Source organism: Anas platyrhynchos, chromosome 1 (assembly GCF_047663525.1).
Source record: "Anas platyrhynchos isolate ZD024472 breed Pekin duck chromosome 1, IASCAAS_PekinDuck_T2T, whole genome shotgun sequence".
Lineage (NCBI taxonomy): Eukaryota > Metazoa > Chordata > Aves > Anseriformes > Anatidae > Anas > Anas platyrhynchos.
In genome coordinates this window covers 137,606,425-137,749,508 of record NC_092587.1, presented here as the reverse complement: position 1 = coordinate 137,749,508, position 143,084 = coordinate 137,606,425, and the positions used below count along the sequence as shown (strand labels likewise).

The 143,084-nt window shown below is 41.4% G+C and overlaps 5 protein-coding genes and 1 long non-coding RNA gene across 10 annotated transcripts; 4 read left to right on the top strand and 2 right to left on the bottom strand.

The window, feature by feature from the left end:
* Window positions 1-2,736: 2,736 nt before the first annotated feature.
* Window positions 2,737-16,714, top strand: NIPA1 (NIPA magnesium transporter 1). The gene is made up of 5 exons (XM_027446875.3): window positions 2,737-2,987; window positions 4,881-4,928; window positions 8,783-8,873; window positions 10,210-10,370; window positions 11,435-16,714. The coding sequence occupies exons 1-5, from the start codon at window positions 2,825-2,827 to the stop codon at window positions 11,944-11,946; spliced, it is 975 nt and encodes a 324-aa protein (XP_027302676.1). The 5' UTR covers window positions 2,737-2,824; the 3' UTR covers window positions 11,947-16,714.
* Window positions 16,715-20,009: 3,295 nt separating this feature from the next.
* NIPA2 (NIPA magnesium transporter 2) lies at window positions 20,010-30,904 on the top strand. Its single transcript, XM_027446903.3, has 7 exons — window positions 20,010-20,300; window positions 25,716-25,776; window positions 26,142-26,364; window positions 27,604-27,660; window positions 28,125-28,215; window positions 28,826-28,986; window positions 29,915-30,904. The coding sequence occupies exons 3-7, from the start codon at window positions 26,226-26,228 to the stop codon at window positions 30,550-30,552; spliced, it is 1,086 nt and encodes a 361-aa protein (XP_027302704.1). The 5' UTR covers window positions 20,010-20,300; window positions 25,716-25,776; window positions 26,142-26,225; the 3' UTR covers window positions 30,553-30,904.
* A 2,365-nt stretch (window positions 30,905-33,269) lies between these two features.
* CYFIP1 (cytoplasmic FMR1 interacting protein 1) lies at window positions 33,270-96,778 on the bottom strand. 4 transcript variants are annotated; one of them, XM_027446899.3, is made up of 31 exons: window positions 96,582-96,778; window positions 84,177-84,300; window positions 83,909-83,998; window positions 82,425-82,502; window positions 81,432-81,533; window positions 79,971-80,152; window positions 78,560-78,656; window positions 78,294-78,422; window positions 76,874-76,978; window positions 76,589-76,680; window positions 75,162-75,279; window positions 74,414-74,536; window positions 72,840-72,965; window positions 72,468-72,634; window positions 71,756-71,903; window positions 70,193-70,340; window positions 68,364-68,520; window positions 67,670-67,766; window positions 67,252-67,328; window positions 67,050-67,158; window positions 66,382-66,501; window positions 63,789-63,988; window positions 57,203-57,290; window positions 48,099-48,242; window positions 46,491-46,581; window positions 39,549-39,679; window positions 38,534-38,606; window positions 37,230-37,324; window positions 35,776-36,014; window positions 34,831-34,978; window positions 33,270-34,342 (listed from the first exon to the last, which is right to left on the bottom strand). In XM_027446899.3, the coding sequence occupies exons 2-31, from the start codon at window positions 84,291-84,293 to the stop codon at window positions 34,178-34,180; spliced, it is 3,756 nt and encodes a 1,251-aa protein (XP_027302700.1). In that variant the 5' UTR covers window positions 84,294-84,300; window positions 96,582-96,778; the 3' UTR covers window positions 33,270-34,177. The 4 variants fall into 4 exon arrangements, with proteins under 4 accessions (XP_027302700.1, XP_027302696.1, XP_005024900.2 ...); XM_027446895.3 differs by lacking the exon at window positions 70,193-70,340 and adding an exon at window positions 69,725-69,878 and having other exon boundaries at window positions 96,582-96,776; XM_005024843.6 differs by lacking the exons at window positions 70,193-70,340; window positions 96,582-96,778 and adding exons at window positions 69,725-69,878; window positions 88,529-88,661.
* Window positions 48,522-53,289, top strand: LOC113840282 (fibronectin type III domain-containing protein 9). Its single transcript, XM_038173177.2, has 2 exons — window positions 48,522-50,275; window positions 51,840-53,289. Exon 2 carries the CDS (start codon window positions 51,960-51,962, stop codon window positions 52,632-52,634), a length of 675 nt encoding a protein of 224 aa, XP_038029105.2. The 5' UTR covers window positions 48,522-50,275; window positions 51,840-51,959; the 3' UTR covers window positions 52,635-53,289.
* Window positions 96,779-96,784: 6 nt separating the features above from the next.
* Window positions 96,785-98,799, top strand: LOC113840286 (uncharacterized). The gene is made up of 2 exons (XR_003493064.3): window positions 96,785-97,051; window positions 97,708-98,799. It is a non-coding gene; the product is annotated as an uncharacterized lncRNA (long non-coding RNA).
* Window positions 98,800-102,340: 3,541 nt separating this feature from the next.
* TUBGCP5 (tubulin gamma complex component 5) lies at window positions 102,341-125,785 on the bottom strand. Of its 2 annotated transcripts, XM_072030467.1 has the most exons (24): window positions 125,535-125,785; window positions 124,381-124,434; window positions 124,196-124,304; window positions 123,097-123,193; window positions 122,382-122,492; window positions 121,752-121,831; window positions 120,565-120,700; window positions 119,427-119,544; window positions 117,941-118,030; window positions 117,301-117,394; window positions 116,752-116,998; window positions 116,361-116,563; window positions 115,525-115,640; window positions 114,333-114,601; window positions 113,192-113,390; window positions 111,615-111,803; window positions 108,686-108,868; window positions 108,317-108,401; window positions 108,076-108,196; window positions 106,904-107,082; window positions 105,944-106,069; window positions 105,273-105,361; window positions 104,372-104,472; window positions 102,341-103,358 (listed from the first exon to the last, which is right to left on the bottom strand). In XM_072030467.1, exons 1-24 carry the CDS (start codon window positions 125,729-125,731, stop codon window positions 103,312-103,314), a joined length of 3,240 nt encoding a protein of 1,079 aa, XP_071886568.1. In that variant the 5' UTR covers window positions 125,732-125,785; the 3' UTR covers window positions 102,341-103,311. The 2 variants fall into 2 exon arrangements, with proteins under 2 accessions (XP_071886568.1, XP_071886571.1); XM_072030470.1 differs by lacking the exon at window positions 122,382-122,492 and having other exon boundaries at window positions 125,535-125,784.
* Between the last annotated feature and the right edge of the window lie 17,299 nt (window positions 125,786-143,084).

Genomic DNA, 143,084 nt, shown 5'->3' with positions numbered 1-143,084 from the left:
TGGCCTACAGTGCAGTAGAGCTCAGAGCTACAGTTTCATTTCACAAAGACCACTAAGGATGTAAAAGTCCAATCCTGGGCCCAAAGACTGCACTGTCTTCTCTGGAACAGTTCAGTGAAGTCCTTATTCGTGGAGCAGAGAGGAGAGCAAAAGAGCTGACAGGATCCATGCCCACCGCAAGCCAAGAGCTGGATGACCACCAAGATTCAAGTCACCTCCTTTCCAAAGCAGGCCAAGTTGTACCAGCAGTGGCCCCCCTGTACCAAATCCACTTGCAGACTCCAGCCAAATCCTCACGACTCCTTAGAAAAGGCTTTTAGGTTATCTTCAGGCCATTGCATAACAGTCCTCAAATAACTTTGCTCACTGTGGTCTTTCGTTCTCAAGAGCCAGAACACATAGCCTTCTTCCACTGTCTTCTTGCTGTTTGTTTTCTCTGCAGTCTCAGTTCTTACTGCTCCAGTTGCTGGCAAAGTTGATCTTTACAGTGCTTCTGCCAAGCAGAATTACTGCTGTTGCCTCAGGGTCTGATACAGCTGTTGGTAGACATCCACCCTGCTCTCCCAGCTACTTTATCAGAGGACTCAGATCACCTTCTGGGCATACCTACTGTGTTCTCATTCTGCGTCAGATACAGGATGATCTCATTTTCCTCTAGCCTGGATAAAACACTCCAATAACTGCTTTAATTTCAAAATGAAATTTATTTTATGTACATAAAACAATTTTAACAGAGGAATCCAAACCATTACATAGGAAACAATACGTTCCTTCAGATCAGGCAGATCTGAAGCATTTTTCTTTCCCCTTCAGATCAGGGAAAATCCCATCCTAACCAGAAAAGTTCCACCCTGACATCCTCCCTCTACTCAGAAAAACAATCGACCAAACAAAAAACGCAAAGGAAGCAAAACAAGAAGTGGTGGAGGCTCCACCAATTTTTCTCACCCCTTCCCAAGAGCCCTACCTCAATCATTCATCCTTTCATCTGGGTAGGAGCCTTGTGTAAGACAACTAAATCCAGCTCATACCTCTTGACTGATCCGGAACACCTGCACTGGTGTTGTGTTGCAGAGTAGAGTTAGCTACTTCTATAAAACAACCTGTACAGTTGTTACACCGGTTCTCACATATTGTTTGAATTAAGCAAAAAGTGGCCAAAAAGTGTGGAACTAGAAGTAATATGAGACTGGGGTTGGATAGAAGTGATGGAGGGGAGCTGAGTTTGTTAGAGGAAATGCCACATGAGTTCTGATGTTCCCACTGTGCAATTTGTGTGTTCGTGAGACTTCAGAGCGCAGTGACATCAGCAGTGCTGCAGCACCACCACGTACAGGCCAAACTAACCCAAAGCACGTTGTTCTGCAATACTACAAACAGGATCAGACAGCCTTGGCAGCATGAATGAGGCTATCACAACAAAACTCAGTCTCAGAAGATTGGATGTATTTTAGGATTTTATATGTTGGGCATATGTGATGGTTTAAGGAAGGTCATCTGGTTTCCATTAATTATAAGAGACGTTATTTTGGAGGTACCTTCCTGTGTTGGGTCAATATGTTTGTAAACTACATAATGCAGATTTTTTGCATCAATTGATCTTAGAAGCCATTAGTGAAGTCAGGCTCTGGTTTTCAATATATGTGCAAAGTTAATGTTCATCAACACTGTGTTTCTTATTTTAGTCGCTGACTAGTCCTTAAGAACACTACAACAACTAGTTGGCAAGGGTAATAGTAACCGACGGAACAAGGCATGCTAACTGTATTTGGAATTACCCATCCAAACGTGTACTTTAGAGAGACATTTCTATGTTTTACAATTTGGAGATTAAAATAACAGGCTAGAGAGTAATAAACTGCTTTCTTAAGATCTCTAATATCTGTTTCCTATTGTTTGTCTCTGTTTGACCACAACGCAGAGAGATTCTGAGTATAACAACTGCTCAGCTTTGAGCTTTGTTCAAAAACGTGCTTGGTAATTAGCTGCGAAGGCTGTTAAATATATCTCATCTTTCCACCGTGCAAACATCAAGCATTTCCTGTAGTAAATTTCATTGTACATGCTAGCAGGCTGCAGGCGGATCAGGAACTGGTATTTATAACCAGCCTCTGTTTGTCCTCACCTCTGTCCTTGCTCTGTGCTTTGCAGGATTCAAAGGGCTGCTGTGCATAACTGCGCTTCCACCCCGTATGTTCTCGCTTTGCGGATCCTGAGAGTCTCACAAGGGCAAATCCTCCCTTCCATGGTATGAAATATTTATACGGTGACCTGCTGAAGCAACGCAGGTGAAACTATAGGCGGCACAGCAGTAAGTGCTACATCTTTTTACCGCTAAACATACACTAAAGCATACTCCAGCCTTCCTGAGGCAGCTGCTTCAAGCCGAGCAGGCGAACGGAGAGGGACATGTTCGGGAGTTTCTCTGAACTTGTGTTTTGGGGGCGCACTAAAATGCATCAGTACTGAAGGCACTGATTGATAGTGTGACGGGAAAACGAGCTTGTATTTGCAGCTAGGATCTGTTTGGGGCAGATATCGCAGATGCTGCCAGCTGAGGCGCCATCTCCTCAGGCAGACACTGCCACAGCAACCCTCAGGGACCCCTCAGGGACCCCTCAGGGCCCCGGCCGTGACATCACACCGGGGGGGAGCTGCCATGACGTCATCGTGCTGCCGTCACAGCCCCGCTTTTCCCCATTCCCCTCCCCAATTTCGGGGCGGGTCCCCCCCCGCAGCCCGCCCCCCGCCGGGCGGTGCCGGTGCCGGGAGGGCCGGGCGGGCGGAGCGGCGGCGCCAGCAGCAGCAGCCGGCGGCGGGGGCGATGCGGATGGCGGCCGAGGGGGCAGCGCAGAGCCCCGGGCCCGGGCCGGGGCCCGGCCCCGCCGCCGTGTCGCTGGGCCTGAGCGTGGCCGTGGTGTCCAGCCTGGTGAACGGCTCCACCTTCGTCCTGCAGAAGAAGGGCATCGTACGGGCCCGCGGGAGAGGTAGGGCCGCGCTGCCGACGACGACACCGCCACCCCCCTTTCTCCCCCCACCGCCGGGCGGCCCCAAAATTTCCGCCGTAGGGGTAGATTTCCCTCTCGGGGGTGGTTTGTGCCGGTGCCTTGCTGCTGCCCCCAGCGCAGGCTGCAGTGGAGCGGCGCAAACTTGCAGCTGGCGGCTGGCAGCATGAGCTGGCAGCTTCCCGTGGCGTTTTCCACCCTGAGCGCACAGCTCGGGGTCCCGCACAGCTGCTTTGGCAAGCGTGCTGCCCCTTCCAGGCGGCTGCAACGCGGTTTTGTTGTCCGCAGAGGGGTTGTGTGTGCATCGTAAATGCAAATCTTGCTGTAAGGGAAACGATGGGAAAATGAGGGAGACAGGAGTGACTCTCCAGCCTAAAGGAACTTTGCATTTTGCTCCATAGTTGGGTCTCATCGCTTTGGTCATGCATCCCTGTGCGTGGTGCTGGTGTCCAAAACACCTGCTCTGAAGGTTTTACTCACTTTTATCTGTCTGCCTTGCCAAGTGTTTCCTATTGCTGTGCTCAGTGTGGCAGGTACCCTGCGTCCCTCTCCTTTTGGTGTTCCCAAGCCGTGCGGCTCTGCCTTGAGCCTAGCGGTCAGAACCAGGAGCCCAAGATGGTCGGTGTCAGATGATGGCTTTTTTTTTTTTCCATTGCCTTCAGTGGGTGTTGTATAATTAACAAGGAGGCACTTCAAGGCTTTCCTCAGTTCTCTCCCCAATCAATAATATGGTGTCAATGCAATTAGTAATCCTCACTCTAGTTAGAAACAGCAGCGGGTGGCAAATGTTTTGCAAAGTTATCTTCCTTGAGTCAATATTTTCTGTAATTTGTGCTCCCAACAGTGTTTTTATTTTATATGCAATAACAAAAGTCTAAAAAATGATTACACCCACTCTAAAGCTGGCCATTTTCATTAGTCATTTTCCATCTCACTTCAATTATATAGTGTGATTTCCAAGCATTTAATATTTCATAAGTCTCCAGAGTTGCAGATTACTGTATCTTTCTTTCATTTGGGATTTCAGAGTGCCCGCTGTAGGTACAATGTTGCCTATTGCTCCAGCAGGCCTTAAGAGAGCATCTTCCCAAGTAAATTCAGAGCTGGATTGCTAGAAAGAGAAGCAGAATGTGAGAGAACGACGTGATAACAAGGTCATGTTCAGTGGGGCTAGTCTTTGGTTCAGTAAGTAGTGATTAGCCTTGATGCTTTGCAGAAGTAGAGCTGATAAAATGTGGTGTACAGGCTCCCCGGTGTGCTCCAGGTCAAGAGTCTATCGTCTGGCAATGAAAACAGCCATCCTTGAGCTGGGGAGGCACTAGGGGACAACCCAGAGTTTTTATTCTGCTCCTGGAAATGTGGCATTATGTCAGTAATTCAGAGGCTTCAGTCATAGTGTCTTCCAAACGTTCACATGCAGGAGGATCCATCCATGCTCCCGTACTGCCAAAACTGCGTGCCAGAACAGCTTCTGTGATACAACTTCATTCAGGCTGCTTGAGTGAAGTAATTTATCCAAATCACGTCTTGCTTCCATAGGTTTCCCATTCTCCTCATAGTGGTTCCAGTGCGTATGTTAAGCGGCACCTTCAGAGCTTTTCTCATGTGCTGACATTTTGGACGCTCTTCAAAGTAAAGCAGCATTACTATCACATAGGTGCTTCTAACACGTTGCCTTAAGGTCTAACTTGGACACCTAGGCCAAATCTGGGCACCTCTGTCCTCCCTTGTTTTCTGCCCACTCAGCTGCCTTGAGAAAAGGGGTTAAGGTGAAGGTCCTAAATAGCTGAGAGTATGGAAATCGTTCTGCTTTGTTGCTCCAATATTGCAGTTTCATATTTTTTCTAATATATCTTTCTATACTTCCTCTCCCAGGTACTTCATACTTGACAGATATAGTATGGTGGTCTGGCACTATTGCAAGTAAGTATCTTAAATGGCTCCTTTTTTTTTTTTTTTTTTTTGTTGTGGTTAGGTGGCAACATGAGACATCAGAAAATCTGGTTCTAATCTTGGATCTGGCACTCGCTGGTAATGAAATTCCTTTCCCTTGGGAATATCTCACCCTTACTAAACCGTCTCTCTGGTTGTTATGTCTGATGGTGTTAGAAAAGGCAAAGAGCTGGGATAAAACCCAGTTAGACTTCTTTCCAGATACTCTGTAACATTTGATGCTTGTAGCCCTTGGCACCCACACACTGCTCTGACTGGATTCTTGCATGTTTTGTGTCCCTGGGTTGTACTGCTATGCCCAGTTTTTAAATAAAAGTCAAAGCTGAATAAGAAATTGTAGTTCTGCACAAAAGGGCTCATTGAGCATGTTATGTTTTAGATCAGAAAGCAGTTAGCCAGCCTCAATTAAAAATAAAGATAAATTAACAAAACTTTCTGATTTCTAGTTTGACAGTTCCAGTTTGGGTGTTGTGTTAAATCTGCAAGATTAATATGAAGCCATGTATGGTGCTGATCATGAGATCTGTACAGTTTTCATCCGAGTATCTTTGTAAGCTATCCTCACACTGTGTTCAGTCTCCAATTTGAATCCAGCACGTGGAGTAACTAGCTTTTTCCTTTTGTAGCTCAGCCCTAGTTTTACCACAGGAGTTTAAAATCAAACCCCACTTACAGACACTAGTCCAGCCCTTTGTGGATGATATGGAAACGTTTTGATGCTGTTTCTGAAACGCATGTGAATCTAGTTGTTCCCTTGTTTTGATGCAGCAAGGTATTTTTTGTTGTTTTCATGCTGTACAAAAGGAATAGACATTGATAGATCCCTCAAAGAACAAAGCTTGCAGCCAGTGTAGAAGCCAACAGAGCTTCAGAGGCAAGTCCTCAGCTAATTTAAGATGAGCTTAAGCAGTTCTTTGTGGGCTTCTGACTTTGCTGTGATCACTGCTGCCTAAGCAGCAAAAAAAAAATAATGCTTTGGTCACTATTGTTTAGTCTTGGTGCGGCTTCTGACTTGAATCTCAGAACAAGAGTTAAAACGAGAGTTTTTATTATTGGAGCTTATTTGGGTGAATCAGAAGAAAAGATTTCCTGCTTAAAAGCTGCCTGAAGGCAAAATAGCTGCAGGGAAAGGTTTCCTTTGGCTTGTGTCTATCAGCTAGGTGCAGGTATTTCAGAACACAGCCTCAATTATTTCACAAAGGAACCGAAGTAAGGATTCCTTAAGGACATTACAGGTTCAGTATAGCAGCACTGCCACAAACTGCAACAGCAAGGGCCAGGTAGGCAGCTGTGGGATCCAGGGAAAGGTGGTATTTTGGGGGTTAGCAATATCAACAGTAAATCTGGGTGCAATTATAGTATCAGCTACTGTTTTCTCAAGTATGGAATTTGGGGTTAGGATGATGAACAAAACCAACATAAACTCTACCAACTTGTTTTCACAATATTTGTTCAGACAATGAACAAGCATTTCTGAGTTGGCATGCTGACTTGAAATAACACTGCCTAGCTATTTTGTGGCAATAGGATCTACTGCAAGACTTCAAATGAAAGCCTACAGATTCTGCTAAGGGACTTTTTTTTTTTTTTTTTTTTTTTTACACTGTACTCAGGGTGATTACAGATATTCCAGTTAGCATTAAACTTATTAGCTAAATAATTAGTTTCAGCGCAGGTTTTGATAGCTGCATAAATCTGACATTTGTGACTTTTTACAGTGGATGCATGTGTCTTAGCATGTTATTGCAGAATAGGAATGCACTTGGGAAAGAAATCTCCTGTTTGTCTCGTCTTACTGTGCTTTAGTTCATGTTGTTGTGGAGCGGTGTTGGAGCTTTTGAGCTGAGCTCCTTTACGATGAAACGAGGCTGGAAGGTGCATTCTAGGGACGTGGCTGATGCACATCAGCTGCAAACAGACTCGGTCTGTGGGAGCAGGCTAAAGTAAGTCAGCAATAAAACCCCTGAGATGCATGAAGCAGACATCTGTTGCTGCTCAGATCTGCTCTTACTGGTCTCCTTGCTGATGTAGACATGTCTGTGCACCAGGCTGTGTGTTGCAATAACTTCTGGGATATCGCTACTCCTTCTGCAAAGCAACCCTGGTGTGCCATCCAGAGCTGAAGTCACGTCTTGATTTACAACACTGATGTATCTGGAGACAGATTTCTATCCACTGAGGACTGAGTAGGTTGGCAGCAAAGGTCTTCCACAACAGGCAGATGGTAGCCATTACTCAGATTCTTTTTATAATTGGCCTTTGTTAATCCTGGCCTGTCACTCGCAGTCGTGAGAGACTGTTACTATTATTCCACTGCACTACTGAAAATTCTTGGTGATTTCAGTTGGCTCATAATTCGTGCAGTGTGACCAAAGCTTCAGAGTCCTAATTCATGTAGTGGTCTTGGTGCCATCTATTAGGGTTCTGTCCTCAGAAAGATAAGGCACCTGGCCTACAAAAAAAAAAAAAAAAAAGAAACAAATAGATTATTGCCAGAATAACTTGAAAATGCAGAATCAGCAGAAACACTGAGCCAGGTGTGCCCTGCCCTCTGTGCAAGGTGTTCCTCAGGGCTGTTGGATGCCTTGAAGGTATCCGCGTGTGCCTGCTGAAGAACAGGACTGAAGCTGATAGCTGAGTTCCTCCACTCCCAGGGGTAGAAAACATTCAGAATACCACCACTGACTCCTGTGCTCTAACTCATTAACTTCTTTGGCTTGTTCTGGCATACAGAGAAAGCCTCGGTGCCTTGAATTAGTTTAATTTTGCCATGCTCTGCAGTTCCGTGAGTTTGTCTCCTTCGTGTTCCATGTAGGTTACACAGGTCTTCAGCTTCGCTGAGCTAATGCAGTAAATTAATTAATGTTTGCACAGTGCTGTGCAGGTGTGAAGAGCAGGGTGATAACAATATTTGATAGTCGAGGGCAATGCCAGCCTGAGCAGAAAGACAGTTTGGCTTCTTGATACGTTTTTAAGTGCTAATAATGGCTCTTAACTTCAGCTTGAACTGCGAGCTGTGCGTAACTTGTGTTCAGTCTCAGGGCTCTCACCCGTTACCAGGCTGTCACTAGGCCAGCATCATGTTGGCCTGTTATAAACTTGCCAGCCCTTGCAAAACCATCAAGCTGTTTTTCTTTTTCTTTGCTGAAAGCTTGAACACATGAAGTGTTTATCACAGCTGTGGTGTGCAGTAGCGTGGCAAATTTAGGAATTGGCTTTCATGGGGCAGAGGGGAGAGAATAAGACCGTGAGGCTTTTGCTGTGACTTGGCACGGATCTGTTCTTCTTACAGTGGTCGGGAATTCCTTCTTGTGTTATATAGGGCTTTGAAAAGTTGATGCAGTCTACTGTGTGTCTGTCAAGGAGCTTTTATGCATGTGCTTCTCATTGTTAGATTAGCTTCCTGTCCTTCCTTTCTTGGTGGAGGGTAACACTGCTGTTAGGGACTATAAGCAAGTGCATTTGTGTTATGTGTATGCATGTTCTGAAGTTGAAATTGGGGCTTAGATATGCTTTTAGCACTCCCCATATAAAAATATTTGAGTGTAATCTATGTTTTTCTAATTGATAGTCTTATTTGCAACTCCTCTTGGTGGAATAAGAGTAAGATTTACTGTATCCTCTTGGACCACCATCTATGGCAAATATAAATCCCATATTAATGTATAAAAATTCCAGCCATTTTGTGCAAAATTAACAGAGCTGAGCAGATCTGTAACATCTGTTTTCCAGTTAGATCAGTCTTTCTCAAGCAGTATTGGGTAAATTCTCATTCCTCCTTTTTACAAAGGGATTTAAAGGCTTATTTCTGTTTCTCTTGACAGTGGCTCTGGGTCAAATAGGGAATTTCTTGGCCTACACTGCAGTCCCAACTGTGTTAGTGACTCCCTTGGGAGCACTTGGCGTTCCATTTGGGTAAGAGTTTGCTTTTTTTGTTTTTCTTTGAATGCTGTTACTACTGAGCAAAGCATCAAACAGACTCCATGATCACTGGATCCACTATGAAGATGTCAGGCTTATGAGCTTTAATGATGTATTATAATGCCACCGATTGCAGCTTTGCCCAGTAAAAGGGGTGGTGGTGGTGGGAGAACAGTGAAGAGAGGGCTACTGAGTATCTTCTGTTTATCACTATGCTCTGAGACAGATAAATGACATTTTTTCCTTCGCTTTGACTATTCTGGACTCTTCTGTTTATTCTCTTATTTACAGTTCCCTCACTATGTAGGTCTTTCTCATTGTTTCACATTCCTGCCCTACTATCCACAACCCATGTGTTTATTGATGCTGATGTTAATTTAAGTGGGTTTGGCCTAGTTTCTTGTAGTTCCCTTCATATGGATGCCCACAGCTTCTTCAGTGTGATGCTCATTTGAGGGAAGAGGGCAGAAAAAGGCATCAAGTGCTCTTGAATGGATTTTAATATACAGTAAAATATTTTTTGAATAGCTAAGCACTAGCAGTGGAACTACAACAGTGGAAAAAGTACAATTATTTAAAAACAATGCTGTGCATTGCCTGAGATTATTTTTTTTTCCTGTTACCCGCTGTTGTTTGCTGAATTATCTATCTGACTGTTTTGGTCATCTACTTTAGAGTAGAAATTGCTTTGTGTAGGCTTCATGTCTGTCTTTAGTTTTATACTCTGTGAGGCACAATGGTGCTCTGCTCATCAGCTATTTAGCCTAGGCCACATAATTTTGTATATTTTGTTCAGCTACACATTTGAGCTGAGCCTTGGGATCTTTGTAACCAGAGCTGACTTGTATCTCATGATTGCATAACATATAAAAAATGTGGGTTACTGGTATCTCAACAAACCATTAACAGGTAGGTATCTGCCTCAGAGCTGCCAGATGCCTGTTTGTTCCTTCCTTTCTTTGTTTTTTATTTCTTCGCTGTTTTTTTTTGTTTGTTTGTTTTTGTGGTTTTTTTTGGGGGGTGTTGTTGTTGTTGTTTTTGGAGGAGTTTGGCTATGGTTTGGGGAGTTTTCTCTTTCTGGGGTCATTTTGTTTCTTTGTGTTTCTTTGTTTGTTTGTTTTTCCTGAGATGAAACATCAACGAATGAGTAAGGCAGAGACTGGGTGAATCTTTCATAAGATAAATCAGAAGCACATTTTGAGGGCTATCTGAAGATTCGCTAACATCTGGCAATAATTTCTTTAAGAAGGAAATTGATGTTTAAAGTAGGTGTTAGAGCATTATTAAGAGGATTTATTCACACTTTTAATACTCTTCCTTTTTGTGAAAGGTCTATTTTAGCTTCTTACTTGCTGAAAGAAAAACTGAACATTCTTGGCAAGCTGGGATGTTTGCTGAGCTGCGCTGGATCTGTTGTTCTCATCATCCATTCCCCAAAGTCTGAGAGTGTAACAACTCAGGCTGAGCTTGAAGAGAAGCTAACAAATCCAGGTACTTTGTTCTTTTCTTAAGTCAGAATGATTTTGTGAGACCGAGAGCACACGTGAGGAGGGGACATGCCATACCCATGAGACAGGAAAATTGAACTCTGAAGAAAATGTAACATAATAGAGGCAAACCAATACGGTATTTTGTGCAGGAAAACGATGACTTGCTGAACTTAGAATTTCTCAGATTTATTGATACGTATGTGCCAAAAGGAAAGCACAAATGTTTTTGAAAATGTTCTCTTTCACAATAAGATTAGAGCCTTTTGAACTTGTAATATTCTAAAATCTTGAAAAAGTGTATCTTGCTTCTTAGAGATCAAAGGTATAATTCTAGGATTTCAATTTAAGTTGCTTTGTACAAAACAAAAAATACTCATTTGCTTTAGGTGAGAGAAACTGAAACCTAACAACATCAGCTATCTAAAGTTAAGGATGAGAGGGGAAAAAAAGTAAAGCAAAAAAAAAAAATTGCAAACAAAGAGAACAAAACAAATACCCTGGTCTAGATTTACAGCTTGTCTGACTGAAACGAATTGGAAATATATTTCTTTAAGACTTTAAAGCACGCAGTATTTTTCACTAGTCCAACTTGTTTGCAAACACTGTAATATAAATGATATGGCTTCCCGGTTCTTCCAACCGCCCCTTCATCCCACTCAGCTAAATGGGATCTAACTTTATGCCTAAGCTCCTTGCTGGGTCCACCAGGTTATGAATAAGGTGTTGTCATAGCTGTCTGTCATACAGGACTTTAAGGAGTATAACCCTGATGGAAGAGAACATTTTAAAAAAAAAAAAAAAAAGCCACCTTCAGTTCAAATGTGCAGCTGTGTATTTGTGTATTTTACTACTTGATTTGCTTTACACAAAGCATGTGAGAAGTCACCAGTTACAGGTGCCCACGCTGTTGCTAAGAGCACAGCAATATGGGTGTGTATTCAACAGTAAATCTTAATTGTGGTGTATGGCTTAGGTTCATTGGTAACACGTGATTTGCCTGCTAAAATGTCGAGAATGCCAAGAGTTCTTACTGTGCTGTTATCTTGTTTTCTTTTTGTTTTCCAGTTTTCGTGGGTTATCTCTGCATAGTACTGCTAATGCTTCTCCTGCTTATCTTCTGGATAGCTCCAGCTCATGGACCTACTAATATCATGGTTTACATCAGCATTTGCTCTCTCTTGGGCAGTTTCACTGTTCCCAGCACAAAAGGCATTGGGCTGGCTGCTCAAGATATCTTTCACAATAACCCATCGAGTCAAAGGGCTCTGTACCTCTGTCTGGTACTTCTGGCAGTATTAGGATGTAGCATTATCATTCAGTTCAGATACATCAATAAGGCACTGGAATGTTTTGACTCCTCTGTGTTTGGAGCCATCTACTACGTTGTGTTTACCACTCTAGTCCTGCTGGCTTCAGCTATCCTTTTCAGGGAATGGAGTAATGTAGGAGTGGTAGATTTCTTGGGAATGGCATGTGGATTCACCACAGTATCTATTGGAATTGTTCTTATACAAGTCTTCAAGGAGTTCAACTTCAATATCGGAGATTTAAATAAACCTAACATGAAGACAGATTAAAATATTTTTTTGAGGGGAAACTGGATGGCTCAGGGAATGACGCAGAGCCTTTCATTTCTAGGTCACTGATTCAAATGTGATTCAGGTTGGTAGTTGCCCTCTGACGATTTGGTGGCCTACGTGAAATGAATTGGAGGCCTCCATCCAGTTTCAAAGGAGCAGTTGTCCATGTACCCCAGTCAACACAATAAATGACCTTAATTGGGACCGTTGATTGAGTCAGCATAGGGACCGATGTATTTCCTTACTGTAAAGGGTGATCCATCAGAAAAGATTCATGGCTAACCTGACAGACCTGTGTGTGAATGCTTGTGTTATGGTGGCTGATGTGGGTAGAGAACATCAGTTCCTAATGCACTCAATCTGATACCTTTCATGGGTGATGTATACCTTAAAAATAAGGGGGGAGGGGGAGGTGAGTAGAGCAATTTGTTAATACTGCAATGTGTTCACCGTCAAGGCTGTGAATTCTGAGACAAACGTTGGCTGAACTGTGGACTGCAGACTTGACCTTTTTAGTGACTGTCTTAGCAACTTGGTCTGCCATGTGGTGAAGACACTGGGGAGTCTTAAATTGAATTCTTTACACAAAGCAGTGGACCCTTAAAATCCTTCACTATTTCCTTATCAGCTGATGGTAGTGTCCAGGTATGCGTTTTTCTTTGTAACATGTGCATTAAGACATACCGCATTCACCTGAGAGTTTTTAATTGGGAGCAGACAGAAAGACTGCGGAAACAATCACAGACTCATTGCCTATATGGTGGCTTATTTGTAAGCAGCTCAGAACTATTTCAGTGCCTTTGTAATCCAAAAATACTGCATAAATGTGAATGTATTTGTTTCAGATGGCCTACATTGGTTTAATAATTCAGTTTTACTGTCTATAATACTGTATTCAAATTCTAAACATGTAAAGCATTCAGAAGGAGCCATGTATTTTTGGCAGAATTCAAAAACCTGAATTGAAACTCTAAGATGCCTTGACAGCTTCTTAAAAAAAAAAAACAAAAGCAATGTAGTCATAATGGGAAGAGGTAACCTACAAGAGGGCCATTCAAAGATGACCAACATACCTTGATTCTAGTTCAGTGACTAGATAGGAAACCATTTTATGAAGTAGTTAATAAGCAGCAAAAAACAAAATAAACGTGTAGAAGACAAAAGAGAATAAGATTTCTCAGAGCTCAGAAGAAGAAAAGATGGCCTCATCCTCTTATAACTTGGGAAAAGGAGGTCGAAGGCTGAAAAAGCATAGGCATTCAGAGAGCTGGGTTTCAGAAAAGCAACAGGAACATAGAATCAGATCTGCTGACTTACAGACCTGTGTGAATAGTTCAGCAATAATATTTTGACAGGTAGTATAAAATAGGTTAAGCTGTGATTGGAAAGATTCTGAACTGTTTAGTTTAAACCTTTTAAAGAATATTGGTATTTCAAAAAATAGCTAACTTTCATGTTGTGTTTATACTTGTTAGTTAAAACAAAGTCAAAAAATTGTAAGGTGAGCCTGAAAAGTAATGAGTGTTACCATTTTAAGAACAAAAATGGAAAGCATACAGTTGAAGTCAACACCTCTATGTCAGGATGTCTCTTGAACAAACAAACACACAAAGTGATTATGAGATTGTTTGAGAAAGTTCATTAAACCTTATCAAGAAATCACGAACCTAGCTTTGTGGCTGGCTGAGAGTAATGCAGATGTTGATTAATGGGGAGTGATAGCATCTACTTTCATGACGTGTTTTTTTGACCTGAATTAATCCTACTTTAAAACTCAGCCTCTGTTTTAATTTCAGAGAAATGTTAAAAGCCCTTCTGATGGCAGCAATAAACATGAGGACTTACTCTCAAAGACTTACTATTCTGAAGGTAATATTGTGAGGGAATAAGAGCCCCAGGATGTTATTTGGAAGCCAGTTTTACAACCTCAAACTGTGTGGGAGTGATTCTGAATTGAATCTGAGTCTGAACTAGCAGAAACATATGTTACTATAGACTGGCACAGAAGCCAGGTGTCTTGGTGGAGTAAAATAGCGCTGGCAGAGAAGGGGCCATCTCTGTGGATTTGCAGATACTATGTATGATTTCTAGAAAGTTTCAGGATTGTAAATGAGGGGAATTGGGCTATGAAAGATGGTTAATACTAAACCCTGCCCTTTATTGGTTGGAAGATGGTATATTGGTTATCAGCAGACAGGTATGTTTTGTCATACTAGTTCCTTTTTTTTTATTGAAACCTGAATTGTACATAAGTTATGAGACCTGTAGTGACCTACATTGTTAAAACCATGTTAGCTGTTTTCTGAAGCAGTCAAATTGTCTTTTCAAAATCCACATTCAGAGTTCATGAGTTGCATGTTGGTTTTGTACCTAGCATTTGGTCTCTGAACAGTTCCGTGAGAATCTTTCTTTAGGTTAAAGTGAAAACATTTGTGTTCTCAGACCTCTGGCCATATTTGTGTGTTTTGTTTTAAAGTTTACTCCTATTTATTTAGAAAGTGCCTATCCTAGTATGTTGGGTGCATATGCAAATCATTAGGAAATATTATATAAAAAAAACTTGACTGCCCTGTCTAAACCTTGCCATTTTCTGCACCACACAAACAAGTTTACTTGATGAACGCTCTCTATGCAGAGTAAGAATTAAGTAGCAGCCATGTTCTGTGGTCCTCTGGCCATTCTTACAGCTGATAAAGGTCTGCATAGGTGTCTTCTCCCCAGCTGCTCCTCATCTGTGATGAGCTTTCTAGAAATGTCTAGTTAACCTTCTTTAAAACAGATGTCAAAAGCCAGCACATAAGGTGAAAGAGATTCTTGTGGCCTTGCACATCTTTATATCTGCAGCCTTTCACACCATGAATGCTAAATAACAGAAGCCTTTATTTTTTGCTACTTTATTCAGTATCTAACAGTGTTCTTATGAGTTCTGCTGTACCTGGATCTGGTTCAATTCTCAGAGAAGTGCATTAGCATTTTATTTTGTCACTGTTGGTATGGTTCTTCTTCCTTCTATCCCACGCCCTCCTCATTCTAAGTGTCCTACCTCTTTTAGTCTTTTCCCATTGCTTTTCTGACTCAAGAGGAGGCACTGCTGAAGCTGAATTTTAGCTGTTCCCTCTTTTCCACCCCCTTTACGAGTGACTTTGAATAAGATATCTGAGTTCTGTCATCTCAGGGAGCAAATGTGCATAGTTGTCTCCTGAGCTTTGGTGTCCCTCGTGGGTCTGCCCACCTTCTCTTTGCATTACATGTGCTGATAGCTACAAGCCAGATGATTTGTGTGCTGATTCCGATGTAGAAGTGACGGAGGCTGCACATACCACAAAGCAGACTGATGACAGGGGTGGGGTGCATTTTGAATTCAATTCAAATCCATATGAAAGACGTTTCACTCCGTATGTCTGGCTTCTGTTGTGCTTACCAAACACAGTTATATGAAGACAGCTCTTTGACCATTATCCCTTCAGTGTATGGAGGATTTACACGTGTCGCTCCTGATCTTTATTAGGTGTCAAACACAAAAATCCCTCAAATGTTCAGTAGGAGAATAGAAACCTTTTTGATACAACCAAAAAAAAATTTGCTACCTTAAGTACTTATGTAAAAAAAAAAGAAAAATCTTTAAACAAAGTTATCTGCTGTATTGACTTTCCGGGACACTGTATGTGTAAATAGAGCCTATTTATTAGTGAGCTGAAACTAACATGAATGAGAACCTGTCATATCACACAGTTTGACAAGTGAGGCTTCCTACTAATAACCTTGGTTTATATTTAACATAGGTATTTTTCTGAAGTAACTGGCACTGGAAAATGAAAACACTGGATTTTGTTTGTTGAAATACTAGAATGTCTGAGGTTTAGCTTTGCTTTTTATTTAAAAACAAGATAGAGGGTTTGTATTTGAAGAAGGATCTCGGGTTATTAAGTATGGGGTGCTTAAAATGGGGCTTTGCACATTATACCCATCTTACCTTAAATACAAAACATTAAGGACTCTATAGATCTTCCTCAGTTGTCTTGTGATGGTGTAACAGCTGTGAAGTTTTACTGTTAAATCAAATATTATCAATAATTTATCTATTACCTGATATCTTTTCTTTACAGAGATCAATCTTTGTAATAATTCTTTGGTGCTGCTGAATATGGGCTTAAGTGATGCAGGGTTTTCGTGTACTATGTTAGGCAGCAATGAAGTCAAAAGTTAATACTAGTGCCCAAGTGTTTCAGACAGCAATGTTGAAATGATTACAAAGTTACAGATTAAGAAATCTTTTTTAAAAGCTGCAAATAAGTTTTCTGTGTTTATTTTTGTTGCTTTTATTTTCCCAGATGGTTGCTCTAGAGAGTAGAAAATGTTACACAAAGGGGGTATTTTTTTAAGTTAATTCTTTTTTAACTGTGGATTTTTTTTTTACCACTTTCTCTTTTCTTGGAATGTAAAAAATAGTTCTGATGGGATGTGGGGGAAAAGGTGGATGGCAGCAAATACACAGTGTCAGGTTGGGTTGCTTCGATGCTATTGCAATATAGTCACTACAGATTACATAAAAATGGTTTATTTTATTAGCTTCTGAACAATGTATATATATCTTTGTTAATGGCTTACAAGTCAAGCTTACTTCTTTGCTTTTTAAAAAATAGTTATAGGCATGTTGTATTTGCCTTGTGTAAATTATTAAAGGCTATTTATTAAGTTTTCTGAAAACTAATCTATTTATTAACCTGTAATGTTTTAAAATAAATGATTTATTTCTAGCTCAACACTTGTTTTGTGACTCCTGCTCTTTATTACACAGGGGGAAAAAAAATATTTTCCTACACATCTAGCTGCTGTGCAGCCTAATCCCAATTCATACACCCAAACTATTTTCCTTACCTTTTTCTACAATACTGGTCTTGCTTTTACTGGTAGTAGAAGCTTCTTTCCTGTGTACACACATGAAGGGCTCAGTCACCATATGGTGACATCTGCCAAAAAAAACCTGCAGTCTTAAGGCCTTAATTACACTGAAGTTTGCTCACGGGTGAAATAAAGGCTTCTCTGGCAGAAATGCTTGTTGGGACCTGAGTCATTTCAAACTGTGTTGGAACTACATGATCTGTATGGTCCCTTCCAACCCAAAGCGTTCTGTCATTCTGTGTCTTAAGGAAGCCTGGGTCACCAGTCTCATTTACTGTTAACAAGAGTTTCCTTTCCTTTCTACGGAAGGAAAGGAAAACTGTGGAGCCCAACCATCTAACCCTTCATCTGAGATTCATAGCTCCTCAGGTACTGGCAGATAAGCACAATTTTCAGGCATGCAGTTTTTCTTCAAATGGCAGGATTTTGATTAAGAGCTCTTTCAGTCTTTGAGCTGTGTTTTAGGGGATGCATCAGTATTATTGCTGGTCAAATTTCAGTGTTACTTTAAAACAGGCAAAGTAGCTCCTTTCCAATATAAAACATTGTGTGCATTAGAAAACATTGTTGTGGATTCTGTACAAAATATGTGTTGGAAATTTTATTTTTGAATGCGTTGATGATGTTAATGTGCTGTGTACCAAGACAGGAAGACCAGAAAACTAGAGAATCTTTCTTTTCTACGTGCAGCATCTCTGGTTTTATTTTTAATTTTCAGTTTTTTAAGAAGACAAGGAGTATGTATTTTGGGATTTTTTTTTCCCCAATAAAATTCAGCTCTGTTGTTCTCTTATTGCATATCGCTGCAGTTAGAGCTTTCAAGGCATCATTCTGGTAAAAGCCACCTATACCACTGTTACTACTGAAGTCTGTGACATAACCAGTCCTGAGCATACATATCTCACCCCCACAGCTCATGTGGGAAGTGCCTTTTTTTTCTTCTTTTTTAACCAAAAAGTGGGGAGAAAAAGTGCTGTTGATTTGTTTTTCTGAGCTTTCTTTTGAGATCTTATGTCTTAAGCAAAGTCCCTGAAGTTGCATCTGGCACTGCAACTGTTGTATGAATACACTCGCAGACACGGATCCTTTGTTCTGCTCAGCTGTCTTTGTTAAATGCAGCAGGGACACGGCCACGAGAGACCATGCTCCAGCTGCCTGATTTCCTAATCAATTCTCTGCCATGTACAGACATCACTGAATTTAGCACCCTGGTGGGATGCTTTAAAACCTCTGCCAGCTGGTGGTATTCTGCCAAGGGACTGTGTACCAGATAGCAGCTTTGGGTAGGTAGCTTTTATCATGATCCTTTCACGGTATGTATGGAGTTGGAGATCATTGCACAAGAGTCAAGAAGTATGCAACACAAAGCAGGATAACTGCTAACCTGTTAATGTTTCCCAAGGGTGGCAGGTTTGCTCTTTGTCCTCTTAAACCTTGAGGAATGTTTATATAGGCAGTAGATGCCGAGCCCTGAAAAGTTTTGTCCATAGTCTTGCAGAATTACCTAGACTAGCAGACCTCTCCTCTGAAATTCACTGAGCACCAAGCTGGATTGTGCTTAGTTTACCATTGGTCTTCTTTTCAGAGTTCTTACCAGATCCTCTGAAAACATGCCAGGTACATCATGCTCTTGTAACTTATTCAGAGATGCTTTGATTATTTTCTGTTAGCGAGCACAACCCCTGGCTGCGAAATAAGGATGTAATGGTTTGTGATGAACTGAGAGCACTTAAACATGTTGTATTTTGTGTGAACAGGTAACAGTATGTTGATCAGAACTCACAGATGAAAAAGCATGGGGAAGAGATTAATCAGCTGTTGACCTTTCTCAAAGACTTCACAGTTTGTCTCTTGTAAAACACAGAAAAGCCAGCCTCCTACTGTGTGTTACTTAGCTGACATCTGTGTATTGCTTAGCGTATGTGTATTATATATATGTACGCATTCATAAAAACTGCTTGACATGTGCAAAGTTATTGTAGTGATTACTAAGCTCGCTTCAAACTGGAGAATGTTGCCTTAGGGAATGAAGTAGGCCTGAAATTGATTAATTCACTTCAGTGGCTTGAAAACTGCAAGGATTTACTGTGACAGAGTGAGGGGCCATTTTGATTCAGCTGATGAGTAAGAATACAACCAGCAATGTGAAGAGGAATAGTTTTGTTATGGGTTTCCTGTGAGGGAAAGCCAAGATTGCTTCTCTGCCTTTGTTACTTCCTTTTTACAAATTGTAAGAAGCAGCTAGTGTGGTTTCTGATAAGGTAAACACATATCCTGAGAAAGAAGAGATAAAAGTAGAAACTGTAGTTGGTAGGGGATGCGATAAAACAGGCTAGCCCTATTTGAAAAGGTGAAGTTGCATCTCCCACGTGGAGCTACCACATTTTGGAGTTGTCTAGAGTAATGGTCAGTTTTGGAAAGTGTATTTGGATATTGTTGAAGGAACTGAAGGGCCCTGTGAGCCTGAACTTGCCCTTTGTTACAACTGTTCCTGTCCTCACTGCAGGCTGAGAACTGCTCACGTAGATACAGGCGTCAGTTATATGACATTAAGGTGTATTTGGTTGTAAACAGTGCGTTAGGAGTGTGCGACCTGAATTAAAAGGATTAATAAACAGTACAATTTAACAAAGTCTGTAAAATGTCGTTTTTTTTATTACTGTGTATGGGTTGTAAGACTTTATTTTATTTAAGGCGTGGGTAACACGTATTTTTAGGAGTGCTTGGGGTAACAAACTGATGAACGACGCGTGGCCGTGCTGCAATTTCACAGAATTTCTAGGTTGGAAGAGACCTCAAGATCATCAAGTCCAACCTCTGACCTAACGCTAACAGTCCCCACTAAACCACATCCCTAAGCTCTACACCTAAACGTCTTTTAAAGACCTCCAGGGATGGTGACTCCACCACCTCCCTGGGCAGCCTGTTCCAATGCCTAAATGCATCAGAGAAAATATAATTTTCAGATGAAGCTGCCCCTAGTATAAGGCAACACCGGGTTAAAGCACCCATTTCACTAGGAATTCCCGCCCAGGCGGCAGCCGCCACCCCCCTGAGGGGGCGGGCAGGGAGGGCGGGGCCGTTAACGGCCGCCGGCGGTGACGTCAGAGGGAGGGCCGCTCCCCGCCCGCCCTGAGGGGCGGGGGGGTCACGTGACGCGCGGCGGGGCCCAGAGCGAGGCGGCCGCGCCCCTTCCGGCGGCCGCTGCCGGGACCAGCGGGGAGGGGGCGGCCGGGGCCGGGGCCGGCGCCCGCCATCACCTCACGGCGCGTCCCGTCCCGTTCCCCGCTCCCCTCCCCTCATGGCGGAGCAGCGCGCGGCCGCCGGCCCCTCCCTCCGCCCGCTGCGGCCTCCCCCTCCGCCTCCTCCTCCTCCTTCTCGGCGGCCGCGAGCGGCGGCGGCGGCGGCCGTGGGGCCCCTCCCGGCCGGGGTGTGAGGGGCGGCGGCAGGTAACGGGGGGGGGGGTAACGGGGGGGGGAGCGGTGAGGCGAGGGGGCGGGGCCTCGGGGGGGGGCTGTGAGGGAGGGGGCGGGGCTTGTGGTAGGCCCCGCCCCCACGGGCAGGGGGCAGCGCCCAGGTGGGGCGCGGGGCCGGGGCCTGGACATTTATTTATTTATTTATTTATTTATTTATTTGTGTTACACATTTTCTTCCTGCGCGTCGTGCTTAGGCGGCAGCGTCGCCCCGGGTTCTGCCCTCGCTAAAGCTGTGCCGTCTTCGCAAGGTAAAAAAAATCCTAGCAGGTGGAAAGCAGGTTACGTGCTCCTTGGGCACGCCAAGGGAAAACGGCTCCCTGAAGGCCAGATCTGGCTTGGACTTGCTGTTTCTTTCTCTATTTGAAACTGCCTGTCTCAAATGCTAGAGGTGGGACCTCAGTGAGCTTCTGCTGGTTACTCGGCCTACGGAGAGTGGGAGCAGTGCAATGGGTACAGCCAGGGTGAGGCAAGTCGTATCAGTGGCTCCTAATTTTAATTCTATTTTGATGGGCTTCTGGGAAACGCAGTCAATACAGACAGTATTGGCTACAAAGCACCCTCTGTAGTTACATTCAGTGAATGAATGAACTGTTTTAGTGAACATACTTTTCAAATTTTATGTTAAAATCTTCTAATTTATGATCGTTCTTTTTATAGAAGGGAGAAAGTACAAATACAAAGAGTAAGATGTGCAGGCAGTTTAGGTGTGGAATTTTTTGTTGTTTTTTTCCCAGTACCTTAAAATCGAATGCTCACTGGTTTTCCTTTATTAATAGAAGCCTGGTGTGAAGGAGTAAGTCGCCCTGCTGTTTAAAATCTTTAAAAACGTGTGACTTTGAACATGTTAATGTCTTTTGCTTGGAGTACTTGTGCTGGTGCCTCTAACGTTATTCTATATATATATATACACATATATCACATCTTTGTAAAGACAAAATACTATGATACAACATACTGCCTGGTCTATGTGATACGTAAACAATGTGCATCAGATTGAACGCTCATTTATCTTTGTTGACAAAGCTGGAAAACTTTACTGGGGTTAGACTTGTCATGCAAGTCCTAAATAACTGCTGGAGCATCTCTGGGTTCTGGATGTGTAGGTACGTCTTGGCCTCTTAAAGATGTACGTGGCTAACATTTCAACCAGCAGCTGTTTTGTCTTAATGGGATGTTATGCTTGTCCTTCCCGTGTTCTCTCACCCTGTGTGTCAGGGAGATGTTCATGAGTGAACAGAACATGACTGAAAAAAGACTCAAATTAAAGAGTTAGCTGTATTTTGTGGACTTAAGTAATCTTGCTAAGAATATCTGTTTTCGTACTTCTTTCCACCGTAGGAGTTCTGTATATGAACATCCTATTAAAAACTTAATATACCAAAGCCAATAATTAAAATTTCATATCACTTTTTTGTAATAAAGGTGCTTTAGCACCTAACACTGAACTGAAAGGAGTAGGATAGTATTTCAGCTCAAATTTAGCATGTTGCTTTCAAAGGAATATCTTAGATTGCAAGTTAATTTCTGTGATTAGCGAAATGAAAAGCAAAGGGATGGAACAACTGAGGCTTCAGATCAGACATATGTAGGGAAGATAAAATTTAAAAATCATGCTACTCTGTTATTCAAGTTTTTTAAACAGCGATTCTGTCTTTTTAAAGCATAGGTGAGACAACATCCGCTCTTGTGTGTCATGCGTGAAAATGAGATGAGCGTGAAACTGCAGACGTAATTTTTTTAGCTGAATTCTTAAAATGCCAGTTAATACTCTTTTTGAACTTACATTTTTTGGAACCTCAAATTTGAAATATTCAAAAAGCAAATGTGTCTGGATTTTGGAACAAAATTGGTACGTGTAACGAGCCTTTGGAAGGCTCATTGCTGAACATTTATGTCGTTAGGGAGTGTTTCTGTTTCCTGTGGATTTATGCCTCTGGAAAGGAAGGAGGAAACGCGTAATAGTCAATGTATACTTGTTAAAAGCTTTTGGTGATTGAACCCACTTCTCTTCCGTGCAAAGATTCACAGATGCAGGTGCATTATTTCAACGCTAGAAACACAAAACTTCTCATGGAGCTCGTACAAATCAGTGAAATTGAAAATAAAATACCGCAGAACAGTTGAGAAGGCTCAGGGTGGCTGAAGCTGGCGTAACCATTGTCGATGTCTTGTCAAAACAGACCTTTGTTTTAAAATGCTTCCGTGTGAGTCATACCTGAATCTTGTGCTGGTTGGTGGTAGTGATCTGCCCAAACGACAGAGTAATTTTAATGGCACGGGGCAGGGAAGGGCTGGTGGTGACACAAGCCCATGCACTGTTAAAAATATCAGCTTTTAGAGAGTGAACCCTGAGTTGTTGCAATTAGGTATTTTGTCTTACGTTTAGATCGTCTCCTCAGCTCCTGAGGGCTGGTGGCCAAGTAGGCAAAGTTTCCAAAATCCACCCTGTTCACTTTTGCTGACAGTAATTACTGCTTTCATACAATGTACAGCTATTAGAGGTGATAATTAATTGTCTTTGGCTCCCCCATAGCTTGAGCGTATCTGCTTTTAAATGGAAAACACTATTTCATCTCGCAGTGTTACTGTTAGTGTTTCTGAACATTTAGAGAATTGATTTGTTACAGTAAATATTTAACATCTTCTGAGCACTGTGTGCATGTGTGTGCTACTTTGGGGAGCAAAGGACTTTTGAGCAAAGAGGAATTAAAATATTTGTGTGTTTTAGACCAGGGACTCTGTGTCTTGTCAGCAGCTTTATTTGCCATTTACGATACTCCCCAGTTACATCAGAAATTAAGCAAATGGACTTTGTGGTTAATCTGGGCCTACTTAGGTCCCACCAGTTTTTCGGAAAGCCTTTTCTCCTTGCCCGCTAACCCTCAGACTCGGTAGGCTCCTCGTGCTGTTTGTCATTGTGCTGTTGTGCTCTGAGAGGTAGGGCTCTTGATGTTAGATGATCCATAGGCAGATGCTCCTTTCACTTCATTTCATTCTGTTCGTATTTCCAAAGATAGAGAGCTTCTCTAGATGATGTTCATGAATACATCTTAGGTCCTCTTCTCCTGAGACTCAGGGTTAGGATTCAACTACAGGCTGCCTGAAACAAGAGCTTTCCTGCACCTGCCATCGCTTTGACTCTGCCCTGCTACACAGTGAACCCGTCTCTTCAGAGGTGAGCTGGACTCACCATGGCTGTGGACATCCCTATGAGCTGCAAAAGGAAGCATGGCCATCCTGTCCTAGCAGAGAGTGGGCTGGCCACATCTGTGAGGACAGCTCAGCCTAGAAAGAAAAGCTAGCACTAACCTATATAAAGAAGTAGTCAAGATTAGAATCATTTAGGAGGCTAACAGAGCAGTTGATGGGGAATCAAAATGCTTTTAATGTATTTAGGACTTGAGGGAAAGTAGGATTCATGGTTTTGGCACATAACATCCTTAGGGCGTTTTTAAGTCTAAAATCAGAAAACTACCATGAGTTTTTCTGAATTGTCTGCAATCATATTTTTCTACTCCAAAGAAAAACAGCATGTGCCTCCTCCCTGGTCTCTGAGACACAGTGGGTGGCAGGATGGGACTGACAAATGCTCTTCACCTCTGTCAGAAAAGTTTTTGTGTAGGTTACACTGCAAGCTGGAAGAAGAAAAAAAAAAAGGTGGTTTTGCCAGTTTGAGTCCAGTTTTAATAACGAGCTCCCCTGGTAAAAGTGCTCTCGTTAGTGACACAGCTGGAGCAGTGACTGCTGGAAACACTTTGGCAGAGAGGAAAGCTCTGCAGGAGAGGTGCCTGCCCGCAAGCTGGTGCTGCACCAGCACCACGCGGCGCATCAGCTGCTGCTGAAGAGCTTGGTGACTGGCTGTGTGACTTGGGACCGCCAGAAGGGCTGGTAGGATGGTCACAAACATCTCCAGGTGCCTCTTCCTTGCATTAAAGATGCCTTTGTTCTTCAGGGGACTGGAAGTCTGGCTTTGAATTAAAAACCAGAGAAGTACTTGATGCAGTTAGGAGGTGACTTCTTCCTCTCTGTCTCACGCTAGTCATTTGTCCCCTGTGATTTTGTTTGGTGGCTGGCTTTGTATTGTGCAAGAATCCACTTCAGTTTTTTTTTTTTAAGTCATTTTTAAGTCATTAGAAGCTGAAAACAGACCTAACAGACCTTCACTGCTTTTTTTTTTTTTTTAATAAGATACTACTTTACAAAATAAGATACTTACGTAAGGATAATCAAAGAGGGCTTGAGAGTTTTGAACAGCAGATCTTACAGTGTATTGAATTAGTGCCACGTTGAGCTCTTATGAAATGGGACTGCTTTCCTGCGCTTCTTTGCAGCCTAACGGGATGCAAATAAGAGGATCTGTGTTCAGGGTTAATGTGAACCTACCTGTGGCTCTCTGCTGGGCTTCCCTAGGGGTGCAGTGCATTAATCCAAGTTGGCAGCAGGAACATAGAGGGAAAGGCAGCATTGGAAGAAGGGTTTGTGAAGAAACAAGCCCAGGAATGGGAGCTGTGAGCTTGGGTGGCAGGCTGGAATATGCCTTTATCGAGTGCTAGGCTTGCCCTGGTATGTCCTGGTGCTGCAGCGTGTTAACAGTGGCGGTGTGCTCCTCCCCCTGGAGCTGCCTTCCTGCCTCCTGTTCTTTGCCCCCTTTGCCTTTGAAATCAAAAGCTTGGTGATACGGCTTGCATCACGCACTGTGCTTCTGAATAGTTGGAAAATGGTTGCTTAGGGAAATAAATGCTCTTCTGAGCACATCTGTGGTAGGCGCTCCCAGGAAATAAAACTCTTATCTATGGGTGTTTTCTTCCTTCAGACTAGTTCTCTGTACAGTCATAATTGGCTGTTATCTTTAGGCTTTGATTTTAAGATAGTTTCCATTTGCCGCAGTAGTATATAGAGGTTAATCACCTTGAAAGTACTTTGTTTGTTTGTTTTGTTTTCAGTTTTAAAATGCTTTATAGAGATATTTGAAATCTTATATATTATATGGAGGCCAGGACATCCCTACTACATCTTATCTCTTGTTATGTACTGCACTGAAATAAAGCTTTATTTTTAGGTAGAGGTTGAGTAAAATCTTGATCTCTAGTCTGAAAGTTAGTGTCTCCTGCTAAGCTGTACTTGGAGGTCTTGCATGACTAAATTTTGAGCATGGGGAGCTGGGTGAATGCTTTTCAACAGTAAACTCGTACTTGTTACCATAGGTGAGCTGGAAAAATATTTCATACACGTGTGGGAAACGCTTTGTCCAGTGCATCAACAAATGGCTGCCTTTTCTTGTTCCAGATTCCATGTTTGTTAGAGGATCAGTGCGTGTGCGTTCATTCAAGTTTGTTCGTGTTAGACAAGTTCTGGTCTGATTAAGCAGTTCTGTTTTCACTTTTCTAGGGAGTTTCTGTGGAAGAGATGCTGTGGCTGTTCTCAAACTCTCTCACAAACTGATTTTGATGTAAGTAATTATTTGAGCAGTATCATCAGTTAGGTGGTGTGCTGGACATGATCTGTGTACTTAAGGAAAAGAAAAATAAATTGCACATCTTACAGTTTTCCTTATTTTTTTCAGAGAATTTTCTTGTTTGGGGTTTCAATTTTAGTGTTCTGGGTCAGGTGCCCTCGTATACATTCAGACTTTTTAGTCACTAATCTGTGATGCTTATGCATGCTTCAGGGGTTGCCTTTTTCTTCCTTTTATTTTTCTTCTTTTATTTTTTTCCCATAGACCCTTCACAGGATGAATCAGCCACCTGAGCTGTTGAGGATTTTTCTGCACATTTATATTTCTCCCAATTTAATAAATGTGTTTGTTGTGCTCAGGTTTCAGTGTTGCATCATCTCGTGTTGAGTAACAGGAGTTGTGCTGTTCGTTGATCAATGTGACAGTCACTCGTAGTTTACGAGATGAGCCAAACCCGTGGGAAATATGACTTCTGTATTGGTCTGGCGTTGGCTATGAGCTCCAGCATCTTCATTGGAGGAAGCTTCATCCTGAAAAAGAAAGGGCTGCTCCGATTAGCTAGGAAAGGCTCCATGAGAGCAGGTAAATACGTTTCAGAAACTTGAATTTAAGTTTTACTGCTCCAAAGAAGGTCACTGAACTTAAGATTTTGTTCTGACTCAGATACAGGAAACATAAAACATGTATCTGGTGTTTTGTTTTTTTCCCTCCGGTGTCAGATATGCCTAACTGAGTGTGTGATGCGTACTACGCAGTTTGCATATAGTGATTGCCCTGTGGGGACACGTACTGAACTACCCATTGCATCTCAGAGTCACATATGGTGATGCCCTGTGCTGTAGTCTGTTATTTAGAGCTGCTGAAAGTGTTTGGCTTTTCAGCCAGGAAGATTGTGAACAGTGTTCAGTTTTAATTATGGATTAATATTTAGAACCAGTGCATAAAATGCCAATTTAGTGGACTGTTGTATGTATTTCCAGCTTTATTTTGTTGAGCTGCATTTAATAACATTAAATAGTTTTCAGTATAGCTGTTACTATTTTGGGAACTGATTTTTTTCATCCTTTTGCCAATGTACTTGATTGGAACAGTAAAATGCTGATTTGCACTAACTAGATTTTTATTTTTTTTTATAGCTGACTCTGGTAAATGAGGTTCATATTTGAAATATCAAGTAGCAAAGAATTCTGTCTACGACAGGGAGGAGCCCAACTTAATGTCTTCAAGCTCTTAAAAGCCTCTTGCTCTAGCTCTATATTTCCTCCAAAGGCAATGAGTGATTGTTTTGCTAGGTCAGAGCTGTAAGAGAATACTGGCTTGGGTGTGCAATGAGCGTGTGAATGAGTGATCTAAGGGTGCTGCAACCAGAAGATTGGATCTGAGTAGTTTTAATTCAGCACTTGTCATCTCTGCTTGTAAAAGATGGTTGATCTTGAGTGAGATACATGTACATGATTCATGCTTTCTGGGTTGGAAAGGGGAAGTATGACTGCACTTCACATACTTGTACGTGTAATCAACTACCTAAGTCAGGCATGTCTCTTAAGAGATATGTAATTTGGTCTTTCGTGTCATTGCAATGAGTTGAAAGAACTGTTTTTTAGTGTAAAGCCAAAATGGCCATCCATGCCATTTTTAATAGGAAGGAAATCAAATAATTAGTTTTCAAACTGGGCTGCAGGAGGAATCTGCGCATCAGAGCTTGAAGATAACTTTTAGCTATAAAGACTAAGTAGCATGAGTTATGGAAACTATTTTGGCAATGCTACTGTTGGCTGAAGTATGGTTTTCATGGAATAGCATGCATTCTTTCAATTTCAGGACAAGGTGGTCATGCGTACCTTAAGGAGTGGCTGTGGTGGGCTGGACTTCTTTCAAGTAAGTACGTTTTGAGATGGTGTCTGTCTTCGGAGCTCTTCATTGCTTAAATTTTGGACTTCCTGGCTGTAATCATGAAACTGGCTTGAAGTATGTTGTACCCTGTAACATGTTTGCTTTGTAGCTCGGTATTGCAGAGGTCTACATGCAAAAGTTCATGACTCAAGTTAGCAGGTTGGGGAGCCACAACACAGCCACTCCAAAACAAAACGCATCTTCTAAGTTGGCTGAATCAATTTTAGTCCCTGTTGTAGTCCTTCGGTCTGTTTTGCTCTACAAAATAGTAACGCAAGTTTTTTGTTCTGTTAGCTGAGCACCAGAATTAGACTTTTCCTTTGTTCCTGTACTGAATGTTCATGTCTGAAAGAACACTTGCACTGATTCACAGGTTTATTGCATAAGACACCCTAACTTGTGTTGTTTTGTTTTTTTTTTTCTTTCTTATTATTATTACTACTCTGCAGTGGGAGCTGGCGAAGTAGCTAACTTTGCTGCCTACGCTTTTGCACCAGCTACATTAGTGACTCCTCTAGGAGCTCTCAGTGTTCTTGTAAGGTAAGAAACACTAACAGAAAGCAGTGTGATTTGAGAGAGAGAAGTTAAATATTTATTTAGAAATAAGTCACTGAGATATGCAGTAATAAATGTGGTTTGTTCTTAACTGTGAACGAAAGGTGGTTATAAACATTGGGAGTAACTCCTAAGTTTCTCCAAATGTAAAAGGACTGTTCTAAAATGATTCTAGAGATCTGCACCTCAGTCTGCAAAAAGCTATCACCTCAATTTTAAAAATATGCTGTATATATTTTTATTCCCAATTGAAGATATTTATCTTTCTAAAATCATTGTTACATGTGCCTAGATACAGAGTTTTTGGGAGGCAGCATAAAAAATGGGTTCTGAAGGAGCTGCAAAATACTGACAGGTACTTCTGCCGGTAGCAAGTATCTTGGTAGAAAATGAACCACATAGCTATTATGGTAATTTCCCTAATTATGCCTTTACTTAAAAGTGGTTTATGGACGTTAATAGTGTTCCTGCTCACCAAAAGCTGCATGCTGTGTATGTGAGGGACCTGTACAGTCAAAGCAACCTCTACGTTGATGAGCAAATTAATGTAATATCACTAATTCTGTGTTTGCTGGTGTATATTTTTTCTTCTTAGTGCCATTCTGTCATCCTTCTTTTTAAATGAAAAACTTAATCTCCATGGAAAAATAGGGTGTTTGCTAAGTATACTTGGATCAACTGTGATGGTCATTCATGCTCCACAAGAGGAGGAAGTAGAAACTTTACATGAAATGTCCAACAAATTAGGTGATCCAGGTAAGACAAACGCTGGCTTGATCTCCAAGTAGCTAATGCAGAAAGATGTGTGTGCTTGCTCTTCTCTAAGCAGCCCATCGTTCCTTTGTTTCAGTTTTATTACTGCTTTTTTTCAAGTTCCAGGAAGACAGCCTGTCTGCTTCATTTTGTCAAAACAGAGATTTGAGTTCTGTGATGGAATTCCATAGGGTGCTTTGCATGATGCCAGTGAACTTCTTTGGCCTTGAACAAAGCGTTTTGATGTGAACCACTGAGATAACAGTTTAAAGAAATGCAGCAGCACAGCTGGATAAATACAACTTTTATAAATTTTAACTCAAGTGTGTCAGTCTCTGTAAGCCCAGTTTTGATCTGTCCTTAAACAAAGAAGGTTTGGTGGTAGATGTCTGCTGAGAAGTGTAATCCTTCAGGCTGCCTTGTATGCTTACATGGAAGACAGGGCACCCACAAATACACTTCTGCAAAATACTGTACTTGCAGAGCCAATTCCCATTTTATACATGAGGAGTGTCCAGCACAGAGACTAAAAAGACGATCTTAAGGAATGCCCTGCTTGTTGGAAATCTGCTGATGAATGCAGCAGCCCGCCAACACTTACTTCCTTAAAAGCATTCAGCCACAAGCCTGGATCCAGTAGCTTTGTGCCTCTGTGAGGCTGTGTGTAAGGCAGTACAGCAATCTAATCCTGTAGTCATCATGCTGACAGAACGGTAAAGGTAATGTAATATGCCCAAATTTCATTATTTCAGCAAGGTCACTCTAAAAGTGTTTAACTTCGCTGTTGAAGGAGCAGTGAGTGAGAAGCAGCCTGATCTTTTCTGTGTAAGCTGAGCCAATTGCCTTGTTAACGTGTATTCTTGGTACCTCTAAGACCCTTTTGATCGTATACATCAATAACAAGAGTTGTTTCTTTTCCCCCCAAACACAGGTTTTGTGGTCTTTGCAACACTTGTTGTCATTGTGTCTTTAATTCTAATATTTGTGGTGGGACCTCGCCACGGACAGACCAACATTCTCGTGTACATAACAATTTGCTCTGTGATTGGAGCGTTATCAGTTTCCTGTGTAAAAGGTTTGGGCATCGTTATCAAGGAACTTTTTGCGGGGAAACCAGTGCTGAAACATCCCTTGTCTTGGATTCTGCTGCTAAGCCTTATTGTCTGTGTGAGCACGCAGATCAACTATCTGAACAGGGCTCTGGATATATTCAACACGTCGATAGTGACTCCGATCTATTATGTAATCTTTACAACATCTGTTTTAACTTGCTCCGCCATCCTTTTCAAGGAATGGCAGCACATGGCGGCTGATGATATTATTGGCACCTTCAGTGGCTTCCTTACTATTATTGTGGGGATCTTTTTATTGCATGCCTTCAAAGATGTTAATTTCACCCTGGCGAATTTGCCCGTCTCCTTGCGGAAGGATGAGAGAGCAGCAAATGGTTCTTTGCTGAGCACGTACGACTGCTTGAATCATGACGAAGAAAGTTCTACCTGTGTAGGTGAAATGCAATCCACTGAGAGTCTCTCAGCCAGGAGAAATGGAAGTCTGTCAGCCTTCTGAAAATATCTACGTGGTAAATAAGAAAAGAACAATTCTGTAACTCTGGATTATTTTTTTTTCTGCTGTGAAATGTCTGAGCTTGTCTGGAACCTCATGTTCTTCTTAACGGTACGTGTAGACAATCTATTTTTTTTTTTAAGTTTGATTAGTTTGGATCAAAATCACTGAAGGGGTTTTAATTTGCCTTATTTTTACTTTAAAAAATACTAAAATGACCTCAGACCACAGTTGGGTTTGTTGCTTAAGTTATGTGTAAATACTTTCATTTCACTCTTCTGTTTTCAGATGTATTGCACTAATGACAATTTTATCAAAAATAAATGGCTTTATTTCTGCATTGGTGGTAAACAGATTGCAGCGAAACTGAATCCTTTGTACTCATGCCCTGAGTGAATGCTGAGTGGCTGTAAGCACACTAAAACTGGAGCTGTTCCAGCTTTAAAGCAGGAAATGGAAAACTACAACCAAGCAAGAGTAAATCCTTTGAAAATACCGCTGAACTAAAGCTTTATGTTAAACTTGCAGGCTTTACATCAAACACACCAGCCTTAGCCCATCAGCGTAACTGGGTGGCAGCAGCAAGAAGGCAGGAGCTTCTGCTTTGCTTGGCTAGGTAAGGCACTAGCACCAGCTGTCATGTCACCTCCTGCAGGAGGAGAAATTTGAGTAGTTAAAGAAAACATTTAAAGAAACAGCTCTTTCCTTTTCTGTGAAAGGTGCCATTGAGGCTGTTTGGTTTTAGTACTTACTGATAAGGAATATGGTTTATTACCAGGAGCAGAAACAATCCAGCTCCCACCTGTGAAAACAACTTTGCTACTCTCCTTTGGTTTACTGGAAGAGGTGCTGAGGCCCAAAGTGTCAAGTAAGAAAACAAGGTGATTTAAATTCTGGGTGCACAGCAGGATTTGAGCTTTTAACTAGTTAAAAGGAACACGACATCAGCGCTGTTCAGCTACAGGCCACAGCCCTCTGAAGGTTGTGCAACAAAGCCTGTAACAGCTGGGAGTGGCAGGAAAGGGATCAGACAGTGGAGTCACAGAGCACCTGGTTGTCCCTTCTAGTAGCAAAGTACCACCCCAAAGAGCAGGTGAAAAATCTCACACTGCAGCACCTGTTGCTTTATGCTTCAAGACACTTTGGACTCCACACCCCTTATGTCCCATGACTGATTATTTAAAATGATCACCATTTTTGTACAAAGTTACACCATTTTTTACACTTTGTTTTTAGTGCAGTTTTTTTCCCCACTCTCTTAGCATCTTAATCTGGTTGACAAAAATAGTAAGCCACCTCTGGAAACATGGAACAAACATCTCATAGGACTAATGTCTGAAAGTCCCTTGACTACCCTCACTAAAGGGAAAAAGATCATGTTAATATCTGTATTAATGCCCATACATTTAAGATGTTAGAGATCAAGTCTCTTACTGCTGCCAATTAACCAGGAAGAATTATAATGTACTTTAATTATCACAGAATCACAGAATCTCTAGGTTGGAAGAGACCTCAAGATCATCGAGTCCAACCTCTGACCTAACACTAACAGTCCCCACTAAACCATATCCCTAAGCTCTACATCTAAACGTCTTTTAAAGACTTCCAGGGATGGTGACTCAACCACCTCCCTGGGCAGCCCGTTGCAGTGCCTCACAACCCTTTCAGTAAAGAAGTTCTTCCTAACATCTAACCTAAAACTCCCCTGGCGCAACTTTAGCCCATTCCCCCTCGTTCTGTCACCAGGCACGTGGGAGAACAGACCAACCCCCACCTCACTACAGCCTCCTTTAAGGTATCTGTAGAGAGCGATAAGGTCACCCCTGAGCCTCCTCTTCTCCAGGCTGAACAAGCCCAGCTCCCTCAGCCGCTCCTCGTAGGACTTGTTCTCCAGGCCCCTCACCAGCTTCGTCGCCCTTCTCTGGACCCGCTTAAGCACCTCGATGTCCTTCTTGTAGCGAGGGGCCCAAGACTGAACACAGTACTCGAGGTGCGGCCTCACCAGAGCCGAGTACGGGGGACGATCACCTCCCTAGCCCTGCTGGTCACGCTGTTTCTGATACAAGCCAGGATGCCGTTGGCCTTCTTGGCCACCTGAGCACACTGCTGGTTATACCACAGCTGGTTATTTTTAAGTAGTTCTTAAGCCAAAAACTAGACTTTATTACTTGAACATTTATGTACCACACAGCCAAGCTGAAGCCTCAGATACGTGTGACTTTGTTATTCCTAAACCAATTATGATCTAGCCTCTAGTTTGGTGAGGAATTTCATCCTATTTCTTCTTCAGAAATAGTTACCCACTCCTGTACCTACACATCCCTTATTTTCTGCCTGCATCCTGTCAGGCACTTATTTCTACCCATTACTGGACAGTGTTGTTACTGCAAAACACTTGAAAGAGCTGAGCAGGAGAAAAGGAGCTGTTGTTGCTTACCTTGACTGAGTAAGAGGGATGGGAGAAAAATAGGTTCTTAAAGGGATGCCTTACTGGTTTCACAGTAGGGTTAGAACCACTGATGAAAGAACATCTCTGGATAAAACCTGTACTTGTGCCTTGCTGTCTGTTCCAACCATCTTAACTCCCACTTGGCTTGATTCTAACAGCTAACTGGCTGTGAGACACCACCGAGCAGTTCTGGCAAGATCCCCCAGTAAGGAAGCAGGAGTTCCTACTTCCAGGTGAACTGGATGCTTTAAAAGTCAAGTCTTAGAGTTGCAAAGTTTTACAAACAATTTTACTGATGCAGTGTTTGCATAATACAGTTAAGTGTAATAAAACATTTTCTGCAAGTAAATCATGATTAATAATCATTAGAGCTTATGTACTGAGATAGATTACATCTGATCAATCTATTCACCATTCTTGTAAGAACCCCTTACCACTTGTAAACATGTATTTTGCTAGACAGGTATCCATCTCCAGCCAAAATACAAGCTGTGTTAGAAGCTCTCATTAGGAAAAAAGTAAACAGATGCCATTGTAATCAATTAAAGTACTGCAATTAAAAATAACAGAACACTATCTGTTACCTCCATGTTAAATAACCACCACCTTAATTAGCCTTCATTCCCATTATTGCTGATCACAGAAAACAGTTTTATGAAGAGGAAAAACACTCAACTGACTAGAAAAATTACTCACAAAGCACCAGAGTTTGTTGTTCTGTGTTCTTTTTTGTTGTTTGTTTTTTTTGTTTTTTTTTTTAATAAAGGCTAATTAAGCAATTATGCTCTAATACAATTAAGATTTGATTTATAAAAAAAATTCTACAGAACCCAGTTTCTTCCCCTCCACAGCCATTATTTTGACAGCATAGGGGCAAGTTATGCCAAATCCAGTCTAACATAGCCACCTCAGTACAGGAATGCAAAGAGATTTCAAAAACGAACCTTTACACTTGCAGGCTTTTAATCAAAGTATACAAAATTTTAGTCTAGAAAAATAAGTATGGATTGTATACAGTTACTGTGCTTGGAGACTGAAGAGGACAGTGCACCACTCAAATGGTACAGGCATATTGAAAAACAGAAGTAAGAGATCCTTTAAAACTGTTGGTGTGTTTTTTTTCTCCTTTCTCATACTTTTAGCCTAAATAGGTGCAAAAAGTACTGTTAGGTGGGAAGTCTAGTTGCTGGCAAGGGACTGATGAATAGGAGGCTGGAAGCAGCGCACATGTTCCACAGGTGTGCTCTCTCCATCCCCAGACTTCAAATACTTGTCCAAAATAGCAATTATTTCATCATTCAGAATCTGGAACTTGCGAATTCTTTCAACCATTTTCTTCAAAGGCTGCAAACATCAAAAAAAAGTAAAATAAAAATCCACAACATACAAACGGGAATTAGCTCTGGAGATTAAAAAAAAAAAAAAGACAGACAAAAAAAAGCACAAAATGCTGACCTCACCACTCACAGCACTGTTATGAATGTTATGAATGAAAGTTTCCGTCCCACTGCTAACCCTGTAAAAAATTCTAGTTTTCTGGGCAGTGCTGCTTTTTGTACAAGAAAAGTAATTTACAACAGCCTGGTCATAATCTTCATGCATGTGTATGAGATGAGCAGTGTTAAGAAAACCCCATATAGCCAGGAAATTAGAGTTCTGACTGATCAGTCTTTGAACTCCAGTATTAGTCACAGCTTTTGTTCCTAAAACCCTCGTTTTCAATGTTTCATTCTCAGAAGTGATTGTTACATCTACACTGCACCTGAATACAACCAGCTCTGATTGTTTTTGTTGCTGTTACAGCAAATAAAGATCAGCTGTTTTCAACCTACCACATTCTTTATAACTTCGTCTTTGCCATCGTGCTTTTGGACTTTCAGCAGGTGGTAGCAGAAATCCAACACATCGAAGCGCCGCTGCTGCCCCAAGAGCACAATGATCATACAGCCAGCCCAGTGCAAGCCGTCTCCAAAGCACTGCCTGAAACAGAAAACACGACGTTAAAATCACGTTAAGTGTTCAGAAACACATCTACAGGAGAAGTTTAGGAATCAGACATATCAAAATACATATCACTCCAGAATATTTTGGACAGTAAGCAAAAAAATACTGTAAAACCTCTAGTAAATCAAGTCCTCTTTTCAGATACCACAGGGGATGTAAATGGATGCTTAAATTTCCTACAATGTACATTTTCTACAATGTACATGAACTCCCCCTTAGGCTCCAGCAGCATTGCATTTCATTTTCAGAGAAAACAAAGGGGGAATTCAACACCACTACGCTCCTTTGGACTGCAGACACGAAAGGAAGCAAATGTCTTACATTGTTGCCTCCATAACTGGTCAGTCAAAAGCACGTGACAGCAGTTTTTCAAGATAAGGATACACCAAAATCAGCAAAACCAAGAATTCAGTCCTGTTAACTTTCAAATGCTCAGCCTTGCTCTTGATTGAGATGAGAAAACACTTGCTAGGGATGTGTGCATGCGTCCAGCTATTGTATTTATGTTCAGCTTCAGCAATGGTATAACTGCTGCTGGAAGCCATGCACTGGGGCCTGTTTGGTGTGGGCTCATTCATCAGAGGCTGCCAAGACAGAGGGTTACTTTCTGTAAAGATACAGGAGTATCTGTGTGCATGCACCAAGAGCCCTGCTTCTTCACTGCACTACCACAGACCCCCGAACAAGCCCCCCTGTTGTAACGCCCGCGTCCCCTCGCGCTGCAGGGAGAACAAAGCAGGGGCTGTGGGGCGCTGGCAGCCCCCGACACGTACTCCACAGTGAACTCGTGCGTTCCCACAGGGATGCAGTAGACGAACTGCATCGCGCTCCACAGGCGGTGGAACTCCACACACTCGTCCACGTGCATCACCCCGTTGCTGGGCAGGGGCCCGCGCCAGATGGGGTCGTCCAGGAAGGAGCGGATCCGCGTCAGGATGACCTCGAACATGGACAGGCCGCAGCAGAGGCGTTCTTTGGTCAGCAAGTCCCCTTCCCTCGCGATTGCTATTTGCTAAGATGGAGAGAAACAAAGCGCAAAATCCTGGTTATACAACGCTTTCTGTTCACAGACCTCTTCAAGGTCAATTAAAAAAGTACCCTGTGAGCTAACAGCACGGCACGGTTTGCCTAAATGCTCCGGTTCCCATGCTGCACTCTACTTTGAAGCACACTGATTGGAAAATATGCAGTAGGTGCTCAAAAAAAAAAAAAAAATCGAACCTATTTCAGTTTCACTTGGTTTGTTCTAGATATTTCTCCCAACTTGAAGTGAAGTCAGACCTCAGTGGAAAAAAAAAAATCAGAAAATTGTAAACGCTTTTTCAAGTAGGCCACGGCCATGCTAAGTAACGCTAACTGCAGTGACGCTAATTCTGCACCAAGAATTTAAGAGGTTTTTGCCTGCATGGAGCCTGAAAGCAAAAAGAAGGTGTTCAGGGGTCTGCTGCCAGTATGGGCGGTATCTTTGCCTGCACTCTAATTCATCTCTTGACCCTGCTGCCATTAGAGACAGGAAATCTTCAAAGACAGCAGAAAGAGCCTCGCAGAAAGCCAGTAATTGGCAGTACCGGTTCGTGCTGTCCCAGCTGGCACCATGGCACTGACAGCTCTCCTCTGCAGTGCCTCCCGCTATGCATTACGATAAAAGCAGTCCCAAGGCTTTGCCTCAGAGCACCCTGCTCTTCATTTCTACTGCTCACATCTCATAAACTGCTACAGTTTGCAGGGAATTAATGTAGCCCTTACACTAACAGGGAAATATTTCTCCATTGCCTTTGCAGCTTCAGCACTAAGGTTCTCCTTGGTCATTAAGTTTCCAGGAAAACGCAAATGAGAACTCATTTTCAGTGACTCTCTAATTTACTGACTATGAGGGGAATAATTTGTTTTAGGAAAATTACACACACAAGAACACTGATTGCATTTGGTGGAATTTGCACTAGGAACGCACAATCTGGCCCTTACACCAAGAGGCTATCACACAGCAACATAAATTAAAGTTGCAATTTTCCTCCAAACTTGTCACCTCCATCACAGTCTCAAATATTTTAAACTTGTCAGCTTTAACAGCTTTACCAAATCCATGGCCTAATACAATTCTTGTTATGTGAATGAGCTGGATGTGCAGGCTGAATTTCTGACACAGCTATCAGCACTGTGTGAAAAGACCAGGCTTTTTAGCGCCCAGAAGCTTCTTGAATTGCCTCCGACACAAATGAGAGATCACCTGTGGTGTTCCCAGTCTTTCAATGAGAGGGACTAAATGTAGTGGAGCGTATTTCGATTCTAGTCTCTTCATTTTAGCATCAAGCCTTTCACCCTCTGAAAGAAAAAAGAAAAGAGCACTGATTCATCTGAATCATTTAATGGATGTCTGACCATCTTTATTGTTACACAATCTTTATTTTTACGCAATCTTTATTCAGTGCAGTAAAAAGCTGGAAAAGTTTTTATTTTAGTAGGTAATGTCGGTTCTAGATAGGTGGTTCAATGTGCTTTTAGAAAAATGCATTTTTAAATGTTGCTTTAAATGTTGCTTGTTATGTTCAAACAAAAGAAACCAAGGATTTATAGTGGAATACACTTAATTAATTACTAGATTCAAGACGGAATATAAAGCTGTATTGTGCTGCTGCTACTAACATATTTGACTCCCACTTGTACTAAGCCAACTAAATTGCCCTTATCATAGTTTAAATGCCTGCCTCTGGAAGGTGGGTTATAGCGAGGGTGGCATTTATGTATAGTAAGGCTTAAAAAAGCAGCTGGCACCCACTCATCACTGGCAAGTAGGAAGTGTTCTCTGGCAAGTGGGAAAAGGCTATTTACAGTGGTCTAACAAATGGTTAGTTTTATGTACGGAAATGCAAATAGCTACAGAGAGGCTGAAAATATTCTCAAAGATTTTCAGCTGATGGGATTTCTCCAAGCAGAACGAATCAGCTGCTCTGGCAGTGAGAAGTGGGGAAGAGAGGAGACAGAGGAGCAGCAGAGGAAGAAGCAGAAGAGGGAGGGGACAAAAGCTCACTTCCTAACAAAGGATAAGAAAAGCAGATACTGAAGGAAGCAATCCTGCATTCACAGCATGCCAATTTAGTAAAAATAAATAAATAAATAAAATAAATAAATAAAAATAAAGAAAAAAGCACACAGTCTACAGGGACCACTTGCATTTAATTCATCTGCTCGTGGGCTTTGTATACCTTGTGTAATCAAGCCTACCCCATTTAACTGATGATAATATCAGCTAAACAAGAGTTTCTGAAAAGCCTCTCGCCACATCCAAATTAAGGTGTTAATACTGCCCCAAATGCCCCACTTATTTCTATCAGAGTACTCCTCAGCTTCCTCTGGTAATTAGTGCTGAGCCTGGCTAAGGAGTAACAGATTTTTCAGGCTTGCATCAGTTAGCTCAGGTCACAAAATTAACAGCAGTGTCAAGGGTGACTGGAAGTGGTTACCAAAAACGTAGGAGCAAGAAAGCAAAGTGGAAAGTGTTGCCCGAGGAAGTTATTTCCATTTAGCCCGTACCTTTGACGTGAACTCTGGGCAGGATGTTTTGGAACGGTGCTGCGTGCAACAGGTCACACACCTCCTCCAGGGACTAGGACAAAAAGGAAACAAGAGGCACTTAGTAACAAAAATCCTCAAACCAGGCCAGATCACAAATCCGGGCTTCCAGAAACTGGAGCAGAAACAAACAGCAGAGGGCAGCCAGCCTCTGCCGTAGCTGCCTGCTGGGCGCCCTCCCCACAGCAGTAAACCCACCGACAATTGGATTTCACCAGGTTACCTCGGATTCACAAATAAACTCCAGCAGCTCTCCTCCCACCCCGAGCTGGCAGTTGTTAAAGGACAGGATATTTATTAAAAAGCCTAATTCGGGATGAGCAGTTTCGGTGTGAAAGTGGCAGACGGCTCCTGTGCAGCCAAACAGGACTGTGAAGGGTGACTCACGGCCCGGTTATTTTTGCCAGCACTATTCCCACAACCCATTATCGTGTCAGGCGCATCTCCCAGCCAGGCAGGCTGAGACACAACAGCACCTCTCAGGAGCTGTTTTATACCCTTAATCCTTAGAGATTAGGAAAGGAAAGGAAGGTAGGGAAGGCAAACAGATTAGCTCCTGGTCCTTGGCTTCTGCACATGCAGAGAAAGTGCAGAGGACCAGAAAATTACACATTACTTTGCTGCTTTTTCCTCCCTTTTTGGAGCAGACCGGGGTCACCGCATTACCCCCCCAACAGAACCTCCCGGGCAGCAGTTCACCTTCACCTTCTCCCTTCTCCTCCCCGGCTTTTCACCACGGAACCCAGTTTCTCCTCCCTGTGGGTTATCCCATTTCTGAGTATGAAAGAAAGCCTCAGCAGCAGCACGTGCTTACACGTACACACAGGTGGGGAGTCTCTCCACACCTCGAAGACACAAGGTAAAGAAAGGGAAAATCTTGCCAATTTCACCCTTGTTTTTTTTGTGACATTACCACAAATGTCAGGGCCCGCTCTGAGACACGGCGGGGCTGTAAAGCAGCACAGCAGGCACCTACCAGGCTCTGCTCAATGAGCAGGCAGAACAGGACAGCGTTCCCCACTTCCCGCAAATTCTGAAAGCAGACAGTCTTCAGCTCTGCGTATTCAACGATGTCCTTCAGCTGATGGTGGAAAAACTCCAAGATACCTGAAATCAAAAGAGAAGCAAAAAAAAAAAAAAAAAAAAAGAGAGAGAAAAAAAAACATCTCAGAAGATAGAAAGAAATTGTGTCATCATCACCCAGGTGCTCCTATTGTGAAAGCAGACAAAAGGCTCTGGTCGTGTGGGTAAGAGTCATACCTATCAGGACTATTTTTTCTCTCCACCACAAAAGCTCACTGATTTTCTCACCTATTTGCCTATTCAAGGCTCTCTGAATGTGCCCAAGTGTGCTGTATCACAGCACAACAAAGCAGGGGTGCAGGTTTGGAGTTTTTTCCTCCATCTATCATCTCGAGATGTTTTTGTTTACAGATGTGCTGCCTAGAGGGAGCTGAAAGGAGCAGTATTTAAATAATCACCCATCAGAGGTTGTTAAGTTGTAAGGCAGCGGTGTGCCGACCCGCTCGGCTGGCTAAATCATGCATGAGGGAGCACCTTGCTTCTCCCTGCTGGAAAAGCAGCTAGCGTAGGAGGTACGAACACCATTTCCAGAAGCAGGAAGACAGAACAGGGCTCTCGTCTGCTATTAGGCCTGTTCCAGCCTCTTGTTCTCGGTTCTATTTCTGTCCCCCAACCTGCGGCACCACCCGACGCGCTCCGTTCCCAGCTGTTGTTTTCCAGGATTACAGAAGCAGCACAGAGCAGAGAGAGATACTGAAGAGAAGGGGAAGGCGGCTGGTGGCAGGCTAGGGCTCCAACAGCACCGCAGATGTCCAGCAGCAAGCTGCAACCTCACCAATTAAACACAAAAATCACAGAGTCAAGCTCTGCTGGCAAGGATGTGTCAGCTCCTGCTGACAAGCACGGTCAGAACCTTGTTTCTGTCAGCGTTGCCAAAAGCTGTTAACAAAAACAATTACAATTTTCAAAGCCATGTCATTTATCTGAACATCTTTTCTGCCAAAGCTCTCCCAGACAAAGGTGAGGCTTAATGCACTGGTGGACTTCCACCTGTTACCCCCACCGCAAAGAAAGGTTGCACGGTCCCTTGGTTTGGTTTACAGACAAACCCAGGGAGCCCCGGGTTCAGGTAGTTATTGAGGTTAAAGCAATGTGCAAGGCAGGTGAGAAAGAGTACCTTCAGGCTCTTTGTAACTTATTTTCATCAGCATTTTTCCATCTGTTTGCATAAGCCTGACCTTTTAAAAATGAAACCAAAAGCCTCAACACCAGTAGCAGAAGAAAATATGCAAAGCTTTCAAGTTGTATGCTACATAGAGCAGCTTCCATTACAACTATCAACTAATAATTCCTGCAGTTAGATCTATACACAATCACGCAAAGAAATTGGGAGGCAAGGAAAGAGACCCGATAGCCCCCAGCACCTCACCATGCACTCCTTGGATGCGGCTGACGAACCCCTCCTGCACAGGAGATGCCCTTCTGTATTTACCCAACAAGGCAACAGCTCGGGGGGAGCACACAAACATGAAATACATGCTGGAGAGTAGCTCTGCCAAGGAAATCCCTCAGATTCAAGCAGAGGAACTTGAGAATTTACAGCAGAGGAAGGAACAGTACGAGTAACCCACACACTTCTCTAGAAAGCCTCACGTCATTAAATTTAGTAACGAAACATCAGCAGAGTGCATGGTAAGGGGATCCAGAGCTGGCTTTGTCACAGCTCCAAGAGCTGTTTGTCAACAGAAAGTCTGCAGTAAATAGTGCTCCCACGTGCATTTAGTGGAGGGAGATTTCAGACCCAGCTCCAGTAGGTGAGCAACTAAACAGAAAAACAACTGAAAAGCTGATGGAGGTTGCTCAGTCGTAATGAATGTTGAGTTCGATTTATTCAAAGGAAAACACACTGAGATATACCTAAAGGCAATCAAGTCAGACCAGCACACACCAACTCCCCCTCAGGCTAAAAACAAAAGACTGATACAGCAGAAAAATGCTCACGAAACCTTTTTGACACTAGAAAAAAAAAAAATCAAGGCACAGTGAAGGAATTAAAGGCAGCCCTACAAGTCTCTAGCGTGTCTCAGTTACATGACTTAGTGTTTCTGTGGCTTTCTCTGGCAACGAAAGGGCTTCTAAGGATCAACAGCTAGAAGTCAAATACTTTCCTCATACCAAGACTGGATGCTGTTCTGGGAGGGAAAGTCCATCATGAATTTAAGTCTGGGTCATCGAGGAAACCAGAGCAGAACATCTACCAACACGTCTGCTCGTAATACCCACAACACGTACACAGAAATGGATGGTGAACTGCCAAAAGGGCTGGGAGACTCCCCAAAACACAGCGAGTAACTGACTGCAGACTTCTCCACATAGTCCCCAAGTAGGATACTGGCTACACGAACAGACATGGGGGTGTTTTTCCCCTTTAGCCTGTCTGACGAGCAGGGAGCAGTTTGGTGAGAAATGGAAGCTGAGGAGAGAGGGAAGGATGATTCTGCTGCTGCAGTAGAAACAACCAGTGGTCACGAAGGGGATGGAAAAGGGTAGGATCTTCAGATGCCTTCAATCCCCTGCCCAGCCCGTGGATTTCCTGGAAACAGAACAAGTGTCTTTGGAAAGTTTCATTCAACTGCACGCAACCTTTCCTCCTCCTCCTCAGTCTGTTTTGTTGGTGCAATTTGTGCGTTACTGAACTAGTTACCTACACACTGCATTTGCATTTTTCAACCAGTTTGCTCCTTCTTTCCAATAAATCAATTTTAATTAAACCCATCTATTCCTGCAGATGGAATGACGTTAGGTGTAATGGTAATTGGTGATATAATCCCAATTCCTCATTTACACAGATCCCAACAGAAGCAAGGCTGCTGATGTAAAAGGGATCCAGTAAAGTACAGAAGATTAGTCCAGGATTAGGCTCCATCGCTGAGTCCAAAACCTCATCTCGACAGCACTCAAACAGCAGATGTGAAGTTTCAGCTGTGCAGCCCGTACACTAATTAATTTAGAAGTCAGACCAAATCAATGCATACACTGCAGAGCTGGCTGCATTTCTTCACTTTGGCCATCTTTTCTGTGAAACAAGCTCAGTTCACACCTAGAGACTCAAACCAAACACGTTCCAGAGCTTGCACCAATGCTGGTACCTGAGAGACTGGGTGAGAATTGGCTGTTAATTGCAGACCTCAAGTGTGAGCTAACAACAAAACTTGATCTTGAAAATAATTGCTGGTCTAGCCGCGTTATGGTTCGTTTTCTGCAGAGCGCTGACTTGAAGTGAGATCTGCTCATCTGCAGCAGCAGAACTGTTCCCAAGAAACTGGGTGCTACAATGACCTTTACTTTATGTTCGCTTTCCTACACGTCTTCAAATGCTGTCTCTGATTATTCCTTTGGCACACAAGAGACATCATTAACTTTGCATTAACTTTCAACAGAAGTGTTCATCGTATTTGAGCAGATACACGGATAGCTGGGAGTTATGATCAAACAGCCTGTGCACCATTTATTTTGCTAGAAATAACTATCCCGTTGGTCTTCATGTCCACTGCGTTGCTCACTGCTCCGTCAAGACCACCACCTAGGTCTTCATTTTATGAAAACACCACTTAAACTTCTGCATTTTTTTTGACAGTGAACTGGGACTACCTCCACTTCCGTCAAGCGTAGACATTTGAAGGGCACCTCCTTCACCACTGCCTTTTAAATGATTTCAGTGGCATTGCTCAGCTTTCTTTTTGCAACTGAATGGCAAGTTGCAAATCCAAAAGCAGACGGAAGTGAACATTGCATGGGAAGTTTGAGAAAGTTTGGCTTTGCTGAGTAAGCTGATACTAGAGCTCAAAAGTAGCCTGCCCTTTGTTTTTCTGCAAGTCCCTCAACACTCCTCGTGGCTTTTCCTGCTTTTTATCTCCCCTCGTACCCAAATTCTTTTGAAAATCTATCTCCAATGGACAGATTCCAGAAAAAACTATGAATAAATTTCCTTCCTGTTCTTCCACAAAAGGATTCAAGCCACGGTGTTCCACCAAGAAATTAGCTTTTATTTTATGTATTATTTTTTTTAAATAAGAAACGTGGAAATGCTGTACTTAGGAAAAAAGCCTGCACTTAGGCTACCTTCTTGGCTAGTTCATACCTTGCTGAGCTCATGGATTTTCTTTCAAAACTTTCCCCTGTAGGGGTGATGTGGCAGTGACACAAATCTAAGCCTCATCTCACAGCAGAGCTGACAAACTCCTTTCCTCACCATGTCTAAAGACATTTCAGAGTGGCAGGAGATGAAATGCTTGTTTATGAAAAGCAGGAAGGCTATATTCAAATATGAGGAAGATACCAAAAAATGTTATTTCCAAGATCAAAGCTCAAGTTTAAACTTTTTAAAGTCAATATTCCCCTAATCTTAGAGACTCTAAAAGGTCCCTTTAAACATTCCTTATGCTTAATGTATTTTTAGACAAATATTTTTATGACTACAGGAGAAGCAAGCTCCCCTCTGCTTTAAGATTGTTTCTATGGAAACAAACCCATTGGCGAGCAGCAGTCCTGAACAACTAAAGCCACTGTCTGTAGCGAGAATAAATCCCTGTTCAGAAACCCATGGGTCTGGAGGGCTGAGTACGCAGAGCTCGCAGGATGCAGTCAGTGGAGTCCAAACAAAGCTCTCGCAATCAAGGCTGGAAGTGCATGAGACAGCCAGAGCACTGCTGAGCACACTTACATTGCTTTGCATGGGGAGAGTGGACTCAGGGAATTAATTCTGAATTGATAAATGCATGTTACATTGAGACAGAGGAGAATCTACATATTTAATCTAGATGAGAATCACAGATTTGGCCTTTTTGCGTAGGTCGTGGCGATTACAAAGAAGTGATCAGATGTTTTGGCAGCAAAGAAAAGCAGCAGCATCCAAACATGCTCCAGAACACGCAGGCTTACTGCTCCAACCACTAAGCACTACTTCTGCAGGAGGCTTTGGGAGGCAGAGGAAGGAAGAGACAACAGTTGGCGTGTACTCGCTTGTATTTTCAGTGCAAACCCAGTAAACAAGGCGTGGCAGAGACAGCTGCAGAGAATTTAACAGAGGAAGGAGATGAATGGGATTCAAATCAAGCATGGGTTGAGCCTCCCCCTTGTGCACCCTGGCAGTTCCTCTCAGCGTGCCAGACCAAGGCTAAAATCTACAGCACGTTCCCATCACAGACAATGATTTCTCTGATCAGACAGATCTGCTCCGAGGGCAGACAGCTCCCTGATGGAAAGGCTCCAGAGACAGCAACACAATCCTTCGGTGATGCTGCAGTCAGATGAAAACGCCCTGAGCTTCCCCACACGTTTTCTGTTTAGTATCTTCTAAAGAGTACGGAGAGAAGCCGTGACAGCACCACAAAGGCTGGTCTGCCACTTCTTGGAAGAGACTGTCTGGGAAGTCATTAAGTGTTCTTTGCCTGAAATATTTCAGAACAGGAAAAGTACACGTGCCAAGACAAAACCTGCCTGTGTGCCAGCCACAGGGGTGCTGAAGGAGCACACAATCAGGTGTTTTTTCCAGACCCATTCCAATTCTAGTTGCTAACTATCTTATATTGTAACATGAAGAATTACTCTGACCTCTCCCTACGGCAGGCATCTAAACATATGGGATATTTTTCTAAATACAAGGTCAAAATTGCTCAGTATTTGTACAAAACAAGAAAGTTATGAAGGATTTTAAAGTGTTTAGGTCCTGTAGCAAGTGTAGATCGACTGTGTGAAGGCTACCATCACACAAGTCAAGTTTTTCCTTTCTTATGAGACAGGTTGCCTTTTATTCTTAGAAGAAAGTTTCTGCTTAGGTCCCAGGGCATCTCCCACCAAATACTCTCACAGGTGAGGATCTCCAGCAAGAGAACACAAACTTCCTAACCTCGCCTCAGACCCTGGTGATGCATAACCTGTATTTGAGAATACATGCTGCTTTTGTGGTCAGGCCTTAATGAGTGGCTAAAAAACTCAGATAGGTTATTTTTATACTTCTAACTACCATGATTCATCCATTTCTACACTCCAGGGAGAAAAACAGGAAGGAAACAGTAAGTCCTCGATTTCGTTTAACATTGATAATGAGTGTTGAGCAAGCTGTGGGAAGCAGAAGAAACAACCCCACTCCACTTGGAGTGGCATTTAATAAACTTAAGCAACTCTGGAAAAATAGATGTACTCAGGAGGTGGGTGGCACATGGAAAGATTAATTTGTGTTAATTAGGCATTGTGTAGGAGGAATATTTTGAAGGGGGTTTCAGAATTTCAGTTTCAGAATTTCAGCGAACAATGTGATAAATACTAATTAGCCAATTATTTCCCCCATAGTGGCAAGCAACTTTCCAAGGCATTTCTTCTGCAACTGTCATGCCTCCTGTTAAGTGGCTAAGCTGTTCCCCACACATCCAGACATAACTCTTCTGGCAGGACCAGTTTGCGTCTCAGGAGCATCATTCCGTTATCTTTCATAAAGGTAAAGGCAAGAGGGAATGAAAGCTTTTCCAGAGAGTCAGTGTTAGCTAAAGAGGCTAACTTGCAAAGGAAAAGCTCGCCATGCTTACGAGGAAGCCTAGAATTAAAACTATTCTGAACATCCCAGCTCAAGTTCAATTGTGTCACAAGGCTGCTTCTCTATCAACAGATTGCCTTCCTTTTATTTGCCCTAAGGACCTAGGTTTTAAAACACCGTACAGTCCTTTATTAGGCACTTTCTGATTGCCCAGCTTTTAATGGCTCTTGCTAGGAAAAAAAGACTAAGTGCTAATTAATGGGACAAAGAAGAGGGAGGGACAGAGAGGTAGGCATGATCCAGAAGACAGTAATTAGTATAATCTCATTAAGGCTACTATGGTAACATCAAACACGAACTAACCTGGAGAACCATACTCGTGTCTTGGCAACCTGCAGATCTTAGGCATCACTTCCATTAGGGTCTTGACATACTGAAGAATCGTCCCTTGTAACTAAGAGAAAAGAAGAGCTCGTTAATATGTCAGCGTTACTAACTGAGAAACAACAATCGTGTTCAAAAAGCATGTGGATTGAACAGGGCCTAAAAATGATGCATTTAACTCTGTCAGTCATCTTCAGAAAAGCAGCTTCTCCAGATGAATACAGTTGCACTGTAACGCAGTTCCTTCATAAGGCATTAGACACTGGTTTGCCATGGGAGAAGTGGCAGAGCAGCTAAAGCCAGGAAGGGAAAAAAAAAGAAGTACAGGAAAGCATCTTTTCTTACAGACCGTCTCTATTGTCTGACCAACCTTTTGATTTTTGGTGAGAAAAAATAAAGTTCATCTGAATGTTTTCAGTTCTTAGTACCAGGTATGCCTGTAACAGCTTAGCTTGGCATTCCAGACATATACACATACATACATCTCCCTGTATCTCAACATTTGCCACAAGCATCAGCAGGATACCTCCCCCCAGTCCTTTCAGCCTCCTTCATAAATGCCTAATCACTCCACGCTACCTTCAGTGAACTGAGATGATTTGCAAATAATAATTATAATCTGCCCCCCAAAAACAAACCAATACCCAGAGCAAGAAAATTATGACAGTTTTTATAGAATCATAGAGTGGTTTTGGTTGGAAGGGACCTTAAAGACCATCTAATTCCAACCCCAGGTTGCTCAAAGCCCATCTTTCCCTGAAGATGGTACCATGGCATCCCTTCAAGCAGGCCCCATCCATTCTAGAATTTCAAAAGCGTACGTAGAACATGGTGGGGATCGTGATAGACAAGCTACCAAACATGTCAAGTATGTGAGGGGAGATTATGAATATTACAGTTTTCCACCTCTTACAGCTGGATTATTTTGGCAGTGTGCTCCTCATAGGCAGCTAGGGCAGGGAACAAAGGACCATTTCTGTGCCTTAAACTTAAATGCATTATGGCTGTATGCAGATATTAACAATGCTGTGAACAAACAGCCCCTCAGTCTCCTTCTAGTTACAGATAAGGCCATTTCCAATACGAGATACAACGGCTGTGTGGAGAACTTCTTCAACATCTGGTCTGAGCACTCTTCTAAATAGGCTTGATGCTATCCTCCGCTAGATCAAGCGTGGAGATTAAACCTCCCTTGTTATTAAACGTCATCTGTCCATGCTGTTATTAATGACAGCCCTGAGGTTAGGGAAGGCAGAAAGCACATGCCAGCTCCAAATACTCTGAGAAAGCAAATCAGTTCATTTGAAACATTTTCCAGAGTTTACCCATGTCCTACCAGCGTGAGTCTCCCCAAACCCGAATCCAAGGTTTTCAAAACACTGCTCAGATTACCAAGGCACATCTATTACTTTCACAAGGCACTGGGTACTCTCAAATAGAGTTTATATTGAACTTCAGTAGATGTAACACTTTAGTTTTACTTGAGATCTTACTTTCCTTAGGAATCTTACTTTCATTTTGCTTTTCTTAAGGTATTTCCTATCAGAAGCCATGTGGAATAATAACAGTGACAGACAATTGGCATACCAAGCTCTTGACGACTTTCAGCAACTCCTCCATCACCACAGCAATCCCCTGATACCCAAGAAGCCTGCAGATGACTTTAAAGTGAGGGGGGCCCACAAAATTCCTGTAGTTGCTGTAGATACTGGAATATGCCAGATTCAGTGCCTAAAATGAGAAAAGTAGATTTGATTAATGAAAATTTCAGCTGACTGCATCTTAGTAATAATCGCACTTAAACACAATTTTTAAGCATATTAAAAAATAAAACAACTTCGTGTTTCACTCTCTATCCAGGAAGTTAAACCGAAGCTTCTCTTCTGTAAGACAGGTTTTTCTTGCTCAGCAAGGGAGTTCCTCTAAACAATATTTGTTAACCAGGTATCCTTCACTTGCCATTTATAGAGCCACGAAATTTTCCTCTTTCATATTTTTCTGCTTCCACAGGTGGAAAAGGCTGAGTAGTACATGAAGTCAAAGCACAGCTTCTATTCCTACACAGCCCATTTTATGTACAAAACATCTTGAAAGAAGTGACTTCAATTTTCAGTTCACAGTGAGTGTTTTAAACCTCTGAGGACTCAATTACAAAAAAAAAAAATAAAAGAAACAGCCTTTTGCAGTGAGTGGACTCTGCAGCTAATTAGATCTCTCTTTTTCAAACATCTTAGCTGTACACAGCATGAAAGAAAATCCAAGCCTGGGGCGTAACCTCATGGAAATTCTCCTGGAATTGTATAAAAAGGGTCAGGTGCTTGGCCATATTAACGTGTATTTCTTCAAAGTGAGCAGAAGTATACAGACTGGTGCCATGCAGGGATTTAGAAACTGTTTGCTGGAGCATCCATCCTACAAGGAGAGACAGAGCTGGATTGTTCAGTCAGAACAATCCATTTTAAACATCAGAAAAAAACTTTATTACTGTTACAGTGGTCAAAAGGGTGAGGCTGTGGAGTCTCTGTGTCCTTGGAGATGTTGAAAATCTGATTGGGAATGGCCCTGAGCAAGCTCCTGGAGGTGCCCCTGCTCCAGATGATGCCCGAGGTGCCTTCTGTCAGCCTGTGGAGTCTGGTTTAAGGACAGCGTCCTTGTGTTGGTTTTGTGGAGGAAAGCTGGTTTTGAATTCTCAGCCATCTTTTCCATGAATGTAACCCAAAATAGATGCTGGGCTAATTATTAGCCTCCATATGCAACGCTCACACTCCTGCTGGATCCGAGCTGACAAAAAGGCTCAATTCCAAACAGCCACTGCTGGCCAGAAGCCTGAAGCCACAGTCCCTCACATACCACATACCTATTTGCATAGCTCTCCACTTACAGAAAGGAAATCTGGGGCACTGAATGGAATGAACACCGATAAAACATTACAAAAACACTTGCAGATAAATGTCCCAACAGGTGAAGCATTTTATACACAGTTATCCGCCAAAAGGCAGGACTTCATCCTTCTCTTTGATGTTTTCGGTCAGGTAGGTCTGCAGGTTAAACGTATCCAAACTATTTCAGCTACATCTAAAAATACATCTTTCTTTAATGTAACCTTCATGGAGCAGCACCTAACATGGTCCACCTGTGAACACCAGGTTAGCAGAGCTTTGTGAACTGTGATGAGGGATTTGGAAAACACCAGCACACACCTCCGGGATGCTCAAAACCAAAGTATTTAGGGAAAATGCCAGTAACAAGGCTGCGGGTGGAAGGAGAGGAGGGAAGAGGGAGGGAGCTCAATGTTTTTTCAGCTATGCTTGCTCCCTCCCCTACTTAAATGTAACAAAAAAAAAGAGATGCTAGTTGCTGATGTCATCCAAGTGCTAGCATTAATCACTCACAGCATCACTGGTACAGGCACAGGAGCATATAACAGGGATGTGCTGGCACTACCCTGTCCAAGAAGGAAGCAATACAGGAGGAAAAAGACATTATTATCCTCCTCTCTGCTCTTTGAAAACCAAGGCAAACTGCATCTTTAGACAAGATGTGCATGAATTTCAGCAGAAGAGATGAAGAAGCCATGCCACAACCAGCACCAGGGAAAAAATCTGAAAGTATCAAGCAGTGAGGATTCAGTCCAGGGGGAAGAAAAAGCAGAGATCATGAAGCAACTAACTCCTGTGGGAAACGATACAGAAGATTTAGTGGTTATGTTATTTTTGCATCCGCACCTGAAAATCCTGTTCTGAAAGCTCTGTCGGGAAGTGATGGTAAGTACTGACTTTTTAAAACACCAAATGTGGTTTCCAAACATTAACTTGCCAGTAATTCTGTATCTAACAGCTGATGTTCTATAAAAAAAAATCAGAACCTATTCCTACTGTTACTAATTAAACTACTATTACTAATAAACCCCCAAAAACTCTACTTACAAAATGCTGTGATGAAGAAGCTGTTGTTTCTAGACAGTGTTAAGGAAGAGTTCTATTAAATATATATATATAATTTTAAGTAATTGGAAGCTACCAACTAAAAAAAGGAAACAAAAGAGCAAGTAGGAATGCTGACGTTACTAATGTGCCTGATTTTAATATTTGCAGGAGTTGGTTAGATGTCAAAATGTCTGTCTAGTAAGTTTATGTGATAGCAAACTCAGTGTCTTTATCCTGTTGCTTTATCAAAAAGAGCGCACTCTGAAATAGAGCATGATTAGAAAGGCAGCATCTACCCAGATCAGTCCTAAGGTTTTGTATTGTCATGAAAATAAACATACTGGGAAGCAGGGAGAAGAGCTAAGTACAATCCAAAAGCCTTGAGCAACAATTTTCCTACTTAAAGGGAATTATTAATGCAACGCAACTATCAAGGTCCCAATAAAATAATATATATTTTGCCAGCCTCCCATCTAGTGTGAAATGCAATTAAAGTATTACAGAATAATCTCAGAACATATTACAAGCAAATTTTATGAGCTTTCTTCATCAGGAAATTGTTATTTAGCCAGGAGACTTAACATCTTAACACTGATCATCACAAAACATAATTCATTTTTATACCGAAGTCATAAACAATGAAACACAGTCCTACTGCTGGCATTTACGTACCCAAAAAAGCAAGGAACTTTCACAGCAGAAAAAAACTTTCACATGACTGCCGCTGGAAACCGAGAATTAAACCAAAAGACAATCAGACTGAATTGTTCAGGGAGGCTCTTCTCAAAAAGTTACCTCCATAGCAAAGCAAAAACCAAACCTCCCAAACAAACAAAAACACCCACTGGCTGTTATTAGTATTTGTTTTGTTATAAAGGAACAATTTTAATTTAAGTCTACCAAGGCAGAAGCCAACTTTTTGTCCCAAAAGGAAGCTATTCCTTAAAAGGAGCACTTAGGAAACTGCACAGAAACTGCGATGTTTCTACGCACTGTTTTGTTTTGCAGTTCCACCTAAATGCAAATTCCTCTAGAGAACAATACCCAGTGCTTTATTCTGGGGGCTGTAGTACTTATGCACACAGCACGTATACTGAAAATGACAGAGGCAAACTTTGAACGAGGCACTGAGGGCCAACATCCTCTGGTTCCCCACCGTAAGAGCAGAGCAACCTGAAAATGCCTTGGTAAGGAAGCGGCTCCCCAAATCCCAATCCTGCAAAATACACCACCTCTCGAGGAGATGGGATACAACTGAGATGAGATATAACTGATCACCTGCGCAGGCAGCAGCTCTGGCTGAATTTCTCTACGTGTGTTTTTAGCCTTGGCAAAGAAATAGACAGTTTTGAGCTAAGAGAGCTGTTTCCTAATAAACTCAATTATTTTTTTTTAATTACAGAGCACTACGATCCACGCGGTATCCCCAGCAGCACCACCTCTCAGTTATCTCCCTGGGAAACACTAAGCTCCCCTTCCCGAAGACCCCTGCTGGGAAAGGACCCCCCTGAGCAGCTCAGCAATGGGCATTACCGTCCAAAACATCACCGGGAACACGGCAGTGGTGATCTGGCCCCAGCTGGCCAGCTGCGCCGACAGCTTTTACAGCGTCATGTACCACCCCAACTGGAGGAGCACTCCGGCCAGCTACTCGAGGAAGAGCTTCCAGAAGGAGGAGAGGGTGCCCGCCAGCCGCTCGTCCTTCGTGGTGGAGAACCTGACCCCGCTGACCACCTACATCCTCTGTGTCACCTGCCAGTCCGCCAACCCCTCCAGCGACCAGTGCCGGGTCTTCAACACGCTGCAACGCGACCCGGCGTCCGCCAGCACTGCCAAAAAGGAGCTGGCGCTGGGCATCTGGCTGGCCAGCAGCCTCCTGCTCCTCGTCATCGCCGCTGTCCTCCTCTACGGCTGCCTGCACCTGCTGTGCCGCAGGAGGCGCGAGCGCCCGCGGGGCCGAGCCGGGTCCGCCGAATGGGACCCGGGGAAGACGTGGACCAAAAGCGCAGCGGGAGCCTCCCAGGAGCTCGGCGTGCAGGGCAGAGGGAGGCGGGACAGCGAGGAGGAGCAGCAGGCGGGCGGCATCCAGCTGGCCACCATCATAGCCAACCCGTCAGCCTGCCAGCAGCCCTGCCGGCCCGCGGCCGAGAGCCAGGAGCGAGTGCCAAGGGCCGGGCTGTACTCTGCCATCAATTAGAAGCCTTTCGGCAGGGAGGAGATCTCCTGCCACTTGGGACATCCCCATCCTTCAACCCCATCGCGTGCTTTGTCACCACTCGTGACATGGCTGCTCGTCTGTGCCTGCTGCCCTCACGGCCCCATCCGACACCCTCGCGCTGCCTCAAGTACTCAGGGGCAAAGGTTTGGGCTGCCCATGACTCTCTGCTGCACTTTGCTGCTTCAAAATGCGGTGAAATACCCTGGGATGTCTTACTTGGAGCTCTTCAGCACCCACCAGAAGCTCCTTTACGCACCGCAGTGACTCCCTGTAGAGGCAGCAGGGCTCAGAGAAGCAGCTGCCGGTCCTTCATCCTCCCTCCCCTTCAGTTTAAATAATAAAACTTATCCATCAGCTGCAAGTTTCTGTCCAACCATACCGTAAGTTTTGTAGGACCAAGGGGGCAAGGAAGTAAAAACACGCCAACAGGCATTTTATTTTGGTACCAATCCAATCTGCTAGTCATCTAACTGCGCCTGTGGACGTCGCGGCAAGAAAAAGCCCTTCAGACAGAAATCTGTTCACCCTGGCAAAATGATGCATCTTGTCTGGCTTGTGTGTGTAAGTCACTCTGTCTGAAATCCCTGAAGTGAATTTATGTTCCGTAAAAACGTAATAAATCTTGCTAACGCTGCATGATGTGGTATTTCTGAAAACCAAGAGGCACGGTGACTGCAGGCCTTGTGAAGCGCTATCAGCAGGAACCCATACATGTACAGCCAGCTCTCGCTGACCCGGCTCCTGCACCAGGAGCAGGCTGGGCAGCTGCCCCCACTGCCACTGCATCTGGCAGCCCAGCTGGTGTACGAGCTTGGCAGGAGAGCATGGGCTGAACATTTCACAGCAGGCAATGGGGCTTTGCAGTTACTGTGTTCGGGCAACACTTACCACAACTTGAGAGAGACCTCAGCCCTCATCCTGCTAGAAATGCAGGAACTGACCTCAGTCTGATGTCTTTTTTCCTCCTAGGATAGGTAAAATATGCAGAAAATGTGTGCCAAATGAAGGGTAAGCGTTAATTTTAGGAAAAAACTTCCAAAGGGATCTTTGTTAAGGCAGCAGTAACACCTTCTCCACCCCCTGCACAGCATTTCCTCCAGCTGCCAAGCATTTCTCTTTGTCTTACAAACCAATCTCGAATAAACTGCGAAGATGACAGCGCTGTGCTGCTGTGATTCATAAAACAGGTGATTGATGAAACGCCCTGAAAAACTCTCTTCAGAACACGAAGGCAATATGACAGGTTGCCTTCCCAAAAGGGGCAGCTGGGGAGGAAGGGGCAGAAAAAATGCTTTCAAATGGTCTTGTAATTAAATTAATAACACTCCTCTGACCAGGAGTTTGTAAAAGAGCGAAAATATTGTTTTAATGTTAAAGGTACCGAGCCAGGAGACATAAATTCTCATCTCTACCAACATCTTGGGCCATTGGAAAAGACTTTATTTTTCTGCATCTCTGTTTCTTGCTGTGGATTTTGAGGCAATCCTATCCGTATATTTACGTAGTATTTGTGTATTATTTATACATGTGTGTATCCCATACTGAGAACACAAGGGGCAGCTCAGTCTTAAAGCAGCTTTGAGGCGATTTAACTCCTGAATGTATTGTTTAAGCAGAAAACGTGTTCATGTGTGTGTGTTTGTGTGCACATCATCTTGAGAAGGTAAGGAGCTAAACATGGAAGTGTTCCCAGGAAAGGGATTTCCTTCATCTAAATATAAACCCATTCCACTCCAGGAGTTTACTATGCACTGCTTGGATAAATACATCGTTTCACAAGCAAGGGGTTGTCTTGCTCCCACCAGAAAAGAGGAATGCACACACAGTGTCATTTAAGGACTTCTGCATTGGTTTTCAAGAACATCACACACACACACAGAGCTACGGGATTCTTCAACTCTTGCTCAGAAAATTTTACTACAGATCTGCTCGGGTTCCTTTTGGCAATCCTGTGTTTTGGTAGTTCACGGTCCAGTTTTAACACTCAAATAATAAAGGGCAAACATTTGAAGTGACTGCTAAGCTGATACCAAGATGCAACATGGTGCCAAATGCTGCTTATTTGTGCACCAGCAGCAGATAAACGTAACGCAGAAGACATACAAATGTGACAATGTTTGGGAGGTGTTCTTTCAAATCCCTAGAAGAGGCTCTTTGTTATATATCCACTATTATTTTATGCCTCCAGCCCGCGTTTCCAAATTTCAGTCTGCTGACATTAATTTAATTTCGCTAATCCTACACACATTTCAACAGAGTGAAGGGATTTCAGCGACCACACTCAGTGAGTTTTCAAGGTATGCCAGCTCCCTTAGACAGCTGACGAGCTTCTGCAGGCAAGCTCCTTCCTACCTGACAGCCCTGCTCCCATGCCAGCCAGGAGAAGTAAATCGTGTCTGTGGGCTTTTGTTTTGCTAATCAGATGGAAATCACGCTCAGAAAATTAGAGGCAATAGAGAATGCGGACTCAACTGTCTACGACAAACAGGAACACACATTAACGCAGATCACATGCTTTGAACCATGTAGAAATATCTGACATGTGAACCCCTTGAGACCAACACTAAAAAAAGATCTTTAATTATTCCTAAGCAAGCATTTCACTTGTGCAAAAATTCTGCACAGCGAGTGTTTAAGCTTCAATCTAGTAGATGCATGTATGAGCGTGTGCCTGCACGGGAAACCACGAAGCCATTGTCTCGACCTAAATAAACACCACAGATTGCTCAAAACCAACCAGCAAAGGTTCAATACAAAAAGAAACCATTCCTTGGCGATCTGGCCAATACAAAGTACTTACCTGGATATTTTGAATAGTTCAAGAAATCCAAAAAAGAATCACAGAATCACAGAATTTCTAGGTTGGAAGAGACCTCAAGATCACCGAGTCCAACCTCTGACCTAACACTAACAGTCCCCTCTAAACCATATCCCTAAGCTCTACATCTAAACGTCTTTTAAAGACCTCCAGGGATGGTGACTCCACCACTTCCCTGGGCAGCCCGTTCCAATGCCTAACAAAAGAAGACAATAAAACCAAAAATACACGGCTACTTAACATTCCCCTATTATCCAGACATCAAGGCAATTGAACAGCGTAACAGTTAAAGGACTGAAATAACACAGAGACTAGATGCACTCTGTGACAAGCTGTCTATATAGTGCAGAGAATAATGTCTCATAATGATATCACACTCCAGAATTTGCAGCACCCATCATGTAAGAAATACAATCAGTTGCTTGCTACATAAAGCAGAAACGTCTTCTTCAAATTCCATTCAGATATCCTCAATTCTAAAACAGATTCAAGAAACACTTAGAGCCACAGGGTCAGAAATATTTGCTACCAAAGGCATATTTAGTTACTGAATTTGCTCCAGAAATGCATTTTAGAACCCCTTTGATTGCTCCTGCTCATAGCAATATGGAAAAATAATCAGATTTCTAAAAATGTTTAGCTCTCAGAGTAAAGGTTGCTAAACTCATTTTAATAATGTAACCTGACTGATGAGAAAAAAAAAAAAAAGGTTCTCCAGTAAATCCTCTCTCCCTCAGCCCACTGTATCATCACTTAGATAAATTAAGTCAGCAATCTGTACTAAATTCAGTGGGCTTTTTGCTCTTTACACAGCATCTGGTGAATTCCCAAAATAGTAAAGAACACAGTAACTCTAATGTAAGAGAATCCTGTTTGCCTATATTTTACTGTTCCCAGTTGGAGAACAGTTATATAAAAAACCATTCACAGGACCAGACGATCGGGTGTTATCATTCCATACTACAGAAATGTGAATCCTTTTCCGACTCTTCTGCACTTTAAAGCATTAAAGTTTTACAAGAGCAGCAGATTCATTAGGACTAAAATTTGTAGCTTCACAAAGCACACGACTGCAAATCACATACGCTTCTACTGGGAACTTGCATAAACCTTCTAGGCACTCCTAATTGGCAAAGCAAAGACAAAGCTGATACAGGATCAGGAGATAGATGACCTGAAGGCCAAGTTCATCAAAAAAAGACTGACATCCTCAGGTTGAAGACTCCAAAGAAATGCTACATTTTCTTTAAAATAATTTAAGCACTTAACATCAGATAGTTTAGGACAGTCAGTCTAAATTGTACAATTTAAGTCAGGTAGTAACTAAAGCAGCTTTTCCTAACTGCTCCCTTTTCTCCTGCTCTCACAATCTCCAGCACTGTAGCAAGGGAGCAGCTGCACCCAAGATGGGCTCTCATTCTCACTCCCCCAGCTGACTGCTCTTTTTTTCCAAGTCTGCTCTGACACTACGAGCAACTGCAATGCAAGGTGGTTGGGGAAGGAATTATTTTTAGCTGTGTCAAATAAGACTAACCATCAGACCGATCGCTTACACTCTGGTTAAAACATATGGTGATCTTCACAGTGAAATCTGAAAAAAGTGTATGTTGAACTGAAAATAGTCACAAAACGCATGCAAGTCCCTTTTTAAAAGCTTTCACATTCCATAATTTCTATAATTAAAGTGATGCCTTTAAACATTGGCAAACCAAAGGGAATGAAATCCAACCTTTGATCCGTACAGATACTGGGGCTGTGCGTTGGGCTGCTTATCCCTCTGAAACTCCTGGGAGAACGGCAGCACGGTCCGAACAAATCTATGAAAACAAAAGAAAGAAAGAATTATTCACACTTGGGTTATTAAGCATGTGCCTAACGTACCTTATTAGCCTGTATATTGCTGTTTCTGTCTACAGACAAAATGAAAGCCAGAGACCAGTTGCCTTTCAGACCAACCTTGGGAACAGGGAAGTGCACAGCCTGCGTTGCCCAAACGCCTGGGCACAACTCAGCATGTGATTCTCCATCACTTAGTGGGACCCCCTTCTTCCCAGTGCTGCACAGGGTCCATTTCCCAACAGTGCTCTAACCCAGCAAAAAGAGAAGCAACCAACAAAGCACCAACAGCCTCTCAGAGAGTAAGCGAGTTCCTCGTGCTTCTGAAATGAAGCACTTAGGAATAAACTACAGCTTCAGATAGCATTCCTACTAAATGGCTGGTTTGTGCTCGTCTCCTCCTCCCCTAGAAACTCACAAGAGGAGAAATACTTCAGGTTCATACCTTAAAAAAAAAAAAAAAAGGCACGAAGGGCACAATCCTTGTAGCAAAACAAGCGTTTCAAACATTTCATCCTACTTTGCTGATGTTCTAATCCGTGTGTAGCAATACACAGCACCTTTAATGAAGAGCATTACCTCTGTATATCATAAGGGGAAGAGAACTACAAAGAGGTGGAGTTCTGCAAAAGACATGATCAAACTGTCCCCTTATATCTGAGAAGCTGCATATCTGGGTCCTCTCCTGAACAACTGAGCTCTGACAGTGCCAGAGAACCACGCAATTCACATTTTACAACAGTACAGTTTTGGTGGAGGAAGAAGTTAATCAACTTCTACAATTCTCATTCTGCTTTCACTTTGCTCAACCAAGCAAAATAACTGTGTGTGTGGGGAGAGGTGCCTGTGGGTGGCTTATTTATTTTTTCTTTTTTTAAACCTGGCAAAAAGGATCGCTTGGTAAATGTTGCAAAGCTGCAGAGGCACAAGAAAGTGGGAAAACAGTCATTTAAGAACTGTACGCCAAATATTTGTATCAGGTCAAGCTGTTGCAACTGATAGCTCTCTAAACAAACTGCATTTAGGAGGAGGTTTCAGTAAAGGAAATTTGTAGTACATTAAAACATCATAAGATACACTTGTATCCTAATCTGGTTTTGTTTTCAATGTCTGAATTGAATTAACACACAAAATAAATGACTCATTGAGCATTTTGCCTGGAAAGTCCATAGGTATTCTGCTTTTAAATCAGAAATTTTCAAGCTGAAAACTGGCACAGCCACGCTAAACAAAAATGGTTTCACCCAAACATGTATAAATTGCACCATGTTGTTTAAAGTTATTTCCATTACTTTTCTTCCCCTGAGTAATCTGAATCATTCTTCTGAGAATCTACAACTTCGGGGCAAGGTTTTCTTGTTTTTTAATCCACTCAAAACCAGGCACGCCAACTGTTTCACAGCTGCTTGTTTATACATATCTTAGCCTTGTCTTTCCAAAAGCACTTACACTTGCTGAAGTCCAGAAAGTGCTTGCATCTAAGCTTTTGAAGATGAACATCTATGTGTATTGGTTTTGATACTATAAATATTAATATTTTTAGTTAAGCCTCCTTACATTTAGATTTCCTCAACTTACAACTTCCCCTCCTCTCTCCCAAGGAAAAGAACATTTCAGACTATAAGCTGGGGTGCATCCCGTGACTTTGGGAGCTGCAACTATTTTTCTTTCATTTTTCAAAAAGGTATTATGAACATATTTGGATTACTATGTCATTAGTGTCCAAAGACAAAGTCCCCTTAAGGGTCAAAATAACCTTATTTATAGACAAAATAACCTTAAAAGTTTCTTAAAGATTTGAAGTAAACACTAACTTTATACCTTCTTGAGGGTGTGAGGGAAAGATGCCCCAAGGAAGGATGAGGTTATGAAAAGGAAGTAGGAGCAAGAGACAGCAAGACACTTCTTTGGTATCTTACAGAGGAGCTATGACTAAGTACAGAAGAACCAACAGGGAAAACAGGCTGCATCGTTCTAGGAGGTGCGTGACTAATGCCAGTATATCACTCAGATATTAGACATTCCTTCCCACTACACTAAAAGCTTCAGAGAAACTTTTACAGTTCAGCATCACCTGCTCCTCTTCAAACTTTTTCAGTGTGCAGGTATGTTTTCTTTTTGGCATCCTGCAGGCTGGCTTCCTCCTGCTCCTCTTCAAGAAGCAGAAATATCTCTTTCACGGATTGAAGAATTAAGCTCTTGGAATACCAACAATAAAACTAGGCAAAATTTGTACTTTCCTTCCAATATTGCTGCCTGCAGGTTTAGGCACGTTACGAGATCATCATTTTTAATCATTGCTGATGATCTCATAGTAACCTATTTTAATCAACATGGGTTGTAAGCAGCCAAAGCAGATTAAGCGATGAAAAGCCTGCTGGCTTACCAGAGCTTTGCAACGATTGCTAAAGGGAAACGTGAGCCCCAAAGTAAACATTTTAGGGATGAAATAATTTCATATCAGTGTTTCTGGGGTGCCTACCAGGAAGGAGTTCATAGTGAGCACTTCACAAGCTGACTGCCAACATCTCTTTAAGAAAATAAGGAGAAATCTGAGAGGTGCTGCTTTGGTCAATGAGACCACTTCCTTGCTACTGCAGGCACAAGTTCAGGCAGCCTCAAACTTTCTGAACTTCATCTCACAGTGATCATCCATATCCTCTGCTGTTTTACAACCAAGCCTTTTTTAAACAGCTGGGAAGACTGCTGTAAAGCGGGTGCTTGTGGGGGGGAGTAGAGGGTGATGTGAGGGAGGGTGAGAAGATGGACAGAATTAGCGCTGGTTAACACTCAAGGAAGGTGCTACTGGAGAAAAAGCAAACAAAATGAGGTGTATGTTTAGCTAGAAAAGAAAGCTTTGGACTTCGGGTAGTTGCAAAGATGCTTTGCCTTAATCTTTTTAAACAGCAAATGTCAGATTATCATTCATGAAGGAAACACAAACATTCTTGAAATATTCAGGAGAGAGAGAGAGAGAGAGAGAGAACAGGAGGCTAAAAACTGAAGCACAAGGAAACAACAAGATGAAAGAGTACAAAAGAATAATGGCTACCTAAAACTCTATCCCCATCCCCATTCTTTCTGGCCTTCCCTCCTGGCAGAAAGATTTTATTTTTATTTGTTTCTTAAAGCAAGAGAAGATAACGTGTTTGTCAAATATGATGGGCTGTTTGACTACAACCACCCTACTTTATGTCAACCTGCACAACAGCACCATTTGGCTCTTTGTAGCAGAAACTAAACTAGTTGCTTCCAAAGCCAGTGTGGCTTTTCAGACTTGCTCCAGCAGTGTCTGAGAGGGCTGGAAACTTTTCTGAGCAGTGACAATCACACGGTATGTACAAGACAAGACAACAGCTGTTCTCTTGTGAAAAATAGTCTCAAAAGAAGTATGAGAAAGAGAGAGAGAGCTTGTGAAAGGAAGGGGGAAGAAAGCCTGGAGGTAGGGTAGAAAGGAAAAATTGATCTTTTCGTTCATTTGGTAGTAACTTTGTATCCTCACAAAAAAACATGGCATCTTGCATTTAAGAGTGCTGTACCCATGAATCTTTAGCAGAGAATACAGATTTGTAATTTGTAACATCATAATGTGTTGAGAGGAGTTGAGATGAGTGAAGCCTGACTACTGTCTTGGGAAGCTTGTATTAGTGCTTCAAGGAAATCCAGAAAACCCTCAATCCAAATAAACACCCAGGCTGTCTCACGCTCGTCTCACTCTGTTAGCCCTGAGCACAAAACATGCTATCATAGAAGGAAAAGATCAGTTCAGGATTAGTAAAGAAAGAAAACATGACAGAAAAAGGAAACGTGTCTAGAAACACTGGAAAAGGAACGAAGAGAAGTCTGGGAGTTGTCCTCAGGCCTTTTGACTCCTCTGGACAGTCCCAGTCCTCCTAACTCCACAAAGATACAGGGGAATGAAGAAAGTACAGATCTGGGCATAAGCGTGAGAAAGACTCATGGTGCAGAAAGACCTTTGGCTTGGAAAAACGTACAACTAAGGGAAACATAAGGAAAGATCCTGACAAAAGAGTCCCAAGCAGCACAGAAAAGATGAGTGGGAAACACTCAGTATCTACGTGGCTGCTGCCAGGGTCAGGGGGAATGATCAGAGTCCTGTGACCTCATCCACTACTGCAGCTCTCGTGCTCATGCTGTTAATCACAATCCTGTTCCCTCTCTTTCCTGACTGACAACAAACAGATTAAAAACACCCTTGGGCTTCACTGCTGTTGCCCACCCGCAGAGGTCCTCCTTTTCATCTCCCAGCTCCTCCTCCACACAGCGCCTCACCAGCAGCTGAGCAGCCAGCCAGAAGAGTAAAATCCAGAAAACTGGCAACTCCAATTATTAAATTGCTAAGTGTAAAGAGTGATCCTCACTCTTTAATCTCTGTACATTATCAGATATAATTCCTAAATCTCAAGTAATTAAAGACGCAACATGTTTCAGTACTTCTGTGTGAACACCCCTAGCCTTTGTATGAAACCTGCGGCCTTGTAAAAATTTGAACTCTTATGAATATTTGAAATTATCAAGTTCAAGTATTCTCATGGGAAGCGCTTTGAAAGGTACGCAGCACAAGTTAATCTGGCCAAAACACTAGCTTTAAAAGAACAATCCTGACATGTAAGCTGTACTCAAATTAACAAAAGGCAAGGCACAGATACTACACCTTTCCTGGGACCTCCACCTCCAGTGCCCAACTCCAAGCAACATCTCTGCTTTTCATTATACACACTCCTCTTTCTTCCAGCCTTTTATTGTTACTTTTCTTCCCTCGCTCACACGTGCTTCATGCAAGCCATTACCTATCAAGTGTCAAGAACTGAGCTGGCAGCTCATACAGAGCCTGTCACTGGGTACTCACGTACATGCACACAATACCCTGCACTAAGTTAAATACAGAGAGAATTTAAAGTTCATACTAACTGCCTGGGATCCAGCTCTCTTTAGCATCTCTGAAATTAATTTTCCTGATATAATTATCTGATAAGCTCGAGGATCAGCCTAACTTGATTTGTGCATACAGCTTTTAAGTAGACGAGCAGCAGCCCTTGGCCACCTACACTTGCTTCCTGAGCACTGCGCTCTGCACTACTGCAATCTTTCCAGGCGGGACAGACAGATGCTAAGCTGTTCTAGGAGCTACTGAACATCATTCATTGTGGCTGCCACATGAAACATCATCATTGCATCAAAACTTTCTTTTAACATTACGCTTATGTGATTGTTAACACAGCACACCCAATATCCCAATACTGATTTCCAGACACACCAACACGCACAGGGTAGCTTCCCCAGAAATACATTCAACACGAAGACAGATTCATGTAACAGAAGCTTCTTTCCTAAACCTTAAACACAAAACCCACTCTTTTTTGTTTTTTTTGCCTCCTGACAAAATCTTGGATCTAAACCACAGCATAACCAGCAAGAACATGTCAGACAGAGGAAGCACTCCGTGGAGAGAGTGAGAGACGAGACTGGGCTTTCTCTTCTTCCTACAGCTCAGTGGTCAATACCACTTTGCTGGCACTTCACAGGGCTTTCAGCAAAATCCAATTAAAAGCCAAAAGCAATACAAATCCTAAAAACAGCACACAAGCAGGAAGTCCAACTACTGAGCCTGCCACTCGTTCAAATTGTGGATCCCACCTTTTGCTTCCTTTTTCCATTTCTCACTCTCCTTAACAGCTGCAACAGCAGGAATGAAGGACACCACGAACAAAACTCTAACACTACCGATATCCCGGAGTCTTCTGCTAACATCAGTTGAATTAAAAGAAAAGCTTTCAGTTAGAAAAGCCAAACTTTTAAATACAGCACGAACCACCTGAGACCAAAAAAAATGACACGAAATGCAATGTACAGCTTCTCTGAATGATGTCGTATGAGTGTCCTCTGCTCTAAAAAGGACTCGCACTTCGGAGTAAGACTGCAAGACTTCCCTGGCTTATGAAGGCTCAGTAACACACAACTGATGGGAATAAAATAGCCAGAAGTTCCAGAGACATGGAAAAGAGCAGCAATACAGATAAAACCATATCCAGCGAACACTGAACTCTTCCCTTCCAGCAGGCAATCCTTTTTCTTCCCATTAATGCAGAAACAAACAATATAGTTTTAATTTCATCATCTCACAGCTGAGGATCCCATTTACCAAAGAGTCTTCCTGATATGCACGCTGCAGTGCTTTTTGGACACACTTCATTTTCAGCGTATCATAGCAGAGTCATTAAAATGTCATAGAATTTGGATGCCGAGGTTGATTTTTCATTTCTACTGTGGACTAATAAGTGTCTTTTATACATTTGACAGTGCTTAGTAAAATGACTCATTCCCCTTCATTTCACACAGAGCGTTAGGAGTGGAAAATACACTGAAAGAATAGTGATGGACTTTGTCAGCATTTGCTGGGAGAGAAGTTGCAGGAGAGTCAAAGAACTTTTTAATCAACAAAAGGCTGCCGTGCCAACCTGTTAGTGGATCCATTGTAGCAGTAGTTTGGAAGGAAATCGTAATTCAGTTCCCAGAAGACATGAAGAGTGATTCGGCCGTAAGGGGCTGACACATTGTGATTGGCTTCCCTGAACATGGCATCGAAGCTATCCAAGGTCATGTATCTGCTCAGAAGCTTGTGAGTCATTTTGTTTATTTCTATCAAGCCATCCAGCTCCTACAAAAAACAAGCAAGAGGAAAGACAATGAGCAGCATGTTTAATAAAGTGGAGAATCTCAAACAAAGTACATAAAAAAACCTTGACAAATAGACTAGAAGTCAAAACGAACTAGTGCCTGCTCTCCCATCTCTCACTTTAGTGATAAAGCTGGAAGGAATCTGTGCTCTCAGTATTGTTTCATATCTGTGTCCCACCAAACCCTCTGAGACACTGAGAGCGTTCAGTAACGTCTGTCCACACCGCCTGCAGCTGTCTCAAGCACAGATCTGGGCCATCTCTTCTTTCACTGAGCGAAAGTAAAAACTCCAACATTTAAATGGGATCAGACAAAGGCCAAGAGACAGCTTCTGCATTTCCTACCTCACAAGTTATCACAAAGTCATTTCTGCTGGGTAGGGGAACTGGTGACCTCTCTCTTGTAGTAGCGCTACTAAGGATAACATCAGATTTACCATAAATCCTTCTCTCGGTTTACTCAGGTAAAGACTGCACTAAGATGCAAAGAACTTTTAACCTGTAGGTGCCAAATAAATAAATAAATAAATAAAAACCACACAACCACTCACACAAAACAGCCCATGAATCAAAAAGAGAACACCACCTCTTGTTCCAAAAAATACCAACGAGCACTGCTTATTTGGCAGTGACATATTTGTGCCGTCACATACGAAGCAATGTCCAATGGAAACTGGGCTTTATTTGGCTGTGCAAACTCCTGGTCATCTTCCCATACAGGGTCTGATTTTATAGCTCCACTTCTCAAAGGGTTTTCAAACCTGTGACAGTTAGTTTTAAAAAGCAAACCAAAAGAACCACTATGATGGTTATGACAGTGCTGAGTGCAATCTGAGGGCTAAAATAGCTCAGTCTTTCAACTGACTTCACTTAACTTATCTAACTTGTAGAACTGCAGAAAATATTTATTAGTTAAGCTATTAGTATCAGCTTTTTACTGAAGAAACTAAGTCGTTTTCAGCAAAAATGATTTTTGCAGAAAAACAAAGAGGGAAAAAAAAAAAGGAGGGCAAGTGGGATGGACAACAACTTAGCCCTGCCAATTTTTAACTCTATGAGTAAGAATCTATGACCTAAGAAACACATCAATGGTTTCTGTTCACTTAGCCAGTAAGAAAGTAATTTGAAGGTTATAACACCCAGCACCAAAGAGGTGTGAAAAGCCAGACTCCTGCCCCTCTTTATGGTTAGTATTTAATTCATCTCCAGTAAAGAATGACACAGAATCAAGGGAGCTAACTGCATGACAAAATTTAACAGGTGAATAACCATTACATCAAGATTGATGGTAAACTTCCTTGCACAACTTTTAATTTTTTCATTCCAGCAGAACAGAATGTAGCGCATATTTTTCTTGTTGACTGCATATTTACTTGTCAAATTCATGCTGTCTGGAAATAAAATTTGTTCGTTAACATTTTCATCGGGAAGCTAATTCAGAAGGACACCTCAATATTGCACAGATGCTCTCCTTCCATAGGCACAAGTCAGATCTTATTCTTCCACAAAAAATTTGGCTTGATGTTGTCAAGCTACGAAACCAAGCTGCCTGGGTAAACAAACTCCTTTTGGTTCTACCAGCCACAGTGCTGTTTTGTTTTGGTCTGCAGTTAATGCGGAAGTGCAGACAGAAGTGTGCGCTTCCAAAAAGCTTACATCAAGACACTGCTCATCCTCCTTGTTTCCTCACATCTCCTAGCATGCTTTCTCTACCGGTGCTGTTTACAATTTACAACTCTCAATTAAAAACATGGCCCATCAGAATCAAAAAGGTCTACAAAAAAAAGGTCTACAAAAAAAAAGTCTACAGTTGCAACAGAGGATGTGCAAGTATACTTTATGACATAGCTGCACATACTAACTACACCACAAAAGAATGCCTTTTGCAAGGATAAACTGCTTCTCTAGTGGGGGTGGTTGTCAATCTTGATTTAGTAAACAAGACAAACATCAACCATAGCACCATATGATTTCACACGTACAGAGAAATGAAACCAAAACATCAGAGTGAACAGTTTTGTTATTTTTCTTATAAGGCTGCTTAAATTCTTTCCCACGCATACGTTTAACTAAGGTTTGGGATAAAAACAAGTTTGCCTCTTAATAATTCAGCCTCTTCAACCTACAGGAGTGACTGTGCATCCATCCACTGAGAGAACATCTAGAGGACTTCCAGCAAAACCTCAGAAAACAGTTTTGGTTTCTACCATTAACAAACACACACATTTATAATAAAGGGGAAAAAAAGGGGAGGAAGGCTAGATGTCTATCAGTCTCAATGCAAATAAAATCTATTGCTCAAATAAAGAATACGTAGCATTCTAGACACCCAGCTGCAGTGCTGACACTGACAAAAGTGCGGCACAACACTCACCACAATGGAAGTCAAATCCTCACTTTCGAATCGCCCAATCGCCAGCTCCATTGACCTGTACATAGCTGCTGAAATGCGCTGAGTGATCAGTCGGTTCAGGTCTATCGACCTACCGAGAAGCTAAAGAAAAAAAAAAAAATGCTCTTAAGCTTTGAACAGAATACCAAATGACAAGACAAGCTGCACAGGAACTATGAGATCCCACAGAGTAACAGACTTTTAAATGGAGATCTTGCATTCCAAACACAAAGAAATAAAGTAGATGGATCTACCTTACATCTCAGTTCTCACAAAAACAAGTAAAGTCACCTACTGTATTTACATCTAGGTATTTCTATCAGCGTCCTATTGCCTCCACGACACTGTGCCAACAACGCATTCAGAAGTGGTGAAAGGCATTATTAGGAAGACAATGCTACCACACAAGACATTTCTATTGGGCTTGTGTTTGCTTAACTGCAACAGACATTCACATTAAAACATGTCCTGGTAAGATTTTTGTTAATTTACTCCTTAATACAACAGAAAAAAATGATCTCAAAAGGTCAGTTCTGCCACTTAAGATGGCAGAATATAAAGCACATAAGTAGTTTTACATACCTACATAAATCAGTATCACTGGAAAATCGCTAGGCAAAGCAAATAAAACAGAAAATGAGCTAACTCACTTGGACGTGTCTTTGTTTCAACAGTGTCTCATAGCGGTTGGATTGGTGCAACTGAATGCTTGCTCCCTGATTCTTGCATTCTGAACGTAACCGTTTATCCAAAAGCAGGCTATTAAAAAAAAGAAGAAAGCGCTTAAGCACAGTAGATGACAAACCTGAGCAGAAATGCACGAATAAAAGTTGTTGCTGCTGGAATACCTACCTGCCAGCCATTGCCTTGTAGTATGCAAATATCTGGTCTGCCAGCTTGTAGACAAATTGGTCAAAACACAGGTTTACCTTAAGAGGGAAAAAATACAAGCATTTATGGCTACTTAAAACTAGAAGAGGGGAACTTAATCCAAGACTTCCCACTGCTTAGCAATCATTAAGAGAGTAAACATTTCTAAATTTCCTAACACAAGAAGATGGCATCAGCTTGGAGTATTAATGCTAGTGGTTTTCCACAGATCAACACGTTTCCTCGCAAGTTATCGCCAGACCAGTTACCCATCCTCTGTCTTCTCAGCCTGTTCCTTATCCCCATTTGTTCTGTATCTCTTACAACAGGTCTTAGCCTTTAACATAGTTTTGACAGTAAGGTACAGACTACTTTTCTCCAGTAGGTAAGGTTGCTTTACCTCTGCCTCAATCTCATCATAGAGGAACTGCTTCTTAAATTTAGTAAGTGCATAATGAGCACTGTCATTATAAAGATCCAAAGAATAGAGAACATACCTGAATGAAAAAGAACAAAGAAAACAAGTTACATGTCTGCAGAGATTATGCTTCTTCAAGACAGTAAAATGAACGTATTATAATCCAGCCAACAGTGATCTACACTTCATAAAAACAAAGGTTTTTTTATATAAACTCCAACAACAACAAAAAAAAAACACTTGCTCCTTAAAAAAAGTCTTTTGTTAGTTTAAGAATTTGTATAGATTTGTTTACAGTTTGAAACTTGTTTCACAGATATAGTTTTAATTAAATGGAACCATGCCCTTACTAGTGTGGATTACACCGAGTAAGTAATCAATGATGTTGATTACAAATAAGGAGGCACGCTACAAAGTAAGCCAGAAGAAGAGCTCATCCAGAGAGCAGCATCTGGTGTAATGATACTTGTATGTAAGATTTAAGATTTCAATTATTCACTTGGAAAAGAAAGCTGAAAATTCTGGAAGTCAGCAAATGCAGGAAGAAAACTTTATGAAGGTTTAGAGTACCTTCTCAGTTACTGCTTGTCAAAACCAATTAAAGCAGTAGCATTATAACACAGAGTGGCAGTCATTATGAAAAATTGTTTGGTGGAAGAGCACAATTAGGTCTTACTCCATCATTGATGCCTCTTTTGTCTCCAAAATATGGTCCGTCAGAATCCAAGGCATGGACATCTCAATGGGAAACTGGATTCTTCTGCCCATGGTCAGTTCTAAGAAGAATTCCCTGAACCACAGCTGGGACAAATCACAGCACTGCTGCAGGGTTTCTTACAGGATAAATAAGGCAGAATTAAACTTCTTACAGAAGCACTTCAAGAACAACACAATTATGATTCTGATGATGCAATGTGAAACAAAAAAGCAAGCGTGAGTTATTCACAGGCCAGATGTGTAAACTGAAAATGTAAAGCCTGTGACTTTTTCAAATAGCTCTGAACTCCGTGTTGGTCCCCAAAGAGGTGCCTTATTACAGACAATACCATGGATGAGACTACCAGTTAAATGGAAAAACTACGTTCACCATTACAGGGGAGTTTCTAGCTTAACTTCTCATTTAGGGGCTGCTCTCAGCTGTGCGCAGAACTTGGGAAGCAGAAGGCAAGGGAGACAACGTTGCACGGGAACCATCAGGACCACCTATCCCCTGGAGGACTGAGTCACTCCACACATCCCTGTTGATTTCATGGGCAGGAAATGATATACAGACACATGAAGATGGGATTAAAATAAAAAGTTTCTAAGGCCACACTATCGGGGACACGGATGTGCTTTCTCCCACCTCTCCAGTAAACGCTCAGCACAAGCCTTCTTTTGCAGAAGGTTGAGACCCAAAACAGAAATGAACTTTTACATTAAAAACTTCCAAAGACCAAAGTGCTCTATGCCAGGAGCATTGCAATAGAAATAAACAGGCTCCCCCTTCTTGGAGGGTAAAGGAGTCCAGCAACAAAACAAAAATGAAAGACAACACAGCATGGTGATGACAAGGACTCAATACATTCAATGTCAGTAGGTGAATTCTTTAGGACAGCATGTTTCCGATTACAATTAACTGAATAGTAAGAGTAGTGAAATGACATCGAATTTACCACAACAGAGAACTCATTTCCTCTGTATTAAAATAAAAAAAAAATCAATACCCCGAAGCAAAACACAAAAGCTACTTCCTTTTTACAATTTCATTGCATATAGGCTTTATCTGTCCCTTGTTTACATGAATGCATACATAAAAAATATAAAAGGGAGGCAACAGTATGAAATTTGACCCATTATAACTGAAACGTATAACAAGTCAAAATAAAAATCCCACCACAATATTGAATATCACGTCTCAGAAAAAGTTTGGCCAGACCGAGGTTTTTGATAAGTAAACCCAAGGTAAGTTGGCTTAGGCAATCGGAAACATTTTCCAGGTCGTGTTAGAGGTGTTAGGACATGCTAAGCTGGACACTGATCATCTACATATCTTACCACTGAAATTTATCAAATGAGTGTAGAAGAAAGACTCGCGGTGGAATTTTTCTATGTCCAATATGGTGGGTCCCTCAAGGCTACTTCTCAAGGTTTTCTTGGAACCACTTTTGTCAGCAATGAGGGACTCTAACATAGTTCTCACCATGTAAAGCTGTATCATTAAAGGAAACAATTGTGGTGGAAGGGGGGAGGGGAAAAAGGAAAATACACATGGCACATTAGTTGAGCAACACTGAGAATTACTACTATCAGTAAGCGACCGCTCCACTTCAAATGGAAAACTTTGTGGCACCGTGGGGGTAAAAAGCCCTGCAGGCAGGAGGAGGAGACGCAGCGCTAGCCTAGGCACCAGCACAAATGCCTGCCCGTGCCAAGGGGCATCCGCTGGCATCGGGCAGCAGAGCGTCTGCCGTGGAACAGTTCACATCACCACAAAAGGAGAAGAAGTAATAAGTAATGTCTTACCACCAAAGTTTAAAAGAGGCGGATAGGTGTAGGACTGCCTCAGAAACTTGTGTGTCACATGCAATAGCTTTTCCAGTCCCAGAGCCTTGAGCTGCTTCAACAGCTCGGCAGAGTTTAAGGACTCTGTCATAGTGCGAACCATGTAGAGCTAAAAACCAACAGACAGGGGCAGGCAGGGGAGAGAGAATCCGTTAATAAAAACACACGGGTAAATAAGGAAGGGGGAAACAGAAGCAGAGGAAACGTGTTAGTTTGTTAAAAATGAAAAGCAGCGCAGTAAGCATGCAAAGGAAGGCAGTACGCTCTAAAACTGAGAGGTTTCCTCATTCAGAAGGATCAGAGCCACCCGGTGCTCCCAAAGGAGAACGGAAAAGTTCCCATTCCTCCCAGAAGATGCAGAGCCAGGCCCTCAGCCATTAGCTTCTCAAGTCATTTCACAAAGATTTCCAAGCATTACCAATTCACATATTCATAAACAGCAATTTTAGAGCTGTGAGACTGAGGAAGAAGTTTCTACAATGGATATATTTGACCTGCCCTCCTCACATCAGCCGAGACAAACACGTGTGCCAGCCTAGGAGCAGAGAAAGACGACAAATGGGTACTCCAAAGGGCTTGGTCCAGCCACTGAAACAAAGCCCTTAAACACACCAACCATTGGAGAAGCACACTAGTGGTGATATTTTAAAAAAAAAAAAAGGTTGTGTTTTTTTGTTTAGAAAATTAGAATTCAACCCAAAATCTTCATTAAACCCACCTCAGCAAAAATTTAAGCAACTTATTATTACCCAAGATTATTATCCAGGTGTGTTCTCTTCCCCACAGGTTTTAGGTATAAAAATATTTTAGTTACATATCACAGTTGCCTTTGGTTTTGCACCCAAAGTGCTCGGTACCTCATTTGCTCAGTTGAATTACGAATATGAGACCATATGCTCTCCAAATTCATAAATAAAATAAAAAGGAGGGATTACGTGGAGGTAACAGAACCAACATCTAAGCATGGGATTTTGATGACTACCACGGGAAACACACTTGAACTAACTGTTGTTTTAGGAGCAGCACAATATTAAACAGTTTCTAAGAAGCAGTTTCATTATTCATTACTGAACAAGATGAGAGATCTTGTCATCATTTAAATATGTGAGAGTATCTGAATTTTAAATATCATTTTAAATTACTTTAAAACAATAATTTATGGGATTTGATGGAAAAAAATACACCAGCCACACCAAAGAGTCTAAAAAGGAATCAGTCAAGAAATAATCAAATCTTTATAAATCAAATATTATATTAAACATTAGGAGCTCAATGAGAAAATATTTCTAAGTGAGTCACATTACGGAGATGGAACACTAGGAAAATCACACATCAGAATAAAAAGTGACAGCATCCCAGAAAGACGATTTTAAGTATACATCATTTTTGCAAATACAAATCTAATCAAAGTAGATTTTGAACATTCCAAAAGAAACTTGCATTTTTTAAGTAGTTGAGGCCAGAGAGAAAACATGACATGCAATAATCATTGATGGATATCACAACCATTAGACAGGAAAATACCTGAGTACTGGAGGGTCCCACTGCACGCCTTGGGACTTTAATATCAAAACCACTTTTGGGATCTTTTTCTCCCCTTAGAGCTGGGTCATTGAAAGGTTCATGACCTGCTTCCCAGTCACAGACAGTCTTCCTGATGGCCTGCAAAACACTGAACACAATTCACACTACTTCAGACCCACACGCATCCAAGTGCATTGATGGGAACATTTCACTTTTTAGGATTCTAGAGCTCAGCATAACTTCAAGGAAACAGAAATGATTTTGCTAACAATTACAAGAAAGCCTGATCCACATAATTATCATTCGACACTTTTTCCTCAAAACAAATAGTTCAGAGCCCTCCTCCTTTATGTCAGAGAAACATGAGACACAAGGAAACACTGGAATTGTAAGAGAGATGGACAGTAACACCTTTCTTCAAAATAAAATTAGTCTTTCTTTAAAATAAAAATAAACTACAGGCAATAGAATAAATCCTGAAGTAGCGCTGAGAAGCTCAAGACGGCCAAGATTCACACTTTAGCCATACTGACAGCCATTCGTTTACGAGTCTGGGCTTTTAATTTCTTAGACTCACAGTACATATTCAACCAAGCTAACTACAAAGAAGAACAGACAGAAGAGGCAAAATCCATCAGCTGGACAATCTGCACTAAAATTAATAAAACCTGGGGTAAAAGGATGCAGGAGGAGATGAAAACAAGAATGTTACCTCTGAATGACATTTTTCTTCTTTTTAATGGCTTGTCTTAATGGCTCTCTAAGTGTGACCTGGGCAAAGTCCTGAAGAGCTGCATAAATGGTATGGCGAATGGCGTGATTGAAAACACTTTCCATCCTTCCCATCAGCACCTGAAGACCTTTGATCATAGCAATCACCTGGAAAAAAAAAAAAAAAGCTTTTTTAAAAATTTTGTAATTTGTTTAAAAGCCTTTCTTAAAAAGGCTTTTTTAAAAAGGCTTTTAAAAGGCACAGGGCATGCTGTTTTTTTTCCCCCACTCAGTATAGAAAATGCTACAGAGAATGTTCTCCTTTGTATAGAATTAATCTTTGGAAAATCCCAGTAAATAAGATTTATCTTACCTCAACCAATGCAAACTTTTCCTCACTAGTGTAATTGTATCTCGTTGCTCTTTCATACTCCTCTGCATTGTCAGGACAATCTTTATTAGAATATTTGTCAGTTGGGTGTACTAGCTTCCACGAATACTGCAGTTCACATGGCAGAATAGAGAGAAAAAAAGGTGGGAAAAAAGGCCTGAGAAACACAAAACAGATCTGAACACAAATAATACACTTATAAATACCCCAGTGTTTTCAAGAACATCTGAAAAATATTTGGTATTATACTCAAAACCTGCATAAACATCCATCGGGGTACAGCTGGTGAAAAATTATAGTTACATTCAAATACATTTTTTCTCACAACAAATTATAGGTTCTGGTTGATATCTTTGCACAAGTGCTAGATTACACAGCAATACAAATTTGTCTACTATAGCAGATTAATAATTTCATAAATTTCCCTATGGCAAAGAAAAGCATCACACCCTGCAATCTGAGCGCTCCAAGATGACACTGGAAAAATTATTAAACGAGGTAATTTGGGGTCATTAAGTTTACAGCATTAAGTTGGACAATAATCATTTCATGAAATTTTTTATCTGGACATGATGTATATTGAGTGAATCCATGTCAGAATAGATGGGCAGAGGAGGACAGGGAGAAGATGAACTTACATGGGAAGTACTTAAGGGAATCCATATATAACAGAAAGACAAAGAAAAGCATGAACCTAATAGGGTGAAAAACCCTGATGTGGTCATCAGGGAAAATTTGTTTCAGAACTGGGAAGATAAAAACAAAGGTAAGAAAGAGACATTTTCTACAAAGTTATAATAAAATAGGAACACTGTCCTGTGAAGAGAAAGTCTGAATACAGTACTTGTGATGACAGAAATAAAGGGAATGGATCCAGGAGTTGCAGAGGCCAAAAACAGATGACAGGAACATCTCTTAAGAAGGACAGAGGGAGAAATAGGTTTTCACCATAAAATACACTAGTGATCTAAATAATAACATAAATTAGTACAACTAATTTTTGAAAGTACAACTTTCGAAAGAGGCAGTTAGAAATAATGAACAGAAAGAAAGTTGAGTCTCTGGATATGTCCACTTGATTCATGCAGTACTTGACACTCCCTCAGACATCAGAAACAAACAGGAGAAAGTCTGGCTTCTCTCATACAACATGTCATCTGTTTCAACCATTTCTAGGTTATGCTTTGGTGCAGGTTTTAGAAAAATGAAGTCAGTCTACAAAACGTATGTCAAAAGCAACACAAAAGCATCTGGCCAACGCTCACAGGTGATCACCTGTCCATTAAATATAAGAAGTTATATGCAGCATATGAGATTGTACAGGCTATTGGATCTTCAAAGCTGCAACATTACTCCTAGCCTTTGAGAACTTATTTGCTGCCTTTCTCTGAGAACATGGTTTGGAGCAGAAGGAAAAAAGAAGTGAAGGAAGAGCAAAAAGAGGAAGTAAGGGAAAAAAACACAACGTGTATTTTTTTGTTCTGTTAAAGCAAAACCTCTCCAAGATCTCCAAACAGACTATTTTTTAATCTGCTTTTATTCCCCAGAAAACATACCACTTCCATGACGTGTGCGCTCCATTGAGAGAGAAGCTGCAAGCCTTGGAGAGAGAGATCAAAGAGCTTCCGATACTCTGCATCTGTTTTCTGAGCTTCCTGTCGACCAGAACCAGTCACCACCTAGAACAACATTAAACAAACAAAAAGCTTTAGAACATGCTGTGTCCAGCTTCCGTAGTCAATATTCTAACCGGATTTCTTTTAAGCATTAAAACAGTGTCACATATCAACACCTGCATACAGGATATTAATATCACCTTTTTCTTCTAGAGAATTACCTAGCCAAATTTCACAGATTCTGGTCAAGAGGTAGAAGCCACTGGTACTCCCAATCACATTGTTGCAGATGAATTCATGACAGCAAGCAGATAAATTCTATTTATATATATAAATATATGAACCTTATACAATGTATTTTAAACATGCATATGTGTGTATATATATGTGTGTGTGTATATGTTCACTTCTTTTTATCTAATTGCTTAACTTTTAACTTTATTCAATGCCTTATGAGCACACATTTGGAGTAAGAGCTTGACAACCTATTCCAAAAGAGACATGCAAAACATTTCTGGGATATTCATATATATATAGGCAGAAGAACGTTGCAGATAGTATCAGAGGATAACATTTTAAATTTTAGTGCAAATATCACACAAAGGTTACTAGCCTTGTCTTCAGACATTTAACAATAGCTGCTAATTAGTCACGTAAAGTCTGCACAAATAGCTCTAATCCCACCCACCTCACTGTTGCTGTAACGAGCCAGTTCTGATATGAAACGCATATGGTCTTCTCTGATTTGGATCATCTGCTCACATATATTGTACTGGGGACTGCTGCTGGAAGACGTGCATGTCCATCTGTTCCAGAAGACAAAAAAAAAAACCCACACCTAAATCAGTTTAGGCAATAAAAAGTACAACTGATACTAAAAAGAAACAATGAAAACACGTAATTTTTTATTTTTTTAATCCTCCTTCTCCTCCATTTGAGGCCTTTCCTCTCCTCTCACCTCTACCTCCGACCCTGCACATGGCAAATTAGTGATGGATTGCCTTTCTGACTTGAAAGCACTTCTTCCAAGCTTGTTTGTTGTGGTGTTTTTGTTTGTTTTGTTGTTCTTGTGTGTGATTTGGTGGTGGTGGGTGGTTTTTTTTTGTTTGTTTGATTTTGAAGGCTGCTACTGTGAAATACAAACCACCATTTCTCTTCAAGAGCATACACTTATGAACAGGACCGAAAAGGACTTAAAGGCAGGGCAGAGGGACAAGTAAAGGCCATGAGATACATTTAGAATGTATCAGAATATTTTTCTTTATTCATGTTTAATGAAGAAGAGCCTATAGTATGCTCCCAAGCAAAAAAAAAGAAAATGTATTACTAAATACTAATAACATGTTATCAAGAGGGACACAAAAGACATGCTACCAAGAGTGTCATGTTAAGTAGCCTCACACTTTTAGTAGCTCAGTAGGCTCGCTACTCTTGATTTTCTCTTAGCAATTACATGCAGGTTACATGTTTTTTTTTTTTCTGCAGGAATTAAAATGCAAAGCACTACATTCTAAATTTACATAACTGCATAGAGGGAAGGTCTCAGAGGAACACAGAAACGTCCACTAAAAACAAAGCAGTAACTATAAACCATGGAACCATTTCTATAAAAATTGGCTGCATTCCCCAGCTGTTTTGCTGTGTTGCACTCCTAGCAAAAAAAAAAAAAAAAAAAAAAAAAAAAAAAGGACACAAGCTAAGTTGCTGCTCCATATACAATATATACATGCCTATTTTCCCATGCACTACTGCTCACCTTGCTTAGTATAATCCTTCATTTCTTTTAAAGAAAGTTTCACATTTAAAGGAAAAAATAAAAATTATATTAGTGTAAGATAAAATGTATTTCCTCCAACCCAGGTGATAAGCAACGTCACAGATGCAAGAATGAGTTCACCAGCATAGAAAGGTCATTAAATAACCTGTCCTTTCAATTGCATTTACTATGTGAAGTACATTAATTGTGAAATATCCAAAACAAAAAGTAAACAAAGGTGAAAATCCTATTAGAGTAATGACCACAGGTTACCAGGTGATTATATAAATATACCCTACTGGGATCTTACTATCCCCAGCCCCCAGACACTCCCCTCTTTGTTTCCCTCTCCCCCTTACCTGGATTTATTTTCCTCATAATGGGCACTGGTCTTAATGTATCTTGCAAGTTCAATCTGCATGTCACCAAAGAGTGGGACAACCTGCAATTGCTGTACGCAGGGAATAGAAAAAATCAGATTGAATAAACGATTAAACACAAATCTTAGTGAAAGGAAATCGTTATTTACCCACATGAAAGTGCAAAGTGTTTTTTTTTTTAAATTATATAAAACTGCGTGCACATCTAAAATGCAAGACAGTTACCTTTAAAATTACACATTATGAAATGCTCTCTTAACCAACCTTAAAGAACTTGTCTATCTTGGCTAAATTGATCCTTTTCTTTGCATCCAGCTTATAGATGTTACTGACACTTCCATCCATCAGGTACAATCCAAAGCCCATAACCTGGAAAAAAAAAAAAAAAAAAGATAAATTCTCTGCAAAAGGACGTCAGGGGTAAAAACGTGCTGCAGTAAGATTGTTCTTCATATCATTAAAAAAAAAAAGTTCAAAATACAGAGTCCTGAAACAACCAGTCCCCTTTAAACAGAAGGTATTTTCAAGCTTCCTTCTCAGGAAAAACAAACTTTGATACAAAACCAAAATTAAAATTCACACACTGGGTAGAGTTCTTTTATGGTATTAATAGTTTCAACATTATTATTAGCCTGATTCATTATCCTTAAATGATGTTTCTCATTTGTAAAAGGCTTACCAAACCAAAACAAAAACAACAACAACAACAAAAAAAACTAGAGCCCAGCTATTTTAACACACCATTTTTTCCTCTTCCATTTTATTAAAATTCTGTATGTGCAAACAGATATCTAATAGAAGTTTAGGACTAACATATCCGAGCTGTTCCTTTTTTATGGCCGTCAGCATCTCTCTGAATTATATGCACAAGAGCTCAGAAGCATCCAAAAAAAAACAACTATTTGTATTTTGTCCAAATTACTCATTAATGTAAACCTGCAATTGAGTACTTACAAGAGCCAAGCATTAGAAACTTAGCCTGTTCAATGCACACATTTACTGAACAAAAGGCCTAAATATGAAAGATGCCAAATATTTCTACAGACAGAATGCAAACATTCTATTTGTGTGCTTCAGTGTGGTCACAATAAATTGAGTTTTTTAAAAGTTAAACACCAAAGTGATTCAAAATATTTGTCCTTAAACAAATTCTCAATTTTTAATCTACACCTTTTCTTTTACTGTCAGTACATGTTGCTGGTAATACTGACCTCGCTACATATTGCCCAGCACTCTCCTATTACACGTGCACATTCCATCTAACTAAATTTGTCTCCTTACTAACCTTAATTTTAAGCTGCCTGTTTCCTGAAAGCTTTGATATACAGTGTCACCTCCAAAAACCTTTTATACAAATATGCCACATATCTAAAAATAAAATGTAGTAGTTCCTTTCTGTTGTTGTTATGAAGTGTTAACACCATTCAATAGAATTAGTTTCCTAGCAAAGCTACCATTTAGTTGGGTTAACTTCAATTTATGAAGAACAAAAATGGATTAGAAACTTTCTAAATAGATAAGCATGTGGTATTAAAAACAAACAAAAAAAGACATCAGAATTGAAAAACAGGAATCATTTGAGTAACTCCTTTCAGCTGGTTCTGGCAAATGGAAGAAAAAAATAAGAAATCAATTTACGTCCTGCTTCAACCTTTCTTTAAGCTTGTACTGAAAAGAAACCTACTTTCAAAAGCATATGTTTCTCGCTAGGTGTTAGATACATTTTGTTTTCGTAGTAGTCCACACACAAATTCACAATATCTGCAAGCAGTTCTTCGTAGCCAACAATCACTTCCAACTGCTGCTGTAAAGACTGGAAAAAAAAAGAAGAAAAAAGCATTAGTCAAAGAGTTACACTACCACAGGATCAATGATTACTACCAAATTAAAAGGATTGTAATGGTTCTGTAAAGCATTCAGTATTTTGCAAAAAAGACAATTTGAACTTACTTGTGTTATCTTGTTGTGGTTAGCAAGGAACATGGAGAGATTCTGGGATTCTTGGATGGACTGAGGATCTGCCATTTTCCGTAGGAACTGAGCAGCTCTTTGTAAACAAAAGAAAAACAAAAACAGCATTTCCCTTCAGTGGCACTGCTTGTAAGCAAATTTATTCCATCTTAACTGAAACCCAATTATCCTCGTATCTACCAGACAGTCAGTGGAACTGTAAGTTGTCAACAAACCTGTAACTGTCAGTATAATGGCAATACCATCAGTGCACCTCCCACCTCAAAACTCCTGAATCAAGCCAAAAGAGAACCTGAGAGACATGGCCATTATAAAAATGCATTAACCAAACACTGGCTATGGATGCTACAAAGCTGTGCCAAGAGCCTATTCTACCAAACAGGGAAAGCTTTTTAAGAAAACAGCTGAAAAGAAAGGTGAAAGTTCCCTATAAGAGATATACAGATACAATATACCCTGAATTAACTGTTTTTCAATCCCAAATGCCCCACTGCATTCTAGTTAAAAGACCCAACTCAACCCAAACTGAAAACTATTTGGTGAATTTCTCAACTGATGCAGGTGGCAGTAAATCTACAGATCCAAGCCATAAAACAACCCAGGAAAATGCAGCCTTCCAAAACCAGAATTTATCCTCCAACAGCATGCCTCCAAAGAAAAAAAGGCAAACCAAGTAAGTTTAAGAGGTCTCCAGACACAACTACTACAAATGGCACTTACTGGTAGAGGCGAATAAATAAATAAACCTCACATAAGTGGATCAGCATAGATAAAATTGACTAGTTGTTTGAATGCTTTTCTATATGAAAGACCACAGATGCTAAAGCTGGCGTAAAGATAGCCTATCTTCCCCTGCTGCCCTGACCACTGCGTCCAACAAAAGCTAACTGCTATCTTCTGGCTGCCCCAGCAGAACACTCAGCAGCTGATACTCTGCCCTCCTCCCCTTCCTGCTACACCCGCAGCCACAACCTCTTAACAGCAATGCCGAGATGTCTTAAGAACAACTCTCAGCTAACAAATATCAAAACTGGATGCCAAAAATAGCACAAGTGACCAGAAAGTCAGTTTTCTCTGAAACTTGAAAAGAAAAGCTGCACTGAGCAATGCATATTCAATACATTCAGTGTTCACCAAGACAGAAGCATTTCATAGTTTTACATTAAAAGACAGAAGAACCATCTGTTGCTTGAAGAACAGCAGAAAGGAAGGAGATTTACTCAACTGCTTAGCTGCAGTCGTTGTACCTCTATTTTAAAGTTTATCTGTTTTACCTGTGAAGGGACTACATTTGAAGAGAATTCTGTCCAAAAAAGGAACAACTGCTGCCATCTCGTGGGAGGTCTGCCTCCCAGCAGCAGAAACCCTGGCCCTGCTCATTTCAGCTTACCGCTTGTAGGCCGAATGGTCATTCTTCACGCTGCACTTCATGTTTTTAAGCTCATCTAAAACTGCAAACATGTTGATAAATTTGCCCAGTGTGATCAGATAGGCTTCAGAGACAAAGTCTTTTCTCCTTTCTGCGTGGCACAAGCGTCTCACTTCCCCGCAAAACCGTTCAATTGCATTTCGCTAACAGGGGGAAAAAAAAATAGTCAGGGAGTAAAAGCCATGATGTTTCCAGGAAAACAAAGTTTTATCACACAAGTGGAGATCTGACACCTGTCTGTCTTCCCCTCTATGCAGGCTCTTTCACTGTCACAACAGACCACTTTTGGTACATCTACAGGGTCCAGTGAAAAGCACCACTGAAGCAGAAAACTGTTTAAAGCATGCAAGGCCAACAAGGCAACAGCACAAGCTTTCCAGTTCCACCTGTATGCACAAGTGTCACAAGTGATTTTAGCCACAGAACTTGCCTGGCACAATGGGAAATACTCTTTGCAAACTGAAGTCACACAATTTTTAAATGCCTTTGAAGCAAGTGATTTCATATTCTTTAGTGAGGAAATATATATGCATTAGAAGGCAGATTGTAGGCACATTCTCTTAAAAAAAACCACCAGTGATTAGCAGTACTACTTGCCAATTTGCACAAATATCCTTGCACATGGTTGAGGGCTTATTTCCAAGTGCACATTAGGGCCGTTTGAGATGGAGATTGAAAGTACGAAGAGACAAAAGCTTCAAATGTAAAGAGGAATCTGTTCTTAGTTTAGGGCAACAATCTTGAATGAAATGAGACTGTTTGTAGTCAGTAAGATCCACCAGTTCAGGAAGATGACAGGAAATGTCACATTGCATTCATTCTCCTCTTCCTACATGCTCTGGGGCTTGCAGGCTCTAACTGCTCTGGCTGCCTCAGAACACTGCCTGGAAACAGCCTCAGTCCATTGAACAAAATGGCACGCTGCCAGCATGGGAGGAGAAAGAAAGACAGATGCCTATTCTCCAGTCCACGTTGAGTTTGCGTAGCTGGCAGGTCAGAAAAACTGGGTTAGCTTGCCTCTGCTACAGAAATTTGTAGTAAAGCTGTACCAGGTGCTATGATGTCCAAATTTGTGGATCCCTCGCTCCCCAACAAACGATTCCTGTGCTGCAACACTCTTATGGATGCATGTGAAATGTATTCTATTTCTATCTCCTTTCCTCCTGAAGTGCTAGAGCTATCCCCATGTGCTGGGCAGGGACCACAAGCAATTACCTTCTATTTTATGCTGAAGGTCTTATGCTTTCAGGATTGCCTAAAGTTTTTAAGACAGGCATTAGACATGCTATCCTTCTATGACACTTTTTTTTCCCCAAAACGTATAATGATTAGGTTGAGTATCTGAGCACATACTATTAACCATACCAAACAGGACTATAAACATAGAAGCATACTAACGAACTTTGTTTCCGTTGCTTTTACCTGAAAATACATAAAATTCATCAGTTTTGTGACTTCCGGTTCCAGAACTTCCACTGTTTTCTCATAAATTTCTACTCTGTTAGGCTGTTCGTTGCACTTGACCTGAAGACAATTAAAGAGATTGTTACACTTACAGCTTTCCCTGACAAAGTCTCACAAACCAAGAATCCAAACAACAACTTGAGAAAACGTATTATCATTCTGAAGAGGCATAAGTTGCTGGGCTTGGTAATTTTGTGATTGTTATGTAAGATTCAGCGCATGTTTAAAGAAAAAAAAAAAAAAAGATTTTTCTAATACCTCACAGCAAATAATTTTTCAGACAGTTTTCAAACACTTCTTTATAGTAAGAACAATATTCTTTCCACCTTATTATCCCATTTGCTCAGTCATGCACTAAAATAGGGCCAGAACTAAAAGATAAAACAGATCACCTGATTTCCACTCTAAATATTTAAACTGTGGAATAAACCTTGCATTTCAGTGCAAAAATTGCATTACACATTCCTTAAAAAGCATGCTGTTGTCAACTGCATGGTTATAATTTTGTTCAGTCTTCTGATCTATCTTAACATTCTTCCCACTCCCTGCCTGCACAACCATTCCCAGATACCTGAGGCTGCTTATAGACTTGTCATCTATTCGCACGGGTTTGTTTTCGTATACAGATCAAGAAAACACTGCATAGTTCTGACATTTAGAAAATGACTACCTACCTAGGATATCTACAAACCTAAACGCATAACCTAAATGTTAATTATTACTTGCTATATCACATGCTAAACCTGTTCTGAATTTAAATATTTGGAAAAAAAAACAAAAAGGCCAACTGTTTCCCAAGTGATAAAAGACACTATTCTATGGCATGGCCAGCATGCTAACTCAGGAGTCTGAATTCAGGAGCACACTAAGTTTCAGAGCTTGTTAAAAAATTGTATTCAAAACAAGACAGAAGTTCACATCCTGCAGAACAGTTCAGTTTTGATCCTTTACCTGTGGAATGGCTCTTGAGCAGCTTCTCCATGTGTATAACATGACAGCATATTCCTGACCCTCTTCTAGCATTTCATTCTGTAAGAAAGACATTCCGTAATAATTAAGCATTGTAAAACAAAAGGATTAAATCCACCTGTCTGCCATCATTCCAAACAAACCTATTTCTCTTATTGGGATGTATACGTACAAACACATGCGTATTACAAACTGAATGATACGTCATGCTACATGTATGTAAAGTAGCATGACCATAATAAATAGGTGCAGCCGGCACATTACATGCATCAGAGCTGTCTATACCACTGAAATAAAGATATTTGAATTAATCAGTTATAGAAATCCAGCTTGCATAAAAACCAACAGATTAAAAAAAAATCCATCTATTTTCAGTCATGTTTTAGCATCCAACCTAATTCTGAGAAAATCTTCATACCACGTAAGCCAGCACACACCTATGAGATCACTAGTTGACAACTGCAGCAATTACACCTACTTACTGATAAGAATCACACCAAATCAAATTATCTTTGGCTTTGTTCTTCCCAAAATTAAAGACACTGTGATTTATAAATAAAAGCTGGGGACTGCAGGTAGAACGTTCAAGGTTGGAAGAATCAGCACATGCAAAGCAGTATCTTAATTTACATGTCCAGGAAGAAGACTGACAACATACAAACACAATCAAAAGATGGGTAAGGAGTCACCAGGTAATTTTAAAGGCAGACTAGTGTAAATTTACATAATTTTCAGTAGCATGTAATCAGGTGTTTAATGTATCCATTCCACAGTTTGTGAACTGGCTTCTAGAATTACAAGACGTATTTTTCCTCATTTTTCAAAAGTGCATGAAACAACTGAGAGTTCAGTACAGACGAGTGTTTGCAACCTATAAGTTCTTTTGTATCCCACAATAGCAATACCGTCAGCAGAGATGGTGCTGCTCATATTAAGTCTTATCTTCTATTGTGGAACTGTTAAAAACCACAGAAGAACTTATACAAAAGCACGCCAATAAACCACTAACATACACACTCACCACAGAAGACCTTATCCAAAAGGACACCAATAAACCACTAATGCATACACTCTAGAGCGAAGAAGCCAACAAAGCCCTTGAACACCACTAACCCGACACAGAAGCAGAAGAAATTTGGGAGGACGGAAATTTTTAATTTTTCATTTAAGTTACAACAGAAAGCTGTAAACACAACAAACTCACCTCAGAACACTGGGAAAATGCACAGCAAAAGCATCAAACTTTTGAGCAACACTGGTTGATCAAGAAAAAACTAAATTCTAAAATTATCAGGAAGTACGTGTACAAAAAGAAATGCCACATGCTTTTTCATCTTACTGCTTCCTCAAAGCGTTGTAGGTAACCTGGATTCCTGTTTTCTGTGACCACAACAATGAAATGCAAGAGGAATGTTCTTTTTTTATTCCAGGTAAAAGAAAAAGTATGTATCTGAACAGCTACTTACCATGCTAGAGTGGACTGTAGCTTGCTCGATGTATCTTGCAATACCAGTGACAAATGCATTTCTGTCCTCAAAGTTAGTGTTGAAGTTTGGCTGCAGAGAAAACAGATAGAATCAAATCCTTGGTGGGGAAAAGGACTTATAAATATTGTAAATATGAACACGTTTGTTTTTTATGGTTGCTGTTGTTCTGTTCATTTGTTTGCTTTTTAAGAGCACACACTTACACAAAAGATCTGCAAAACTATTTTTTCCTGATATGACAACAGACCTGGTAAAGCAGAGATGATGGTGGGGGTTCAATACATGGTTGCTGATCTGGTAGTGGTAATTCTTCCAAGAGATCCACATTGGACAAGGCATCTTCCAGTGTTACTTGGGCAGTCATTTTGCACCTGTGGTTTAAAAGAAAACAAATACATACATATATACACATGCGTATACTTGCACGTACATGTAGCAAAGAGCAGGGATCTCCTGCTGTTGGGGGAAATACGCAGTTTCCCATCAATAAAGACATGTCCTAGACACCATAATGGAAGAGAAATAGTAAAACCAAAACTCAGTTGGTTTTAGTATTCAAGTTTAAAAAAGACTTTTTGGACTGACAACCTCCTCCTTTTATGATCTGAGAAACGTTTCTCCTTCCCCACTGCTGCACACCATAAACGCAGCAAAAACAGAGGAAAAAACGGCCTCCAATGCACAGAAGAGAAGTACTGCCCTCAAACCTAACCACAAGGACACATAACGACAATCTGTAAATAAACAAACAGACCACCGCCACCAAAAAAAAAGCAAAAAGAGAAACCAAAGCAAAAGGAAGGAAACGCTCAGAACAGATAAGCTACCTGCCCTCAGAGACCAACCTGCATCCGAAGCTGTAGCTGCAAAACCAACAAACCACATATGGAGAAAGCTTGCCAACACATTCAAACAGCTACCATCAGAAAGATCTGCAGGCCTTTTGCTTCTTGAAACCATGGCTCCAGCTGTGCTTCAAGCCCGAGCACGTGAGGTTTCATTAAAATACATGTAAATAAATAAGCAGCATCCATATCACGCAGTCGGCAATCCCTGCTGAAAAATGATGAAGGACTGGACTGACAGGAGTGCTTGCTGGCAGAGCTGCCCTGGGACGCTTGCCCAACACCATCCCACACCCAGCTTGAGCTGCTTCACAGCCACCATGGTTATTCCCAATGAGGGGCAGGTAAAAACACACGGCATCTTCCCTCCAATAAATAAGCAAATGTCAAAAAAAGTTTCATGTCTGGGCACAAGTCCAGTGAGGAGGTTAAACTCTTTAAGTTTTAGCTTGAAGGAAATGGATGAGAGTTGCTAAAAAGTCAGAGCACTGCAAATAAACGTTATTTTAATATTTTTGTTCTGAGTATCTATAGATCAAGCTTTAGCTAAAATAAAAGCCAACACACTTTACCTGCGATAGCTTAACTGAGAGGCTCCTTCATACATGAAACTTCTCCCCACAGACTCACTACCAGAGCAGAAATCCCCACTTGCCCAGCTCCCTCCCGTGCTGCAGCATGGGACAGGTGAACAGCCACAAACCGCTATGAAAACCTCCTCCACCCATACTCAAAACCCAGAGAGAAATAAGGGTTCCCCATTTCAAGCTAAAAGCTACTCCACTTAACCACATAAAGGGGAGTTGGCGCCTCACGGAAGAAAAGTGACAAAGCGCCCTTCCCCAGCCCAAACATCCTCCACAGCACTAGTGAGGATGCTTGGAGCACTGTGTCCAGTTCCAGGTCCCCCAGTACAAGAGGGACATGGACATACTGGAAAGAGTCCAGCACTGGGCCACCAAGATGAGCAAGGGACTGGAGCCCTTCTCCTATGAGCAGGCTGAGAGAGCTGGGGAAGAGGAGGTTCAGGGGATCTCATCAGTGTCCACAAACACCTGAAAGAAGGGTGCAAAGAAGATGGAGCCAGGCTCTTGTCAGAGGTGCCCAGTGCTAGGACAGGAGGCCCTGTGCACAACCAGGAGGCTCCCCCTGAGCCCCAGGAGCACTTCTGTGCTGTGCGGGTGAGGAGCCCTGGCACAGGCTGCCCAGAGAGGCTGTGGGGTCTCCTCCTTGGGGATCTCCAAAAGCCGCCTGGAGATGGGCCTGGGCAGCCTGCGCTGGGTGGCCCTGCTGGGGCAGGGCTGGGGCCTGGTGGCCTCCAGAGGGCCCCCACAGCCTCAGCCCCTCCGTGCTCCTCCTCCTCAAACACACCCCAGTTCCCCAGCACAGAAGAGAGCCAAGGATATACATACAAGCAAAACCCCAATCCCTTCTCACTCACAGTGCCACCACCCATTTCACAGCACACACCCACTGAACCCCTGTCAGCAGGAGGGACGCGTGAGGCAGGGAAACGCAGCTTCCTGCTGCCCCTGGCCTGTGAGAAGAAATACAGGATGGCACGCTTTTTCCAAGCCCTTCGGCATGATTTCACAAAGATAAATCAGCATTTCTGGGCCCAGGAGAACGTAACTAATTGCGTGCAGACTGTTACAAAAGCCCTGTTTTAAGGTCGCTCATGGCCTCGTGGTAATTTTGATCTGCATGCCTGGTGTTGGGCTGACCAAGCCATTTCAGCATGCCAGTTCCCCGCTTTTTAATTCAATTATCTAGCAAGACATGAAAGAGGAAGAAGCCCCTTCCTGCCCAGCTCTGACACATCTGCAGACGTGGCCAGGGCCCAGCTCTGCTCGCCCTCTGCCCCTGGGACCGAGCAGCAGAGGCCTGAGAGCAGCGAGAAGGGCAGGAGCAAAAGCTCCTGATGCACGAGCCCTGCCACCTGGGCAGCAAAGATTTTCTTCAAGGTTGCTTTCCCCCCTTCCTTTTTTGCTGCTGATGTTAGTAAAACCAGCTCCAAAAGACAACAGTTATTTCTGATGTACAAACACGAATGGCTGGCAAAAAGAGGTTCCCCCCCCCCTCAAGTATCAGGAAAATTAAATTAAGGAAACTGAAATTCCCAAGACACAAAACTGGATGGTTTTGCTTCCTTGGGACTCATTCAGTTCGAGTGAAGTTACAGGTGAAATTACTGGGCAGCAGCACCAGCATTTTAGCAGACTCCCTTCTGGCAGAAGAACATAAGAAACTTCAAAAGACCTCCTTAAAAAATCATAAGCCAGTCTGATTAGGAGTTTACCTAAATGAGAACAAATTAAAACACCGTAGTTACTCTGATAATCATATCAGAGTCAATTTGCCCAGGCTGTAAGGTTTATTTCCTACTACTTTCCTGTGATGCTGTGTTTTCAGCTTTACACCTACCTGAGGTTTACACCTACCTGAGGAGACAATGTGTGAATTACTTTTGATTTTTTTTTTTCCCCTTTTTATTATCTTTGCATCACAACCAGCATTACAGCACTAAAGACAAAGCATTCCAGGAACATGTTTTCCTCGAAGTACACAACTTATTAAAAACAAACACTCATTACCTTTCATCCTCCCTCCAGGAGAGGGACTCCCACACCCCTACATGCTGGTTAGCTCAATGCTGGTGTTTGATGAGCACACTCAGCATCCTAACTGAGACAGCAGTGTCTGGGCCGATTCCCAGCCTCTTTTTCTGGATTTCAAAGCCAGCACACAAAAATCCCTGTCTCCTGCACAGGCAAGATTCAGTCTTACAGTGCGAAGTCCCATCATGTCCAAGGGTCAGAGGCATCATTCACAGTTTTTTATTTTAGGGAAACTTTGTGTATGCTAGTGCAAGGTCACTGACTAGCTTGAATTTTCTTTTTCATTTCTGGAGGAGACGAGCACCAGCCTGACCTGCCCAGAAAAGCTTATGCTGCAGAGCTTACCATGCTGTCTCCGTGACATTTGGTCCACAAGAAAAACAAACCAAGGAAAGGCACCAGACCTTGAAGCTCCTTCAGCGTTTCTTACATTTTGATCTGACTTAGGAACTTGCTTATTATTCAGACAGAAGGTTTGCTGATCTATTTAAGTGTCAGCTTTCCGTACATTGCTCACAGTCATGCAATGGCATTGCACACAGTGCCCTGCTCAGCATCACTCTCTGGTTTTTAAAGATGAGGGTCAATCCTAACAGCAATCAATAAAACCTTTCCACATCTCCATCCCTACAGAATAACGTAATAGCAAAAGATTAATTCTAAGCACATCAGAAAATGCCCAGCATGCATCTTTCAGCTTGTTCTTTAGGCCCTTCTGAGGTTTCAAACTATTTGGAATAAAAAAAGATACATATATAATCTTCCCATAATTTCCTCCTGCTTATGTCTTTTGAACAGCAACAACCAATTAAAAGTTACCAGAAGAAAATAAAAAAAATAAAAAGTATAGAAAGTAAGGACTAAGAAATTAGAGCATAGAGAAAAGTGCATTAACTCCAGAATCACTATGAAAAAATGAGGACTGCTGTAATACAATTTCACTTGCAAGCTCAAAGTTTAAAAAAAAAAAAAATCCTAATGACTTAAGGAGGCAGGAGAAAAAGAAAAAAAAAATACACACACACAAAAACACCACTGTTGAATTTTTAAGATTTCTGCCAGTGACAGAGTTATGCGAGTCAAATTATTTATTAAGCAGAAGATCAGGAGATAATTCACAAATAGTCTATAAATACCTAAAACAGGAAGATGTTGGCAGATGACAGGAGATAGCTCTTAAACATGACAGCAACAGCACCCCAGATGCAGAAGATGTAACTTGTAGCTGGCAACTAAGTCTTAAAAAAGGGTAAAGCAAATGAACTTAAGTAACTGTAGGCTTCTTGAGACCTCCTTCCAAGTGCAGAAATGACCAAGCAGTTCCTTTTAAGCTTCTGCCACAAACACTTGGGCAAGACTTCCCCCAGAAACAGCCTCTAATGGCCTTCAAGATCAATCCATCTGAACTTCGGAAGGACACTGACTGTCAACACGAAAAGTTGAACCTCGTAACTGGGCTTGGTGATCTACTTACAGATGAAGAATAAAGCCCTTCTCCACTAAAAGTACTTGATGAAAATCTTTGTTGGGTAAGATCAGAGTGTGCAGCACATGACTTGTGACGAGCAGGGGGTCAGCACCACCTCCACGCCTGGTCAAAACTTACGGGCTGCCTGCACACACTCACCACGCTGCAGCTTCACGTGGCATCTGGGGGACGGCTGTGCTAGAGAGCTGCAAAAGATGCACTCTATCTTTTTCACTTCTGCCTGAGGTTTTTCCTCCCGGTTTAACAAGGTTGCCAGAGCGCCCAGAGGTCGATGTGCTTCTCTCTTCACTCTCTGCACTTTCTGGCACCTGGTTTCTACTGAAACCACGAGCTCCAGGAATTGTTGCAGATGCAGTAACGTGCCTGGATCTCTGCTTGCATGGCTTTACACACAATGCAAGTCAGACCACAAGGACTCATCTGTATCTATGCCAGTATCTAAAGACTCATCTCAAAAAAAAAAAAAGTATGTGTTTTCATTTAACCACGAGTTCTGAGCACACATGAACTTTTAAAGCAAGCATGAATCCATCAAAAATACAGTTATACTTCAGCCTGACAGCTGTGAAATCTACAAATGCATTTAAAAAAGGAAGTGATATAAATAAAAACTTCCTTAAAACCCCAAAAAACTATTTCTTATCCAAAAAAAAATGAAGAAGAATCATGCCCAAGCCTGAGATAATTAAGGGTGGCTATAAATGACTTATCAAAAAACTGCTGGATAACAGAAGCTCTAGAAATTTTTATGATTTCACAGACGAGAACAGTGCTGTATTTGACTGCAGGCAGGTGCTGGGAGGGGATTCCCTGTGCCTTTCTGCAGCCCACTGGACACATTTTTTCATTTTGTTTTTGAACAGATGCACTGCAGCTCCAAGTGCTTGTGCATGTTCCCAGGCTCAAAATAAGACAAAGAGGAAGTCTGTCTGCACTTTAAACAGCACTTCCTTTGACACTGGCTCTTTTCTTTCCTAAGTCTCCAAAAGCATCTTTGAATTTCAAATTAAACCAGGAGTCTTAAACTAAGCCTAGCATGGATACTGAAAATTATGATTGCAGTGCAATCTGTGAATTGAAATGCCTTTGCACGAGTTGTTTTGATTTTTAAAAATAGGCTTAAAGAAGTAAATAAGCCAAAGCTTAATCTATTTCACAGGGCAGGATATGATGATAAAATTCAGATAATTCTAAGTGCAGCAGCTAAGGAAGGGGAAAAGAAGCATATCCTTCAAAAAAAAGAGGCACAAAGGTATTCAAGCAGACCATCCACAGTAGGAGAGGAATTAAAATAGGGATAAACTTAAAAAGACAAGCGAAAGATCTAATGAACTGGGACCTCAGGGATCTCCATAGGAATCAGTGACAGCATTCCCGCAGGAACAGGCTGGCTCTGCACAGCAGACATTCAGCTCTATCCCTATAGCAACGCAACATTTTTCTCATTTCTTCTGTTCCCTTGTGCCATTCTTCCATGATATTGGCTCGCAGAAAATCGATTGGGTCATTTTTCTATGAAGATGAATTGATTCAATATTCCTCGTAGTGTTCCAGCTCAAGATAAACCAGGAGACCGAACACAACAGGCCCTTATGAAGGCAAGAGCTAATGAAAGGAACTGATCTTCCTTTCCAAGAACAGTACAGCAACAACTGTGATGCTCACTTTTCTTTGCAACTTCCAAGATCTCTTTCAAAATTTCACTTTTAGTTTTATTTGGTCTTAAATAAGCTTCAAAACCAGCAGCTGCTCAACTGCGGATCTATCGGCTCAGGCTGAGCAGAAGCGATTTTAACAAGCTGATAACTAAACTGCTTCAGAGAACAGCAATATGCTGGACCTGTCCCATCTGAATGCTCTTTTTCAGTGCTCTGATGGCAGGATCTGCCTTTTTGCGAAGGGGATTCATGCAGGATGGGTTTGGGTGCTTTTTTTTCAGGATTGGAGCTCCTCTTCGTTCCTAAGCAACAGATTTGCATAAGCTGAGGGAGCAAAGAAAAAGTCCTTTCACATCATTTCCTGACCCACCTTATTAAAGTAAGGGACAGAAGGAAGCAAACAGAGGCTGACAGGCCTTTCTGCAACAGATCTGACAGGCAGTTAAGCTTTCATGAAGTCTGCATTTGGAGTAAAAAAAGGCTCAGGAAGTGTAAAAAGGAAAATAAAAAATAAATTAAAAAAAAGACTGAATTATCCTACCCCAGCAGCACAGCAAACCCTAGAAGAACAGTCACATAACAGTAATGCTGAACTCGGTGCGGTGCCGGATGCTCGGGGAAGCGGCCACAGCTCCATGCGTGGAACCCAAAAGCCTCGCTGCCGTGACTCAGGGCCGTCCCTCCTTGCCCACAGCACCACCAAGGGCAGCAGGATGCTGCTGCCAACACCGTGGTGACTGAGATGAAGCGGCTGGCTGACACACAGAGCAGCAGGCAGCTGAGAATCAGTCACGCTCGTGGAGGAATTGCAGGCACCCCCCCTCCTCCAGGGCTACCAGCCTCCTGCCACGTTCTTACAGCCCAGCAACATCCCGATGATCAAACTTAGGGTTGAGTGATAGCCCCACACAGTGCAACTCACACACTTCAAAAACAGGAGCCTGATTCTGCTCACTGCTGCCCGTTTTGTTTGTAAATCCATGGTGGCACGGCAGGGGCCCAGCCCCGCAGTTCCTCGCTCGGAAGGAATCCCACGCACGCGGACGAGGAGGGAGGGTCTGTCTGCTCTGCAACAGCACTCGCACTGCAGGAATTCACAGGCCTTCTCCTTGGGTTGGTTTATCTGTGTAACTAAGTCTCGAGCCCAAAATACAAGCCCCTTTGTTTAAAAATAATAATTAAAAAAAAAATACATACCCACTACTGGTGGGGCCAGGTGGCTTGTGTTGATTTGCTTAATTCTTACCAAGCTGAATTTATATTCTGCATGAATATGAAATTAAGAATTGCATGAATCTTAAACTTCCATACATATTTGAAAAACCCTTCTGCAGTACTTGGCCTCTCCTCAGGACAGACGGAAGCTGAAGCTCTGTCTATCCCCTCACTCTAGGTTGGGTTCTGCTGTGCTCATTTCCCTCGCCCCTTTAACACTCTCTGATGCTACATCTTTGAATTGCAGCAAGCGCAGCTTAGGTTTTGCTGTCCTTTGACTTCCAGTTCTTTGTTTTGATTGCTTCTTGGCTAACTCCCCTTCCCTTTTTCATGTGCTTTTCCCCTCACGCAGCTCACTCCTCCCCTGTTGGTTTGATCTTCTCCTCGTGTTTTGCTGCGTTGGGCATTTTGCTGATCTCCTGCAGCCACCCTCGACGTGCATGTTTCCCACACTGGTGTTTCAGATTCCTCCTGCTGCTGCAGGAGCTCTGTAAACCAGCTCCTGTAATGCCACGCAGATGTGTTAGGAGCCAATGCTGCTCGGCGTTGCTTTGGGAATGCCTCAAACCCAGCACAGCAGCTAAGCACTGAAGCACTCAACTTAGGGCATGCTCAGCAGCTGTGAAAAGCCCTCTCGTTTCTTAGCAAGGAGAAGATTCCCAATGCAAGGATTCTGCAAGGAACAAGGAAGAAAACAGCAAGAACCACCGTGATCCCAGAAAGAAGAGGAGAAAGCGGGGGTGCGTTCCTCAGACACAGCACCACAAACGCGTCCTGTGGAAAGGCTGCTGGCACACGTTGCTTATGCACTGCCTCTTCCACACGGGCTTGGTGAGTTATCCTTTTTAGAGGGAAGACAACACAGTGCTGTTATTTAATCACAAGAGGCTCCACCTGCACACACACACTGAAAGCAGCAGGTATGTTGGTGGGTAGAGCACCAGGCTGCCATGCTACAGGTGAGGGAAATGACCCACAAGGACCGAGCCTGGAGTCTTCCTGTTTCGGTCCATGCACTAACACAACCCTTCTTGTTAAACAAAGTATGTAAGGTCTTGAACCATGCTTTGGTTTCACAAGATCAGGGGCCAGGGTGGGGAAGAAAACATGGTATTCCTCCAGGGAGATGGGGGTGCACTCTTTTCAAGTCATTTTCCAGACACAGCTTCCAGAATCACTACCTCGCACATCAACTCTTAAGACTCATGTCAGAGAACCACAGAAAGGTTTGGGTTGGAAGGGGCCTTACAGACCACCCAGTTCTACCCCCTGCCATGGGCAGGGACACCTCCCAGCAGACCAGTTTGCCCAAAGCCCCATCCAGCCTGGCCTTGAGCACCTCCAGGGATGGGGCAGCCACAGCTTCTCTGGCTTCTTTTTTATGTCTTATCTAAATCTCCTCTTAGTTCAAAGCCATTCCCCCTTGTCCTATCACTCCACTCCCTGACAGAGTCCCTCCCCAGCCTTCTTGCAGGCCCCCTTTAGGTACTGGAAGGCCACAGTGAGGTCTCCCAAGAGCCTTCTCTATGTCCTAACATAGTGCTGGCTTTGAAAAACAGGTGTTTAGTTGTTTTGTTTTTTTCTAAAACATCCAGCACTGTTTATTTTTCTTATGCTTTATACTGTATGCATTCATAAGAGCATTACAGAGACTCACCCCTGCTGACCATTTGTAGAAACAGTCATCTAAAAAGTGTAAGTCCGCACCTTCTCTAAAATATTAAGATGCCTTTGGATGGAGGAAGGGGAGGGGAAAAGGCATTTTATGCTCCAATTGAGTCATTCTTGGCTTTAAAAAATTGTTTGGTCATTCTATCACCTCCTGACCAACACTCCCGAAAAGAAAACCTGCAGAAACCACTCCTTTGAGAGGCTTGTTCCTAACAAAAGCCAAACCTTAAGTGCCAGCTCCTTACATGTCAGTGTCACCCAGTTATCTGAAATAAGGAAAGCATTACTAAGGGCAATAGGTAAAATGAATACCCTTCACCTTTCGTGACGGGTATTCACTTTAAGCTGTGCCAGGGCACCTCTCCCAGCAAGGTGCCTGCAGGACCCGGGAGCAGCTGCCCAGCTGGAGGACCATCACGTCCACCTTTCCTCCTCTCACACCCCTCCTGAGAAGAGAGTCTACCAGAGCCCACTCGTAACAAGTTTTACATTCTGGATATCAGGAGTTTCCAAGCCTGTTCTGTTTACTTCTCACTTTCAGATAACCAAGTGATCTAATCGAGAGCACGTCCAAGGGGGAGCTCAGAAGCAGTTCCATGAATCACATTCCCATGTGCACACACGGATCCATCTGCACCACTTCGCCGGCCATTTGTGCTCAGTTTGTGTCAAGCTCCTGCAAAACCCCTACAGAAACAAGCCTTTAATGCAGGTCATGAATATTTACTTCTTGAGCTGGGGCTTGCCATAGTAGCTACAGCTGTTTAAAAACACATAGACAATAAAAATTCAGAAACTCTCCCTGCCGCTGTTTCAAGAGAAGCCAAGTCGGTCACATCTTGACTTCTGATTCACTACAGTACAGCACACTGCCCAACATTAAAGTTTACTTTTACTTGTTGGTACAGTGAAGGAACCACATTAAGAATTCGCCCCGAGAACGCGGAGCAATGACTGTAAAATGGGATCGTCTTGACTCATACATAAATGCATGTGGAAATTATCCTAAAATTAATTTTCTCTTCTGTAACACTGCAAGCGATTCTAGCAGCTTTCTGGCCAACCGATGAATAAAACTGAATCCACGAAAAGGAGCTTTGTAAGGGATTTTTGTTCCGTCTTATGTAACTTTGTAGATCCAGTACAACTGCTCTGAAGTCTCCACTCTTTAAACAAGCCTTGATCTGAATGTCTCAGAAGTCTTTCAAGAAAAAGCAAAGAACAAAATAAAGTCTGCTGATTCTGAGAAACAAGTTATGAAAAGATCATGGCACCTGCTCTCAGGGACTAGTCACCTTCCAAGATACCTCTCTCCCAGAGGGAATAAAGAAAGCATTAAACAAAATTAAGCCGCATACGAGACAAACATCTAATATAATCATGCAGCTGGAACAGCTATCTATTAATTATACTTTAAGGTCTGTGTAGTTGGTCAAGAGAGATTGTGGGTTCAAGCCTAGGGGCAGATTTCTACCTAAAGCAAATTGAAAAAACAAGGATTTTGTTAACAAATGCTTTAGATAGCATATGTACATTGTACACTAAAGAATTACAATTTTTTGTAAGTCAAGCAGGCATTCAGGAGTTAAGAAACAAAGACTATGGATTGTTTGTGGAATGTTCCCTTTCTCATAAGGTGTATTTTAAAAAAAAAAAAAAATCACAATTCAAATCCCCTTAATAGTTAACACAATATCCAGACCTCAGTTAGCAGAGGTCTGAACACATCTCAAACGCTACTCCACTCTCCTCCTCAGCACCCTAAATGGGAGCTGACCAAACCCCAGGTCTGCAAACAATGCAGTCTTACCCAGCAACATTATCCTTTAAAGGAAAAAGAAAATGAACTGCACATTTCCTCGAGCAAGCTTTGATGCTGCTGTACCCCGATATTGTGCAGGCTGTTTCCGAATATCTCCTCCTCCTCCTTCTGGGCAGCCACAGAAACACCGGCTGCCTGCGCCAGCCAGGCTTCACGGGCCAGTTGTTTGGGAACTCTGAGAAGTCTGTTACATTAGGTCAGGAGGAAAGAAACAAAAAGAGGTTTTGAAAGGGTAGAAAGCAGGAGTTGGATAAAACTACGAAGCAAGAACCTTTGTGAGCACAGAGCGTGCAGACTCAGCCCGTGTGTAAGGCAGTTTGTATACATACTGATACCAGCATAAGCCAGAAAACAAAAAGTTATCTTAGGGTATTATTAGAAGTCCCGCTCTGAAAAACACGCTGAGCAGGGACACCGCACGGGGAAGTTTTCGGTAAGTTAATACAGTTGTGACAAAGGAGGGAAACGCAATAAGGACCCTGCTCGTTGCAGAGCCTAACCTACGCTTTGCCTCTTCCTTGGCTTACAGCAGCAGGGCTGTGTAATTAAGGAGAAACCCTTCCAGGCAGCTTTCCTCCACTCGGGGCAGACTCCCAGACGACTTCCCGGTAGCATAAATACCAATCTACATGTCTAAATGCCACTCGGACCTACCGTGGGGTGGCACGGGAATGAGCCAGCAAGGCAGCGAGGGCTCACCGAGGGGGCAGAGACTTCACAGAGCCACTGAGGAGCTAGAGGGATACCTCAGGGGCTGAAGGAAAGACTCCAAGGGATGAAATGTTTCAGCCCTTATCTGTCGGAAACACATCCCAGCCATGTACACGGTGTCCGTGGATTCATCCACCACCCTGCTACCCCCTCACACCACGGGTTTCGCTGAAACATCACTCATTTAACTGGATAAAGCTCGACTTCCCCAAAAGCCCTGCTCAGTGCCTGCAGACCCACGGGACCGCCACCTTGATGCAGGGTGAACTTATACACGATTTTTTTTGTCCCCAACCCGCTGGGGGACAGCCCAGAAAGCAAAACCCAAGCAACCCCTGCAGTACCAGCCGACGGGTCGCGGTTGCTGAGGCGAGCATTAGGACTTTTGACGCCAAACGAGAGACAGGCCAGCTTGCAGCCACCCGAGCTACGAGAAAAGACCCCAAAACACCATAAAATAAACTAAAAAGCCCCCAAACGAGGTCACCGCCCGCCGCCCCTACGCCGGGCAGGGGGCGAGGCCGCGCCTGAGGCGGCGCCGCCGGGGCCCGCAGCCGGGGCCGGGCCCCCCCCGCTCCGAGCCCCGCAGCCCGGGGCGGGCTCCGCCGCCCCCCGGCTCTCACCCGCTGGGCGCTGCCGGCTCCGGGGGTCCCGGCCCGGCTCCGGGGGGCTCCGGGAGGGACTCGGGGCGGGTGGCTCCGCTCCTGGGCCGCGCCGGGCTGGGAGTTTCCTGCCTGAGTCACCGGGAGCTGGAGCGGCGCAGGGAAACACCCTTCCTGCCGCTCCAGCTCCTCCTCCTCCTCCTCGTCCCGCCGCCACCGAGCTTTTTCCCTCCCCGGCCCTCCGGTTCGGCCTCCCCCTGACGAGAGGAGGGCGGGGGTTGGGGTTTTTGTTGGGTTTAACACGCCAAAAGGCAGCGCCCGCCTCGGGGCTGCACGCCAAGGGAGAGCCGGGGGCAGCCCCAGCCCCCCCAGTGCCACCCCCCCGTGTGGAAAATTAACGCCTGGGTTTATTTATTTTCCTTCAGTTTGGCAATAAGGGTCAAGGATCTAAGCTGAAAGACAGAGGGGAGGCACCAGGAAACCCCCTGAAGGTATTTCCTCTGGGTGGTGCCCGCATACAGCCCTCGTCCCGGCCGAGACGCCACGGCTGCTGTACGCACCAGGGAGTTGCTCATTTTTAAGGCTGCTTACATCTTTTTCTGCTTCACCTTCTCCCATTTCAAGCTCTGGTTGTTCAAGATTCATCCCATGAACACGTATGCTCTACCACGACATGGAACTGCCTCGTTAAAGCTTGTCAAAATTGCTCTAATTTATGGCAGGCAGAATCCAGCAGAGTACACACATACAGGTTACTGGCAACCTAGAGCTTGGAAACTTCCAAACAAGTTTGAGTTTTCCTCAAAATTATTCCTTTACTTGATTATTTTTTTTTTCTCTAAATGAGTTACCCCTGTACTAAGTTTCCTTAAACAGCCTTTTTTTTTTTTTTTTTTCAATATCTACAAGACAGCCTTCAGAAAGTGGGAATAAGTTGCTAAATCCCGTAATTATCATTACTTTGAGTACCGTCTTATCACATTATTCCACATCATCATGAATTCCAACAGCTCGTGGAGAAATTATACATCATTTCAAAACGTTATTGTTCCCATTTCACCGTGTTACTGCCATATCTCCAGAGTCTTATTTTTTCCAGTACTGCATTCAGTGCTTGTCTGTTAATCTGTGCAAGTTTCTTTTCTAGGATGGGGCTGCTGCTGCTTCTCTGCCTGGATGTTTCCCTGATGTACTCTGAGTGCATACACCGAATGAATGAATTTCACCTGTCACAGTTCCTGATCAGCCTAAAACCAGGCCAGTGAAAATTGTAGAAGATGACGAGAGCGAGATGCTTGTTTCTGGCTGATACTGCACCCTCTTCTACAAACTACTCTTGGGGCAATGTTGTTAAAATAGAAGTTAAAGTTGTTAAAGAACAACTCACCTTTATAATGCAGGATTGGTTTAGTTTCCGTGTCCTGGGTGAGTGCAAACTGACAACAGATTTGTCTTAATGCAGCCGCTTGGTCTGCATCAGCATTGAGACCCCAGTTCCCAAGCCACTAGAGAGCAGCAAGGGAGACTTGAAGGGCAATGTTTCTAGACGTGGAACTTGCTCCGAAGCTGTAAGGTCCCAGTGAGCTCCAATCAACTGTGGCTTGCCCCCAAATGGGTGCCACTCCGTGCTCCTGGGCAAGACTGCCGCTGCAGCTCCCAGAAGTGTTACCTGCCAAAGTCACCTGGTGCCAGGAGTGGCTGCTTTGCATGAAAGCAAGACACTGCCAGGAGGCACCGCACTGTCCTAGCAATAACAACTTACCCTAAGGATCGGCTGAGCCCCGGGTCTTCCCATGCTCCTTCTAGAGTCACTGAGTCAGCCTAGGAGCTGCTTCCCCACTACTGGAGCAATCCGCTGTTTATTGACATTTCCATACCCAAGTTTATGCCTATCCATGAGGTAAAACATACCGATGATAACTGATGATGATACAGCTTTTCTGCATACCTGGATTTGTGTTGCTTTTCTATTTTCTGATACTGGAACTAAAGGACAATCCCATCTTACCATCTGGATGCATATGTCCTCATGTAATTCGAGGCAAGCTTACCAGAATTGTTATAGAGGAGCCCATATCGGAGCATTCCAGCTGCCTGATTTAATTCCGGGTTGCCTCCATGCCTCCCTGCCCTTTCCACTTTCGTGCAACTTAATGAAGAACTGTCTGCAGTGCTTAAGGAGTTCAGTGGGTCCTCATGACCAGCTTCTCTCTTTACAGCATCTGTCCTTCTTATCCTTGCTACATGAATGAGGGCCTTCTGGGCCTGGCCAAAGCCATGTTTATCTACATATACCTAGCTTTCACCTGGTCACCTGCCCACTGGAAGATAGGTCTGTGTTTTATGATGCCAGCGGCCAGAACTGAGATCTCAAACAGCCCTAACTTGCCTGGAATTTATCTAAACCTGGTATTTAACCCCTACTTGCTAGCTATCCTTGCCGAGATCAATAACACCAATGCATTACGTTCCTAACAACCTGCATACCTTACACCTACATCAGATGAACAACAGATATTAGTTAGTAACAAGCTTAATCCAATTCTCTGTACATTAGCAGAAGCCTTCGTTCAAAGCACTATGCTAGCCACAGACACCCACAAGTCTATTTCCTGAATTCTAGCTGGTTTCGTTTTGTTTTGAATTCCTGTCTTTGGGCTTTACAGTATTTATGCAAGGTCTGAGAAAGAAAATCTTCTCTGGGAGCCCACAGGAATCTACAGAAGGCTTCTGTTCCATGTGAATGAGGAGGTCTGACAGGAGCCCTGGGGTCCTGCCTACATATGTTTAAAATGCTTACATATTCTCCAGTTCTGCACCTTTCCACTTGGATATTCTAGCAATTAAGCTCAACAGCATATCCATCTATCCATTTAGTTTTCATCAGATGAGCCCACAGAGATCTCTTCCTCCTTGGAAAGGAAGACAGACAGCACAGGAAACCGTCATGATTCAACACAGAAAGGTTTTTATGAAGCCAAGATGGGCGATGGCCATGATGATCCCAAGATCATGCAAAACTACAAAGTTGTCTGAAAATCAATGAAATAAATCCACACACCTGGCAAATCATCAGCCACTTATCCATACTCAAGAGAAATGGAGATTTTTGGCACAAGAGGTCAGTACAGACTTCATTTTGTGTCAGACATGGCCAACAGTTTGAAGCACAGCAAGACTACGAACACACTCCATGTTCCCACACCACGTAGCACAAGCCTGTAGCTTCAGCTCTCAGGAGGAGACAGGCACAGCACTTGGGGAGTTCAAGCAGAAAGCGACAACTGTCTCAAAAGACATCAGTGAGCAGAAAGCTCAGAAAGCAAGAACCTGCCCTAAGACTAGGGCACATTTGCTATGCAATTCATCTTTCAAAACGTACCAGAAGATTTCAATAATCTCTGTAAAAGCATTACATTTTTGTTTTAACAAACTAGTACCAAGGCACGAGGCACTGTTACGGATTGAGCATTACATGATAACAGGTTGCCTTCCCCAGATCAACAGTTGTGTTCTTCCAGCTACGCACCGTGTCAGGAAATAACATGAATAGTAGCACTACATCCAACTTTGTCACCCTTATTAGCTTTAACACACACAAACATTCTGTTTGCTGTTTCTGGGTCACATGCTGTATCATGCAAGCCCTGCCGCAAATCCCTCACTTGGCCTCTTTGGATTCACAACTACTTGCTAACTTTCTTGACATCAGTAATGTGACACAAGCAAAGGTCCTCAAGGACCTAGTGGGTAATTAGAAGGTTATTAAAAGTAAACAACAAAGAAAGCATTAAGAGAATTTACAAAATCTGTGCTAAAATGGGACCTAGATATGACAGAAGGTCACGAGAAATAAAAGGAGAAGGAAGAAAAGTATTGTGACAGATAAGGGCCTCTTTGCTGTAACTTCTCACAGAGTGCACCCAGAAGATAAAGAGGAAAAAAGAAATGTCGAAATAAAGCACAAATTCAACTGTGACAGGACCCGATAACAGTGTGCTTTATTCCAGACACTTTCGATATCGGATTTAACACCATACCTTGAATATTATAATTTTTCCTAATCCCATTTAGCCAAATCCTCATTTTTAAAGACCCAAATCCATGCTTGCTATTCCACCTACATCCGTGCTGCTTTACAAAACCGTTCACTTCTCCCTTGTACATCACTCGAGTGCTTATTTTCATTTTTCAAAAACCCAAGCAGGCCTTCTTGTGCCTTCATGTTTAGATCATGTTATGAAATGCAACAACCGTCAGCTCAAAAAGAGAACTTGATAAAAACAATCCCTTGAAATTTTGAAGTCTGCCACCTAGTGGGCTTTTAAAATATAATTTCAAATTAGAAGATACCCCTTAGAAGCGTAGAAATTTCAGTTTTCAGATGCTTTGCCTTTTTTTTTTTTATGCTTTCCTTAGTTAGACTTAATCATTTACAAAACAAAAGACTACGTCAGAACCCCCTCAAATCTAAACATAAGTGCAACGAATCAGGCGTAGTTTTTCTAACATTTCTGCAATTGCGTACTTGAAATCCTAAAAGTGCAAGTAAGGCATACTCGAACACTGTGCCTCCTCATCAAAGAGGAGGATCTAAAATTTAAGATTCAAATCAATTCATAGGTGACTGACAGAAGCAGGAATTTGGAAACAAGGTTAACAGTGTCCAGAACTAATGGACATGGGATGTGATCCAAGTAACAGCACTGCTGTGAGAATCAGAAACCAGAAAACGTTACTCAGAAATTTGAGCAAATTGCTAAAATACCCCCAAACTGTGCTTTCATGATGACAGAAGAGCAGGTCACCACTGGAAGCTGGCTGAGCAATAAGGAGCAGGTATCACCCACCTCCAAAGTACACAGAGGTCTCTCCACAGAACGCACGGTTAATTTCCTAGCAGGAAATTGGTTGAAACAGCAATTTCACTATATTTCACTAGCATTTTACTTACAAAGTAAGTAAGAGCTGTAAAGGAATTTATTATGGATCACTGCTTCATCAACATGAAGGGCTGAAGGATTTTTTTTTCCCCACATCTCCTTAGTATTAGCCAAGGCAAGTCTATGAAAAGCAAGAATTTCACTGAAGGTAAAGGTAATCACTGTACAGAAAGGAAGAATAAAGCAACTGCTTCTTAGATTTTTAAGAGCATAGAGTACATAACATCCATATACTCAAAAAATAATGAGCCACTGCATGCAAATGCTGAACTTCCCAGTATAAGTATACAATTAAAAACTACCCGTGTGCTATTCAGTTTTACCCTGAATGAGCAAGAAGCCTTTAGTGGAGCATATATGCTGCCTCTGCATGCGATACGTTGCGTGGAATTTCAAACGAAAACCAGTCACGATAAACTGGAAGCAGAAATTACTTGTGTTAGGAGCTGTCCTCCTGTCACACAAAATATTCTCTTGGAAAACTGTTACGCAGTTGCAGAGGACAATACAAGATGTTCTCTATAAAGCAAAACCTCCACTCAGTCAAACAAAAAAGAACATGCTACAGGATAGTAGGAAGTTTCCTAGTGCTATATACAAAAAAAAAATGGTTGTAGCTTTGAAGAACCTTTTGAGACGTCCTGTTCACACAAGACTCACAACATTCCTCTTCATGTGAAGTAACACAGCAACTCACAGCTGCAAAGAATTGCTTCATAACACAAGCCACAGTCTCATGGCTGGTAGTAAATACTCTACTTCCATAGCAGGAACATCTCTCAAGCTTTAATAAATTACCAATTAGGTTCCAGCAGAAATACATGCACAACGGTGGAATTACAATTATTATATCTTTTATTTATTCAAATAAATAACAAGGTAAAAGGCTGTGATCAACATTCTCTTTTAACATAGAAGTGTATCGATGCCGGAATTACAGAGAAAATTCCATAGGGAGAAGACAGGGCAAGTCATCTTGTGCAGAACAAGCCCCACGTTTACTTCTCTAAAAATGTACCCTTCTGTATTATGATCTACCTCTTTACAAGAAGTTAGTTGTTAGTTAGAAGATTTGTTTGCAAACAGTTTTGAAGAAGGGTCAAGTCATATCTGACCACCTCAAACACCTCAGCAATCCAGTAGTTAAAATTTATATATCACGCACTGTGATCTTGATCATGCTTAAACTGACAAGAGTTCAGTGCTAAAATTAGTAAATATTGATCATTTAAATTCAAAATACTGGTATTTTATGGTCTCCAATAATATCCTTTAATTAAATTGATGTTGTATTTTGTTATACCAGTTTATTGTAACAGTCTTAATTGTTCCCTAAGAACATTAAGCAAATATGATTCCTTTTCTCAAAGGAAGAGGCTAAAATGAACTCAACAAAACTTTTGAATAATAAGAATTGCCATGCCACTCCACATTGCCATGTGACCTATTCAGAGCTGCAAAATTAATGGAAACAGTAAATCAACAATCATTTGTAATAGAAAAAAAAATCCTTTATACAGCATGAAATACAGTTTATATATTTTCAAGTGAGACTGTTTACAAAGGATGCATTTTACACTGCATGTTTTTTGATGTTAAAGCATATACATACAGAGAAAAGTACAGCCACAACCAACACACTTAAATACCTGTACAGTATTTACATTTTAACATACTTTACATAACTCCAAACCATCAGTATTATTTAGCTAGACACATTTCAAAATGGGGTGTAAAATGCTCACAGTTAACAATGGAAATTCAGTGTAAACGCTGCTTTCAGTTGCTTAGTAGTTCAGGTTCAAGTGTTAACTTTGTTCCATGCCAGCCATCAGCGACAAAGCTAAGGATTCCACTGTGAAGCAAACCATAAAAAAGTTAGTATTTGCAGTCTGCAAACATTCACTGCAATATTCAGCGTTGTAGTTTAAAAGGGAAGATACCAGTTTATTTTTTAAATTTTAACATTTCAGGATTTAAGATGGTAAGACGTTTAAAACTTTATGAATCTCTGACATTTCAGGCAACATATTGCCATTTTTGTTACCACCTCAAATAACTAATGGAAAACTGAAAAGAACTGTCAAGAAATGAGCTAACTGCCAAGAAATACTGATGTCTGTAAATAAAAAAATGAATAAAAGTTGGGGGGAGTTATGTGCAGTAAGCCATCCTCACGGACAGTTCTTACATACAAGCTCTTGTAGGCTAAACAGCGCTGATATAAGATATAAACCTCTCTTAGAAGCCCATCCTGCTTCCTTTTGTAAAGCACTGCTCTCAAAGAAGTAAGGTGAATATGTGTGTATATCCCAGCTAATTCCATTCAGAAGTTGTCCCCTTAACTCAAACTGGCATCAATTGGCAATTTAAGCTAATATCAGTATGCAAGTGGAAGCACAGCCACATCCTCCTCTGCTGTTTCTGTTTATGATGAAGCAACCTCCTACATGGATGGGCAGAGCCAAGGGCTCTGGGCAGCTACACCTAAGTCATCATAATACTAAAACTTTATTTGTTTAAGATGTATCACAACTGTCACCCAGCAACATCAGAAAGAATGCTTTTATATGCTCCCCAGGTCTTGGTTTCATTTATTCATGTAGAAGACTGCCTGTTACTCTCTTGGCTACATCAGTCATTTTCCTCAAGCAAAGAGGTAAACTGAAGGTAGCTGTCATAGAAAATAAAGTATGGTACACATACTCCAAAAATAATGATTGAATTTATTAAAAAGTAAGGCTTCACGCTTCCCTGAATACCTTTCACAAACTAAGTATTTTAAGATGTATGGACAGATTAAAATATATTCATAATAAAGCTTGTGCCCCAACAAGTATAGGTTTATGAAAAGCCTCATGTACTTACAGTGAGGAAAAGAGCCTCGACAGACAGCTTTGTTGAGGACAGTTACAAGAAACATGTGACAGTTTTTAAAATCAGATTCCATCTTCTCTATGGATTCCATCCTACAAAACAGTTTAACAGAGGTACACTTAACAGCTGAACAACTGTTATCTGCAAAATATAACCACAACTTCCCAGTGAATGACCAGAGTGCTCTTTGCACAGCAATCTGCCTTGAACTCACGATATTTCAGTTATGTCTGTGTATAACACTACGAGAAAACTCAGGCAATTTAGACAGGAGTGCCTGAGCGCTATCGCAATGGCATTAGGAATGATTTCTTTATCCCCCTAGAGATCTTTATATTTACTAGGACGAACTGTGTGGTTCCAACTGACAACAACTACTATTCCTATGATTCACTGGAATTTCAGCACAACCATCCATGGTCCCTATTGTTGGAGCAATATTCCCACTTCTCAAATAACATTTAATAAAGTAAGCATCTGGCTGCTTACAACTTCAAATCACAGCTAGGAAACTCCATCATGAACCAAACCCTTGAACCTCTCATTTTATCATGAGCAAACATAATTGAAAAGAAAACCCTCTTTGTTGCTATGCTCTACAATCTTTTCAAGACTTTACATTTAAAAGTTACGTATGAAGCACACTTTTAATTAGTAAATACTGAATATATACACTGACATCGGTGCACGAAACTTGCTATGTTCTATTTATTTTTCTATCTAAAACAAATTTCACTTTTTAAAAATAAACATCAATTAGCCTCTGGTATCTGTTAAGCTCTGGTATTAAACACTGAGCAAACTCTTGTTATTTCATGGGCAAAAAAAACTCAAAAGCACATTCTGAGCTGTGAAATCACAACCATGTAGAATTTTAGGTATGTATACTTACTTCCAAGCCCCCAAACCAGCCTGCCAACGGTCTGCAAACATCAGTACCAAATTTAACACTTTCATTATAGCTTCTTTCACAAAGCTAACCTAAAGTAACAATCAAACAAAAGGAACAGCAGTCAGAAATTCATTGTTAAGCATCATTTTCATTATTACGGATACAAAGGTATCCCATGCCATTTAATCTGATCTACAAAACACACTCTCCTAGGTACATGGCGAGTCTTCACATTTAAGATGTGTTTTGTATTTGCTCTCTCATTCATTTCTGTGATTATTTCGATGAGGACTAGTACAGACAGCACGTGGAATAGAAGGCTACAGCCTTGAATCTCCATTTCCTACCACACCAACATATACAATCCTCGTTACGTTTCCAAGTCTCGGTTTGTTCAAATCCCAACATCTTTTCTCTCAAAACCAAGTAAATTAAGTGAAACCCAGTGTAAAGAATTTCATTTTATCTTCTCTTCTCTCCTTCATAGAATTAGAGCTGAGACTTGCAAGAGAAACTGAATCACAGTGTTAACTCTGGATGAGCTACCATTTCCTTTAGGGGACCCATATACTGCTACATATGTATGAACTGCAAAACAGGCATCGTAGTACTAAACCATTTTCTTGTCCTGCTAACCTCAATGTACCAAATATTCCATTTTTTTTACACACCTTTTCTCTCAGCAGGCAGCGATCATGGATTGTAGATAGGTATCTGTAATGAATCTTTATCAACTGATCTAAATCTTTGGCTTCTTCTACCTGGTGCTGAAACTCCAAGCCCGTACTGTGAAGAATCTTAAGGAGAAGACCACAGTTATTAAATTCAGTGTTCCACACAAGTGCTTACAACTCTCTTTTAAGACTTTTTTTCAAGAGGGGGGGAGGGAGAGAGAGAGAGAGAGAGAGAGAGAGAGAGAGAGAGAGAGAGAGAGAGCCTATAATTGCTCCATTCATTTGCTCTGCCCTTTCCAATTGCATCTTTCAGGCTCAACCTCCCTACCACCAACACAGTAAAAACTTCAAGCTCTTCTCACAACTCAGTGACATTCTTCACTTAAATAAGAACATTGTCACAGCAGAAAGGCAGGCATAGTATCCCCAGAAGAGTTGATTTAGAGAATATTGATTTCATAAAAGATCAAAAAAGGCAATAGTAAAGCAGATATGAATCTAGAGGCATTACCTTTGTTTTTGAAAGGTTATACATACACATTTGGATCAGTACACTAGATATTTTTGAGAAGTATCAATTTAAATAAAAATGTCTTTCGGAATACTTTTGAAAGTATAATATCTCTTAAGAGATTTAACAGCTTAAAAAACATATTTTGACATGACTGCACGCTAGGAACATAACACTGGGAAAAACAACCAAAAAGAAAAGAACTAATTATATCAAAAGATTTGTCCGCATGAAGAACTTACAAAGTATTTTTAGAATTACTGATTTTAAATAGCCAAATAAATACTGATATATTTTTAAGTTCAAATCACTTTGTAGAATGGACATTAGAACACGATCTTGCTTTTTATTTGCACCTATTTGGTCTCAGTAGACAAAGAAAAAATAATACTGCATCTTCAGTTACAAGTTCTTAGTATAAATGAAAATTAAGATGTAAGACAAACCCTTGTCATGATGTAGTTGTGCAGACTGTTAACAAAATGCATAAGTTTCACTCTTAAGAGGAACATGCGATGTATTTGTTGTTTTATACTTTCTGTTTGCATTCCAAATAGAGGAAGTGTTCCGTGTTCTAATAAGGTTCCTTCCTTAACCTGTGAGTTTTCTGCAGCACTGACTAGTTCTAAAAAGAAAATGCAAAAGTATTTAAATGAAGCATTTATGAAGACAAACTGTGGCTAAAATGTAACTTGAAACTAATTTTTATTTCTTATTATTCTGTGTGACACAATTTTTTTCTTGCAATTCAGGTGTTTTATTAAAATATAGCAGCAATATATTGAAATAGTTTGAAAATATATCCACCATGCAATTTGATAAATACTAGAATAGGAAGTGCTATTTAAAAGCTATTTATGTGAAAGGAAAAACAAACAACTATATTAAAAATAAACGTGCATACTATCTCCACAATGGGGAAAATACTAGAACAAAAATATATACATAAAGTTTAAGTTTAAACAACAGAAAACTTTCAGGAAAATAATTAGTTAACTGATGCACGAAACATAGATGAAGCATCAACTTTATAATTTGTTTTTCTAGACAAGAATTTTCTAGGACAAGAACTTATATGGGAAAGGAAAAGCATAATCCAGTGAAGGAAGACACCAAGATATCTCTTTTTACAACCCTCAAATATTTAAATTATAGCTTCAAGTATCTATTCCTGTCTAGCTTACTGTTTCAATCTCAGAGTATTTTTTTTTTTCATTTTGTTTCCTTAATTTGTTTGCAAGATATTACTGATAAAACTTGGGCTATAAATAAAGCAAAACACCAGGGTGTGGTGGACAGACCTTTCAACAGCAAAGTCTGAAGAATGAAGCAAGTTTCAATATAAACTAACCAGACCTGAACCACAGAGACAACAGGAATGCATGGATAAACGGTATCATCCCTGATGCTGAAACAATGTGAAAAATATACCCTGCTTAATATATCTAATTTCTGAAACTAATATATCTAATTTCTGAAACTAATTCTGTATTTTACAGAATGAATCAAACTTCTAACTGGTTAATACTAGTTAAAACTGAAGAAGGCAGCAGACTATTTATACCCTTAGACCACAGAAAAAGTTTTTAGAGTATCTTTCACTGAAACAGTTTCTTACCATCAAATCGTAAAACATCTAGGCTATACTTGGCCCACTTTATTTGCAGCAAGAGCAGAAATACTTGATTGTAAATTTTTTGGCACTCTAAGCTTATAACTATATCCACAGGCCAAGGAACCTAAGAAGAGCAGAGGATAAGACAGAAAGACAAGGCAAAAAAAGTTAAGTCACTTTAACGCAACACTTCAGATCTGTTCTAGAATTAAAACCACTGCAATATTAATTTACTACACTTTACCTTATAACTTAATGTCAGGCCATCTAAGGTGTGGACAGGAAGTTTCTTCTTAGCTGTATCAACACTTTCAAATGATATAGACAACCTATGCAAAGAAAGAAGTGTTTTTATTGATGGTGATCTGTTTTAAATCACTGGCTACCTCCATCAGATATTTTTAATTTCTTATCATTAAATATCAATTGTCTAATTTAATTAGGTAGAGGTGTGTAGAAAGAAGGTTTAATGAAGCTCAAAGCTTCATTAAAACAGATGTTTGTAATGAATACACAATAATTAGCATTGACCTATGCAAGTGAAGTATTTTACTATGGGCAGATATGATAGAAACCATAACTAAAGTGTATTTTACAGGATTTTGCATTTTACCTTGAACTGTCCTCTGGATAACGTTGCCCTACCGCTTCTTGAAGTTGAACATTTAAGAAAGCAACATTCTGCCACGTTTCCTTTTCTCGTATTTTGTCAAAAATGGATGTATAGAAATCGTACATAGTATCACCAGCTTCAAGCAAGAAAAAGTTTCTCATTGCTTGCAAGTATTCTACAAGCCTAAACAGGGAAAGATACAACATTTTTGAAGGCTTAATCATACAAGCAAAATCAAATAGTTGCTACAGAACAAAACATTAGAACTCTTCATTGCAAAAATTCAGTATTGAAAAGAAATTCAATGCAATCCACACAAAATCCTATGCTTACCCCTCAGGCAGCCTTCAAGTACATTCAAATAAAACAAAATAATCATCCCATTATTTCTTATAAGTTTGAACAACACACTATCTTCAACAGAAGTGCTCATGGAGTTCAGCCTTCTTACAGGCTAGGCTATTCTCAAAGACAGCTTTAGCAATCCCATCCCTCTTTCTAAACAGAACTTAGGAAAGGAGATGCAATTTCAGGGAGAGTTCTGTGTAGTAAGGGACTTCAATATGGAGCTCCAAAAAGTGATCAAAGTGATTTTAACTACTTTATCAGAAACAAAGACTATAAAAATACATTAAGTCCTATAGGCAGATTAAAAGCACAGTGACTTCATTAAGTACTTTAGAGAGATTAAAAATCAGTGACTTATGATCACCTAAAATATAAAACGAATAGTCATTTTCACTTTATGTAGTAAAAAAAAAAAAAAGCAAAAACACAGTAATATTGTTTCGTATAATACAAATGTTATACTACTGCAATTGAATCTCATATTAAATAAATATATTCTGGCCTCCTAAAATTTGCCTTCCAGTTCCAAACAGCAACACTATTAAAAATACGATCTGAAACAACTTCTCTATTAAACAACCGCTCAAGACAAACAATGGTTTTGCTGTCGATTCAAGTTAGACCAAAGCTTCACTCACAACAATGTTAAATCTCCCTTTCTTATACATAGGGCCGCTCCTTGATAGGGAAGGTCTCCTCACAGACAATGACATAGGCAAAGCAGAGACACTTAACGCCTTCTTTGCCTCTGTCTTCAATGCCGATGATGGGCTTCGGGACCCAGGGTGCCCTGAGCTAGAGGACCGGGACAGTGGGGATGACAAACTCCCAACTGACCCTGAACGTGTGCGGGATCTGCTACTCCACCTGGATCCCTACAAGTCCATGGGTCCGGATGGGATTCATCCCCAGGTACTGAAAGAGCTGGCGGACGTCATCGCGGAACCTCTCTCAATTATTTTTCAACGATCCTGGGAGTCTGGAGAGGTCCCGGTAGACTGGAAGCTGGCAAATGTTGTGCCGATTTTCAAGAAGGGTCAGAAAGAAGACCCTAGCAATTACAGGCCTGTCAGTCTCACATCAGTGCCTGGTAAAATCATGGAGAAGATGGTTCTCGAACTTATTGAGGCGCACCTGGGGGACAAAGCAGTCATTGGTCCCAGCCAGCATGGGTTTGTGAAGGGTAGGTCCTGCCTAACTAACCTGATTTCCTTTTATGATAAGATCACCCGTATGGTGGACCAAGGGAAACCAGCTGATGTGATTTTTTTGGATTTCAGCAAGGCTTTTGACACGGTTTCCCATAGGATCCTACTGGACAAAATGTCCACCATACAGCTAAATAAAAACATCATACGATGGGTGAGCAATTGGCTAACGGGCAGGGCCCAAAGGGTTATGGTGAATGGCGCTGCGTCAGGCTGGCAGGCGGTCACTAGTGGGGTCCCTCAAGGCTCCATTTTAGGGCCGGTACTTTTCAATATTTTTATAAACGATCTGGATGTAGGAATAGAAGGTATTTTGAGCAAGTTTGCTGATGACACCAAACTTGGAGGAGTTGTGGACTCGAATGAGGGTGGAAAGGCCTTGCAGAGGGATCTGGATAGGTTGGAGAGCTGGGCGATCGCCAACCGCATGAAGTTCAATAAGAGCAAGTGCCGGGTCCTGCACCTGGGACAGGGAAACCCTGGCTGCACGTACAGACTGTGCGATGAGACGCTGGAGAGCAGCCTAGAAGAGAGGGATCTGGGGGTCGTGGTAGACAGCAAGTTGAATATGAGCCGGCAGTGTGCCCTGGCAGCCAGGAGGGCCAACCGTGTCCTGGGGTGCATCAAGCAGGGCATCACTAGTAGGTCGAGGGAGGTGATTGTCCCGCTCTACTCTGCGCTGGTGCGGCCTCACCTCGAGTACTGTGTGCAGTTCTGGGCACCACAGTATAAAAAGGACATGAAACTGTTGGAGAGTGTCCAGAGGAGGGCTACGAAGATGGTGAAAGGCCTGGAGGGGAAGACGTACGAGGAACGGCTGAGGGCACTGGGCCTGTTCAGCCTGGAGAAGAGGAGGCTGAGGGGAGACCTCATCGCAGTCTACAACTTCCTCGTAAGGGGGTGTCGAGAGGCAGGAGACCTTTTCTCCATTAACACCAGCGACAGGACCCGCGGGAACGGGGTTAAGCTGAGGCAGGGGAAGTTTAGGTTTGACATCAGGAGGGGGTTCTTCACAGAGAGAGTGGTTGCACACTGGAACAGGCTCCCCAGGGAAGTGGTCACTGCACCGAGCCTGACTGAATTTAAGAAGAGATTGGACTGTGCACTTAGTCACATGGTCTGAACTTTTGGGTAGACCTGTGCGGTGTCAAGAGTTGGACTTGATGATCCTTAAGGGTCCCTTCCAACTCAGGATATTCTATGATTCTATGATTCTTTGTTAATGATTTTCTTGGTAATTAACAAATTGCAGAAGAAATACAACACACTTTGAGGCTTTTCAATCAAAATCTTTAAAATAAGAATTATGTTTTTGGTATGTAGCATATCACTGGTAAATAGAAATGGTGAGGGAAACTGATTTACTTTCTTACCTATAATCCTTCTTTAAAGTTTGCATCAGATTACCACAGCATTCCAGGTACTGCTTGTCTATGTGAGGATAAAGGCAAGACCTCAAAGTCAACTCAAAGGTCTGGCAGGTGACCGATTCCGAGGATCTATCCACACAAACGTCCCCACCAGTAAACTTCTCGTGGAAGTCGCTCTGTTCCAAATATAATCTTCAAAATAAACACACTACTTAGGGAAGAAGGCACATAATTCCTACAATATATAAAAATGTCATACCTTTGAAAATCTTACTCGAAATTGGAGCTTCTACTCTACAAAAAAATACTGCAGAATAAAAGCTGGTTTGTAACTGTTAATTGCAACTGTTATATTAAAAGATTACAGTTATATAGCTATATAATTATATAATATTACAGTTACGTGAGATAGTGATATTATAACTAAGCCATTTCTAGTTAGTTTCAACACATAATGACCAGGCATAAGAGCATGAAAAAGAACAGTGCACTGTAATCACAAAGGAATAAATAATAATCAAACACTGAAATAACAACATCAGGTTCAAACAGATTAATAAACCCTTTATCATTATCAACTTTTTAAATTATGTTACGCATATGGAGTAGCCAGACGAACTGCCAGGTAAAGAAAAAAAGGCACAAATCCAGATTTTGCCTGAGACACCTTAAATATGGGATACTTGTATTATCTTTAATATTATTCCATGGGAAGAGTGCGTCTGTGGGCAGCCTACATCCAGTAAGTAGAGTTATTTTGTCACAGAAAAAAAAAATTATAACAATTTTTGAAAATCTGCTCAGTAGCTGAATCAACTGTAAGAGGAAGCCTGCTTCATTGCAGATACCGACTGGATGAGTCAGACATTGAAATAAACTTACTGTCAATTTTAACAACCAGATTAGTCCCAATGAACAAGAGAAGTAATAGAGTCTTATCTACTCTTAATTATGATTTCTTTAAAACAAACTCCTTCTAAGACTGAACTGAAAGCACGTGATTGATAGCTGGTATTTAGCAAATCCATAAATAGCTATTTCTTATTTGCAATGACAAAAAGGAAAGATGTTTAGAGTTAGCCTTTCCTGCTAATTCTCAAGACATCTTTAATCTGTGTGACTTCCCTCTTTATGAAGAATAACAATGTTTATGCAGTAAACAAGAATTTTGCAAGGCTTTTAAATTTTCTAACACCACAAAGCTGCATTTTTCAAAGAATACACACCAAGTATTTTGAAGACAAATTTCAAGCAAGCACATTTGAAGTTTAGATTTCATAGCTGCATTCGCTACTAAAACACTTATCTGTGTGCTAAAAAGGTTATGAAAAAGATTATTCCCTCTCTATGCTAACAGACGTCAATAGGAGATTCCTCACTGATTTTAATTGTTTTTCTTTAACTAAGCACACGTGTAGTGTTTATTTAGACTCTGCCACTGATTATCAGCATTCTTTACTGTGCTTGCTTTTTTACTGCAGCAGCAATAAAAATTTGGGTTTACCAAATATCACTAAGTAGAACACTGCTCTCAACAACACCGCAGGAAGATCCTTCTTAGCAAGTGGTTGTTTACTTACCTAGCAAAATTAATAGCCAGCAGTGGGTCATGGACATCATCCAGTTCCAAGTGTCTTTCTGCTATAGATTGCATCTTTATCAGGCTCTGCTTTGTGGCCTGCTGTTCTGTAATAATATCTGGAACAGACTCTTCCCCATGCCGCAGGCGAGACTGCACTGATTCCAAGAACAGCGTATACAAACTCTTTCTTTCAGCATCTAAATTGGGCAACACATTTCATGGTGAGACTTTATTCTAGAAAATAACAGCACCACCACTCAAGAAGAACTGTGGAATCTAGTATTTTCTTGATATATTTTAGCAAACTACATTTTGGCCATTATTCAAGAAAGTACTCAAGTACATAGTTAGAACCAAGTATTGCCAAATTAGGAAGTCTAATGCTTAAAGTCAGGTATAAGTTCAAATGCATTGCTCATCAGAGACTGTCAGAGAACTTCTTCCTCCGATCGCAAAAGCAATTAATTCTTAGCACCTAAACAGCCCTGCAGCCTTTACTAGAAAAAATTACATTCTCACATCAAAGAGGGACAACAAGCCTAGAGAGATTCCAAAATAATTTAATCTCTATTAAACATACAGAAACTGAGTTAAACAAAAAATGTATTTTGACTCTTCTGAAAAAGCAACATTGGTTATACTGCTGTGTCCTTTTACAATCATTCAAAAAATTCCTAAATATAAAAATTTATAAAAATGTCAATATATCTTTCTTCTAATTATTAGTATGCTGCTTTTTTAAAGAAGTTCTGTGTGCTATCTCAGAATTATTCAATTACTTAGTAATGAAAAGCAACTACTTATTAAACCAAAACAGTTTTACTGTTGGAACACAAAAACTGTTTTTGTCTGTCTCATAACAAATTAAATGTGCTTTGAAAGCATATGAAAACAAGCTTAAGAAAGCAATATTGGAAGCCATAAAAAGGGAAGGGAATGCTCAATCTTCGTTTGCTTTGTTCTTGTTACTTGTTTGCCCTGGAAGATGGTTTTCAATTAGACGTGAAGTTACAAACCATGATACTGACACATAACAAGGACAGTTACATTATTCTAAAGCTGCAGAAAAACAGTTACATAGAATACACCCATGCTACTGGATACCCTACAGCATGGTATTTGACAAAGTGCCACCTCACCCCTCGATGCAGCCTGCTGCGGAGAGCCATCTTTGCATTGAAGATTCTTCAACAGCTGCATGGATTTTCCAGCCATGATGATTTGCTTCAGCACAGGTTTCAGAAAAGAGACCATAGTGTGTTGCCTGCTTGAAGGGGCTTGGTCACTGCCAGAACTGGCACTGGCATTATCACTCATCTTCTCTTCATTCTCTGTCTTTTCTGACACACTATATAATGTGTACGTAGCATACCAAAAATCCCTATGATTAACTGGAACATTTTTGTTTCTGCAAAGAAATAAAAAGCTGTTGAATATTTCCTTTTAAAAAAGATGAATATACATACAAGTAAGTTTCATCTTTGCTCTATACTTTGCCCTTCTTTTAGGGTAATCAGGAAGCACATCCATAGCATATAAAATAAGTTCATATCATAAACTATCCAGACACTTCTAGAAAGGCTTATAGCTTTAACGGAATAAAGAATCAATTCACAGCAGATTAAAAAAAAAAACAACAAAAAACACAACACACCTAACTAACCAAATCCCCTAAACAAGGCAGATAATTATAATTAAATTTGTGTGGGAAATTAATTACCCACAGTGCTACGCATAACAATTACTAGTGACTGACAGGCAGATTTATTTAGTACATAAAACCCACAGAGAAGCAAGTAGTACTAGGAATGCTGAAATATTCCAGAGTAGGTGAAACTCAATTCTTAGTCCACTTTGCTCTTTTGTGCTGTTTATGTATCACATGCACAGTTTAGTCTTTGAAGTTACTTGGAAAGTAACCGAAATCATGTAATTAAAAGCAAAGCTCAAATATAAGTAGGATTGGAAATCACCCATTATTAGTTATGAAAACACAACTATAGAATGACAGAAAGAAAAGTCAAGTAGGATGCAATAAGGTTTTTTGAGTTCTCAACTACTACGGATTTCTTCATAATAATGAATTATTGAAAAATTAAAATAATTTCTATTCCAGAACAATACCTGGTATGGATCAAAATCTAAGGTAATTTCCCTAATGGGAAATCTGAAGCAATCCATAATAGAATGATTAAGAAACAAATTCTACTCAAGTGAAATAATAAACATGAAACCCTATTTTTACTGTCCCCATTTACTTCCTAGGCTCTACAGCAGGTTTTGTATTCATACTTGCACAGCATTAGGTGGGTCCAGTATCAGTATCCCTACCTCTGAATGATAAATTCCTTTGCAGGATCAAACAAATTACCATGGACTATCCATTCATCCACTGTCTGTAAGTAGGGCCTCACAGTCTCAACCCAGAGAGAGAACAGAAGGGACACCTGAATTTAAAGGAAAAAGAAGAAAGTAGCTGAATGTTTTTTTTAGTATTACAAGCAATAAGGCAAAGTCTAACCTGTTAGTTGTGCTATCCTAAGTTTATAAGAAATACGTAACTATCCTTAAAGATTTTTAAAGATAAAATATTGTACTAAAAATTACAGCTTTAGCACTCTTGATGGCAGCACTGATTGTGCAAGGTTCCCCATATGCCTTTTGTCATTAGGATTAGACCCGAACAGCAACTTTCATTATTTTCACTCTTACATCCCTTATGCTGTAACTGATAGTCACAAAACATGTTGTGGTTTTGTAATGCAGAAAACAGGAAAACGAAAGTACACAATGGTATCTACTACATTTTCACTAGTATAATCAGCAAGTTAATGTAAAACCCAAACCCTACATTTCAACACTAACTGAATTATGCACCTGTAGAAATAACACAAGGGGAAAGCTACTCCAAAGCTCCTTCTTTTGTAACAGCTCTCTGGCCTCTGATTCCCCATAGTTGCTCCCCTCAGTCCCCAAAACACACTGCTGCTCATCTCCTCATAAATCTTACTTTGTCCAGGTTGAATGAACTCTTCTCAGAGAACAGTAATTTATTATGACTACCAAATCTGCCCCCTACCCCCAGTAGCTGTAAGCTAGCAAACTCACACCCCAGAAAGAAATTTAAGATATCAAATATTCTAGCATGAGAAAATGATTTCCCCTACCGTTTGCTCAGATGCTTCTCCAACACTGTCATATTCCAGAATAGCTTTGTAGAGAGTATTAAGCAGATGGGATGCTCGTACAACATTTCTAGTGTCAGGTGGAACTTCTGCTACTCCTGTGCTAAAAACTTTGTGAAGTACCTTTAGTTGTGCCAGCCGGGGAGACAGCTTATCTATCACTATTGAAAGTGTGACTGTTTTGTCTGAGGGGAGGAAGAAAAGAAAATGTATAAAGGCACATCCAGCAGAAAATCATATTCTGGCAATGCTATTCATGAGCTTTTAAAATGCAGCATAGCATCTTCCACAGTTTCAAAACATATTTGCATAATGTTTTGTGTGCTTCCCTCTTATAAAATGTACTTGTGTGCCTATTTCCTATGCACTGTACCTTTGTTGATGATGCATTTTTCAATTTCGGTAAGTTCTTCTTTAAAGCTAATGAAATATTTATATAATGCCCACATAAAAGCTTGGTAGGTTCTGAATGGGGCTTCAGTAGTTTTCTTTGGAGTGGAAACAGTTCCATGCATTACATTTTCCGGGCTGTGTCCCATCACTTCATCAATAAACTTCTGTAGTCTGAACACAACTTGACCATATGCTGCTATCTGCTCCAGTACAGACCTTAGGCAATTCTAGAAAAAAAATGTATTTTTTAGAATCATCTAATAATAAATTGTATTTTATAAAGCATAACAATTAAATCCCAAGATATTTCTATGAATTAAAATATAATGAAATTTTGCCATCTCTATCAGTTTATCACATTTTCACATACTGGAACAGCTCATTCTGTTTTATTAAGTCAGGCACGTTTTGACTAAATTAAGAACAATTACAGAAACATCATTTTTCCACAAGCAGTTTAGTTTCCTATTCCCCAAAAATTGCATCTTCCTATTGACAGATACTCAGCTGAGATTCAGGAACAACTTACATGGGTTAAATGAGTTACAATAATATCGTTGCGCACAGCCACTTTGCCATCATTCAATTGAAATATGAAAAGCTTTTTCACTCCTGAAAGTAGCCTTGAAAAGAAATGAAAAGAGTAATGCTTTTTCACCCCTTAATGGACTCAATTATATAATTAATAACAGGATTAGCTCTCCCTACCATTTCCTTTTTTCAAATGAAAGGGGACCACAGATCCACTACAATGCTACCGGTGCTCTAAGTTGTTGCTACAAGAACAATAAAACACTGACACCAGGCAAGCATAACCTAAAATTCCTTTCCAGCTGAGGTATTTTTCAATAATGGGATGAGTCAAACCTACTTTGTAAAAAATGGACACAGTACTAAAATCCCTATGGGCAGGATAAGAACAAGTTGGTTCTTAACAGTTAGATTTGAGGAATCAGAAGATACAAGAAGCAGTAAGCTACTTTCTTCTTTGTGAACCTGAATGGCTAGATAAATGCTAGCAGCATTTTTTCTTGTCAGCAACACTGGAAGCTAAACACTCAGTAATAATTCTTTCATCAGGTAAAACTTCAAAGATTAATCTGTTATTTCCTTGAATGAGGATAGTCAAGCACTAGAAATTAAAATGCAGGTTTTGATGCTGCTCTTACCAAAGAGTTTCCCGTATAACCTGAGTTTCAGTGACTAGTGTTCTCTCTTCTGGCACATACAAAGGATCGCTGGCGTACAAGTGGTGGTCCCTTGTAAAACATGAAATGAAAGTGATTTAAGGGTGAAATTACAGATGAATAATCTGAAAGTAAGGATGAAGCAATATTATTAAGGCTCGGTCCTGCTGTAATTATATCTGGGTAGACATGATGCTCATGCAGACATTTTAAGTATACAAACAATAATATTTTTTTTCATACCATTAAGCAAAATACTATGGAAAGCACTCAAATACCATGTACATAACAAGACAAACCATTAAGCAAATACACAAATTATTGAATCCGAGTTTTTTGGGGGTAAGCTTTTTTTGTTTGTTTTGTTTTTTATTCTTGACCTGTGACTACTTACTATTTCGTTCTCAATGCCATGAAAAGTTATGGAGTTAACTCTTTCTTTCAAAGTACTAAGCTAAAAAGTAACATACCAATTTCTCTAACCCATATCACAAAATTCATACTTTTTCCAAAAAGTTTGCTTAAGGACTGAAAGCTTTCACTAGCAACTAAGAACTTTTCCCTATGATCCCGTGTTGCACAATTCTTCCAAAATATTTTTCACGTTTTAGTAAAGTATGCAATAATTATTTGCATCCGTAGTATTTTGAGTCGTTAGTATTATCAATGGCAATATTTATGTAATCATGTTAAAAATTCAATAATCCAGATTAATACTGTTTATTTATCACACATCTGCTAACAGAACTTCATAAGAGAAGTAGTATTGCTTTATTTATGTTACTGATTTCCTAATATCGACTGTAAACTTTGGTTCGTAACTGGCAATATAACTGACACTAAAATAAATTTAACTTCTTGATTATGAGATTCATTAAATTAAGAAACCAAAGACAAATCTAATGGTCTGTATTCATGCAGTACTGATCCTTCAGAATTTGAAGGAAAGATGATCAGGCATTAGTTTTTGTTTTTTTTTATTTAATTAAACAACCTTCTCATTTTCTTTCCAACACCACAGAGGATGTTGGAATGTTTTTTCCCCCATAAAAGCACTGTTTAAGATTAACCTTTTAAGCAAGATACCAAAAATAAACCACAAGTTAAATTTTAGGGAATTCGTAATTTCCAGGACCACTTACAACCCACTTACATTAGTTCCACAGAGACCTTCAGAAGGGTCCACCCAAACAAAATTCCAACAGTAACATCTGCTTCTTTGAAAAAGGAAAACTCTCTTTCTTATAATGACAAAAGTAATAAAAACTACATACAAGGAAAATAAATTATTAAAAAAAAAGCTCGTTTGTTTATCTTATTAATTTGTACCCTTTTAACTAAATTATGTTTTTCCCTAAATCAGCAGAAACTATACTACCTTTTCACTTTAATGGTCAAGATGCTTCATAAAGTCATTATTTAAAATTATATGCCACTAAGGAATATGTAGGTGGTATTGTTTTCTTACCAGACCGCAGCCAGGTTGGAATGCAAGTGCAAACTATGTGAAAAACGAGGAGCTCTTCCGGTCCAGTACTGAGGAACTACATGCTGCTCCAGCCAACTGCGGGCATCAGGTTCACCAACTGTGAAAACATTGGATAGTGAGTGGGGTATTTCTATTTGTTTGAGAAATGCTTATAAAAACACAGGAGAAGTTATTAATAAGCCTATGCACTCAGCTGCAGAAGCACAGATCTTTTGAAATAAATCACAAATTACAGCTACTTCTCTGTGCTCACTTGCATGATACCATCATGCAGAAGTTATGTGACACAGAGACACAGACATATCTTATCTCCTGAAAGTTAAGGAGAAGTCCTAGAAAATAAACTCAGACATTTATATAGTTTTCAATCCTTTGTCACAGAATGTGCTTCAGGCAATTGTTAAACAATGTATACAAAACTTAAGCTGACTTAAACATAAGCTGACTTAAAAAAATAAAGTGCCAAATATTTTTAGCTTTTTCTCTTTGTTCCTTCTTACTATTCATTCAGTACATTACCTAAAAATGTTTTTCTCTTAAATGTGATTATCAAGAAAACTATACCTAACCCTAGTTATATAGCTACTGATTATAAGCCTTATGAATATTACAGTCTATTTATACAAGGTATTTTGTGTCCTAAATTATTCTATGCAAAAATATACAGCTACAGTTAATATTGCCTGAAGCTATTCAAGAGTAAGCCAACTGGTGTTTGAATGACAGAACTGATTTTTCAAAAATGTTTCATATCTACAACTGAGTCAACTGTCTGTTGTCAATCACATTATTTCAGTATTCTGATACTTTAAAATAAAAAAATTACATTATATCCATAAAACTGCATGTTACATTTACTGTATAAGTTCTCATTTCTATCTTAGAATATTTCCACACAAATAAGCAGAAGCCCTCTCCATTAGTATCAACAGAAATCAAATCAAGCCTTCCATGTTGTTACTTTACTGTTAAAAATTAAGCAAGTGGCAGTGCCAGTAAGGTGCATCTTTAAATTACAATTCTAGGTCTAACAGTAGCTCAACTAAATAATAAAAAAGTAGCATTAGCTTGTTAAATTTGAGCACATATGATTATAAGAACTACAGTTTAATCTAACCTTTCCAGGAAACATTAGGTACTGTTTTCTTGTTTGGATCTTGGTCTTCTAAAGGTGTCCTGTCCACTTGAATACCCGAGTCCTCCCTACTCAAAGGCTGAGTATCTTCCTCCTCTTCACTTTCTCCAGACCAATCCTAGCAAGTGTAACAAAATCCAGTATAATAGGCAGATCTATATTCAGTTTCTATTGATCTGTGAAGCTGAACATAACCTATTATTTGTTTTCACTATAAAGCCAATTCACAACACTAAAACTAATGTAACTGTCTCCCAGAGTTTAAGTGGTTTAAGTTATATTAACAATAAGGCTGCATGTCTGAGGTGGAAGAAGCATTTGTTTTTATCTGCAAGGAAATCAAACACAATTGGTCTTAGGTATAGCATAAAGCACATGCTACTGAATTTGTGCAACATATTCCACGTGCCCACAATCACACAAGAGAAGGCTCCGACAACGCTGCTGTGCTGTTCAAAGTTATCAGGAGAACGTCTCCTGAGACTCAAAAATGTGACATCAACTCCTGAACTTCCTCTACTCCCTACTTAGTGCCATACTGGTTACTTCTCACAATATTGGTAAGCTTCTAAATTCCAGAAGCCTATGTTACCATGATCAGGGAAATCCACATATATTCTATTAATTTCAGCTAGTACTGCGAAATTATTACTTGAGAATCTGCTGTTGTCCTGATCTCCTCTTGTCATTATACATCCTATGTTGGTGCTAAAACATTGTCATACCCCTCCATACCAGGGACAGCATCTGGTTAAGCCTTGCAATTGCCTGTTAATTAGGAGAGAGGTCAGAAGAATACACTGGCTGCCAAAGGAAAGCTTTTTTTTTTTTTTCCTCCAAAAAACCTTTCAGGGGAATTAGAGCTTGAGAGTGGAAGCACGTTTAACTGCAGAACTACAGGAAGTTCTGATTAGGAGCAGGCAGAAGGGTCAGCAGAAAGGGCCAGCTTAGTTGCTGAACTAAGTCAGAACAGGGTCAAGAACAAAAGCACTTGCATTATTGATACTCTGCTTGAGTCTGTGTGTATTTCACGGTATTAAGTTAGAAGCAGCACAGTAGGGAATCCTGTGAGAATTGATCTAACATAGCACAGAAGCCAGGGCAACTCAACCAGATACATTAAAACAGTTTATACGCTTACTTTTTTTTTACCTTAAGAAATTACTTACCGGTGAATCCGCACCTGGGCCAAGGTAAATTTCTTCTCCTTCCAACAAATACTTTCCCCAATCAAATTCTTCTTCCTTTTCTAGAAGTATAAATAAGAAAAATATTAAGTATCACATAACTCTGTCTTCTTTAAAAACATTTCCAAAGTTATAATTACCTTTTTACTCTAAAACAAAAGGCATTCCCATCCATTTCAGGTTACACCACCACTCCTTTAACAAGGTTATACACTTTCAACGCAACACACAAACTGTGGTAATGACCACGTATATTCTTTATTTATTCATTCTCAATTCTTTTGTTTGTACACTCAAAATATGCAGCAAAGCGTCCCACCAGCATATTTATCTCTACTACATACACTACCCTACACTTCATTCCTGGAAAAACATGCAAGGATGCAACATATTACTTATTGTAACTCATCTCATTTAGCTTGGCAGAGACATTCTGAATTTGTAATTTGCCGATGCACAAGCATACTGGACTGTAACCAACAATAAAGCAAGGGTCATCTTACTCTCCGAAAAAAAAAAAGACACCACATATCAATGACGTGATGTGTAATACTTTAAAAAATAACAAGTCACACTTACAATATATTATCTGAAACATGAAGCTTACTCAACTGTAATTAGTGCTGTTTGAGATAACCTCTTCATATTCACATTCCTGGAAGGGGCTGAAAGTGCATTCAAAACACCGCCGAGGGAATGTGCAGAGATCATTCAAAAAGGAATCTTAAGATGCAAGATTTTCTTTAGGTTAGTCTGAAATATTCTTCTTTCGGTCTATGATACAACACTGTAAATAAATGGGGGATGGTATCCACTCACACTTAAGCACAAGCCTCATTTTTAGGCACTGAGTGAAACAGTCCTACTCTGGAATGCAGGCAACTGGGATCTCCCTCTGGAAACCTTCCAAGGCATTTAGCTTTCCTTGACTACATTGGGAACATAGGAATTTATATTACCAGAGCTGTTTCAACAGACCTCCTATTAAGGTGCAAGACAGAGACTGAGGACAGAAACCAGTTGTCTGCCTTTGAGTGTGTAAGCTGCTGAATAGGTAGAGAACATTAGTAAGTGACAGCAGTACAAGGCAGAAACAGTTCCCAAGGTGCTTTCCTAACTGGAAAGCTTAATTATGCAATGTAACATAAATGGGGTAGGAAAGGCTATTTGCAGGCTACATAAAATGTATAAATCATAAAAAAGACAATCAATAATGCATCTCGATGTGAAGGAGATAATAAAATGGAGAGGAAAAATGGCCTTCTTATCAGACTGCATTAATTGAGCGTATCTTTAACTAGCAACACAAAAAAAGCTGTAAACTTACCTGTCTCTTTTTGTCTTGGTTTTTCCACATAGGTGGTGTTGGATGGAGAATCAGACAAACATAACAGAAGAGACAGTATGGAATAGTGTGTATCTGTCTTTAAAACACATTAAAAAAAAAACAAGTCAATAAGAGGACTAAATGATTTTGGTTAGGAACAAATTCAGCCTATTAACTGTAGGAATGCTCTGCATTAATTCCTGCGGAGACTGGCGTTATGGTCTATTTCCTGATACCTGCTTAGAGCACAACCACTGCTATCAGGAGTTTTTTTTCTTTGGCCTTATTCTGACTTTCCACAGCTCTTCAGCAGACCATTTGAAATGGTCAACAGCCAGATGGATTTCTGCTATCTACCTCCTTTAAGAAAATAACTTTTTCAAGTCTTACAATACTTGGAACATTCAAGTATAAAGTGCTTGTGTGGGCTTTCAATTTTATTTGACTCTCAAAACAAGAACTAAAGGTACTTACTTAAAAATCTAGAGTACATACAGCACAATAAGTCAAGATATGTGTACGTTATTGAGGGCTCAAGAGCTGAAGAAACTTCCAGTTTTCAAAGGCCAAATTCATTATTAAACTATCGCACTAGAAAATGTCCAAGTGAGACAACTTTCACCATTTCCATCCAGACCGCATCCTAAACAGATTTGAAGCGAAGTGTACCAAAGGCAAAACACACACATGGTCTCAACAAAGAAGCTATGGGACAGGAACACTCCATTTGGGAGTACTAAAACCAAAAATTGCAGTCTTGTTACTTAAGTGCAAGAACTTCTGTTCAGCTACTGTTTTAGAACAGACAGGAATTCAGCTGCAACACCTGTATAATGTTGACTGCTAAATGTCTGCTCTGCAGCAAAAAGATTACCTTTAAGTCATCCAACTGTGCATGCTGAAACCCTGAAAAAACAATAAACCTATTTCTAAAACAAATGGGAAAACTACAACCCTGCAAATCCATAACTTGAACAGCAACTGCAAACCTCACTGTTTAGCCACCAAAAATTTCCAACTCAACATTACAACACAAGCCCGCTTTATGAGTGTAAACGCAAGGGTGGTGGAAAAAAGAAGGAAACTGAGGCATACATACTTTTGTTTCTTCAACATTTGGGAGTGGTGAGTTCAGAAACTTTTCTGTTAGTCTCTTCCAGCTTGCAGCTTTTCCAAGGTCAGAATGAACTATCAATTTTTCATGTATTCTAACGAAAAAAAAGTTTCAATAACACTTCAAGAAAGTTAACTCCTTGATTATTAGTCCATAAACATGAAACTCACCCTTCTATTGTCCTCTCTACTTTATGACTGTTCACATCCAGAAAACGGTGAAACCTGTGTAAGAAATCTGTATCAGAATAAGTTTGAAAAGGCAACTTATGTAAGGAAGAAAATAAAGCTGATTTACATACATGATGACAACTTCATTTTCTTAATATATTTTCCTTTTAATAAAGCATGCTTAGTTCTGCAACGTCATTAAACATCAACAGAATTTAATCTCCGCGCCTCTGATCTCAGCAAGGATTAACTACAATTGACCTTAAAGATGGAAAAATTGAATGCAGATTACGGTTAAGCAGCAATTTCAACTGAATGGAAAATTACTGCTGTAACAGCAAAGCAAGCAATTAAAATGTGTCGTCAGTTAAGTCAAGCAGAACAAGGAGATGAAGAACGCTATTGTCAAAGGCATCTGTGTCAAACACACAAAAATCATCTGGGACTTGCACCACCAGCACAGGCAGAACATCCACAAGGGAAGGCCTGTAAAACCCAAAAGAAGCTCCCTTAAAAATGGCAAAGGAGGGTGCCTAGAAGAAAAGAGAGCCTAATCAGTACACAGGAAGGTAAAACAAAGGTATGTGAATTAAAAAATAAATAACTTGTAAAAGGCACAATAGACTTTGAAAAAGAAATTAAAATAGGAGTAAGTTTCTTTGTGTATATATATATATATATCAGTTATACAGACAGAGAAACCACAAAGTGGGACTTGACAGCAGTGAGCACCAGGTACCCAATACACAGGCCCTCGAACCCAGCCTAATATTCTGCCTCAGTTTCCATCAACAATGGGAACAAAACCAGTGAGAGAACTCGTATGGCGGCAGAGAGAAATGAAAACTAACTGCATCTGAGTCAGGGGGGTGAAAGTCAAGTTCAACAGCCTGAATTTAGACAGACAACCCAGAATCACCTCCAAGCGTCACAGCAACGAACTGGAAAACGAAACTGCAGGCCTGGCAGCGAGGATTTTAGCAAGCATGTGATGCTTCTGTAGCAAGGAAGCACTGCATGTGATGTTAGAATACGTTACAGCAAATATTTGTGGTGAATAAGAAGAAGCTGTGGCAGACAGCAGGGACAGCACCAGCCCTGCCCTCTGCCCTCCCCCTTCCCCTCCTGTCCCTCCCCAGCGGCTCGGGGCGGACCTGAAGTTGGACCACGCGAAATCCAGCGCCGTCTGGAACCGCTCCAGCTCCGTCTCCGCCTCCTGCTCGGTCCCCGTGTCCCGCGGCGGCTCCTTGCCGCCGTGCAGCCCGGTGATGCTGCGCACCAGGGCGCGGACAGCCCGCTCCTGCTCCTGCTCGAAGCGGCTGCGGCGGCCGGGCGAGGCGGGGGCCGCCATGGCGGCGGCTGAGGGGATGAGGCGGGGGGGGGGGCGGGAAGCGCCTGCGGGAGGCGCCACAGAGCCGCCCGCAGCGCCTCTCGCGAGATTTCGCGGCGACTTCTCGCGAGAGCTCTCCCTGTCCCTCAGGGTGAGGCGGGAGGGGGAAGCTGCCCTCGGTGGGGCGCGGGTTCGCGGCCCCTGTCCACCGTTCTGGCGGCGGGGTGCTCGCTGGGATTTTGTCTCTTTTGCTCCTCTTTCGTGGTGAAGAAAAAGAGCCTTGCTCTTCACCACGGAAGCATTTAAAACGGCACAACCAATGGGGGTTGCAAGTGATCAAATCAGCAGCACAAAAATGTCCTTTTTAAAATAAATGGTGTCACACTTGTTAAATTCTGTTGCTATGCTTTGTGTATTTTTTAAAGGGAGTTTCTTTCTAAGGCCTTTCTTCTGTAAAAACACAATAGTCTGTATAATTTCATATTCCTAACAACAGTAAAATTGAATCATTAAGGTTGGAAAAGCCCTCCAAGATCATCTGGTCTGATCACCCCCCACCACCACCACTGTAACCCACTAACCCATGTCCCCAAGCACCACGTCCAACCTCTCCTTGAACACCCCCAGGGGCGGTGACCCCACCAGCCCCCTGGGCAACCCGTCCCGATGCCTGACTGCTCTTTCTGAGAAGAAATGTCTCCTCATTGCCAACCTGAACCTCCCCTGGGGCAACTTGAGGCCATTACAGAATCACAGAATCACAGAACTGTAGGGGTTGGAAGGGACCTCTAAAGATCATTCGGTCTAACCCCCCTGACAAAGCAAGTTCCTCAGAGCAGGCTGCCCAGGTAGGCGTCCAGACAGGCCTTGAATATCTCCAGAGAAGGAAACTCCACAACCTCCCTGGGCAGCCTGTCCCAGTGCTCCGTCACCCGCACCATGAAGTTCTTTCGCATGTCAATGTGGAACTTCCTGTGCTCTGACATGCAGCCATTGCCCCTTGTCCTGTCCCCACAAACCACTGAAAAGAGGTTGGCCAAATCTCTCTGTCTCCCACACCTCAGGGATTTATAGCAATTGATGAGATCCCCTCTCAGTCTTCTCTTCTCCAGGCTGAACAGACCCAGGTCTCTCAGCCTTTCCTCATAAGGAAGATGCTCCAGGCCCCTTATCATCTTTGTGGCCCTCTGCTGGACTCTTTCCAGGAGATCCCTGTCTTTCTTGTACCGGGGAGCCCAGAACTGGACACAGTACTCCAGGTGAGGCCTGACCAGGGCAGAGTAGAGGGGGAGGATCACCTCCCTTGACCTGCTGGCCACGCTCCTTTTAATGCACGCCAGGATCCCATTAGCCCTCTTGGCCACAAGGGCACAGTGCTGGCTCATGGTCAGCCTGTCGTCCACCAGGACCCCCAGGTCCTTCTCCTCAGAGCTCCTCTCCAGCAGGTCGTCCCCCAGCCTGGACTGATACTTTAGGTTGTTCCTTCCCAGGTGCAGGACTCTACACTTGCTCTTATTAAATCTCATTTGGTTTCTCCCTGCCCATCTCTCCAGCCGGTCCAGGTCTCGCTGAATGGCAGCACAGCCTTCTGGCGTGTCAGCCACTCCTCCCAGCTTTGTGTCATTGGCATACTTGCTGAGGGCAGACACTATTCCCTCATCAAGGTCATCGATGAAGATGTTGAACAAGACCAGACCCAGCACTGATCCCCGGGGACCACCACTAGTCACAGGCCTCCAGCCAGACTCTGCTCTGCCGATCACCACCCTCTGAGCTCGGCCAGTCAGCCAGTTCTCTTCCCTCTGGTCCTATTGTGGTGCATTCAGGAGCACTGGCACACTTTTACCAAGGCAGGCTAAATGTTGAGCTTCAGATGTAGAAGCTCGGAGGCGTGCTGCTTCGGTGCCTTACTTACAAAAACCGAATTTTCAAAACACTAGTAGAAAAAGTGTATACATTGTTGGTGTTCCTACATCTCCTCTGATGTTCTCTCTCTGTTTCCTACTTTAGAAGAAATTTCTTTGCCTTTAAGTTGAGCGGTACTTAGCCAAGCAGTGTTTTGACCCATAATTTGTTGTCCTAGGCATAAATTAAGGTCTACAGAGTCAGTAGGCACCAGTGGTATACACTATAGTAATTAATGCTTGGAATATCATGAGTAGCATTTTAAAAAATATATTAGACATTGAGGCTTCAACTGTTCTTTTTACAGAGTTGCTGTGTTTTTTAGCCTATCACTTAGTCCTGCGTATGTAAGTATATCTGTGCCACCACTTTGATCGTTGTTCAGAGGGGAAGTTACAGGCTTTGCAGCGACTGTAGCACGTGTGTCATCTGCACCCTTTGTGGTGTGACAAGCTTGGCATCCATCCACTTCAGCACCCCACCAAAATAAAAGGGATTGTCGCATGGAGGATTCCAGATCTGGATGGCTAATGGGACAAACTGAGTCCCACAAAACACAGATTTAATGATTTCCTGCTTCCCGGCTTCCCTGTGCAAGTCATTTTCCTCTCACACCACACCCTCAATTGTGCTGTGTGTGGAGTGACCCAGTGAGCTGCATTGGGGAATCGATCCTGGTGAGAAATAATCTCAGCTCTGTTTTGCAATGAATTTTAACATGGATCAATTCGCTGATCCATTCTGTTGGAGGCGTCAAGAAGTGAGGGAAGAGCCATGCACCCTGAAGCCTCCAGGCAACAAAAATACACCCTTTGTGGCTGGTGAATGAGAAATCTGTATCGCTGGTTTTCAAAACAGGATACAGGGGCTGGGACAAATGTATAACATCTGTGCTCCTTCTGTCATAAAAGACTCTAACGCTACTTTTTTCTTTCTTTCTATTTTTTTTTTTCTCATGATAAGCCTCATTTCTGTTATTGTTTTGCCAGTTTATAGTAGCAAGGCTTGGTGCTTGTTTTCAACTGTGGGAGGGAGCGCTGGGCAAGGAGAGGGCACAAAGGCCCTCTCTAAAGTAGGTGTAAACACTTTTTTATTTTTTTATTTTTTATGTTTGGAAGATATAACGCTAGGAAGCTTAACAACTGTCCTTCCAGGCCACATTGCTATGAACTAGATGTATTTCAACCAAGATCTTCCACAGTCACAGGATTAGGTCATATTTGGGAGATATGTCCCTCCACATAATGGCATATAAACATCTGTGTCCAGTTACATATTAGAGGAGGAATTACAATGCAAGTCATTTGCTGAGCTGTGTCTTTTAGTGAGATTGCTGTGAGCTCTACCCTGCTTCTCAACCTGAATTGGCGAACCGATTTGTCAAGCAAGATTCAAAAGTAGGACAAGGTCTGCAGGAGATGAAATGTGACTGCAATGGTTCATTCATCAGATGAGCTACGTGAGGTTCTCAGTTCATGCACAAGATTATCACAGAATCATACTCTGGGTTGGAAGGGATCTTAAAGAACATCTAATTCCAACCACCCTGCCACAAGCGTGGACACCTCCCACTAGACCAGATGGCCCAAAACCCCATCCAAGCTGGCTGTCAGCACTTCCAGGGATGGGGCATCCACAGCTTCTCTGGGCAACCTGTTCTCTCAAACCCTCACAGTGAAGAATTTCTTCCTTTTACCTAATCTAAACCTACCCTCTTTTAGTTTAAAACCATTATTCTTTGTCCTGTCACTCCACCCCCTGACAAATAGTCCCTCCCTGACTTTCCTGTAGGCCCCCTTTAGGTACTGGAAGGCAGCTGTAAGGTCTCCCTGCAGCCTTCTGTTCTCCAGGCTGAACAACCCCAACTCCCTCAGCCTGTCTTCATGGGGGAGGTGCTCCAGCCCCTTGATCATCCTTGTGGCCCTCCTCTGGACTTGTTCTAATACATCCATGTCTTTCTGTGCTGGGGGCCCCAGAGCTGGACGCAGCACTCCAGGTGGGGGCTCATGAGAGCAGAGGGGAAGAATCGCCTCCCTCGACCTGCTGGTCACACATCTTTTGCTGCAGCCCAGGATACGGTTGGCTTTCTGGGCTGTAAACGCACATTGCTGGCTCGTGTTCAGGTATCCTTCACTTCCATCCATCACCTGTTACCAGCAAAGCATTGGATAAATTCCACAGGACTGGGAAGAATATGCTTAACATACTATGTTTAGAAAAGTATTTAAGATTTTAAGGTTGGTGTGTTTTTTTGTTTTGGTTTGGTTTGGTTTTGTTTTTAATTGTGAGTATATCTATAGAAATAATTCTTTAATAATTGGTGTCACAGAAAACTGATAATTTGTTATAAATAAGTTGTGGTAATACTTCCCTTTAGTACTAAATATAGGATGCATGAGGCTAATCTGAGTGCTGAGTTATCATGCGTTTATGGTCTTGCAAAAATAAGTCTGGGCAACTGAATACCAGAGGAGGCTCTAAGCTCTTCAAATTTACCTAATGATTTGCATCAGAAGTTGCACAAAAAAATATCTCAGAAAGGCAACAGGAAGATGATGTACCTGATCGTTATCCGTAACAGGAAGGAGGTCATCTGATAACTTTCTACTACAATAGTTTTTGAAGCACACCATAACTTCTTGCTCTCAATTCTTTATCTGGTGGAGCTTCACAACTTAATATAATGTAGGACAGATTTAAAAAAACAAAAACTGCTGAAACTGACTTTAAGTTTGTGATTTATGTTTTTTTGTTGCATGCATGTTTAAAATGGACATTTCAGGATATTAGTTAACTTATCATTAACTGCAGATCCCACGGACTTTTGTGCTAGACTTGTAAAGATTTGATGTAGTCCTGAAGGGAAAAAAAAAAAAAAAAAAAAAAAAGTTTTCTAATTTTTAGAAGTCATAAAAACACAGAGTATGGATAAAAAAAATGTAAGGGTGCTAAATTGACTGAGTGACAAAAAGGACAGGGGGGCTAATTTGATGAATTTCACATTGTACTAACATTCTGCTGGTTTTGAAGATCAGTATTTAATAGGCAAGTTCAAGCTCAAGCGTGTTACCTATGTATTGAAACTGAATGCATACCACCAATCTTCTAATTACACCATTACCATCAGCTTCAACAAGGATAATTGTTCAGTTTCTGTGCATCTAAAACTTTATTATAACTAAAGAGTAGAATATAAGATAAAATGCTGACATTATGTAATTTTTTCATCCAAACCTTGCAGGACAGGGTGGGTGAACAGTCACTTTACAGTTATGCGTATTGTTGAAACCAAATCAGACTCATAAAGGTTTCTTTATAAATTAATAAAAAGCACGCAAACGTGTATGACACAGTGAGAAGAGAAAGAGAGAGAAGGTAGTGGACTTAAAACTGGTTCCACTGAAAATCTCTTTGCTGAAATAATAGCTTTTTACTCCAAATTTTTATTTAGATATAATGTATTTTACTTCAGTAATATAATTCTAAAATATCACCGGGGTTGCCATGGTCCCCAGGTTTTCTCACCTGGGGAAATTTCTCACCTGTGAATTTGATTGAGGAACCTTTCTTTAATCCTCAGTGGCAACTGCACCTGACCTTCACAAATGTTAGCAAGTATTCCAATTTACAGAGCTTGTCACAGGCATTTATATTTTGGGTCTGCTTTCTTCACTTTTCCCACCCATTAAAGCCATCAAGCTTTCTTAGACAATTTTACCATATGCTGTTTTTGCTTTAAAAAAAGTATATAGATGCTTTCTTCTTTTATTGTACCCCTTCCAACACAAAAATATTTTGGTCTTCTAAAACTATCTTGATTTTTCTTTTCATTGTAAATGCACTGACGTAAGTTTCCACTCTTGTCAGATCCTTCTGGAAGCATGTTGTTATTCTGTTCCTATGCCCAGTGATGTTACAACTTATACCTACCCGTATGGTTTACTGACCAACAAGTCAGAAATGGAAAATGTATGTTGGAACTGTCTACGTTTAAGAATCCAATGACAAATGAAGAAAAATGATACAAGGGCTTGATACAATGATTTGGTATTATGGTACTAGTGAGGACTCACTGTCATATTTGAAGCACTTGAGCTGCATTGGTCCTGCTATTCCAACACAACGGGGCCAGACTCTCCACTGCCTTCTTATACAGTAATTTGCAACCACACGAATGGCAGATAAATGCTGTCAGGCTCCTATTGACCTGAGTGGTTACTGTGTTCAGCTGGAGGTAATCTATAGATTTCACTTAAAAATGCAGGTGTGAAGACAAGTACTGAACTTCAAGTAAAAGAAGACAAATGCAAAAAAAAAAAAAAAAAAAAAAAAAAAAAAAAAGCGACAAATGCTTCTCTTCATAACACATGGTAGTTATCTTACACTTCTTGATGACCTCAGAAATTTTCTAAACTACCTTTCTAAGGGGTTCTGTTTGCAAAACACCTCCTCACACTTCTCCAGAAAATCCTATGTAGTTTTCAATTATTTCCAGATACATTACCAAGAAGAATCTGTTACTAGGTTCTGGATATGCAGGTAATCAGCAAATCTGAAGTCGTTTTAGGTATTATCCTGGAATGAGCAATGCCTGCTCCATTCTGGATATTCTTCCCATTCCAAGCTGCAAAAACACTGCTATTGTTAAGGGCATTTCTTTTTATTCATCTGAGAAATGGAGTTCCAGGGTATAGCTGGAGCTTCAGCTGCAGTAGTTTTGAAGCTGATTTCCAGGCATAGAATGGCAGACACCAAAGTATTAAATTCAAGAATAAATGAAGTGTGAGAAGTTAATTCGTGCTTGTCCTTGAGCTGAAAATTTCTAATGAATATACAGCAAATGACATAATTGCTGTATAATAGGCTGAATTATGACAACACTGTATGAGATCACTAGTAATTTTATATGATTGCAAGCTGGATTAAAGCAAGTTGATATAATTGGAAGTAACTAATTTTTCATTTCAGAGAACTGCAAGAAATCCACAAGTTCCTTTATCTGAGCTGGCAACAGAGTTTAAGACAGTCATACCCAAACACAGGTAATATCTCTGCCTAAAAGAAAGAAAAATGACAGCTGCTCAAAAGTTTCTCAGGGACTACCATGTGCTTTTCCAAGAGCTGTTTTGATCCAGTGGCGTCTGCAAGGATGAGAGAGAGTCCAGGTGGTTAAAGAGGCAGGCAGACCTCAGAGCAGTCTAAACAAATATAGCGGTATGATCCTAAGAGAAATTTGTGGGGTACTTGGTGAAAAGGAGCTTGGTGATGATGAAAACTGACTCCGTTTGTCTGATTCATTGTATGTTCAAGCAAGCAGAACTTTGTACTCTACTGTTACTATAGAAAACTGTACTGGAAATGAGGGTCTTTCATGATTTTTCCTTTTAAAGACAACTAATCTGCATCAAATTCAACACATATATGGCACAAACCTTTTGCATTTGTGAGAGCAAAATCGATGGATGCATGTACATGTACATCACTATAGAAGGAGTGTTTGCATCAGGTCATGACTGCAGCTGTACAGACAAATCAGCGTTTGCTTTATGCCTTACAATATGGCAACCTTACATATTTTGCTGAGCATCCCTTTTGACATGCTAAGCCAGTGTCTGGGAACTGGCTACTTTCATCCAACTGAACTATAATAGTTATAAAAGTAATAAATAAATATTTTTTTTAAAAAAAGGTAGAATGAATTGAGTATGCTGGGGAGAATGTTTATTCAGTTACTTACATCATTTTCCATGTGATTTTATCAACCATGGCTTCTCACAGCATTCCCAAAAAGAAAAAGTCAAGGAGGGAGGTTTTGGAAATGGAGAATAGTGGGGTTTTTAGCCAGTTATTCCCAAGTGATAAACTCCATGTAGCTCTGTAGGGAGCCTCTAATATTTATTTCCTTGCCCAACACCTTCACGCTTAGAGGATTTCCCATTGCATTTATGCATTTCCCATTGAATAAAACAAGCCTTACTGCTGAAACATGTGGTGGGAGCCAAGCTGGCCTCAACAAGAGATCAGCTTTTAATCTGAAGAATGTGATGGACTTTTGCCAAAACAGAGAAGGAAGCCAGGCCCTGAAAAGTCCTGTAGATCAAACCAGTAATAAAAATTGAACTTAAGAATGTGAGATTAATGAGGAAGACCAGTAAAATGTCTGGTAAAATAGAGAGCTTTTAAAATCCTTTAAAGTACTGTGAGTAGGTGGCCCAGTTCAAGGAAATTACACATCAGGACAAAAATCACTGTTGTCCACTTCCAGAATTTCTGTGGCAGAAATCTGGCAGAGCTATCACAGGAAGAAAAGCAGGCACTGACCTGGGGAGAACCACTCAGTGAAAGTACTGCTAGAGATCAGAAAAAAATAGCAACCATACAGTATTATAACCCTATTTTGAAAACAGAAAAGGTGAAGATTCTTGTTTTAACTTGCTACAGGATGTATTAATTGAGGCCTTTAGGGGTGACATCTAGTGCCTAGGTAGTGATTTTAATGCACAATAACAATGATTTTTTTTTGAATCTCTGGCATGCTTGGGCTAGTTTTGACTCTAATCAAAACAGCGAATGATTAAGTCCAATTTTACTTTGTAAATATGCTGTTTATTCATGGAAATGTACTTATAAGTACGTAAAATGCCACGAAACTCTCCAGCATGTGCTGCAAAAAGACAGTTTACGTTTATAAAAAGTGTAACATTTATAGGCAAATGTACATGCCCTGTAGGCTGGCAAGCATGGTCATGACACTGGCATTTAACTGGAAACTCATTTAAATAGAGAGGGCAAGGAGACCAGCCTCCAATGGTCTGAAGTAAAAGACAAACGCTCAAAGAATGTTTCAGCCATAACTGAGGAGCTGCTTCAGTTTAACAGCAGCTGTAGTGAGTGGTTGAATTTCTTTGGATTATCTTAATTATTTTGAATGCCCTGATCTGTTAAAATATATATATATATATATATATATATATATATTAGTTAAGGTAATCACGTTCATTCTTAAAAAAAAAAAAAAGAAAAGAAAAAGAAAAGAAAAAAAAAACCCTCAAGCTGTGTTGCTACATGCATTCCAAAATGCCCCAATGCATAGAGAAGTATTACAGGAAGAAATTAATTTTACTTACCTGTATCGGCAATGAGCAGTGAATGTCTAAGCAACAACCTTCATAAATTAAGAATGTCCTAGAACTATATGTTTTAAATGCAGGTCTCATACTTTTGGGGTGTGGGGCATGGAAAACCACTGAGGTGACTAATAGACTTATTCTGAAGTTTATGCTCATAGGAAATCTTTTTACAAACTCAAGAATTCTAACTAGGACAAGCCCACATCAGCATCAAGCATAGCAGGAAGATGTTGACAGACATATTTAGGACACCATAAACATGACTTCCATAACAAGTGATTATATGGATGCCATCTGGAAATCACAGAAAGGGAGTTGGATGAGCTTCTGTTGAAGTTGCTGTCTATTTTTCCTCCTATTTTTTTTGTGCAGGTTCCTGACTGTGATTATTTTTATATCATAAAAATTCTCTTAGCCATACACAGTCTTATCACACTTATGGATGGAGGAGTTATGAAAGCTAAGGGCTTTAGGGGAGCAAATGTTTAGTTCTGCGGGGTTTCAAGGAAAGGATTTAAGCTGTCTGGCTTTGCCACCATTTGTCACAGAATCACAGAACCATAGAATCATTTAGGTTGGAAAATACCTCTAAGATCATCTAGTCCAACCTTTAACGCAGTACTGAAAAGTCCACCACTAAACCATGCTACTAAGTTCTACATCTACATATTTCTTGGAAACCTCCAGGGATGGTGGTCTCGACCGCTTCCCTGAGCAGCCTATTCCAATGCTATACAACCCTTTCAGTGAAGAAATTTCTCCTAATATCAAACCTAAACCTCCCCTGGTGCCACTTGAAGCCGTTTGCCCTTGTCTTATCACTTGGTGCTTGGGAGAAGAGCCCGATCCCCACCTCGCTAAAAGTACCTTTAAGGTAATTGTAAAGTACAATAAGGTCTCTGCCGAGCCTTCTTTTCTCCAGGCTAAGCAGCCCCAGCTCCCTGAGCCACTCTTCATAAGACTTGTTCTCCAGACCCCTCACCAGCTTCATTGCCCTTCTTTGGGCATGCTCCAATGTCTTTCTTGTAGTGAGGGGCCCAAAACAGAACAGAGTGTTTGGGGTGCAGCCCCACCAGAGCTGAGTACAGGGGGACAGTCACTTCCCTAGCCCTGCTGACCATACTGTTTCTGATCCAAGCCAGGATGCTGTTGGCCTTCTTGGCCACCTGGGCACACTGCTGGCTCATATTCTGCCAGTTATTGACTGATATCCCCTGGTCCCTTTCTGCCAGGCAGCTTTCCAGCCACTCTTCTGCCAGCCTGTACTTAGGGACACGGTGTAGTGGGTGATATTGGTGATAGGGAGGTGGTTGGATCAGGTGATCTTGGAGGTCTTTTCCGACCTTAATGATTCTATGATTGCATGGGGTTGTTGTGTCCCAAGTGCAGGACCTGGCATTTAGCCTTGTGATACAGTTGATCTTGGCCCATCGGTCCAGCCTATCCAGATCCTCCTGCAGAGCCTTCCTACCCTTGAACAGATCAACACTTGTGCCTAACCTGGCGTTGTCTGCAAACTTACCGAGGGTGCACTCGATCCCCTCATCCAGATAATTGATAAAGATATTGAAGAGAACTGGCCCCAGCACTGAGCCCTGGGGGATGCCACTAGTGACCGGCCTCCAACTGGATTTGACTCCATTCACCACGACTCTTTGGGCCCAGCTACCCAGCCAGTTTCTAACCCAATGAAGCGTGTGCCAGTCCAAGCCATGAACAGACAGCTTCTTCAGGAGAATGCTGTGGGAAATGGTGTCAAAAGCCTTACTGAAGTCAGGGTAGACCACATCCACAGCCTTTCCCTCATCCACTGAGCACGTCACCTTGTTGTAGAAGGAGATCAGGTTCGTCAAGCAGGACCTGCCTTTGATAAATGCATGCTGACTGGGCCTGATCGCCTGGTTGTCCTGTAAGTGCTGCGTGATGGCACTTGAGATAATCTCTGCTCCATGATCTTCCTGGCACCAAGGCCAGACTGACAGGCCTGTACTTTCCTGGATCCTCCTTCTGGCCCTTCTTGTAGATGGGCGTCATGTTTGCTAGTCAGCAGTCGACTGGACCTGTCCTGATAGCCAGGACTGCTGACAAGCAATGGAAAGTGGCTTGGCGAGCACTTCCACTAGCTCCCTCAGTACCCTTGGGTGGATACCATCTGGCCCCATAGACTTGCATACATGTAAGTGGACTAGCAGATTCCTGACCATTTCTTTGTGGATTATGAGGGTTTCATTCTGTTCCCTGTCCCTATATACCAGCTCAGGGGGCTGAGTACCTGGAGCACAACTGGTCTTGCTGCTAGAGACTGAAGCAAAGAAGGCATTAAGTACCTCAGCATTTTCCTCATCTCTTGTCACTACGTTTTCTCACATCCAGTAAAGGTTGGAGATTATCCTTAGTCCTCCACTTCTTGTTTATATATTTATAAAAACATTTTTATTGTCTTGAACAGCAATATCCAGACTGAGCTCAAGTTGGGCTTGGCCCTTCTAATTTTGTCCCTGCACAGCCTCACAACATCTTTGTAGTCCTTCTGAGTGACCTGCACTTTCTTCCAAAAATCATAAACCCTCTTTTTCTTCCTGAGCTTTAGCCACAGCTCTCCTTTCAGCCAGGCCAGTCTTGTTCTGTGCTGGCTCATCTTTTGGCATGTGGGGATGGCCTGCTCCTGTGCCGTTAGGATTTCTTTCTTTCTCCTTTGTCCTTCAGAACTGCCTCCCAAGGGGCTCCACCAGCCAGTCTCCTTAACAGGCTGAAGTCTGCCCTCTGGAAGTTCAGGGTGGCAGTTCTGCTAACCCAAAATTCAAAAACTATTAATTTGTAATCATTGTGTCCTAGACGGCCTCCAGCCTTCACATCACCCACAAGTCCTTCTCTATTTACAAGCAAAAGGCCCAGCGGGGCACCGTCCCTAGCTGGCTCACTCACCAGCTGTGTCAGGAAGTTATCTTCCACACTCTAGAAACTTCCTAAACTGCTTCCTCTCAGCTGTGTTATACTTCTAATAAGCATCTCATAAGATGAAGTCCCCCCTGAGAAAAAGGGGATCAAGAGACGAGGGGAACAAGAGAAGTCTCAAGGTTGTGAGCCTTCTCCCATCTGTTTGTAGAATACATCATCTGCCTCTTCGGCCTGTTTAGGTCGTCTATAGCAGGACATCTGCCTCATTGGCCTTCCCCCTGATTCTTACTTATAAACATTTAACCCTGTCATCACCATTATTAATGTCAAGACAATCCAAACGCTCCCTAGCACACAGGGCTACCCCACCACCTCTCCTTCCTAGCTCTGAAGAGCTTGCAGCCATCCATTGCAGCACTCCAGTCATGCAAACCATCCCACCAAGTTTCAGTGATAGCAGCTATGTCATAGTTTTCCTGCCACAAAATGGCTTCCAGCTCCTCCTGTTTGTTGCCCATAGTGCCAGCATTAGATGCACTTCAGTTTGGCTAGCAATCCTATCCCCTTTTGGGGGGAAAAATCCCTAATTCCTGCATGATCATTCCCAGGCATTTTTGTGATTTCTAACCTGTCAACATCCATTGTGCCTTTGCTGCCACATGGCTCTCCATCTCCTACCTCAACAGGGGCAGCAGACTGGTAGACCAACTGATGGTCATGATGGACCCTACCAATTTTTAACCACCTTTCTTTCTGCGTAGAGCAGTAGAAAAGCAATAGAAAGGTTGTGGGTTCCAGAGTGTGTTGCACTTTGTTCTAATGCTCAGGTATACATTAGCAAATTGCAATGCTATGGGTCCCACAAGACATACAAGGAATTAATTTGTCTTAAGTCACTCCTGCCCTGTTTGGTTGCTTGTGCTTGAACTTCTTTCTGAGTCTGGGACACCTGCATGTTTACATTGCTTTCAGCGGTTTCTGCTTTCTAACACTGTGATGAAAATCTAGCCCATTAAAGAAGAACACCCCACTTATCACCTCCAGATTCTTTCAGTCCCTTTCAAACATGTCATCTGTCAGTAAACATGGGATCCTGTAGGCTGTAGTTGGGATGATCCCCAGGTTATCATATTTAGTCTTTGCCTGAAGCTGCTAATAAACTATATTTCTCGTTAGCACTGAAACAGTTATAAAATAAGTAGCTGTTGAGGTCTGCACTACAGCAGAGCCTCATAAATTCATCTCTTAATTACCCTATTTGTCAAAAGGGATATGTTAATACTAGGTAAGCAAACTGCCTATTGACAAATTGGTTAATAACAGAGCACAGGCCACTTGGCCCAGTCTGGCATCTCAAAAGCACCACAGCTATCTGGGACCACGTCTCACAAACTGGGGAGTCATAAATTAGTACCCTATTTAAAGGAATGGTCATGACCATGGGATACCGGATGTCTCCAGAAGTGCATTTATATTCAGCTGAATTGGCAGCACATAGAGATGTTTGTAAGATCTTCCTTGTAAACAAGAGTTTCTAGCACAGGGGATGTGCCAGGGCACACAGCATGCCAAGGGAGCCAGCTCCCTTATCCAACAAGCTGCAGACGTGTCCTGTCAGCTCCCAGATGAACAAAACCCAGAGAGGACTTTGGGAATCAGGCCAAAGACAGATAACCAATAAAGTTTGTTGTTGCTTCGTTTCTTTTCATTTGTTTTCTGAATCTACTTTCTAGTTTCTTAATTCATTTTACTTTTCATCTGGTCATCTGGCAAATGTCATCTGGTTTGGAAAACACTTTCAGGATGAGCTGGCAATAGTTAAATGTGGTCTGTCTTCAGGGCTGAGCAACATAATGAAAGTCTACCAGAACTGCACCTATAGTATTGAGGCAAATTACACTTAAATTAGAGTCTGTCCTGCTCCCTTCTGGAAGAAAGTAGTGAAGGAGAAACTGAGAGGATCAGTTGCCTTCTAAGCAAATCAAACTAGGACAGAAGTCAGCCTTCAGCAGACAAAAGTCTGCTGAAAGAAGAAAGAAGAAAGAAGAAGACAGCAGTCTGCTGAAAAGGGAAGAAGCACTGGACTTTGTTCTGTAGCACGTGGGAAACAAGTGGCTTAGTTGGAAGAGGCAAGTGAATTATTGAAGGTATGTCTGAGTGTAAGTAGTAAAGGACATGCCATTAGAAGCATCCCCCTTTTTTCCAGTCCACCAAGAGATTTCCTGGAGTCGGCTGGACTTGTCTTGCTTGACCTGTATGGACAATACACAGAGGACCTTTTGATTTATTTAAGAACTCCTAGTAAGTGAATGCTGAATCTGAAGACACTTGGAAAGAGTCTGCCTTCATCACTTAGATGGGATTTTAAAACACGTGAACTAAGTCAGTTCATAATGACATAAATTCTTAATAAGGACTTCATATTCAACCCAGTACTTGTGGGTGAAATTTTCAAGTTCAAGAGAAGAACATAATTCAGGAAGAACAAAAAGAGTGTATAGAGATGTGTTGTGTCAGGAGTTTTTTAAAAGACAAGAGCAAAGATCGGAGAGTAGGCTAAAGATGGTCAGATTAGATATTTCCAGTGCAGCATGAGTTGCCTCGGGCTTGTAGCGAATGGAGAAGAACAGATGTTTCTGGGTATGAGTCATCCCACGTGAAAGCTGGTCTACGTACTAATTAAACCAAACTGCACCTTGAAATTGCCAGTTTCTCTTGTTTGACTGCAAAGGTTGGATGAGGGTGATCAGCCTTGCTGTAAATGCTTCTAACATGGATGTATAAAACCAAGACAGAAGTGGGGTTTGGACCAGAGGACCTCCAGAGTCCATTACATTTGAAATGCTAACAGCAAAGTCATGAAGGGTCCATGATATTGTTGCTTCATTTACCCATCTAGGTAGAAAAAATGCAAACTTTGACAAAATAGTATATGCAGATGTTCATTGACAAATCGTCAGGAAAGTAAAAGAGAACTTACTGAAGGGCCTGCTTATAGAAAACCTTAATTTTGTTAAGGTGCTGACCTGTACCTTAACGCCATTAATTACCATCAACCATTTTAAAGGACAGACATGAAACTGTGGCCCTTGGGAACTGAATACACAACATTTTATATGATGAGAGTTAGTCAATGACAAAGTAATCATTTTATTATCCCTGTGTGACCAGACCAACACATGCTGAACTGGTGTCAGAGCTGCTGAGGAATGTCAGTGCCTTGGGGTGGAGCCGCAATAGGAAAAGGGAAAGACAGAGGCCTGCAACCTAAATTGCCACCTTTGTGAGGGGCCTGTGGTAGCCAACAAAGCAGCTAACGTGGAAAATGCCACCTTATTTGCCTGAAAGTCTCATCCTGCCATTAATTTCTGAAAATAGATTAGCTCAGAGGAGTGAGTGTTGTTATCTCCGAGCTGTTTATGAGTCAGAGATTAAAGTGGGCTGGGAGAGTGTGAAGAATTATGGAGGTGTGAGGAAAAGTGCTCCTCTGCGGCTGCTGTCAGATACAGCATATCGCTGCCACATCGATTGTTTGCATTACAGAGGGAAGGCAATATCCTTTGTAATCATCACACAGTTTATTTTTCTGTATTTTTTTAAGTCTCTTTTTAAATCTGATTGGCTAGGCCACCCAGGAGTGCCTTGACCTACTGTTGCCATAATTCACACCAAAAAATCCTTAAAATGTCATCCATGCTTTTCATGAAATTGAAGAAAACAATCAGAAGTAACCTTTCTTATGTGTCCAAAACACTGCTAAGTACCAAGAAGTAACCTAGACAGATGGACATCCATGGTAGCAGACAAAAAGCTGCACAGATCTGTTTACCCAACATTTGGTGTCGTGGGCATCACTTCCAAGTAATGGGAGGCAGGGGAGGAGAGATGCAAAGCTGGAGCTGCCCTGTTGGAATAAAAGAACACCACATAACAAACAGGGACATGATCACAGCTCCACAGCTCAAGCCAATGTGAATGAGAAATCTTCCTCTGAAGGGCATATGGCTGAAGAAGGGTTTACACCTAGTAGGGTGCAAGGACAGAAGAGAGAGTTTATATTGCTCTGTATGCCCTTTCCCTTTTCTGCACTTTTAGCTATAAGAATTTTATCAGTAAACCCAAGGAAAACACTTAGGAATGAAGTGAATGAAGACAGAATTTGTTTCCCTAGCTCCCCCGCCCCAGCAAACTCACATACCGTAACTCAAGAACTGTATCCCTCTCTGGGCTGTGAGGTATGCATTCATCTCCCTAACACAATTTTTTCCCTGTTGTGGTTAGCATTCTTTTCTAATTCATATCCCCAACAATATGCGTTTACTATCTGAACACATTTTGCAACCAGGCCAGGAATGTGGCAAAGAGGAAACTGAGGGGAGAAGAAGGGAAACCAAAACATCGGAATTCTTGGTGACTTCTGAAAGCGCTCATTGTCTTACTCAGAAACTGATAAAGAAAGATGGATCCATTAGCTTGGCCTTGACAATCGTATATTTAACCTTTTTATTGCTTTCTTGATATATTCAGTTAATGAGGGATCTAATTCTCCAATGTGCTATGCAGTTTTAAATAAGAAGCTCATGGAAAGTAATATGTGTATCTTTCACTGTGCTAAATGAAGCAAACCAGCTTACGTGGCTAGGGAGAAAAAGATATAACAGACCTATTTACTTGAATATTTAAGGTTGGTCATGTTTAATTTCTTAGTTCCTCACAAAAGTATTTCCTCGCGTTCCCAGCCAAAAGAAATGTTTGTTATAGCCAGTGATTGCTGCCCTGAATGAGCACACAGGCTGTGGTGCTGGTCAGCACTTCCAAGTCCCATGTGTGGGATGAGCTAAGGGACAGCAGCAGCTGGGACAGCATGGCCAGCAGGCAGATGTGAACCAGGAGGAAGTCTGAGAAACATACAGTCCTGTACATAGCATCAGCAAGGACATGGTGTAGCACTGGTTGCTGTGAAATACACCGTCTCGTATGCTGCAATCCCTCCAGAAGATCTTGCTGACTGAACAAGCACAGTGTCTCTAGGCCTGGCCAGTGACTCTTCTGGTGTTTGGTGCACTCGACTCACTCTAAAATGAAACAGACACCAGAAAAATGTAACCCAAGAAGAGGTTTGCTGGTGAAAGCATCACAGGATGAGCTCGCAGCCTTCCAGAAACTATAAAAGAAAAAAAAAAAAAAAAAAAAAATATCACAGAAACATCTTTCCAGCATGTTTTCATAGCCTCCATTATTTAGCTGGTTTTCCATCTTGTCCTGAAGCATACCTTCATGTTTGGTCATTTCTCTCCCTCTGGGATTTGCTGTGATGCTGTCAGCAGCTATGTGTTTTACAGGTGCCAGACCCACATTCACACATTCTTGGCATTCCAGACCTTTTTGGTTTCTGAAAGTGGGGCCTGACCTCTTCTCCCCAGGAATCGCTATGGACCCTC

What these genes read in the sequence shown, in the direction of transcription:
- NIPA1 (XM_027446875.3), top strand. Translation starts at nt 2,825, where the DNA reads ATGCGGATGGCGGCCGAGGGGGCAGCGCAGAGCCCCGGGCCCGGGCCG. An exon ending in CGTACGGGCCCGCGGGAGAG is followed by an intron (nt 2,988 to 4,880) that starts GTAGGGCCGCGC and finishes TTCCTCTCCCAG; the next exon opens with GTACTTCATACTTGACAGAT. An exon ending in AGAGAAGCTAACAAATCCAG is followed by an intron (nt 10,371 to 11,434) that starts GTACTTTGTTCT and finishes TTTGTTTTCCAG; the next exon opens with TTTTCGTGGGTTATCTCTGC.
- NIPA2 (XM_027446903.3), top strand. Translation starts at nt 26,226, where the DNA reads ATGAGCCAAACCCGTGGGAAATATGACTTCTGTATTGGTCTGGCGTTG. An exon ending in GTGGGCTGGACTTCTTTCAA is followed by an intron (nt 27,661 to 28,124) that starts GTAAGTACGTTT and finishes ACTACTCTGCAG; the next exon opens with TGGGAGCTGGCGAAGTAGCT. An exon ending in GCTCTCAGTGTTCTTGTAAG is followed by an intron (nt 28,216 to 28,825) that starts GTAAGAAACACT and finishes TTTTCTTCTTAG; the next exon opens with TGCCATTCTGTCATCCTTCT.
- LOC113840282 (XM_038173177.2), top strand. Translation starts at nt 51,960, where the DNA reads ATGGGCATTACCGTCCAAAACATCACCGGGAACACGGCAGTGGTGATC.
- CYFIP1 (XM_027446895.3), bottom strand. Translation starts at nt 84,293, where the DNA reads ATGACTGCCCAAGTAACACTGGAAGATGCCTTGTCCAATGTGGATCTC. An exon ending in TATGAGGAAAATAAATCCAG is followed by an intron (nt 75,280 to 76,588) that starts GTAAGGGGGAGA and finishes CTTCTGGAACAG; the next exon opens with ATGGACATGCACGTCTTCCA. An exon ending in ACGCACGAGTTCACTGTGGA is followed by an intron (nt 34,979 to 35,775) that starts GTACGTGTCGGG and finishes TTTCTGTTTCAG; the next exon opens with GCAGTGCTTTGGAGACGGCT.
- TUBGCP5 (XM_072030467.1), bottom strand. Translation starts at nt 125,731, where the DNA reads ATGGCGGCCCCCGCCTCGCCCGGCCGCCGCAGCCGCTTCGAGCAGGAG. An exon ending in GCCCAGGTGCGGATTCACCG is followed by an intron (nt 120,701 to 121,751) that starts GTAAGTAATTTC and finishes TACACTTGCTAG; the next exon opens with GATTGGTCTGGAGAAAGTGA. An exon ending in GAGAAGCATCTGAGCAAACG is followed by an intron (nt 115,641 to 116,360) that starts GTAGGGGAAATC and finishes CTTTAAATTCAG; the next exon opens with GTGTCCCTTCTGTTCTCTCT.